At 41.1% G+C, this 121,896-nt stretch overlaps 1 protein-coding gene across 4 annotated transcripts; it reads right to left on the bottom strand.

Annotated features, from left to right (window-relative positions):
- Positions 1 to 596: 596 nt before the first annotated feature.
- Positions 597 to 67,821, bottom strand: Acsl1 (acyl-CoA synthetase long chain family member 1). 4 transcript variants are annotated; one of them, XM_070016397.1, is made up of 21 exons: positions 67,715 to 67,821; positions 45,824 to 46,050; positions 30,771 to 30,885; positions 28,001 to 28,065; positions 24,237 to 24,338; positions 21,526 to 21,625; positions 20,864 to 21,042; positions 17,401 to 17,433; positions 17,205 to 17,256; positions 16,670 to 16,743; positions 14,222 to 14,299; positions 11,902 to 12,036; positions 10,926 to 11,060; positions 9,463 to 9,558; positions 8,151 to 8,223; positions 6,123 to 6,211; positions 5,348 to 5,464; positions 4,409 to 4,552; positions 3,341 to 3,442; positions 3,156 to 3,227; positions 597 to 2,267 (listed from the first exon to the last, which is right to left on the bottom strand). In XM_070016397.1, the coding sequence occupies exons 2-21, from the start codon at positions 46,016 to 46,018 to the stop codon at positions 2,127 to 2,129; spliced, it is 2,097 nt and encodes a 698-aa protein (XP_069872498.1). In that variant the 5' UTR covers positions 46,019 to 46,050; positions 67,715 to 67,821; the 3' UTR covers positions 597 to 2,126. The 4 variants fall into 4 exon arrangements, with proteins under 4 accessions (XP_069872498.1, XP_069872501.1, XP_069872499.1 ...); XM_070016400.1 differs by lacking the exon at positions 14,222 to 14,299 and adding an exon at positions 14,079 to 14,156; XM_070016398.1 differs by lacking the exon at positions 67,715 to 67,821 and adding an exon at positions 51,699 to 51,795.
- Between the last annotated feature and the right edge of the window lie 54,075 nt (positions 67,822 to 121,896).

The raw sequence follows: 121,896 nt of genomic DNA, 5'->3' as shown, positions 1-121,896 counted from the left end.
TAGCACTGTGGTTCCAGTGGTAGGGGCTAGCCTTGAGCACAAAGAGGCTCAAGGATGGCACCTAGGCCTTGAGTTCAAGTCCCAGGGTCAGCAAAAAAACAAAAACAAAAACAAAAACAAAAAATACTCCCCCCCCAAAACAACAAAAAAACCTGATTAATACTCCACAGGAAATTTTTTAGAAATGGAAACACAGAAAGTAGTGATAGAAAAAGTTGGCTGCTATAAATGTTATCTTCTGAAAACATTTCTACAGTAAGAGAATTGCTAAATCTACTATAAACCATAGATTAGTTATTCTCCTGAAATGTAGGTTTGTAGCATAGAAACTCCATTTTCCAGAATATTTGTGTTACTCAGACTATAATTTCCTCCATAATACATTAAGATGGTCACCAGAGACAACACAGAGGAGGTTTGGGCCAAAGGTTTGTAAGTGTCAGCGGACAATTGGATTTGAGGATGGAGTCCTGGAAAGAAGAACAGCCAAGGGAAGGAATTGGGAGGTGAGAGTCGTCCACACTTTGCTAATGCATGTCAAGGCTGGGGGCTGTCCCTAGAGTTAAACCCAGCATTAAAAGAGATACTTCAGTCACTTGAAATGCAGAAACATTTATTTTGGTTTCCTTCATTGTTTTTGGAAATTCTGTTTTGGTTTATAAAACATAGAAATAGCCAACACTTAAAGCAAACATTCAAAACCCCAATGTGACAAATTATTGGATTTTTGTGCAATTAAGAATATGTATCTGAAGTTAAGCTACCAAATAGTGTTATTACAACAACAACTGCTTAGCGCAGGCCCTGTTGTGTCGGTCTATAACACACGGTACGCGTGTGCCCAACAACAGTGGCTCTCAAAGTATACGTGACAGCTCAATTCACTCAAAACTGTGGCAAGATCTCACAATAAAGTGAAATGCAGTTAATTTACCAAATTAACTTCTAAAAAAAATCCCTTGAGAAATGAATCCCAGAAAATTCTTTTTTTTAAATCCAGATTTCTACATCCCAGAATTTTGGCTTGTCAAATACATTTCATAGAAATCAGGTAGTATTATAAGAACATTTGCTTATACTGTCCATTTCAATGGGTACCCAAGTATGTTCCTTTAATATTTTTGAAGATGTGCTTTGCCTGAGAGTGAGTGGGGAGGGGGGGTAGTTGAGGGGAAGCAAGTTAATCACATAATTATTTCATATGAAAACCACATTAAAAGCCCATTGCCATTCATTACAAACAGTGAGTGGTTCGGTGAAGGTCAAGTAGACAGCTCTATTTAGGCATCACAGTTGAACATGGTTGATCCAGGTAGTTCTTTCTTGAAAAGCTGTCTTCACTGTACAGTCTAAGGCAGGATTTTTCATAACCCCTGGCAGGGTAAGGGAGGGAGGAAGCCAAATCTGGAGAAAAGTCTAAGAGCATCTTGTGGTTCAAGCCAGAGAAGCTATTGTCTCTGACTAGCCATTCTTCCTTCCAAGATTGGGCACCACATTATTCTGAGGTGGAGCTGTCCTTTGGTTTAAGTCCCTGCAGGATCAACAGGGGACTGTCCTGAACCCTTACAGAGGGTCGTGTGACTCTGTGTGAGGTGGGAAAGAGAAAGTGGCAGGGACTGTAAAAGAAATCTCTGGTCCGTTTGTGACAGTCCTCCAGCTGGGACACGTGTTCTTAATTGTGAAAGGAACCACTTCTCTCCAGTGCACTGTACTCTTCAGAGCAGCAGAGCTGCACAGTTGGCAGCAAGTAGCAGACATCTCAGAAACAGCGAAGTCCTAACTCCTTGGTTAGAAAAACAGGAAGGGAGACAGAAGTTTTCACACCCACCTTATTAAATGAGAAAGTCTCAAATAACTTAAGCACTTTTTATAGTTTTCCCCTTAACAATTTTTAAGGCTCATTTTGGAAATTGTGTTTCACCATGAACATAGTCTGCAACACGAGGTTGACGGTAAGGCAGTGTTCCATTTCCTCTAATATTCCTATGGCAAGACCCCGAATGGACAAATCAGACATGGACATTTCCTTCCCTTTGCTTGCTGCAGACAGTTACCAATGTGAAGGCCATCGGTAGAAGAAGGGATTGTAGAGGTGCCATTGCTTCCAAGATTTCTTCCTCCTCACATTACATCTTGATAGTGGAATACAGTTCATCTATCTGTGACCTGAAATAGTTCCGTAGCTCTGGCCTTTTTGCCTTCATTGTTGGAGTCAGAAGGCCATTGTCAACAGAAAATAATTCAGTATGTAGAGCAATGCCTTTGACCTGCAGATAACAAGGGATGTTAAGAAAGGGAAAGGACACAAAAAAAAGTCATAAAATAAAAAAACAAACAGCCAGGTGCCGGTGGCTCACACCTGTAATCCTAGCTTCTCAGGACGCTGAGATCTGATAATCAAGGTTCAAAGTCAGCCCAGGCAGGAAAGTCCATGAGACTTTTATCGCCAGTTAACCACTAGAAAACCGGAAGTGGCACTGTGGCTCAAGTGGCAGAATGCTGGCCTTGAGCTGAAGAGCTAGGGGACAGCACCCAGGCCCAGAGATCAAGCCCCATGACTAAAAAACAAAAACAAAGACAAACAAAACACCCCTCTGCCCCAGTGTATAAGCCCTTGGTGATGATGTTGATGAACCCCTTCCAGGTATTTAAGCCATCATCTCCTTTACCCAAGCTTTACTCTCCCAACATAGGGCAGGAAGGCTATGGGGAGAGAATTCAGGAAGGAATCAGGAATCCTGACCTCCAGGAAAAGAGGAATCATTAACACTCTCTCCCCCTACTCCCCATCAAACTACTCCATCATTCATTTCTTCTCTTTTCTTTTTTCTTTTGTTGGTCATGGGGCTTGGACTCAGGGTCTAGGCACTGTCCCTGAGCTTGTGTACTCAAAGGTAGCACTCTATTACTTTGAGCCACAGCACCACTTCTGGTTTTCTGGTGGTTAATTGGAGACAAGAATCTCATGGACTTCCCTGCCTGCACTGGCTTCAAACCACAATCCTCAGATCTCAGCCTACTGAGTACCTAGGATTTCATGCATGAATCACAGACTCCTGGCTCTGCTGTGTTTCTTTAGGTTACTTCACCCGCTTTTGTAATCTATTTGATAATCATTCATAATGAGCTCACACACACTTAGATCAAAGTCATACCTGTTCAAATGGCTTCAGGCCAGATTCCTTTCCAAGTCTCACCAAGTCTTCCAGGATAGCTTTCTTGACATCCTAATAAAGCAGGGGGAAAAAATGAGTTCATTGTCCTACTAGTGGTCTTTTCTTACTCATTGGTACACTGAATGCAAGACACAGAAGACAGATCACATGCTTTGGAGTCCTACCTTATTTCTGCACAATTCTTCAAAGGATCCTTCATATCCTTTCTTCTGGGCCCAGGGAGCTAATACCTCAACATCTGGTATCACGATGGCTACAAGAAATGCCTTTAACACAAACAGGCAAGTCACCACGGGGCTCGCAGGTAGCAGATCCCTGGGAAAACTAATGACAGCTACGTCCTTCTAGAGACGACGTACATTCCTGCTAAACCACAACCTGTCTTCCTCCAGGAGTTACAGTGAGCGTGGGTAGAGAACTTCCAGCTCCAAAACATAGATCAGAAAATTTTGCTCATGTTTTAAACAAAGATGGAGCGCAATAGGCATACATTTATAATCCCAACCACTGGGGAGGCAGAGACAAAGGATCATGGGTTAAGGCCAGCCCACTTTTGTGGGAGATCCAATTTCTAAAACAAAAGGTCTCAAAACAAACAAATAAGACAAAACAAAAAAACCCCCAAAGAACTGTAGGTGTGATGTGAGGCCCCAACTCAATCCTCACTACCACAAAACAAAACAACAAAGAATACTAAAAATCAAAATATTAAAAAATCTTAATTCTTACTTGCTTTCATGTATACTTTTATTAAAGGTATTTTTATTAAAAAAATATTACAGGGTCAAGCCTGGTGCCAGTGGCTCATGCCTGTAATTCTAGCTACTCAGGAGGCTGAGATCTGAGCATCCTAGCAAGGAAGTCTATGAGACCCTTATCTCTACTAAACTACCAAAAAAAAAAAAAAAAGCCAGAAGTGGAGCTGTGACTCTATAAGAGTGCTAACCTTTAGCAAAGGAAGCTCAGGGACAGAGTTCAAGCCCTAGGACTAGCACCAAAAACAACAACATCAACACCATCAACAACAAGGTCAAATAAGCAGACAGAGGAACAGAAATTGATAACTACTTGTAAAAAAAGGAAAATTCACACAGAATAAAAATTTAAAACTGTCTTAATAACAGCTAACTTAAACAAACTTACTAACCATTAAATTAAACTTATGAACAACTAACTTAAATAAAAATCAAAAGATTCAGGAAACCCAACGTCTTCTCTTCCGGTGCACGTACCTGCAAGCTTTCTCCATGGACAAACACCTGAGCCACAGGTTCACTTCGTATGTAGATGTTCTCAATCTTCTCAGGTGCTATGTATTCTCCTTGTGCCAGTTTAAATATGTGCTTTTTCCTGTCGATGATCTTCAAGGTGCCATTCTATTTATCAGAGGGCAACGGAGCTCTGAGTGGATCCTTGGCTAGTTTCCACCCAGTATCAACCCCAATACTGTACATATGCTTGATATGCCATGTCCTTCACTTCCAGTGATATTCTGCAGAGCTCACTTTATTTTGCCACATGGTATGAGTGACTGGTCAGCCAATGCCAGGTTTTGCTCACTGACTTGGCTGGAATACACTTTATCAATCTCCTGTCTGGATTAGATGCGAACATAATATGGGCTCCCAAGTGAATCAGGTTCCTTGAGAGCAAGAGCACAGTCCTTCCAACAGTGGTCTACAGAGTAAGGGCTCAAGGAATGTGTATCATACAAAGGTAGACTCTTTTGTTTCCCTGAAATTGATTCCCAGGACTTTGGGATGCACCAATCTTCTCACTTATCAATAATCATGGGAATGCTAGCTAGCCCATTTCAAATGGGAAGTAGCAGGCAGAATTCATGTTCAAAACAAAACATAGTTGCTATGGTTAAAGCCAAAATCCTAGCTGAGAATCCCCAGAGAGAGAGAGAGAGAGAGAGAGAGAGAGAGAGAGAGAGAGAGAGAGAGTGTGTGTGTGTGTGTGTGTGTGTGTGTGTGTGTGTGTGTGTGTGTGTGTGTGTGTGTGTGTGTGTGTGTGTGTGTGTACCTGACTGCTGCAGAAAATGGACCAAGGGCAAAGGGAAAAAGGAAATGTGGGGTGCCATGACCCCCACAGCCTTCATGTAGCAGGTAGGGTGCTTTCCTCCTAGAACCAGGACCAAATTGAGAACATGAGTGGTGACAACTTACTGGCAGCCATTTTCCAATGTCCCCTGTGTGTAACCAGCCATCTTTATCCAAGGCTTCCGCTGTTTTTCCTGGGTCCTTCAAGTAGCCCTTAAATACGTTTGGCCCTTTCACACATATCTACAACAACAACAACAACAACAAAAAGATGGCCTATTAACAATGTTTACTGGGATTCTCCAAGGAAAGTTTTGTGTGTGTGTGTGTGTGTGTGTGTGTGTGTGTGTGTGTGTGTGTGTGTGTGCATATGTGTGTATATGTGTCATGTGTGTGTGTGTGTGTGTCCCAATCTCTAGCTAGAAGCCTTGGATTTCAAGATCCAGAAGGAGTTCCCAGAGCCCTTCTGGATCTTGGAGGTACCTCCCTCTCTTTTGTCAGAAGCATCTGGCTCAATGCAGCCAGAAAGTCCCAGAGGGGATGAAATCATTTGAAAGTAATTAGGCTCTCTATCCAGGAGACAGCAGCTGCTAATAGGTAGCCAGGGTAATTAGCAGACAGGAGACTGGCCCGGAGGATGAAGCTGGGGGTGCTTTTGCATCAAGCTCTTGAGACCAAATCCCTAAGATGTCTGCAGAAGGCAGGCATTAAGGGAACCTCCTTCAACCCCTGAAGGGTTAAATCCAAAGGGTTAAATCCTTCAAAAAGAAGCCTCCAAAATTATCAATGAACTCCAGCTCAAAAGCTCCAGTGAGCGGTGTCTGGAACTGTCCGTGCTCACGGTGGTCAAGTTTTACAGGAAAGGGCAGGGCTGGCCAGTGACTAGGGGGCTTTCACTCACCTCACCCTCGCCCTTGGCAGCCATGTAATTCATTTCTTCCACATCTACAAGTTTGATAAGACTGCAAGGCATGGGGGCACCAACGTGGCCTGTATATTAAAAAGAGAAGGGTCACTCCTCAATGCACTGTAATAACATCTCTGTGCCAAAGTGTTTTCATAGCAAATGTGCCTCATAGTAACAGCTGCTATAAACTTCTGCTAGCATGGCTACTCTCTACCAGATAAAGGGGTGGGAGGACATGGGCCTATTCAAAGACTGTTCAGAACCATTTAATAAGTTTGAGGTTTTGAATGATCTCTCATCTCTCAGAGTGTAAAATGATTTAGCAGCTGATTTCCCCCCTCCCCCCTCCCACTTCCACTGGTGGGGCTTGAACTCAGGGCCTGGGCACTGTCTCTGAGTTTCTTCTGCTCAAGGCTAGTGCTCCTCTACTTGAGCCACAGCACCAGTTCTGGCCTTTTCTGAGTAGTTTATTGGAGATGAATGTCTCACAGACTTGACTGGCCAGGCTGGCTTCAAACCTCAATCCTCAGATCTCAGCCTCGTGAGTAGCTAGCATTACAGGAGTAAGCAACCAGTGCCCAGTTAGCAGCTGATTTGAAAGGTTAGAAAAAAACTTGACATATGTTTTCTCAAACCTTATCCTCCCCCTCTATGATCTATGATCTTATTCCCCCCCACCTTCTCCAACCCCCAAGACATAACTTCTTAATGTCATTATCCTCTTTGAGAGAACATCTGGATTGTTCTCTCCCATCACCTGGCACCTGGTTTGGCATATATCAACCTTTATTTTTCTTAGGTACAGGAGTGTGGTTTACATTTAACTTTATTAAGATAGGACAGAACTTTGCCCATGGTCAGGTTGATTCTCTTGTCCATGAGTGTTAAGATGAAGTTATCTTTTCTCAAAACAAAGTCACACAGATGCATTTTACCATCCTCACAAATAATTCTTTTTATATTTCAATAATTGTAACAGAGATCACCATTCTAAATTGTGTGACTGTTAAGGAACCTGAGGCTAAAAAGTACAAAGACACCATGAAGAATTCATAGACTGTCAGCATTCATCCCAGTAGAAAGGCACATTAGATGTTACAAGATGCTAAGATCTAGATTACTAGATGGTGCTAATATTTATTATATAGCAGAGAAGCCAGACTTTCACAAAGGAGAGCACAGAAGCTTTCCAGTTGCCAAGTGCCAGTGGATCATGCCTGTAAATCCTAGCTACTCAGGAGGCTGAGATCCGAAGATTGCAGTTCAAAGCCAGCCTGGACAGGAAAAGTCCATGAGACTCTTATCTCCAATAAACTACCAGAAAACTAGAAGTGGCACTGTACCTTGAGCTGAAGAGCTGAGGGACAGTGCCTAGGCCAAGAGTTCAAGCCCCATCACCGACAAAAAAACAAAACAAAAAACACAAAACAAAAAACCAACAACTCTTCAGGCTAGAATCTTAATTATAAAGCAGAATGCTATGCCAGTTCTTCATTATTTATGTGCGACTTAAGCAACAATTTCTGATTTCTTCTCAGAAGTGTGGGTCTTCATAGCCCAGGGATATTACTGGGATTCTATTCTGATCACAGAGCTTAGCCCAGACAGGTTCTATATGTCCTTCTCTTTTCCTTCTGAGGAGAAAGGCTATGTTCACTTCCATCTGCATTGGCAATAGTCCCCAGGCCCTTGCAGGAAGTGTACCAAGTGTAACTACATGTGGATTAAAATTACCAGCAAGTGCTGAGACCCTGGTTCCATCACTGACAAGCTCTATGGGGTGGGTTAGACATTCTCACTCTGGTATAAAGGTTGTTTTCTCTCCAATGTCACTCTTAGGATCCCAGCAAATCCCCTACCATCACTCAGTGTTCCAGTCAGATCCTTAATACACCCTCATATTCCAAGATTGGCCTGTTGTCTAGGAAACTCTCAGCCCCTTGGCTTAATTACACAACTGCAATCATTCCTGTAGCCTAACTCTGGGTAAGGAATGGCTTTCCTGCCGACATCCAACCTTACCTGCTGTCCAGTCTCCAGGCATACTCAGACAGCAGCCAGCAGTGCACTCGGTCTGTCCATAGCCTTCATAAAACTGAGTCAACAAGAGATGGGATATTATTAGTGGAAGGATAAAAGTCTCCATGCCCTTGAGGGAAGCACATAAGTAGTTGAATTGCCTTTACTCCTGGGGAATCACTGGCTATGAAATCTCATTAAATCAATAGCACGCCATGTGTATACATCTCTATTCCTGACACTGAACACCTGCTATCACCCAAGGTTGGCTTTTCTACTCAACTTGCTGCACACAAGCCTCCAACATGTCAGCCATTACCACCTGGAAGGTGGGTATTTTGTCAATTCCCAAGTGTATTCTGCTCATGTCATGTCACCGGAGCCCGGGCCCTCTTTAAAAGAGATTCTCAGCATGATTTGCAGGTATATTTATCACTTATAAACCATCCCATCCGATCCTATCCTATCCTATCCTGTTCCATCCTGTGCCAGCCCCTCCCATCTCATCCCATCCCATGCCTGCATGCCTGATATTAAAGGCAGGGCTTCTGCTTTACCTAGGAGAATAAGGGCACAAATAGTGGACACAAACATATTTCTCCTGTGTAGGGTAAAACATATCTATGCACATTCTCTAAGCAACAATAAGATACACACTCAAGTGGAAGGACTGAGAAGACTTGCTCCATGGACACGTAAATTTTCAGTTTGGTGGAATAAGTTCAAGTAATCCATTGTACCACATGGTGATGATTGTCGAAAACAATGTATTGATGATCGTTAAGAAAAGGGTTCTATGTGTTCTCATTAAAAAACAAAACAAAACAAGAAACAAAACACAAAACAAAAGTTGCTGGGTGCCGGTGGCTCACTCATATAATCCTAGCTACTCAGGTGACTGAGATCTGAGGATTGTGATTCCAAGCCAAACCGGGAAGGAAAGTCCATGAGACTCTTATCTCCAATTAATCACCAGAAAACTGGAAGTGGCACAGTGGCTCAAGTGGTAGAGTGCTCGCCTTGAGCTGAAGAGCTGAGAGACAGTGTGCAGAGTTCAAACCTCGTGACCAACAAAACAAACAAAAAAACAAAGGTAAGTAGTTGAGGGGCTACATCCACCAATGAGCTTGACTTAGCCTTGATACGAAGTGTCAGCTACAGTTATGTGTACACAACTCACATCAGGTTGCAGACCAAAACTACATGTTTGTCCATTAAGAAAATGGACACACAGAGAGTACAGACAACTTTTGGTGAAGGGAGATCTCAGCACTCTAAGTCCTGGGATCAGCTGAGACCCTGACATCTGCCTTACCTGACAGCCAAGGGCTGCTCTCAGAAACGTCAGCACCGTAGCAGACACTGGGGCAGCTCCTGTGACCATCAACCGGACTTTTCCACCCATGCTCGACTTGCAAGGTAGAGAGAGAGAAGGAGACAGTGAGGGTTACAGGTGGAAGTCAGTGGATTCCTCAAAGACACCTGCTGGGGATGCTGAGTCCTGTTCTACCAGCTCCTTGGAGGAGCGGGGAAAGAGAACAGAAAACTCACAGGTGTTCCCAACAGAAACACAAGACAGGGACTGGGTCCCCACTTCATTCCTAATGGAACTAAGCCAACATTTCTGCTTGCAGGAATTTTAGGGAAATAAAACAAGAGTGTGGTGGATGTATATCAACTACCAATATTTTGGCATTTGATGGGGACATAAAATTCCCTTCTAGAGTGACATACTACCCAGGTGCCAGTGGCTCACATCTGTAATCCTAGCTATTCAGGAGGCTGAGATCAGATGATGGTAGCGTAAAGACAGCTCAGGCAGAAAAATCTACTATACTCTATCTAACTGGTAAAGCAGACATGGAGGTGTAGCTCAAGTGGCACCAACCAAAAAAGCATAGGCGCAAAGTTCAAACCCCAATACTGGCATAAAAAGGGACATATCTATTTTAGGAAAACTAAATGAAATGGAGAATTACAAAAGCTGAAACTCCTGAGTGGCTATATTAATAGCCAGATGGACTTGGAGAATAAGATTTGCCTATGGCTTTGTCTTTAATTAATTAATTATTTTTGGTCGGTTGTGAGGCTTGAACTCTGGGCTTGGGCACTATCCCTCAGCTCTTCAGCTCAAGGCGAGCGCTCTACCGCTTGAGCCACAGCGCCACTTCCAATTTTAGAGTGGTTTATTGGAGATAAGAGTCTCATGGACTTTCCTGCTGGGACTGGCTTTGAATGGTGATCCTCAGATCTTAGCCTCCCAAGTATATAGGATTATAGGCATGAGCCACCGGTGCCCCATCTTTAATTTTTAGACATGTCACAATGAATAAAAACACACCAGATGTCATCACTCCCTTATCTCTTGTTTTCTGTTATTTTTCCCCCAGTACTGGGATTTGAACTCAGAACTTAGCACTTGCTAGGCTGGCACTATAACTTGAGATATGCCCCAACTCACTTCATATTTAAAAACTAGCCCTCAGCTGGGCATCGATGGCTCAGTAATCCTAGCTACTCAGGAGGCTGAGATCTGAGGGTCGCAGTTCAAAGCTAGCCCAGGCAAGAAAGTCTGTCATACTCTTATCTCTTATTAATCACCAGAAAACTGGAAGTGGTGCTGTGGTGAGCTGAAGAGCTGAGGGACAGTGCCCAGGCCCAGAGTTCAAGCCCCACAACCAAAAACAACAATAACAAAAACTAGCCCTCATAGAAATTCCAACCAAACACACCAAAGTGCATTTCCATGAGAATAATAGCTACAGTTCTGTTTCTTACCTGTATTTTGTGGAAGATGAGCTTGTCCCACAGGCTGTTATTCCTAATGATGCCACTACGAAGCTCTGCTTCCTTCCTTTTGGAGGCAAAGTCCAGCAGCCAACGCTTCAGTGTGGTGTTGGCTTGGGAAAAAATCTATTAAATCAAGAAATAAGGTTTTCACACCAACCTAGGATGGCTATAGTAGAAACTCGTACAATACCAAGTGTTGGTGAGCATGCAGAGATGCGGACATCCCTGTGCACTGTTGGTGGAGAGGAAAATGGTGTAGATCATTTGGGAAACTCTCTGGCAGTTCCTCCAATAGCTAAGCACAGAACTGCTCTATGACCCAGCTGTTCCACTCCTAGGTATGTATATAAGGTATGTACATACCTGGCAGGAATGAAAAATTTGTCATACAAAAACTTGCACATGAGTATTTGATGAATATTTTATTTGTAACGATACTGTGTTAATTCCAAGAGTTAAAAGTTGAAAGTACCCAAATGACCATAAATAAAGGAAAGGCTAAAAATGTATTCTATCAATACAATGGAATATTATTTGTCTATTCAAAGGAATGAAGAATTAGTATGTGCTACTTGGATGAGGCTTATAAGTGGGCTAATGAAGGAAGATAGTAAAGAAAGAACACATCTTGAAGCGAGGTTTTGCCTAGCTCATGCCTACAAATCCTAGCTACTCAGGAGGCTGAGATCTGAGGATTGTGGTTCAAAGCCAGACTAGATGGGAAAGTTCATAAGACTCTTCTCTGCAATTAGCCACCAGAAAACTGGAGGTAGAGCTGTGGCTCAAGTGGTAGAGCACTAGCCTTCAGTGAAAGAGCTCAGGGACAGTGCTTAGGCCCTGAGTTCAAGCCCCACGACCAGAAAAATAATCGTTATATGTTTCCACAGACAAGCCAAATCAAACCCTAGCTTCTGATTCAAAGCCTAGCATCCTTCCCCTTTGTAGTTTGCTGCCTGGAACTTACTCGGTCAAACATCCGGTTCAGCAGTCTTGGAACCACAGGGAAGATTGTGGGTTGAAGTACCTTGAGGTCATCCATAAGCAGCCTGATATCTCCTTGGAAAAATCCTATTCTAGCGCCATGACACAGCATCACACACTATAGGGGTAAAGAGACATAGCAAATGCTTCAGCACTGTAGGGGTTACACCATGTAGGAAGAGCAAGACAACAGACTTTGCGATCAGTGTTTGGAGGCAGTTGCCAGAAATCTCCAAATTTCCTAAGCCTAAGGAGTTTCTTTAAAAACTGTTTTTGCTAGGCTCAGGTGGGGGCAATGTGGGGAGGGCTTTCAAAGAGTGTGAATGAGGATGAACATGGTCAAAGCAATTTATTTACATGTATAAAAATAGAAAAATGAAGCCTGTTAAAATTGTTTTAAGGAGGGGTGAGTGGATGAGGGGAAAGTAATGGAGGGGTATTGAGACCGATTGATATACACTGCACATATGTGTGGAAATGTCCCACGAAAGCCCCTTCCTTGTACAACTAGTACATGCTGATAAAAAAAATGTTTTTTGTTTTTACTGATCACTGCCTTAACAACATGGAACAATTGCATCTCTTAATCATCCAGAAGATAGAAGTTAGTATGAAACTCAAATATATTTTTGATGCTGATCAGGGGTTCTAATTTAGCTGAGTGATAAACATCTGTTGAATAAATTACATGTTCTTCTATGTTCCAAGTATTTTTGGACTTCCCAAAAATCAAGAACTAATTTATTCTTAAAATAAAGATATAACTACTTGCTTTTAATCCAGGCTCGTTAAAATCTCATTTCCTTTTATTTGAATCTAACTAAAAATTTCTGTAACAACATTGAATATGCTAAAGTCAAAAACCAGGCTATCTATACCAGCATGGCTTGATATTTAGCTGCAACACATGACATGATTTTTCCCTGTCGAGGGCAAACTACCAGTCATATACCAGATGGACTTGACAAATAATCTGCCTATTTTAAGTGTTAAAAAAGGCCCAGAAGATGATGTCTCAGGAAGAACAACAGAAGGGTGACATTGATCAAAATGTTTTATACTCATTGTACTCATAACTTATATTCTAGAATTGTAACCTCTTTGTACAACGAATAATAATTTTTTTAAAAAAAGAAGTACAAATGGTCTGAAAGCAAAAACCAGTAGAAAAGTACACATGGTTGATTGGGGCCTTTGTTGAGACTGGCTTGCCTACTGAGCACACCTCTAAAGCTACCCATAGCTGCATAGGGTCCACTGACAAGTATATAAATTCACAAGGTCCTCAGGTATATAAGAAGTAGAATAACGAACAGAAGATGCGATTTCATGATTTTGATCCTTTAGGCCCAGGCTTCTCTACCATCTCAGTTTATTATCTGTCTCCAACATCTAACACAGTGCCTGAAACACAGCTGCTGCTCAATAAATAATAATGAATAAAGCCTGCTCACTGTTTTCTATTAGTATAAAATCCAGAATTTTTCTTAGATGAAAACAAAACAAAAAGATGGTTCTTGGGTTTTTCTGTTTGTTTTTGTGCCAGTACTGGGGTTTGAACTCAGGGCCAGGGAGCTCTCCTTTAGCTATTTTGCTCAAGGCTGGTGCTCTTCCACTTGAATTGAGCTAAGAGTTTCATGGACTTTCCTGCCTGGGCTGGCTTTGAATTATGATTTTCAGATCTCAGACTCCTGAAAAGTTAGGAATCCAGATGCAAGCCACCAGAGAGCCCAAGTTCTTGATTAGTTTTAAAATTAGCAGCTGTTTAGTTATGGACAGGATTGTCTAAATTATGTCCAGGCAGAGCTCAGATGAATACCATCCTGCTTTTCCAAGGGCCCTTAAAATAGTGGTTAAAATGAGCCTTTGGCCAACTGTGAATTAGCAACAAGCACAATCAAAGACAGAGTAGTCCTACAAAACCACAACCTAAGGCTTTGTCAAATGGAATAAATGAAAACCTTCCCTGCGCTTTGCAGTTAATTCTTCTGCAATCTTGACCATGCAAGTATCCCCTCAAAAGGCTGAGTCATTCTAAAAAGAAGGATTAAAGCTGAACCAGCCGGCCCAGAGCTGGAAGAAGGCTTTGTACTGTCACTGCTAGTATGGGACCTAGCAAAGAAGTATCCAAAGCAATGACAATCTGCACATCTCACTTACCAACAAGATCTGCTCAAACATGTGTGCCAGTGGTAAAAACGAAATGTGTGTGTCACTGGCATTCACGATAATTGCTTTCTGTAAAACACAACAACTTAGAATACAAACAAGTAAGCAATCAGGAAAACATGACCCATGCCTACCTCTACAACTGCCTCAAACATATGGGCGAGAGGCAAGAAAGATATCAAAACATCATCTGGGGAAGGACTGATCGCACCCTGAAATCAAAGATACCAGTGAGGCAGAGAAGCATCAGGCCCTCCAAAACTTCCCAGTTCCTTTCACCTTCTGAGCACAGGTCCTTCAACATTCTTTTTTAGGTTTTTGCAATTTTTTTTTTCTTTTCAGTTCAAGGAATCAAATGAAAAGCAGCACTTTTTTTTTTTTTTTTTTTTTTTTAACATACTGGGGATTGAACCCAGCGCCTTGTACATGCTAGGCAAGCATTCTGCCATTGAGTGACATCTTCAGTCCTAAGAGCAGTACTTTATGCAAACAGAATTGAACTCATTCCCAATGACATAGTACATCTGCTTCAGAACTTTGTTTTTCCTAGAAGGAAAATTTCCCCCAATTAGAATGTTAAAGGAGCATGTGCTCTATTTAGTATTTCTGAGTGACAGTTCCCTGTTAGTGCCAAGTTCAACTGCACCTTAAGAAATGGAAGATCAATCCCTCAATATGATAGCATGTTATGTTGTAAAGGGAAGGGGAAAAAGATAAAATCACCAAGATTCTTTATATTTACAGTATTTCAGTTCGATCAACATTTTTTTTACCATAAAGCCCTACTTTAATCCCCAGGAAAATATCCCAATTTGTTCAGTGCAATCTCAGTTCAAATGTGAACTACATCCTAACTAGTATTTCTTCCTATGAAGAAATCAGACTCAGTAACATCCATGCTTTTTCCATCACTGGGGATAGAACCCAGGGTAGCCTGGTATAGTCAAAGCATACTGTGTCACTGAGCTATATTCCCCAGCATCCATACTTTGTAATTTTCTGATTGAATACAAAAAATGCCCATTTTCATAATAAGTCTTAAAAAGGTGAGAATCCCCCTTGATAATGTAATGATTTGTTTTTTGGTTTTGCCAGTCAGGGGGCTTGAACTCAGGACCTCAGTACTGTCCCTGAGCTTTTTTGTTCAAGGCTAGTGCTCTACCACTTTGAGCCACATCTCCACTTCTGGTTTTCTGGTGGTTAATTGGAGATAAGAGTCTCATGGACTTTCCTGCATGGGCTGGCTTTGAACCACAATCCTCATATCTTAGCCACCTGGGTAGCTAGAAGTACAGATTTGAGTTGCTGGGGCCAGTGTAACTGATACTTAAAGCAAGTTTTGTCATTGTTTTCCTCAACAAGCCACCAATGCATTTTAAATTGCCTTTGAAGGCCTGTTATAGTAAATTGAAACACTGCTTCAATAAGGTATTAAATGTTGAACTCTACTTATACAGCATATATCAAAAGAGATATATGCGACTGAGGAAGTGAGGATCAAGATTCCTCAAAAGCCAGCCTTCTGCAGCTACCAAAGATGCCCATCCCCAAACCATTAAGCACAGGCTCTTCCCATAGAGATTAGGGCTATAGAATAGCCCAAGAGACTGACAGAGCAAATTGTGTTAAATACGAAAAGAACATAAGGGAAAGGCATTATTCAGTAAGCACCTTTATGAAAACAAAGTTGAAGTATATATATATATATATATATATATATATAGCCTTAGTATTAGCGACTGAGTTGTGCCCTCCTCCCAAATTTGTAAGTTGTGGTCCTAACCCCCATCTATTTGGAGGTAAGGCTTTGAGATCATTGTATTTGGGAGTTGGCTCTGATTCCAATACAGTTGCTGTCTCATAAGAAGAGGCAGAGATACCAGAGAGCTCTCTCTGAGCATGCGCAGAAGAGAGACCATATGAATACCAGCAAGAAGGTGGCCTTGTGCAAGCCAGGAAGAGAGCCCTCACCAGGAACCAACTTTACTGGCAGCTGATCCTGGACTTCCAGCCTCCTGAACTGAGAGGAAATCAATAACTGTTGTTTAAGAAACCCAGGCTGTGATACTTGGTTATGGGAAGTCAGGTAGATTTAAGACCTGTGGATAGCAAGCTTGAAAATTATAGGAAATAAATGGGAGTCTGATATGCTAATCTTTCTCATACAATGGGACTCAAATTAACCAAATTAAATAATAATAATACAAAAACTATCAACAGTGTAACATTTCATGGCTAACTAAAAGAAATTCAATTGCCAAACTCTAAAATAGCAGATAAAGGCAGAGAAAAGCATCTCTCCTGTGTCCTTTCTTGAAAATATTTATGGACAGCATCTAAATAATTTCACTACATAAAAGATGCTATAAATTCCATCACAAATAAGAGCTAGAGATGCAGCCCATAACAAAAACTAGGTGACAGAAGGTGATCTTCAGCTATATTAAAATTCTGATCTTGTCTGGATTTCAAAAGGAGTTCTTAAATACAGTGCAGACCTAACCCAGGGACCAATTACATTCTTGAGGCCTACTGTCAATCATTGGATGTGAGGAAAGATGGGCAATATCCCAAAGAGTTACCTCTGTTGCTTTCACAAAAGCTGAGCAATCGCTCACTACGTTTCGATGAGTGATCAATGCTCCTTTGGGGTTGCCTGCAGAGCACACAGGAAACAGAACACAGTTAAAGACTTAAGAATGCAGAAACTCTGTATACTTAGGGCCTCGTGTATTTCTATTTTTGGATACTCAAGGTAACAAATATTAAGGAACATTAAATTGCTGAGAAACCCGGAGGCCTTTCAAGGAAACTTATCTTGAACTATCGTCACTGAGATGGGCAAATTTTAGGGATGTGTGCATCCGGAGGAGAAAAACTAAGAGTTCTGATGCCGTCTTCCCTAGGAAGATGGGTGAAGCTAATAAATGCTTGAACAAATAAATGGCACTTACTAGATTCTAAGAACATCTTCTAGAGCAACAGTGGCACTTGACCACTCTGCCTCTCCCACTTTCCTTCAGTCCATTGAGAGTTAGCTAGTATGTCATCTAAAAAGGCGGGGAGAGAGTCTGGCCTCTAGATACCCCTTAGAAGCAGTTGCATCTCAAAATTTACCTGTAGTTCCACTTGTGAAACAAATTATTGCAAGATCTTCAGGAGTCGGAGGCTGAAGAAGAGTAAAAGAAAAGCTAATATCAAAAGAGAATATAGTAAGCCATAAAGCATCACCTCCCACCCCTAAACTTCAAACCCTCTCCAATAAGGTGAATAATAAAAACAGAAGGCTGTGGTGGTGGGCACACATGTTTACCTTGGGCTTCCTTTTGTTGGCTCTTCCAAGGTCCTTAATTAGGAGAGAGAAAAATTAAGTGAAAATATTTTCTTAGTAATGTCATATCCAATCACTTCAAGCTGCTTTTATCTGGGAAAGCTGGCTCAAGGACAGCATAATGCTTAAACGAATGATGATACTTTTAACTAACCAGAGGCAAAGTATTTATCTCCTGTCCTAAGAAGCCATTTTTTCCAGTTATCTTCTTTCTACAGAAATGGTATTAGGATTGGCTTCTGAAATAGGATTTATTCAAAAGAGAGCAGTCAAAGCCTTTTACTGCGTGCTTCCACTTCTACTCTCATTTTCTATTTTGGCCTTTAAAAAAGTGCTGCTCTTACCCTTAGATCTTCTTCACCTTCCCAGAGCGAGTGCAGCTCTGTGTAACATCTTCCTTGGGAGAAAAACCAACCTCTGCTACATTTAAAAACCAGTCATTTGAATGAGGCACCACTATCTCCACTCCCCACACAGCCTGAGAGGGGCTTTGAAGTCCTGTTAGTGGGTGTCAAACAGTAACAGAAGGCCTAAGACCACTTCCTGAGCAGGCACAAAGGTTCAGAATGATAGATTCTTTTCTAGGTGTTCCTGACAAAGCAGGCACAAAGGTTCAGAATGATAGATTCTTTTCTAGGTGTTCCTGACAAAGCCCAAAATGACTACCATTGATATGGTTCAGTTTATTGTGTTAACTTACTCTCCTAGCCATTAAAGAAAAAAAATACATACATATATTTGTTGTCTTTTTTCTGTTAAAATTGAACAGCTTTAATAGGCATATGCAGTAGGCATTCCTCTCAAAGGATGAAAAGTAGAAGGGCCTGATCAGCGCTCAGTGAGCCTTATCTAGTACAAAGATTTTAATCTTAATCTAGAACACTGATATCTGCACCGAGGGTTAACTAGGCTGGGCAAAGTAATGCACAACGGTAGTCTACCGAGGCTGAGATAAGAGGATCACTCGAGTGTGAGAGTTCTAAACCAGCCCGGGCAACACAATGTAAAACTTCATTTCCAAAAAGACTAACTAAATCAACTAGGAGCGGAAAACAATGATAATTCTGGCAGTTTTTTTCCAAAGCAATCTTTAGTAGCTCCAAATTTCTACTTAATCTGCTCAAATTTCATAACTTCTGGAGAAGTCCAATTCTTCAATCTAAAGCTAAATAAAGCAATAGTTACAATTTGCTTTTAATTAGTGGGATAAATATTCTCTAGTACACTACTTGCTATGAAAGTTTTAGTTTTAAAACTGTCTTTTCTTTTTTTCAATTTTATTTTTATTGTTGAGCTTTTGTGCTCAGGACTAAGGCTTTCCCACTTGAGCCACAGCTCCCCTTCCAGCCTTTTGGTAATTAATTGGAGACAGGAGTGTCACAGACTTTCCTGCCCAGACTGGCTTTAAACCTGAATCCTCAGAATCTCAGCCTCCTGATTACAGGTGTGAGTCACCATTGCTCAACCTCTGTCTTGTTATTTAGAAAAGGGAAATTATAAAAAAAAAAATAAGTTGCCAACTTTAGGGGATAGGTGAGATTGAGATAGATGGAAAAAAGCAGTGTCTCACACCTGTACTCCTAGCTACTCAGGAAGCTGAGATCTGAGGATCACAGTTCAAAGCCAGCCCAGGCAGGAAAGTCTGTGAGACTCTTATCTCCAAATAACCACCAAAAAACTGGAAGTGGTGCTGTGGCTCAAGTGGTAGAGTGCTCACCTTGAGCTCAATAGCTGAGGGACAGTGCCCAGGCCCAGAGTTCAAGCCCCATGATCAACAACAACAACAACAAAAGAGAGAGAGACAGAGACAGAGACAGAGAGAGAGAGAGAGAGAGAGAGAGAGAGAGAGAGAGAGAGAGAGAGAGAGAGAGGAAGAACAATGCAATGTAAGGGGTGACAATGATCAAGATACATTACATCATAACCTGATATGTTGAATTGAAATTCTTTTGTATAACTACTGAAAGATAATTTTATTTTTAAATTCCTTGAATAAATTTGAGTTCTAGTTAATGATAAGCATATGAAGTACTGAGGGATAATAAAGTCTGTTACATATTGAAAATGCATCTAAAAGTAATATAGATTGATGAATGAGTACAGGGGTAGAGTGATAGATTAATGTGTAATAACTCAAATATAAGAAAATTTTAATTGTAGATTCTTGGTGGTGGGAATACAGCTTAAATGTATAATTCAAATTAAACAGTTGACATGTTTGAATGTTTGAAATTTTTATTAATTAAATACTAAATAAATGGAAACATTCACATACCAGTGTTTCTGTTTTTCATCTATCGAAACAGATGTTAATACAAATTTGATCACACAAGCAATGCTAATTTTAAATTTATTTCTTCAGATTTTCTTTTGCTTAAAAAGCTCAAAAAAAAGCATGAATTCCCATTAAGTAGGTAAGTATGAAATAGTGTTTTCTTAAAAATAAGTTTAAGTCACTCATTTAAGTAATGCTTGAATTTTCAAATTATTTATCATTCAGCAGTCAAAAACTTAAATTCCTCTGTGTGTCTGGGGTGAGGGTCAGAAGTGTAAGAGGACAAAAAAGATGATGTCATTATAAAAGAGACTTACAGGGAGAAAATACCAAAGTAGGGATATGCTAGATAATGGCTACATCACCAGTACAACATAGATGCTTGGCACACATTCCATCCACTCAGTGCAAACAGGTACCTGCACACATACATGGCAGAAGCTAATTAGAACAATGAATTTCTCTATCACCATGAGTTGCTTCAGAAAAGGTCCTATAGATCCTTACTTGCAGCCTCAAATTCTTTTCAGAAGGAAGAGAACTATAAATAAAACTTTAAGACCCTCTTTATAACAGTTTTATAAAAATATTTACAATCTCTTCAAAAACAGCATGACTTAGCTACTTAGCCCACTGGTTTCTATGATGTAACTATAAAAAGATTCTCCTCCTTCTGCTGCTACTAGTTTCCTTGAATCCAAGCCAGTTTACACGAACTTTACTCATTCTCCTCAAACAGTTACCTTTAAACTTGGGCTCACTGTGAATCATACATCAAAAATGAAAATAAGCCAAAGCAAGTATCTACATTGGGAATGCAACAGAAGAAGAGAATGAGGCCAATCTCTCTGCACGTGGCTGGGTTTCAGAGACAAGTCAGTATGTAAAAGGCATCCAGCCTAAAAAGGATGTTCACACATAAAACTTCCCCTGTCTGAAGCTGACTTTCAGTTTCAGCATGGATTTGCATCATGCATCAGGCTCTGGAATAAATACAAGCATTGCAACTGACTTCATGAGCACAGACTTCTGCAGGTATTAACACTGCCCAGGCACAGAGAACTCTTTCAATAAAATAGGACTCCTGCTCAGTTTTGAATCAGCACTGGGATTACCAGTGGCGCTGGGTCTGAGATGGGTATGTGAGATGGGGCGGGGACTATGACTCACCTCCATGGCCTTCATGCTGATGATTTCCACACCACACTTCTTGCCTCGCTCCACCAAGTCACTGCCATATGAGTCCATGACAACTATGACTTTAAGGCCTGTTGTTAACTTGTTTTCTACACTGTCTAGTAAGAGTCTGGCCTTATCTGGCTTGTCAGCAAAAATCACAGAGAGTTCAGCTGTAAGTGAAGAGAGAGAAGGATAAAGAATAAGCTCTGGGGTGATTCTAATATCTGCCCCAAGAATACTGTAAGTACTACATTCTTCTTCTTTTTTTCTTTTCTTTTTTGCTGGGGCTTGAACTCAGGAGGGCCTGGATACTGGTTCTGAGCTTTTTTTTTTTTTTTTTGCTCAAGGCTAGCACTTTACCACTTGAACCACAGCTCTGCTTTCAATTTTTTGGTAGTTAATTGGAGATAAGAGTTTCACAGATTTTCCTGCATCAGTTGGCTTTGAACTGTGACCCTCAGATCTCAGCCTCCTGAGTAGCTAGGATTACAAGTATGAGCCAGTGTTACAGGGTCGGGTGGAGGGAAGGGGTGCTATTTAATTAGAAAGACAGATGTACAATGAAATGTAAACTCCCTATGCAATCAGGCATACAAATATACAGCCACTGCATCTGACCAACAACTAGGATGACACACAGATCCCAAACCTACCTTTGTTGACTATGTACGTGATGGCTTCAGTTCCAAGGGTATCATACAGGGGAACCACCACCATGGAATATGTGAAGCATGCCAGCTCAGTGATCACCCACTAAATGGTAAAGACCAGGAAGAAAAGAGGAAGGCGTCCTATCAGAATCACTCCAACACTCCTCTGAGATTCAGTGCAATAAAATCAACATTTGTGTATCTATACTCAGTGCCATGTAAAGGAGAGCTTCATTAAAAAAAATCCTTCCTTCTTCTTCAAAAGAAACTATAATCTGCCTGATGAAGAGAGGCAAACCTGTGAAAAGATGCTGATAATGCAAGCTAGTGAGCATGGGTAAGGGCAGCCAGGCTAGAAGGGCAGGCAGGCTGGAGCAAGGTGATTATAGAGCATGATGTTTTCCTCTTGGGCTGGGCTCAAGGCAAAACAGGGGCCGGCCCACAGCAGTATACAGAACAGCATGGGAGTAATGGAATGACACCGTGTATTTCTCTAATAGGGAATTTTGTTTTTAACTTCCCCCTGAAAAGTGTCACAGGAAGGAAATGACAGAACCATTTCTCATCTTGCCACTGAAATGACAGCAGCTGACTTACCTAGCTGATCAACATGTCTAGTGACCTTTGTCACTACACATATTTCTGCAGGACTCTTGACCTCTGTGCAGAAAAGGGCTCAGCTGCCGTGGGAAGAGAGTAAAAGCATCCCACTACTTGGGCCTGGAACTGGGATATTGTGGGGTATTTCCTCTCCCTCCCCCTGGAACACTTTAAGTTATCAGTATGGAGTCAGAGCTGAGCCTCTCAGCAGGGGGCAGGTGCTTTGCATGGTCCTCTCTTTCCTGCTGCTTATTCTTTCACTCCATTGTTAAAATGCTTCATTCCCTGACTTGGATACCATGTAAGACCTCCTCACCCCTATTACTTTAGAGACTCTATTCAGGTATCATCTCCAGGAAGCCCTCCTTGGTTGACCTCCCATAATCCTTCTGCCTTCTGTCCACACACATTAGAGAAAGCATCACCTCTGGGGTCTGTCTTCCCTTACTCATGATACCTCAGGGACAGGACCCAAGTCATTATGTGAGAGGGGCTCCACATAGTGCCTCCCATACAGTAGGTGTTGAATTAACTCATAAATGTAGGAAGCTATCTAGTTCTTGTAGTTAAAGACTACTCTGTGAGTGTGTATATCCATGGTAAAATTCCACTAGGGAAAATATACTGGATATATTTGTCTGGAATAAAAGAAACCAATTTCTATAAGCGTAGCCAAAGGCTAGCTGTGGGGAATGCTATTTTTTCCTTTTATGGAACATGAAACTCTTAAGAAGCTATTCTGATTTATAAAACAGGAAGTAGCACAGGGACTGTAACAGGGATTGGGTCTTTCTGGACACAAGTATGTAAAACAAGTTTGATTCCTTTAAGCTGGACGCTCTGCTACCTTTAGGTTCTGCTACTAGCCTGTTGACTGACCTAAGCAGCACCTCCAAGATGGACTCCTATTTAAAGTGACTTTCATACAGTAGCTTCCCAAAGCACCAAGCATAGGCCTAAATATCCAAGTAAAATACTGTGTGCACATGAAGCCAGTCCAGATTTTCTCTTTGTCTTTAATTGTCTCTTTCCATTCCTTTCTCTTTCTCTTTCCATCCTCCCTCCCCTCCCCCCCCCCCCCCCCCCCAGTTCTCTCCTTCTCCTTGGGGTTAGCCTTGGACTGTTTCATCTACCAATTGCTTCTGAAGAGTTGGCATTACAGAGACATGAGCCAACTCTCTTGCTTGTCTGTTGAGATGGAGGTCTTGCTAATTTTTTGTCTCCGCCTCCCACACAGCTGCGATCGCAGGTTTATGCTATCATGCCTAGCTTGTTTTTTTCAGATTGAGTCTTGCTAACTTTTTTTTTGAGATAATGTCCTGCTAACTTTATTTATTTTTTACTGTTATTATAAAGGTGATATACAGAGGGATTAGAGTTTTTGTTCGTTTTGTTTTGTTTTTGTTTTTGGTCGGTCATGGCCTGAACTCTGGGCCTGGGCCCTGTCCCTTGGCTCTTCAGCTCAAAGCTAGTGCTTACCACTTGAGCCTCAAGGCCACTCTGTTTTTTTCTGTTATGTGGTGCTGAGGAATCGAACCCATGCACGCAAGGCAAGCACTCTACCACTGAGCCACCTTCCCAGCCCTGGGATTAGAGTTTTAAGTCAGGTAATGACTGTATTCCTTTTTGGACAATGTCACCCCTTCCCCTCTCTCTCTGTTTTTCCCTTCCATCCCCACCACAAGTTGTATAGTTCATTTTCAACATAGAGTCTAGTGAGTATAATGGCTGCATTTGTTCACCCTTTGTCCCTTCATTTTTTTTTTTTTTTAACCCAGGTTGGCCTAGAACCACAATCTTTCTCCATCACTGTCTCCTGCAGAGGGAAGTTAGCTTGACTTCAAGGTAGTATCTTGTTACCCCCCTCTCCCCTTCCCACGCTGTACTCAAACTATGATACTCTTCTCTCTATTTCCCAGTAGCTGGTATTAGTAGGCATGAACCATCATGCCCAGTCCCCATGTGGGTATTTTTCTAGGGCATAACACAAAGCCTTTCTCAGCAAAACTCAGACCACAAAATCTAGTCTCAAGCATATGCCTGCATGAACTTTAGCTCCTATCTACCTCTACGGTTCAGAAGTCTAGCTAGCGTAAGCACCTCGTGGCTAATACCTCAGGTCTGTTTTGAGAGAAGATGCCGATGAACTGATCGGAGGAGGCCTTGAAACCCTTCTGGATCAGCGCTGAACCTATATACTCTGCCAATTCTGCAACCTGAAAGGAGGAGGGGGAAGACATCAGGAAACAGAATCAGACCCCCTGTCAGGGAACCAAGTTCACCAGATAACATGTTTATAGGCCAGCCATCAAGCAGCAATACACAGAGAAGAGCTATTCCATTACTGAAATTATTATAATTTCACTGTTTTATTAGCTACAACTCAGAATTACTGGAACTGATGATATGTTTCCTTCTGAAAAGCAAAGGAATCTCAACATCTGTAGATGACATATGACTATGTCATCTATACTTTCCATTTCCTTTTCTGTTTTAGTTTCATGTTATAAAAGCAATAAAGGGACATGGATCATTCTCTCTCTCTCTGTCCTTTCTCTCTTACTCTCTCAGTGTGGGCAACTGAATCAGCGCCTTGAACATGCTAAGGCAAGTGCTCCATCATTAAACTACATCCCAGCCCTTGTTTTTTGATACAGAGTCTCACTATGAAGCCCCAGGTTGGTCTGAACAATTCTCTTGTCTTAAGCTTCCATAGTACTGGGTTACAAGGCACTACCACACCCAGCAAGAGGTTTTGTCTTTGTTTTCTTTTCATATATAAAGAGCAGCAAAGTAACCAAAATTTATCATTGGTACAAAAACACCTTAAAAATACCTTTAAAAATTAAGAGTAAGCTCTTCTCATTGGACTCTACAATTCTGTAGTTTTTATTCTTAGCAAATCATGCAATCTTATAAAGAGGCTTCAAAAGGCTTTATGCACTTATTCAAAATGATCTAAAGTTAAAAACAACAAAAGCTGGGGTAAAAAGACAAGTGGCTGGATGGTTAAATTAGTGTGTGAGAAAAATGCTAATGAGGTCAATATGATAATTGTGAGAAACAGAAAACTTGAGGTAATAGTATTAACTATTATTATGAGCAATACTTAAATAAATTTTAAAAATGGATAGTGTTATAACAAAGTAAAATAGGTATATTTGCAAACATAGATAGGACTATATACTGGCTGTTCTTACCCCACTCCACTCGCAAATTAATGAAAACAATTTTCAAAAATCCTTATTGACATTTGAATTCTCAAGTGTGCTTTTTAAAGCACACACACACACACACACACACACACACACACACACACACACACACACACACGGAGGCGTGTAGGAAATACAGCCCCACCCATCCTCATCAGAATCCAGTTGGTTCTGGGATGTGGAACCATCGAGCCCTGCCTGTGTGTGTGTGGAAATTACATTGACATTGGCAGGGTGACAGCAAAGTGACTAAGTAGGCTGGGTGCCTTCTATTCCAGAGCAGCTCACAACTACAGGTGGCTCTTAAGGGGCTAGAATTTTTTTTTTTGGGGGGGGGTCCGGTCGAGGGGCCTGAACTCTGGGTCTGGGTGCTGTCCCTCAGCACTTCAGCTCAAGGTTAACACTCTACCACTTGAGCCACAGCACCACTTCCAGCTTTTTTTTTTCTTCTGCTTATGTGGTGCTGAGGAATTGAATCCAGGGCCTCAAGCATGCAAGGCAAGCGCTCTACCACTGAGCCACCTTCCCAGCCCAAGGGACTAGAATTTGAGGAACGCCTCCAATTAATCGTTTGCAGAGCTCACAGGGAGAATACACATATATTTCTAGAAAGATGGTCCATATCCCCTCATTTAAAAAAATCGCAGTGGAATTGCTAGCTGCCAAAAGGTCAGATTAATTGGGCAAACAAAAAATAAAACAAAAGCTAGGCACTGGAGGCTCATGCCTATAATCCTAGGTACACAGGAGACTGAGAGCTAAGGATCATAGTTAGAAACCAGACTAGGCAAGAAAGTACCTGAGAGTCTTATCTCCAATTACCACTATAAAGCCAGACATGGAGCTGTGGCTCAGTGGTAGAGTGCTAGCCTTGAGCAGAAAAACTCAGGAATAGCACCCAGATCCTGAGTTGAAGCCCCAGGACCAGCACAAAGATAACTAAATAAGTAAATACATAAAATATAATAAGATGTAAGACTATATATTAAGGTTGACATCAGTGAAGTCCATTTTATATCTTCCCCAGACTTCACCTTTAGAAACTTCAAAGATTTTCAATCTGCCTTGAAAAATCCAATCTGCAACCCTGGTCTTCCCTCTTCCATCCAATAGATTAACACTAATCCTCAAAGCACTGGAGAGTTCTTTGAGGACTTGAAGCCATCATACAGTGTTGTATCCAATATAAATTAACTTTTCACAGGACTTGTGCAAGTGCAGCAGGGACTAAGACACTACAGAGATAAGGGAATCTCCCTGGTCACACAGCAATGTTCCTTCCATCTTTGGCTAGGCAAGGCATGATAATTCACAATTTTGCTCTTGAGATAGAGGTGATACTGATCAAGTGGAGTCTTTTGCATTCTCATCACCCAGCCTCTGAGGAATAGGAAGAAATGGATGTGCTCAGTCCAAGAAGTCCTGGTCAGTACTAGCTCCCAGGTGTGGCAAAAATGACAGCTCTACACACACACACACACACACACACACACACACACACACACACACACACACACACACACACACACACACACACACACACATACACCTTTAAATAGAGAATCAACTTTCACAAGTCCTGGTCAGTACTAGCTCCCAGGTGTGGCAAAAATGACAGCTCTCTACACACACACACACACACACACACACACACACACACACACACACACACACACCCCTACACACACACACACACACACACACACACACACCTTTAAATAGAGAATCAACTTTCACAAGTCCTGGTCAGTACTAGCTCCCAGGTGTGGCAAAAATGACAGCTCTCTACACACACACACACACACACACACACACACACACACACACACACACACACCCCTACACACACACACACACACACACACACACACACACACACACACACACACACACACACACACACACACACACACACACACACACCTTTAAATAGAGAATCAACTTTCACCCAAAACACAGAGGCAGGAAGTCAATTTGAAGTCATGAATGCTACAGGATTACCTGCCTTGGAACCAGGGACAGAGAGCCATTTCCTGAACAGCTGTGTGGGAAGCAAGAGAGGGAAGCTGGCTTCCAGCTGTGCCTGCCTGTCCTGGGTTGCACTGCATGCACTGCATGACATCTAGATTCAGTGTAATTATAACAAAACAAAAACAAAAAGCAATACCCTCCTGTTCTGCAACCTGACACTCACAAACTGTATGGAAATAATGAAAGCCACCAAGCAGTGGGGACCAGAGTGGAAATGGTGAAAATACTCAAGTCCCAGTTTCCTTTGTATCCAAACAGCAACCCAGATCAGCTACTTCTTAGAGTAGCTCCAGGCTGCCCTAGAGCTCAAGATCACACAAGGGAGAGCTGGACCAGGACAGCTTTGAGGATCCACGCTGAATCAGATTGATGCAGAAGCCACCAGACACAAGCTGCTGTAGACCTTACTTCCTGTCCTGCTGCCACTGTGCAGCGGTAACTTTGGGCAAGTTACACCTCTTCCTTAGATGTTTTCTTATTGCAAGTTGACGCTTCTGAGTTCCTAGTATCCCTCAAGCAGACAGGAGTAATCCCATTTGGGTCTGAGGAGAAGTCATCTGTCTCAAACATTTTGGCCTTAATTATCATTCATTCTGCAGTGTACTGAGCAGTCACAGAGCCAGGAAACTCACCTGCTTGTAGGAGAGCCATTCATAGGGTTGGTCTGGTTTCCGAGAGCCTAGACAAGGGCCATTGTCTAAAAAACACAGGAAAAAAATGACAAAATAAAGGACAGTCCTAACATGTATGAACATACCTGTATCTCGATTCTGTTCCACCATAGTCTACAAGATATTACATTATTCTACTTTAGTCCTTTTAATTAAAAAGGAATTCAGGTTAGAAATGTTTTCCCCCTGGGTTTTGATCTGAATTCTTTTATTTGTTGTTGTTCTATTTTATTTCTTAAAAAGAGCGGGAGTGATGGGAATAAACAGAGGAGAAAAGTGGGAAATGACAATCTTTCTGGACACTCAAGTGAATTCTCTTTACTATTCTACTGGTTTAGGCCAGGAGCCAGTAGTAAGAAGTAGAGCTCCTGTTGCCACAGGCTTTCAGAAGAGGAATCCCTCAAAACTGCTGGAGAGGGGCTGGAAAGGTGGCTCAGTGGTAGAGCGCTTGCCTTGCATGCATGAGGCCCTGGGTTTGATTCCTCAGTACCACATACACAGAAAAATCCAAAAGTGGTGCTGTGGCGCTGTGGCTCAGCTGAAGAGCTGAGGGACAGCACCCAGGCCCTGAGTTCAGGCCCCACTACCAGCAAAAAGAAAAAATAAAAACAAAAACAACAACAACCACCAAAAACTGCAGGGGAAGTTTGAAGTATTCTCACTCTGAAAATGGAAAGAGAAATGAAGTTATTTATAGGACCAAATTCTGATGACCCCAAAGATCAGCTGGAATCCCATGAATTCTAATTCTATGGGTGAAAGCCTAATGGCCCAGAAACAAACTGAAGATGAGAATAGGGATTATCTGTGAAAGCAAAAACTGAAGAAAAGATGATAAAGGAGAGAAAAATAGGGATTATCTGTGAAAGCAAAAGTTGAGAATGCATTCTGATTCCAATCTAGCTAGCAAAGAAGCAGAAAGAGATCCCCACACACTTGGCATCATCCACTGCAGGTTTGAATTCAGAAAGGTACTCAAGGCATTTTACTTTTTTTTTTTTTTTTTTTTTTTTGCAGTGGTGGAGAAATAACTAGAACCCTGGGCCTTACACATGTAAGGTGAGTGTTCTACCTTTGAGTGAGATCTCCAGTCCTCATACAGGTGTTCAGATTGGGCTTGCATATGGGGTAAATGGGAGAGAAGGCAAGAGAATGGACCCCCGCCCCCAAAGGCCATGACAAGCCTGGCACAGTTATCCAGATTATATGCCCTAGAGAAGTGTGATGTAGCTGCAGATTCAATAACCAGTTATGAACATGGGAAGACATAGCCTGACACACTGACTTATTCAACAGAGAGAAAACAGATTGGACCCTCTTTAGTTCACACCAACTATAGCAAAGGCAGGGCAGTAGATAACTGTTTGCAGAGGGAGGGGAAAAAAAAGATATCATCTATTGGTAATCATGCCATTTTATTCCTCAAGAACAGAGGTTAGAAAACACAGCCAATGGCCCAAAGAGTCCCACTGCCTGTTTTTGTAAACAATGTTATTGGAACACAGATGAACTCATTCATTCATGTATTGTTGAGGCTCTGCCATTGACCAAATGGCTCAAGAAGACTGAAGTATTTACTCTCTGGCCATCTACAGGGTAAGCATGCCAATTCCAACTTTAGTCTGTGGTTGTGAAGCTCCAGGCTCACCTTGTAAACTAAAACATGTACCATATGCAGGCCCTGCTAAGCAATATCTCTGATGTGACTAGTGCTATAAGGCCCAGGCCTTTATCAAGGAGATGATAAAGTGCATCCAGGTGAGGATAAGGAGCCTTTGATTAACAGGAAACTCAGGTGAAAAATTTAAATCTCTAGGGTGACTTCTTTATCCAGAGACTGGGCTTTGCTCTTCTGTATTTCAGTCCTACAGTGTCCCAAGCTTAGGATAAAAAACATCGCAGGTTAAAAAAAATGAAGAAAACAGAAACTTTAAAAACATCTCCTTTTAATCAGGTAAGTGTCAGGTAAAGATGTCTATACTATAAAGGCTTATTGCAGAAGTAGGCATATGATGCTGAGAGGGAAAAGGGAAGAAATGTGCCACTTGGAGGTAGGGGGTGAAAATAATAGACCAGGAAGATGTTCTTGAAAAGATAATATGAGAGATGAGTTTTATAAAATTAATAAGAACCCACTGGGATCATCACTGGCTGGGGGTGGAAAGAAAGGGTTGTATGATCAAGAGTAGGAATAAAAGCACTCGAAAGCTGGGTGGGAGAGCAGAGGTGGCCTTGTTTGAGAACTGTATTCAAGTGGAGGGGAGCAAGCCTGGAAAAGAGGACAGTATCAGCCTCCATGAATCTCTTCATCATAGTTATTTCTAACCCAGAGTCATTTAATAAGCCAACATTTCCGAAGTGTCTCTGATGGAACACTGCTTCACATGATGGTTAAAAAAAAAAACTCTGGACTGACTGGGCCCAGCCAAACAGGTCTCTTTTGACTATAGGAAACATTAGCACCCATTAGGAGCTAAAGCACATGTAGCTCTCCATAAAATGTGGAACTTATTTGGTGAAGAAACCTCCTGGGACATAAGAAATATCCAGAGGATTCAATGAGGCCTGAGTGTGGCTCTGAACAAGTTGTAGGAGGAGACAGAGGGCTTGAGCCATGCCAAGAAGGCACAGGATTCACAGAAATGTACCTTTCTGAAAGGAGGGCTGCTCTTGCCTTATGAGAAACAAACAGTAAGCATTAGTCACACAAGGGCAGCAAAAACAGGCTTACTTGACACATGCAGGCCTCTCTGGAAACCTTCATACAGGGTTCTAACGTCGTCATAGAAGTACACCAAGAGCTCATCGCTGTCGAGAAGCGCAGACCTGCGAGCACCATCACTGCCCTATTGAAAAGACCAACAGGCAGAGCAGCACGTTAGAAATGAGACACCTACAACGTCATTCTCAGGAAGTGTACTCACTGTGGAATGGCTAAATGAAGTTAACTAGCATGTGCACGCATTCTCTTCTGCGCTTGTTTGCTTGTGGTGTAAATACTTAAAAGTTCACGCTCAGCAATTTTCAAGTATAGAATACTTTGTAATGAGCTGTCTATTATAGCCACTGTGCTGTAAAACAAAGCCCCTGAACTTGCTTCAACATAAATACAATTTCTAGTTGCTATCACAACCAAAGTAAAAGCCGAACATACTCCATGCTATCCTTTCCAGTTACTGCTCAGAGTACTGCTTGAAGAATGATGTGCTGATGTGCTAACTAATGGGAGTCACCTGTTTACCGCGGGGAATGTTCAGGCTTCGGAGAAGCAAGAACAACATGGCTCTAAAGTTTTCTTTTCCTAAAGGAAATTGAGGGGAAGAAAAGAGGCTGATAGAACAGTTGGCAGCTAACCTGCCAGACAAAGCCAAAGAAAAGGAGGGGTTGACAGGAAAATGCCACAACCACACACATGGACAATTCTCAATTTCCTGCCATCCACAGTATAGAACATAAGCTGTTTAGCTCTGGTGGAAATGACACACTGCTCTGTTTTATTACTATGACAACATCTACATTCTCTGAAAGATTATTTCCACAATTCTAGCTCCTTACCAACTGCAGTGAAATCCATGAGAAACTTCAGTTTTTTGTGTGTCATTTAATAGTAAAAACCAGCAGCGAAAGATTATATGCAGGTTCAGGTAAGACCTGATGTCACTGGCACCGTCCTCTAAGCTGTCTCCATCTACTGGCTCACAGGGACACCTGTCCCAAACTACTCCTCCCTGGGGATAAGACTGACAGACAGTTCTCATTCTGTGAGCAGCAGCAGGAGTAGGAGCTGAGTCCTCTAGGAGCAAATAAATACTTCCAGGAGTCCAAATATCCCTAAGAACCACAGAAGCATTCATAATAGACTGATAAATACATGCTTGGCTACTACTTCATATTTGCAATGATCAGGAATTTCTTGAGGAAACCAGACAGATAGGAGAATTTCTGGCTTCACAAGAAAGGGCTCTCCAAAAGCAGAAGAGATCACTTCCAGTTTGAGGTTTGATGAAAGAAAATAGGAGCAACTCCATGAAACAAGAGCAAGGTGTCAAAACAGAGACAGTCTGAGCAGCCAGAGCTAATGGACCCATACTGCATTCCAGAAAAGTACCAACTCAGAGACCCTTCACAAGCACCACTGGCCCATGCACATATGCATGTATGTTAAACACACACATGCACTGTGCTGAGGATGAACCAAGGATTCATGCATGCTAGACAAGCATGCTACCACAGAGCTACATTTCCAAGGTGTTTTTTTTTTAAATTAGGGTTATTTACATCCTCTTTGCCCCCCCCACCTTCCCTTTTAAGTAGTGATGTACTAACTACTTAAAATTATTCCAATGATTCAGAACTATATTAAGGAACAAACGACCATTAGCAGTCTAGTAAGTTCCTCTAAAGTTTTTCCTATGAGTACAGCTTTATGTAAACTCTTTCAACATCTATTATGTACTACATATGTTTTTAATTAATTTTTTGGGGGGTGGGTACAAGACTCAAACCTGAAGCCTCGTACATACCAGGCAAGTACTCTGTCACTTAGTTATACACCTCTTGCCTAACTTAATTTTTTAAAATTACCTTTAAGTAATTGTATAAAGGAGGTGCTCTTTAACAAGGCAGTTTTTGAGTACAATGCATCTTGATCAGTGTCATCCCTTTCAACATTCTCAACCCCCTTCTGCTCCTCCTTTTCTTTCCTTTTCTTAATTTTGTGGTATGTGCAATGAATTGACTGTATTCTCTCCCCTGCCCCCTTTTGTTCATCTATCCTTCTACCCTTGGACCCCCTTCTTGCATGTACCCCTTTTCCAGGTGCTCATTTTATTGGGCTTTGACCCAGTCTTTCTAAAAAATTATATTTGAGCTCTCCATAGAGTCTATTATACTTCAGTTAATTTATTTGTAACTACTTGCATACCACCTAGTGTATTTACATTCTATCTACCACAAATGAGGGAAACCATGCAACCTTCATTTCTCTGGGTCTGGTTTATGTCACTTAATATATATAGATATATATGTATCTATCTATCTATCTATCTATATGTTTTATTTAACTCTGTGTGTGCGGAGTGGGAGTCTTGGGGTTTGAATTCAGGGACTGGGCTCTGTCCTTGAAGTTGTGGGGGTTGAACTCTGCTCCTGGGTGCTATCTTCAGCGCTTCAGCTCAAGGCTAGTGCTCTACCACTTGAGTCACAGCGCCACTTCAGGTTTTCTGAGTGGTTTATTGGGGATGAGAGTCCTACAGAGTTTCCTGCCTGGGCTGGCTTTGAACTGCGATCCTCAGATCTCAGCCTACTGAGTAGCTAAGATTATAGGCATACGCCACCAGTGCCTGGCTTCTTTTGTTTAACTTTCTTTTCTTTTTTTTTGCCAGTTGTAGGGCTTGAACTCAGGGCCTGGACCCTGTCCCTGAGCCTCTTTGTGCTCAAACTAGCACTCTACCACTTGACCCCAGCACCATTTCCAGCTTTTTTTTTTTTTTTTTTGAGTAGTTTATTGGAGACAACAGTCTAATGGACTAATTCCTGCCTGAGCTGGCTACAAACATGGACCCTCAGATCTCAGCTTCCTGAGTAGCCAGGATTACAGGCATGAGTCCCAGCACCAGGCTCTTTTGTTTATTTATTCATTTATTTATTTTTGCTATTCCTGGGACTTGAACCATGCAGTCGCTGGCCTTTTAATAAAAACTCCTGGGCTGGGAAGGTGGCTTAGTGGTACAGCGCTTGCCTTTCATGCATGAGGCCCTGGGTTTGATTCCTCAGCACCACATAAGCAAAAAGAAAAAAGCCGGAAGTGGTGCTGTAGAGCGCTAGCCTTGAGCTGAAGAGCTGAGGGACAGTGCCCAGGCCCAGAGTTCAGGCCTCACGACTGGACCCCCCCCAAAAAAAATAAATACAAATAAAAACTCCTGATTTGACCTCTCAAAATGTGTGACTTCTCTGTTTTCTCACCATATAACAATGACGCTTCTGAATAGTATCTCTTAACAGAACACTTTCCACATTCTGCAGACGGCTCTAAGAACTGAACACAAGGCAGATGGGAGTCAGGTATATAAAACACCAGCTTGTTCTATCAGTTCAGAACAAACGAAGGACTATTGTCTGAGGAAGAAAACTTTTATGCGTGTAATTATTTCTGTATATAATTTATGATATAATTTTATAAGGTATTGTATAATATGATTTATATATGAAATTGCAGCCAGGTGCTGGTGGAACACACCTGTAATCCTAGCAACTCAGGAGGCTGAAATCTGAGGATGGCAGTTCAAAGCCAGCCTGGGCAGGAAAGTGCGTGAGACTCTTATCTCCAATAAACCACCAGAAAACCAGAAGTGACACTGTGGCTCAAGTGGTAGAGCACTAGCCTTGAGCTGAATGACAGCGCCCAGAGTTCAAACCCCATAACCGACAAAAAAAAATTAAAATTATATATATATATAAATTGTGTGTGTGTGTGTGTGTGTGTGTGTGTGTGTGTGTGTGTGTGTGTGTGTGTGTGTGTGTGTGTGTGTGTGTGTGTGTGTGTGTGTGTGTGTGTGTGTAAAATAGGCCTGGAGTCTAAGAAGCTTAGGTTCATCCTAAAGCCAAGGTCTACCAGGAACTTGTTTCTTTCTTTCTTTTTTGGGGGGGTCCAGTTGTGGGGCCTGAACTCTGGGCCTGGGCACTGTCCCTCAGCTCTTCAGCTCATGGCAAGTGCTCTACCACTGAGCCACCTTCCCAGCCCCTCTACCAGGAACTTGTGAAGGAAGGGAATGATGAGGGATGAATCACAAATTGGTGTGTGATCCTACAATCAGGCTATCAATAAGCATGCCAGGGAATTCCTCTAGACTAAGTGTCCTCAGAGAAGAACTATTCCGGAGACATTAAGGTCTCAGCAGGGAATTGGTAAATTCCCTGTAATCTTCTAGGATTACTGGAAAGAAATCTATAGGAAGAAATCTACCAGGACTGTAAAGCAGTGCAAAAACCAAGCTGGACAGAAAGATTCCTAAGAGCCTGGATGAGGGTGCAACATAGATATTGGGTCTAATTGGTGCCACCTTGGCATCCTGGTAGATGACAGAGACTTTCTAAAACTCTTAGAGGTGAAATCTCACCCCCAGGTGATAGGCATGATTGAATTCCTAGAAGCAGGGGCGGAGACTAGGAAATAGGTTATTGGATCTCCAAGGTGTTTCTTGTTTCCACAATGCCCCAGGCTCCTGCTCAAATGCTTCTTCTTGCTCAACCATTTCTTCTTCCCTGGGTGTCTGTACAGTCAATGAAAAGAGCCAGGGTCATGCATTCAAGAGCCATCAAACAATCAGTTCAAAGCCCAGGGGAAGAGGTATTATAGGAGCCTAGTAATATAAAAACTACCTTCTGAGGGTACCCCATTTGGACTCCTCTTGGGGTTCCACTCCAAAAGGAAAGTTTCACCTACTATAATTTAAATGTACATAGCAGTCTCCTTCTTGGAAGAAAATTCCTTTCACTTTCAAATAAACTAACTTTCTAGGCTTTCCCTTTATTTACTTTACAATAAACGTACTCTGTTTACCTTAAACATTGTCTTGCTTTTTAATTCTTTAACTGGTAGAAAAAACAAACCTGCTCCCCCTAGGCAGAGTCAATTGCATCCATCAAATGGAAGAGCAGGGTTGGGGTGGAGTGTGAATTGAGACCAGAGATTAAGTTTAGCTTGGATTTGGAAACCATATACTTCCAAGAAGGCTAACATCTTGGGCAACTTCTCAATTTTATGTCAAAAACCATTGTTTTAGATGATCATTTAGTAATCAGCTTTTAGCTGACTTAAGGAGATTTAAGTTTTTGGTGGCCTATAATCTTCAGTGCTTTCAGAAACATGGAGATAAAAAAAAATGCCAAACCAAAGTTAAAGTGGTTAATTACATCTCTAATAAAGCCTTCATCCTGAAAACATAACCAGAGGACAAGATATTTATTATTATTCAAATTAGTCATTAAAATAATTAGCAAGAGCTTAGAAATGAAACAGCAAGCAAGACATATGACCAAAAGAGAATGCTAACCTAAAGGCACTGGTGAGACTGGGTGAGAAGTCACATTGTCACTAAATTGTAAGGCAGGTGCTTTATTGATGGAAGAGGGGCATGAAACCTTGAAATCAGTCTATAAAATGATCATGCACTTACTCCCTAAACCAATCACCATTTAAATGTACATTTAAATGTTTTTCTTCTTGTATGAAAATATCAATGTTAAAACACTGGGTACTTATAGCCTTAGTTACATCTATAATTGAGAAGGATTGCACTTTGTGTGCTGAGAAGCTCAGCTATGACAGCTGGTGCCAAAAATGTCCCTATGTGTCACAAAACACAGTCACTTCAGAAGGAGGGCCTTTTCAGTACTGGGTTATCCAAGTCCATGAGGCTATTTCTAGGAACATCTGCTGAAATGGAGAACAGATATCTAAGTGTGGCATTCACACATATACCTGGCTCATGGGTGAGGGGGCTGGGTTGGGCTTATGAAACCAAACTTGTCAGTCATCAAGACTGTGACTCAGGAATAATAATTACTATTTTTATGTCTCTTTAAATGTGGTTACATAGCTTTTCCAGTTTTTTAAAAAAAGATAATGAGTCTAACACATTAATAGTCAAGGGAGTAGTCATTAGTCTATTCTCCAATATCTATACATACTAATGTTCCTGAGAGGTCAGTCTCCCACATGGTTAACTAGGAAATAAAAGGTTCAAGTTCCCCTGCAGAGCCGGAAGAGGGAAAAAGGTCAGGACAAACAAAGGGAAAGGTTGAGGAAGGAAAATACTGAACATCTACATATCAGTGGTTCCCAAGATTATAACTCTTGCCAATATTTGACAAATAGGAACACCTGGTAATATGTTTCATGCAAATTACATTCCTAAGGATTTTTTAGGGATGGAAAGGCCCAAGTCTGCTGGGGGTATGATCAAGTGACAGATCACATGCCTCGCAAGTTCAAGGCCAGAGCTGCCAAAAAAAAAGGCCTAAACCTCATGAAGTTCAGTGTCACCCACTTCAAATTTATTAAGTGAATTGAAACTGGATAAAGAATCAGGTGGGTAAGGAGTTATTTACAGACTTTACCAGCTAAATGCCTATTGGATAGTACTGCTTATTCTGAGAGGGAATTGGGTTGGGAGGTTGAAAATAAAAGAGAAGAAGAGAAAACCAAAGAGAAGGGAAACATGGGTGGGGGCCAAGTGACTTCCAAAGAGACTGTCCAATAATTGGCTGGATTTTAATGCTAAGCTCAGGGAGAACAGCACCACCATCCTGGATGTATGTGTGGGGGTGTGTGTGACACTCTTCTCTCTAAATATACACCTCACAGGCCACTACCCCTGTGCCCAGCCCATGAACATTCACTGCTTTGCATCAACAGATACAACACTGCTTTTTCCTACAGTGATCTTTCAGAGAGGACTTCGGCTCATCAATTCCTATTTCCAGCCCCAATAGATTCTAATAGAGCAGATGAGATCTTTTACTAGCTTATGGGAATTCCCTCCACCCCTTGTTTCTGAATACTGGACAGGACTTTAAAAATTACACAAAATAGCATATAATGTGCTTGCATAATATTCACTGTTACCCTTTTTATCCCCTCTGTCCACATCCCTAAATCCTTTTTACGTTCACATATGACAGAAAACATGTCATACTTAAATGTGGTGAAATTCTTTGTGAAATTAGCTTATTTCATGTAACATGATCTCTAGTAACCTCTATACTTCCTCCATGTATGGCATTCATTTAATCATTTATCCATACACTGATTCTTAAGCACTTAGGTTGTGTCTTTACAATAAGAATAGGTGTGTAAGTATCTCTAATTGTTTTTTTTGGTCCATGGTAGGGCTTGAAATCTGGGCATGGGTGCTGTCCTTGAGCTTTTCAGCTTAGGGAGAGCCCTCTACCACTTGAGCCACAGGGCCACTTCTGGTTTTCTGGTGTTTAATTGGAGATAAGAGTCTTATGGACTTCCCTGCCTGGGTTGGCTTTGAATTGTGATCCTCATATCTCAGCCTCCTGGTAGCTAGGATTACAGGTGGGAGCCACTGTTACCTGGCTTCTCTATTGTATTCTAATTTAAGATTCCTTTGGGTAGGTATCTAGGAGTGGTACTGCTGGATGATGTGGTAGTTTTATTTTAGTTTTTCTGGGAACCTCCATACTAGTTTCCCTACAGGCAACACAAATTTACATTCCTGCCAGTAGTGTTTAGGGGTTCTCTTATGCCCACACATCCTCCCCAGTATTTGTTGTTGTTGGTTTTCTTGATGGCAGCCATTCTAACTGTAGTGAGATGAAATCTCAACATTGTTTTGATTTGCATTTGCTGATGGCTTATGCTGCTGAACAGGTTTTCATGGACTTATTAGCCATTGTATTTCTTTACTTGAAAAATTACCTATTAGCTTCTTGCCCAGTTATTGGAGTATTTGTTCTTTTGGTATTTTTTTTTGAGTTATATACATATTCTGGATATTAATTCCCTGTTGGTTTCTTCCTGTCCCCTTCCCACAAGTTACCCACACAGTTAGCAAGACAAGATTCAATGTCCTAATGTCATTTTTGTTAAAGTACAGATTAATTGTTCACAGAGATTTCACTATAGTAATCTCATATCTGCATACATTATGCAGTTCAATTGATCATATCTAAATGCATATACACATATACATGTACACATACACATCATATTTATGATCCTGCATGTTTGTAAATGTTTATATTTTAGGTACATATATAAGAGAAAACATGTGACTTTTGTCTTTTTTGTGTACCTATGTTCCTTTTTTTTTTTTTTACGTTCCTTATTTTTAAATGAGGCCTGTAAGGAGCAGTTTTATTTGTAAAAATTTCATTGAATTTTCAGATCTATTTAATCATATTCTTATAAAGTGGGCCTTTGCTTTCTTTCTAAGTCAGAAAAAAATCCAGGAATAAATAGGTTTTATATTTTATTTACTTTGTGTCTGTGGCGGGGGGTGGTACTGGGATTTGAAGTCAGGGCCTCATACTTACTAGGCAAACATTCTACTACTTGAGTCATACCTCTAGCCAGCCTTTTTTGCTGGTTATTTTTGAGATACTTTTCTATCCCAGCTGGCTTCAAACCATGATCCTGTGTATATCAGTTTCCTGAGGAACTAGGAAATGTAAGTGTAAACCACCAGTGCCCTGCTTCTTCTTTTCCCCCCCTTAACCTTTCCTCAGAATCCCAAGACAGTCACTTAACTGGAATGACCTAATCTTAGCACAAAAAAAGTCACTTATCTGGAATGACTTTAACAAAAACTGGAAACTCTGCCAGTTTTCAGCCATTCCCACCCCTTATCTGCAGAGTACCCGCTCAGTCCCTGGGGCTCCTTATCTACCTGATTCTTTATCTACCAAAACCAAATCCCCAGGCACTAGCTACATGTGTTTCTAAGTCAGTGCACACATCTCTTAACACCTTAAACTCAGTTCCTAGAACGTGAGTGTTATAAGAAAAAATAATTCAGAAAGCATTTTCACAGTGTATTATTAAGAAGCCTGTAAAATTTCAGGATAGGTATTAAAATTAAAGTACTGACATCTCTGCACTGAAATAAGCCTTCTGATCAGAAAAATAAAAATAAAAAAACAAAAAAATCCCAGGCCACTCTCTCCATGTGTCCCATCACACTGTCTCAGCTTGCTCCCTGAAATGCTCAGAAATGGCCATACTGTTCAGGAAAGCATGTTCAAGGACTCTGAGTCACGAGGGGTAGAATTAGGAAGGTAAGTCTTTGCTCACGTCCTTATTTGGCTACTTGCAGGGAAGATCAGACAGACCATGAGGAATAGAAATCAGGACCCTGCAATTACAAACTGTGAGCAAATGAAAGTTAAGGCTTAAAAACAGTAATGATTCACATGAAGATGACAGGCAGATATGAAACCAGACCATTATATGCACTTCTCTAATGATATACATTGGATTTGTTCCAAAGTCTGCCCCAGGTGAGAACTGGGTTTATACTTACAAGTGACTACAGAAACATTATGCATTATGTCCCATTTACTAACTGTTGCAGAAATGACCAGATATTACTACTGTAATATCTTTTTCTACCCCAGACCTAGTCAAAAATTGCTAGTCTAATATTTTCATCTTATAGCTGCCTTTGGCACTTCAGGAAACCTCCAGGCTGGTGTCAGCAAGTATCACTGATGCCACCAACTAACCTAACTCTACCTTCTTTTTCTTGCAGCTTTCACTCAGGCTAGACCCTAAAGGTCTGTCTCACAGCAATATCTGGTCCTGTTCACCTCAAGAGATGACCCGGGGCTTAGAGCTGACCCCAGGCTTTCAAGTCCAGGAAATCACCACACAGTTCTTTAGATCTCTGCTTTCATGACCTCTACAGGCCTGCACTTGCTTTATCTTCATAAATCTGGTGGGAGTTTTCATAAAAACATGAGTCAATGATCAGCTCTCTTGCCTTCCAGAAATCTTATGCCAGCTTGCAAGTGGGTGTTTGTACACATACATGTGTAAAGACTGATTATGTAGAAAGGAGTGATTCCACCAGCTAGCCACAGAGAAAATTTCTGCATTGTAGCACACTTCACAGACATTACAAATATGGAGTAAGATTGCTGTTCCTTATTGCAGAGAACGCATGAGCTGTGAGGGCTGTGGTTTGTCAGTGCAAGCCATGGCATCGATGAAACCTCCTGTGGACTGTGACTTGCGAATTTTAAAATCACCATAAAGCCAGTTGCTGGTGGCTCCCCCCTGTAATCTGAGCTACTTTACAGGCTGAGATCCAAAGGATGGTGGTTTGAGGAGGCAGAAAAGTCCAAGAGACTCCATCTCCTAAATTACCAGCAATAAAAAAGGTGGGGTGCTGTAGGCATGGCTCAATTAGTAGAGTCCCAGCTGAGTAAGTTGTGATACCACAAAAGAAAAAGAAAGAAATGAAGGAAGGAAGAAAGGATGGAAGGAAGGAAGGAAGGAAGGAAGGAAGGAAGGAAGGGGAAAAACACAACAGACTAGGTATGCTATATTGAGTTGACTTCAAGTTCTTATCTAAGAAGAACTACAGTTTTATGGCATAAAAGCAAGTCCCCTGGTATTTCCCTTAGTTTAAGAATTGCTTTCCCCCTCTGCCATAGAGAGTCGAAGCCCTAAACAGTTCTTTCCACTGGCAATATACACACACACAAAAAAAAACAAATCCTTTCCTGCATGGCAAAGTTCATGTACTTGCTGAATGAGCACATACCTGATAACTATCCTTTGTAACCTGTGGAGGACTGAGTCCAAAGCATCACATCTTTCTCATTAGCCTTTCTGTGCACATGATTAAGGCAAGTCGCTAACTATATAAATCCCAGCATATGGATATTAGACATGTCAACCTTTCATGACCCAGCCAGCCTGTGATCTGAATGTCATGAGCTTGTTGAGGGGCGAAGCTAAGCCATCCAGCTGGGAAAGGACAGGAGTTACCTGCAAGGAGCGGGTGCTGCATATTATAAGGTGTGACTTCACATTAGAATCAGGCCTGGTAACAAGGCCAGATACCACATGGGTTGAAGACTGCTTTCGTTACTAGGGTGAATTTTTAATCTCAGTTTTAAAACTAAGAAAAGCTTAGTTTCTTGGTATAAACATAGTTTCACTTGCTATAATTTATTCCCTTCTTTATTTTAAAAGACAACATAGATTTGCATGGAAATATTTGATGACTGTGGAAGCTGTCAAAAACTATCTGACCTAACTTAAGAAGTAAGTCCCTTCACTGTCTCCATCAGGAAGAGGAACTCACATACTTTCCCCCTCCCACCCCATAAGTGTGATGGTCTTTATGCTTCAAAATGATTTGTGTCCTACATCCCTTGATATGAATGGGTGGGCCAAGCAGTTCTACTCTGACCATACAGGTGTCCAACCAAGCTTGGGGACAGAGGATTCAGAAGGGTAGAAACTGCTAAGGTTTGCTTTGTTTCCTTCCCTCACCCATCACCTGATGGTTCCCCATACTATATCTAACCTGTGTTCAGAATCTAGACTCTGTTTCTTACCCTCCCTGTCCTTCCTCCTTCCACTTCTACCACTACCTTTGGACTCGTGTGCCTGCATACTCACTTTGAAAACAGCTTGTTCCCAAGTTCCACAGTTCCAGCCACTCATTCCTCAGACTTGCCAGGACCAATCTACACTCCCCTCATTATCTTATCTATTCTTCTCCCCTCAGTCCTAGTTACAGTAGGCAACTTTTGACCTCTATAATGAAGGCTACGTATAATGTAACTCCTGATCTTCCCCCAACTTCACCTCTTTGGAATCAGTTCTCTCATTACAAAATGTAAGTGCTAAAAGAGAAGGCTTACTGGGCACTGGTGGCTCATGCCTGTAATCCTAGGAAGCTGAGATCTGAGGATTATGGTTTGAAGCCAGCATAGGCAGGAAAGTCTGAGACTCTAATTAAACACCAAAAAGCCAGAAGTAGAGCTGTGCCTCAAGTGGTAGAGTGTGAGCATTGAGCATAAGAGCCCAGGGACAGAACCCAGGCCTTGAGTTCCAGCACCAGCGTGGGAGACAGAGGAGAAGAGAAGAAAGAGAGGAGAGAGGATAGGAGTGAGGAAAGAGAGAAAGTGAAAGAACAGAGGGGGGGGGAGAGAGAGAGAGAGAGAGAGAGAGAGAGAGAGAGAGAGAGAGAGAGAGAGAGAGAGAGAGAGAGAGAGAGAGAGAGAGAGAGAGAGAGCAAGCCCTTATGGAAGAAGAAAATTAAATTAACTGTACATGTACTGCTGGCCAGGCAGACACTATATCCACACAGGAAAAGTACCATTGCTTGTTTTCCAGATGCAGAATGTGAAGGCTTTAAGTAATTACAATGAAGATCATCCTTATTGGATGGATGGGCCACTCTCAGTCTCAGAGAGTTAGTTGGGACAGGTGAAGAAGACAGGACATTTTGTGTACCAAGTATGAAAGTGGCTTAACAACAAAGAAAACTTGTTTGAATCTCTGCTTAAAGTTACAAAGCAGCAGCACAGCCTTCAGTGATGGAAGCTCCTTTCTGGCCTGCAGAGAGAGGCTAGCCTTCAGGTAACTGTGGTGGCGCCCTGATTAAACCATGTTCATGCTACATGTAGTCTTTGGATTCTGGTCCTAACCTAGGCTGCCTGTGGGCTATGATGCAGGTGTACACTGCCTTTGCCATATAAGCTTCAGCAGTACTGGAGTCCTCTTCACCACCCTGAGTGTGAGCAATTGTGCTCATTTGTTTTCAGAGTAGGAATAAAGCAACCACCTTTCCCTCTGTCAGTCAGCCCCTAAGTTAGTGTTGGATATTCAGGACTTTTTACTAATATTTATGAAATGAATGGGGCTCCTTTTTCCCTGCTACAAGAATGCGTGAAACCATGTCAGCTCCATCGAAGCATGTACAATCACAGAGAACAACAACTCCAGAGTGCTTTTATACTTCCATTTTTATATTCTTCTTTTTAAAAGGCTAAACAGACTCAGAGTCTATCCCTAAAACCTAAGAATTCTGAAAAATCAGAGCTAAATCTATTTCTATGAGCAGAAAGAAAAACTGGGAAGCCTAGATATTGGATAGTAAAATGATAAATTTTAGTTTCCTTTCAGCTATGTGTAGTGTTAAAGCTGTTCTGATGGTAACATCTATAATTATTTCAATAAGGCACAATGACTTCCTGCTGAGATGCACTGCAACTGTCACCCATGATTTCTCATATAATAAGAATTCGGCATTTCTAACAGTTCTGTTAAGTTGTGAGTATCTAAAATGGACTGTGCACCACACTCTCTGCAGAAGAAAAGGAATGCCAAATCTTCACACCTGTGTTTACCTCAGGTGAAGGATTAGGTACCTTTACCTTCTCAATAAGGTACAAGGGCTCACTTTTCCCAGCAATAATTCAATTTATTTATATATTTATATATATTTATTCCTGGCATGTATTAAATGGACATACCTTTGCATTTTTAAGAATTTAGGCTAGGGCTAGGAAGGTGGCTCAGTGGTAGAGCGCTTGCCTTGCATGCATGAGGCCCTGGGTTCAATTCCTCAGTACCATATAAGCAAAAAGAAAAAAGCCAGAAGTGGTGCTGTGGCTCAAGTGGTAGTCTTGAGCTGAAGAGCTGAGGGACAGTGCCTAGGCCCAGAGTTCAGGCCCCACAACTGGATCCCCCCACTCAAAAAAAAGAATTTAGGCTAGGTATAGAGTCTACTCAGGAGACAGAGATAGGAAGGATCATGGTTTAAGGCCAGCCTAAGCTTCAAAGTTGTGAGACACATCTCAACTAATAAAAAGCTAGGTATTGTGGTATGTGCCTATCATCCCAGCCACAGGAGAAATGCAAACAGGAAGATCATGGTCCAGGCATGCCTGGGCATAAATATAAGACCCTATTTGAAAATAATAAAAGCAAAAAGGTCCAAGGGTGTGGCTGAAGCAGTAAAGTACCTGCCTACTAAGTATGGAACCTTGAGTTTGAGCCTCAGTATTGTCAAATCAAAAGCAAGAAAGAAAATAATTTTATATGAGTGAATCCAAGGAAGTTTAAAAAAAACTAAAAAAGAGAGGGAAAAACTGGGAGAGAGCAAGAAATAGAAATACAAATAGTAGAAATACTCTTTACCTGATTTACGTAACTGTAACCCCTCTGTATATCACCTTTTTAATAACAAGAAAAAAAAAACAAACTCTAAAACTCTAATAACCAAAACTAAACTAAACTTTTTATTTCCAAAAAGCTGATTATCAAGGCCAGGGTGTTATGTGGAAGAGTGTATACTCTTTCCCCTAGATGGCTCCTTCATATTCCCATCTAAAAGAATAAATGAGGCAGGTCTGTGTTTCACAGCTCCTTCTGTGTTAAAAATAAATGCTAAAAATAAATTCTGACCTAAGCAGGTTTCCCCTGCAAAGCAAATAGTAGGTGAAGAGTCAGAGCACAACTGAGAACTGGGCTTCTTCATCTTTTCAACAAGTGATGGTTTTTAGAATGTGTGTGTGTTTTTATATGCCTTGAAAAAGATGAAAGGAAGGAAAAATAGAAAAGGAACACTAAGGAAATATCCTTCTGAGGGTCTTGGGGTTTCCTTATGCCATCCCACCAAATAAGCCCTAATCAGACACTCTGGCTAAATGTCCCTAACTCTGAAGTCTTTAGCTTGCCCAGGCCACATGCAATCCTCACCCTCAATGATACAAGCTCAGATGCTTCTTGGTTGTTCTTTCTTCCTGTCCTATCCTAACAGCTGTAGCCATGCTATTCAGGCAAGTTCCTACTCTAGAAATTCAGGAGTCCCTCACCACAGTCTACATATCAGCTCTAAGTATCCAATGTACCACCAACTGTCTTCTTTTTGTACATGTGGTCATTCTCTTTCTTGCTGGGATATTACACCTGTGAAGCCAGGGACTCTGCACAGTCTTTTTCCTCTGGTGGAATCTTGTGTGACTACCAGAGAGCCTGGCCCAGGCTTACAAGCTCAGTGTGACTTCTGCAATAATGTTCTGTGTGACCGTGGACAATCAGCCTGCACACACCCTTGGTCTTTCAGCCCTGTGTCTTGGCTCCCATGTTTCTCTACTGTCATCAACAACTACAAACAAATATTTGATTGTGATCTTTATCCATATACCACTCTGATGGGGTTCAATGAGCGAGGGGAGATGTAGAGAAAGCTCAGAGGCTACTGTCCTCCTACTCACCGGCCCTCTACTTACCGCCACTTCCACTGACTGCATGGAGAGGTCGCATGGTGGCTTCAAGGCCTTGGGCCTCGTGGCATACCAGAAAGTGGTGAGTGCTGCAAAAGCTCCGAAGCCCATGAGTGTGTTGGTGGGAAGGGTGCGCATGTATTGACGGATGTCAACCAGTTCTGGCAACCGAAAATACTGGAACAGTTCGTGGGCCTGCATGGTCCTGTGCTGGTGCTTCTTTAAGCCAAGTTCTGCAAGCAGAGAAGAATGGTACATTCACTCTGGGTACTTGGAGCGCTCTTCAGACTGACTAATCAAGACATTAACTCCACAGACCAGGTCTCCTCCCAGATGTCAAATTTCATGTTTCTAAAAGCACTTCATAATTCATTTTTGTCCCCTTTCTCCATTATCTTGTCTTAGAAAAATGTTTTCATTAACCACATTAAAAGGACTTTACTTGTGTAGAATTCTTACCATAAAATACTCAAATAAATGAAACTGTATCTTTGTTCTCTTTCATCTAATCAAATACATTCAATTCACATTACCAAAGCTAATAGAGATAAGAGTGACATGAAACAAAACAAACCAGTCCAAACCACCTAAGGACTCTCAGCTATATTTTCTGACAGATCTCAGATCAAGTTCCCCAACTGGTAAAACAGACTGTCTAAGTTTCAACACTTTTCTCTCACCTTCCCAGCACTTGTACATGCTTGCTCACTCCTCCCCTCTGACCCCACCTTTCTGTCCTGGTGTTTGAACTCAGAGCTTTCCACTTATCAGACAGCTACTCTACCATTCGCGTCACATCCCCAGCTTTTTTCAATAGAGTCTTATATTTTTGGTTGGGGCTGGTCTTGAGCCATGGTCCTCCTATTATGCCTCCTTGCATAGCTGGAATTACATGCACAGAGCACCACACCTAGTTACTGGCTGAAATGGGGTCTTGCTAACTTTTTGCCTGGGCTTGCCTTGTTCCACAATCTTCCTGACTCCATCTCCTGAGTAGCTGGGATTACAAGCATGTATCCAGCATGCCTAGCCCTTCCTAATAATCTTCACACCACACAATATGCATACAATTGCTGGAGGACTCAGTTGGCTATTCTAATTAAGTCAGTTGTTTTTACATCCCCCCCAGATATTGTATCTCAAATAAAAATATAAATGAATTAGTATGCATACACTTTAACCTGCCTACCAGATACCTAGAGAGCTTATAGAATAGTGTTTGAGAGAGAGTATAGTATGGTATTCAAGGTCTTAAATTCTGGAGCCAAATCCTGACTCTCTGACTTATTAGCTATATAATGTAAGACAAAGCATACTACCTTCTGTATCTCAGTCTGCATCTGTACAAATGGAGATGAAAGTGGTAGCCCTCGGTGGGCTTTTAGGACTATCAAGTGATTTACATAAAGTTGGTGTCACATACCACCAGGTGTACAACAAATGTTAAATGTTGTTGTTTCCTCTACCAATTCCCTGATATGTTCTCAACGCACCATGGCAGGTTGCTCAGCTAGTGATAAGCCATGTTTATCCACAGTTTACACATAAGAGAAAGGATTCAAAACATGCAGAATAAAATCAGATAAATTTACAGACAATTTATATACAGGTGATTCCAAAAAAACAAATGTGCCATCCGGATTTTTTAAACTCAATTCTAATTAGAAAGTTATTGATTTATAATCTGTGAACAAAAGGGAAGTAACTCAGAGCAAATCAGCTGAGAGGCTTTTTTTCAACAACTCCTTGGCAAGCAACAAGGAGGGTTCCTTGTAGATCAGATGGCATCTGTGCGCAGCTTGCTACATATTCCTTTTAATGGCTAGGTCACAAGACTGAAAAAGTGTTCATTTGGGAAACATAGAAATGTTTTGTTTAAATGTAAATCTACACTATTAGTTACTTTCACAGAGTAGCAGAATATCAAGCTGCTTTTACTGACCAATAAGGGCATAATGCATTTGTTTGAATCATTCAATCTTGTGCTACCACCTCAGCCCAGGTTAAGTAGATACAGACACAGACACAGAGACACAGACACAGACACAGACACACATATACACACGCACACATGCACACATAGAATTAATAGGACAACAGAGAAAGAACAGACAAGCAAATGTCTTCAGGTCATAACTCTACAGAGAAGGCACCAACACAGAGTCACTCACCCTCTGTGCCACCAACAGCTGACTGCTTGGTGACAGAGAAAAGGGCAGAAAGGCTGGGGGTGGGGCAGGGGCTAGAGGAGCTCAGCTGGTGCTTACCGGCCTGCCAAGGTCTTTCAGGGCATTAGTCACATGTGAGTCCCATGCTGCTGCCCACTGGGCTAAAGGTAACTAGCAGACAAATCCATCCCTGACTTCTCAGGAGAGCAGAAGGTAGAGGATGGGCCAATGAGGAGCTGGGACTGGAGTCACCCCATTTCTCCACCCATGGGCAGGGACCTGCTTCAGTAAGTGTGGCTGCTGGGGGCAATACTGCAAACAGACACTGTTTTCTTTCTGCTCAGCTTCCCAATGAGAAAAGACAATGGCACATTTCTTTTAAGCCCCTTGACAGGAAGGCTGGGATGTTGGGTTGTATGTCCAAAGAAGAGACAGCCCAGAAAGAAACAGATTAGGGGAAGTATTCACAGCAGACTTTCTCTCAAGAGACATTCACAGAAACTCAGCTACTCTGGTCACCTGGTACATCCCAGTGCCCAGAAACAACACACAGAAAATGGGAAGGTGGTGCCAAGGACAGGGTCCCAGCTTCTAATGAACTGACCACTTAGTGGGAAAGACAAAATTAAACCAGCAAGGTCTGCCAGGTCTTGGAAAAGGCTTTTCTGATTAAGAGATAGATCCATCCAAGTTCTGCAAGAGACTTCAAGGATAAGCTGACAAATAGAGACTAGATCCTACTGGAATACACAGTCAGGTAGCCAAACAGCACCACACAAACAACCTTACACATCTAATGTGCAGCTGGGTGCTGGTGGCTCATGCCTATAATCCTAGTTACTCAGGAGGCTGAGATCTGAGGACTGAAGTTTGATACCAGCAAGGGCAGGAAAGTCTATGAGACGCTTATCTCCAATTAACCAGCAAGAAGCAGAAGTAGAGCTATGGCTCAAGTGGTAGAGACTTGAGCACAAAAACAAGGGACAAAGTCAAGGCTCTGAGTTCAAGCCCCAGTACTGGCATGCAAACACACACACACACACACACACACAAAATTTACCACACACACACACACACACACACACACACACACACACACACACACACAAAATTTAATGGGAAAACTAAACTTGCCCTCTAATCACCTGCTACTTGTCTTCATTACCCTCAGCACTCCTAGTCTGAATAGGGATTCTCCACCCCTCACCTAAACACCACCCCCTTTCTCTACACTCCCTAAAGCCCCTGCAGTAATTTCCATAAAACCTACATTATGGGAATTTACAGCGGCTATTCAACAGAATTTCATCCCTGAGTGAGGCTACCAAACAAGTTATTTCAAAACAAATAGTCATGCACAGGGATTAAACTTGTCTATTTTAAGTAGCAGCAGCCATCAAGCTATAAACTGCATTACACTAAGAAAGTTTAAAAAGTCTGGGAAGCTGAATCTTAAAAAAACAAAAACAAAAATAAAACACAACACAGAAAAACCACTTCAGAACATTACATGTTTAACAGCACACATACAACAGCACTTTATTAGATACTAATCTATATTGCTCAGCATTTAAAGCCAGCCAAATTCCTCCATTTAGTGGGTTGTAAGGCAAGCCACAGCAGTTTAATTCATCCTCTTAGCTGGCAGCCAGGTAACAGGCTGCAAATCAACTTCACTGAGCAAACTGGCCAATGCTGCCAATCAAAAGATGATGTCTCTGCAATAAGACAATATCTCACTTGGTTACGTGTAACTCTTCTGTATGAAACTGGTAGCATCAAAAATCTGTTGCCTTTACTTTTTCTGCTATTAAGGAAAAACCACCTGGGTATTTAACAATGGAGGTAGACCTACATTGGAAGAAAATTAGGTATGATTACTAGCTTTATATGTTGTATGTAAATATAAACACCATGCTTTGATATTAAGTCCAAATAGGTCTCTTAATAAGTATTAAGACTCGTGTACTTGCTAATAAATGGCTAAAACTTAGAGATAGATTTTGGTCTCATTTCAATTTTGTTCTTATTTTAATTTTTTTTAATTTTATTTTTATTTATTTATTTTTTGGTTCCAGTCGTGGGGCCTGAACTCTGGGGCCTGAGCGCTGTCCCTCAGCTCTTCATCTCAAGGCTAGCGCTCTACCACTTGAGCTACAGCACCACTTCCGGCTTTTTTTTCTGCTTATGTGGTGCTGAGGAATCGAACCCAGGACCTCATGCATGCAAGGCAAGCGCTCTACCACTGAGCCACCTTCCCAGCCCCTTATTTGAATTTTTTAAATATATTTTTCTTATTGTAAAGTACTGTATAGAGGGGCTACAGTTACATGAGTAAGGTAATGGGTACATTTACTATCAAGCATTGTTACCCCCTATCATCCCTTCCCTCCCCACCTCCCCATCTCCTTCTCTCCCCCCCCCCCAATTAGTTGTAAAGTTCATTTTCAACATAGTGTCTTGTACATCTCATTGTTACAATAGGTAAATCTGTATCCTTGTTTCAGCATTTTGTTATTTCCCTTCCCCTCCCAAAATTAGAAAAAAATACAGTGAAAACAGGGGGTATACCATGGGGGAAGGACATACAAAGAAATAAAAAATCACATAGTATATAGTACATTAAAAACAACAGTAACAAAGAAAAAAACCTATCTTGGGGTTCATTTCATTTAGCATCATCTTACATGGTCATATATAAATAGCTTTTGACCTTTTCTGCTTGTCCTAGACGTATACTAGTTATTGCGAATTGGAATTTTTTAAATCCTCTCAAAAGCAAATTTCCTCTAGGAGAGTTTACAGCCCAGATTCATAAATGCTGCTGCTTATTGCTAAGAATATGATTCCCGTGGCTTAAAGGCTCAGGAAGCCAGTATCTCTCAGGGCAACACACCACTCTACTGACAACTCACTTCTCCTCCTCCTCAGCTCCTTACAAAAAGGGGTCCTCAGCTGGGCCTTTTGAACTGCCTATAAAGTGAAGTCAGAAACCACAGAATGACAAAGGGATGTGACAACTGCTAAGGAAATCTGGCCCAGGTTGAGCAAAAATAACAACAACAACAAACAAACAGAGCAGAGGTAGCCCTGGTAGAAGCCACCACAGCAGGGCAGAGTAATAGGCCCTGGATGGCATGACTATTCAAAAATGAAAATCTTCCTACCTCTTCATCCAAGCTTTGGGTAAACTGCTAACAACACAAGCAGCATTTCTTTGCCATTCTGAGGAGCTTTCCCATCCTGAATTCTTAATGAATATCACAATAGCAAAATGATAGGGAGAAAACCAATGGCAGAGGAGCAAAAGGCTTCTTCAAGGTATTGGTCAGGGTGGAGACACTCATCTAACTCAAAATTCTATCTCCATGTGATTCCTAACCTCAGCTGGAACACTCACTAACTGTGAGACCAGGTGCCATGGGTCCTGATGGGTCCTCATGGGTCCATGAGTCTCTGATGATAGTCTCAGATGAAATTCATCTAAACTCTCAGTAGCTTACATAAGTGCTATCACCCGGACCTCTGCATAGTGGCTTCAGTGCCCAGTGTACACAAAAGTTCACCTCTCACCCCTGTACTTGCTTTATAAGGAAGGTGGCTCAGAGCCAAAGGTGATACACAAGGGCACCATTCTCTAAGGACACACACAAATGCGTGCACACGCATACACATACACACAGAGACTACAATTCTGTAAACTTTTTACTTACGTTAACATTTTATTTTCTCCTTCTCATCTATAAGCCAAGAAACAGGTGCTCTGGACATGCACCTTCTTGTGAAGTTCCTCAAGTTTGCGTCAAGCTGAATAACAGCAGTTTGCTGGAATGCTGCACTAGGAACGCAGACCACAAACAAACCCACATAAATAGTTTCCCTGCCTGGGCAGCAGCAAATGAAAAAATCCTGCCATCTTTCCTTAATGCAACAAGCCAAGCTGGCACCAGGCTGCCATTCCTGGCCCCACCTCCTCCCCTTGTACAATAGGCTATTTACAGAAGGCTGAAAGTGCCCCCTTTGTCCTGTACTAGCTGGGCAGAGCTCAGGCCTCTGGGAAGAACAAGAGAGCAGCAGTCAGGCCATTTGCTGCTCTTTCAATTTGCTACTCCAAAACTGTTGGATGCATGCTCCTTAACCCTGGCTGGCAAATCACCTAAAGCTAGATTTGTTTAAGCCATCGTCTCTAGAAGCAAAAGAGCAGTTGGCCTGTCCCTCGAGAGAGGAGAATAACAGAGGTCCCAAAGAGATGTAAGTCTCCCAAGCTAGAGGAGAGGTAGAGGTCAAGATCCAAACCTCACCCCACACAGGAAATCTGCAACCCTTGCTACCCTTGGCCCAACTCACTGTGGCATGAGAAGATGTGGTAACTGGGATTAGGTGCCCAAATATGCCAGTGGTTCCACAGAGGTATCCCTGCCCATCACCCTAGGGCTTTTCTTCTCCATTACATATAACTACCCCTAGGCCCAGGGCTTTTTCATTTCCATTAAAGGGAGCCATTTCCACGAAGACTTGCCAGAAATGCCTTATATTTATAAACTTCAGTTCATAAATTATTTGTACACTTACACCCTCTCCTTACCAATCTCATCTGAAGTTATTAGGAGAAAAATAGGATACAAACCTTTGAACAGTAAGTTTTAAGATTAAAGGCATACCCCACCCATTCATAATGGTCATAGGTCACAACTATCATATATGCCTCCTCTCAAATAAAAGAACCTAAACATAGCATGCCCAACTTGAAAAGGTAAAGCAGTTTCCTGATTCATCAAGCTCTATATACATCTAAGCCACATGACAAAATAAATTACTGCTTTCTAAAACTAATATTTTGTTAATATTTAACTCAAATTTCTTGAACATGTTTTTTCAAACAAGGTCCTCGGTCTCCTTAAGACCACACTTTGAGGCATCAACAATATTCTGGAGAACATATTTATGCATTTCTTCCATTTAAGTTGAAGTATTTTTAAAGTCACATACATAGTAACTACTGAAAAAAATTTCAAACCACAAAAATAGTTTTTAATATTACAACAGTGAAGTTTTGCCCTATGATCATATCCATATAACTACACCTTATCCTTTATTGCTTTTTAACTGGTTTTAAAAAGCTTTCTAGCTGGATGCTGGTGGCTCATGCCTGTAATCCTAGCTACTCAGGAGGCTGAGATCTGAGGACTGTGGATCCATGCCAGCCCAGGCAGGAAACTCTGTGAGACTCTCATCTCTAATTAACCAGCAAAAAATTTCCAGAAATGGAGGCTATGGCTCAAGTGGTAGACTGCTAACCTTGAGCAAAAAAGCTTAGGGACAGCACCCAGAACTTAAGTTCCAAGCCCCAGTACCAGAAAAAAAAAATCAAAAAGCTTTCTGTAGTAATATTCAACACTTGCCTTTGTAAAGTCAAACTCTTTAAGAAATACCTTGTTGGTGTTAAATTTCTTTGCCTTAGAAGAAATCAGATTCAGTTGTCTTGCTTTCACAAGGACCTAAAATTGGCAGAGACATTTCAAAATGAGGTGCCTTCTTCACTTGATGTTCGAAAGAGCCCTTTTACATTGGGGTTCATGGATTATTACATATTCAGATGTGGGTACAAACTGAAAAGAGACTTCCAGATCTGTTCTAGAGATTTGGAAATAAAACACCCAACACAAATACTTAAATGAACAGCTAACAAATTAGTAAGTGTAAATGAAATCATGACTTTCAAGGAAAGCTACTCTGTGAGGCAAAAGCACAAGCCAAAATAGTCCTCAAAGGTTGACTTCAGCCTAAGAGAACTTCAGTCCATGCTAAAGGGACAGAAACAAGACCAGGAAAGCAACTCCCTACTATATTCTGGAACAAATGGTGAAGTCAAAGTAGATGGGAGAGTGGAAGGAGGCTTTTAAGAGATCAGCTGAGCTATGATTCCTTACGAGCCACAGTTCATTAAGGGCTTACTGTGTGTCAGCACTGTTCTATGCAATCACACACATGACCTAAAGCGCTCTTCATCACAGCTTTTATTTATTGCATGAGTGTTACTGCCTCAGTTCAAAGAGCAAGAGACTGCAGTGACACGTCTTGCCCATGCTCCACACAAGAAAATACTAGAGCCCAGATGTGAAGCCAAAGCCTGTGGCCCTTGAGAATCAAGTTAGCACAAGGCATTCAGATCTAGACCGAGGTGGAAGATGATTATGACAAAAAGCCCAGTACACAGTTACTATAAATAGCCAGGACTTAAAAGAACCCACATGCTCATCAACAAATAGGTGATAAACCAAGTGCTATACACACATACAGTGGGCTAGAATTCAGACTATCATAGGAAGAAAATATGGATAAATGCCATAACACGGTGACATGGGTGAATCATGAAAATAGTACGTTATGTGAAATAGGTCAAGTACTGTACAAGGTCATTTCTAGGAGGGAACAATGGACAGAAAGTAGAAGAGAGGTGGCTGGGGAGGAGGAGTGGAGACATCAGAGTTATTGCCTAATGGACAGTTTCTGTTTGGGATGATGAAAATTCTGGGGAGAGAATGGTAATCATTATACAACCCTGCAAATATACTTAGCACCATTGTGTAACTGAACACTTAAACATAGTTACAATAGGAAACGTTGTTAGGTATGTTTTAGAGTTAAAAAAATTTCAAGTCCTTTATAAACAAGTCAGCATTTGGTAACCAAGTGGATATAAATGGGGGCGATAAGGAATTAAGGATCCAAGTTTCTGGGCCTGGGAGAATGGATAGTGAGACAGTGAAGAGAGACGGGAAGGTGTTTGGTGAGCTGCCAGCCCCACTTTCCAAGGTCCTGAAAATCTTCGTTCCCATGCAGAAGGAAACTTCTGGGGTCACCATATGCTTCTCTGGACAGGCTCCCCACTGGCTCCCTACCTCAGCACAGCATTGGGGACACAAAGTACAGGGCATGTGGCCTCACTTCCTCCTTGGCATGCCTGCCCTCTCCCACACCCCATGCCCTTCTTCTCTGTACCTGTTCTGCATCTCCCTCTCGCCTGGATCCACCTACAATCCTCTTCCTTGGCCCTGTTTATGATATCAACATGTCATCCAAACAGTCCAGGGTCACTTCTTTTAATAAATTCTTACAGGATGCCCTCAGTAAGTATCCTTAGTCCTTCCACTGAATTCTAACAATACTCGGGCACCTCCTGTTTTACTATTTTAAATTTATGATGAGTGAAACTTAATACCAATATAGCTGCTCCTCTCTCCTATTGCCCTTGGTGCTTAACAAAGTCTTTAGATCAAAACAGGTACTTCATGAATATTTACTGAGTCATGAATGAACCACTGTGATTCTGACCGTTTCCCTACACCAAGCTGCTGGAGGGTGTATTTATAGAACAGTGGTTCTATGAAGAGGAAAGAGCATTCAAAGCAACCCTAGTAACCTTCTTCCTCTTCTCTGCCCATCCCCCTTCCATCAGAGTTGCTGTGAACTCATGTACTGAAGGGAGGAAACAACAATAGGGGAGGGAACTAGCAGACAATAACATAAAGGCTACGTAAACTATTTTCTTTCCTATTACATGATGCTTTTGGGTGTATCAAATTGTTTCCTTTGTGCATATCCTATGAACTTTTGGGACACCAAGGACAAAGTGTTTCTGTTCATTTTACAAGGCATTGTGGCACATACATATGTGACTGATGGTCAGTTTAAAACAAATCAAGGCTATCATTGGGGAGGGAAAGTGATCCCTTTAGTACCTTTCTTAGTTAAGATAGCAATGCCAGAAGATGGGCACAAGCTTCCCAAGGATGGCCTCCCTAGTCTATAGCTGAGTTTTTTATGACAGAAGAGAGAATTCTCCAACAAACTCAAGAAACAGGCCAGATTTCTTCTTAGCACTGCAGTACCATGGGAGGATTGGTGGTGAGAATATTCCCCAAACACGGACTGCTGGGCAGGTGGTTGTTGGAGATGTAAGGAATGTTGGCAACAGGACCTGTCCAACGTTCTCCAGAGCAAACTAATAAGCAAACAAACAGCCCATGTAACTCTCCTCCCTTCTCTAACACAGATACAAAAAGACCTGTTGTGGAAATCCATCTGGGAAGATGGATGGGCCTGGTGATCGACCTTCTGGTCACATGAAAGCCTTTGTATGGGAAAGGAAGGTTAGTGCTTATTGAGATGCCTGTAAGAGCAAAGTTTCCTTTCAAAAGCCATTTGTCTTCAAACATTGATTTAAAACTGCTCCATAATTTTTGTATATATGTCATGGCAAGGCAGCGCAGTTTTATTATAAGGGCTAGAGGAGGAAGTGGGCCTGAACAGAACAAATATAGTTATCAGTATAGCTTTAGTTGGGGACAAGGTCACCTGTTTGGTGAACTGGTCCAACTCTTCTGCAGGAAACAAAACAGAAGAAAATTCTGTGGATCCCAAATAAGGCATGTTATTTCAGCTGACATTCAACCCAGGGAAGAGTCCTAATTATGCTGACAAGACTGTATTTTGAAGACTATGACACCATGGTCTCAGGGTATTAGGCAAAACAAGTAGAACCTGTTATTGTAATAGCTAAAGAAGGAAATCAAATTCCTCTTGCCACTAAAATAATCTGATAAAATAGAACCACAAAGTAAACACTGAAGTAACAGCTAAAAAAAAAGGGGTCCCATGTCCTGTTTCAATGGCCAGGGCTGGACTCCAGTTAGATAGGAACTTCTCTACTTAGGACCTCAAAACTGAACGTAAGGTCCATTCATTTGAGAAACATCACACAGATAAGGGACCTAAGTCCTAGGATTCTCCCAGATGCTTTGTACAAAGCCAGTATCTTCCAGTGGTAATGACTGAAAGAAACAGAACAGAAACATGGAAAGAATCCTAGACTTAAATGCCAAAGAGCCTGTTCCAGGTACTGATTGTGTCCCTGATAAGCTACACAATAATGAGGCAAACCTCTGCCTATGTGGGCAGAAAGGGGTGGAAACAGAAGAGAGCCACACCCCCTTCCCTTAGAAATACCATGGCAACATCTCCAAGAAAAAGTAAAGGACAACCAGGTGACTCTTGCAAATCAGCAGGACTCTACCTATACTTAGGATCCCCAAGTAACAGTGACAGAGAAAGAAAACAATCAGTGTTAATGGCCATCAGTTCGATGTGGTAGACCTATGTGGCTAGCATTACTATTTTATTATTGTTTAATATTCAGCTTTATTTTTTCATTTTATTGGTAAATATACACTATGAAATTTACCATAGTAACCACTAATCATATTTTAAAAGTATTTCTTAAGATAAATGAGATGTAAGTAGGCTAAGTCCATTAATGTACTTTTGTATTTATGTATTTCCCACTTGCTTTACAAAGGATTTAGGGTGGCAACCCGTTCTTATTAAAGAATGACAGATGGGCTATAAACCTCTCCCAGAAAACACATATCTAAGCCTTCACTCTCTGCCTGTGTTGGGCCCTGCCTAGCCTCTGATTTGGTATGGGAGCCACTTCCAAATAAGAATCTTTGGGGGGAGGGGGCAGGGAGACCTCATTCAAAATAAACAATATTCTGAAAACGGCAGGGAATAAAAAATTCTCCATAGTTCTTTGCAAACAGAAAGTCGTTACCATGAGGATAAAGTACTGGCAACGTTTTCTCTGCTTTCAGCACAAACTAGTTCAGGAGATCAGAGAAGCCAAATGCACCTGCAGGAGGTAAGCCAGGCTGGCACACAGAGGACTAGAGCCTCAGAAGAGCACTGGAAGTCCTGGGGCTGCAGGCATCTGGCAGGGGGAAAACTCTATGGGTCAGAGGCTGGAAGAGGGCTGTGCAGACAGCCCAAGTGGAACCAGGCCAAGTCTAAATAGGCAGAAACAGGTGGGGGTAGGGAGATAACCATAAAAGTCAGACCTTGCTGGGTGCAAGGAGGTAGAGGCTGGCAAGGAGGCAGGCAGGGGCGGGTCAGGGACCTATAGCTAGCTCACAAGTCAGAGCCAGGGAGACAGCTTCTCTCTCCCAGGATGCATTCTTGTCAACTTGGGAGAGACCAACTGCTGGAGACTAGCCCTTGGCTGGGGGAGTGTAGTTCATGGATCTCTCGGGTGCTGGCTAGCCTGATCTAGGCTTATTGGGGAACAAAGAAGAACAGACCTAGTCCTTGTCCTCAAGGAGCCCAGTGGCTCACAGAGGTCACAACTATCAAATAGCCATGACCTGGATAAGGTGGCTGAAGAGGACATAAGGTTGGGTAGGGTTACTTACACCTCTTAAAAATAGATCAAGGTTTCAGAGTGGTTAAAAACCAGAAAAATGGCTTAGCAGAATAGATGGGAAAAGTACAGATACAAAGACTTCTAACCAGAGAGGCAAGGGTAGAGATATGAGGCTGGAGACACCATCCTTTTTGGTGTTTTTTTTTTTAATACATAGATTTCAACATAGATTTTTAATACATAGATTTGTTACTTAAAAAGCAGAAGGAAATGAAATCCATAAAATATTCTTTTTCAGTAAGCTTCCTCAGGACTGAAGAGTCTTTCAAGGACATGTAGAAGAAGAAACGAGTGAAACAGACCCAGATTTTGCAATTTGTATGGGGAGGGGGTAAGAGAAGTATAGAGCCTGAGCTAAAATTACCCAGAGAGTTCAGGTAACTATCACAAGAAGTGACTGGCCCAGAAGAAGCTGGAAAAAGAAAAAGCTACTCTAACAAGTTACAAAAGATGGCAGAACGAAGACCCAGTATTTAATGAGAGAAAGAAGAAAAAGATGGTCCAGTCTGGCCATTGTTGACTGGACAAGATGACAATAGGGTTGAATCTTCATTTCATTTATTTAAAAGTAAGTTTATTAGGGCTGAGAAGTTGGCTCAGTGGTAGAGTGCTTGCCTTGCATGTATGAGGCCCTGGGTTCAATTCCTCAGCACTATATAAGCAGAAAAAAGCCAGAAGTGGTGCTGTGGCTCAAGTGGTAGGGCACTAGCCTTGAGCTGAAAAGCTGAGGGACAGTGCCCAGGCCCAGAGTTCACCCCCCACAACCGACAAAAAAAAAAAAAAAGTTTATTGTAAAAATTTCCAAACCTATTCAATAGCAGACACAGTATAATAAAACTACAATATACCCATCACCCCAACTTTAGCTTTAGATATGACTCATACTTTAGTAATAGTTAAATTAATTATATCCACTTAAAATTGTTTTATAAAGCAAATCCCAAACTACCAACAGCTCTATTAACTTTACAATTCAAGAAACCATTTGTGAACTGAGTGCGGGTGGTTCATACCTATAATCCTAGCTACTTGGGAAATTAAGATTAGGAAGATCATAGTTTGAGGTCATCCTAGGTAGAAAAGTTCCAGAGACCCCTTCTTAACTGAGAGGTGGGCCAGTGATGCATGCTGGTTACCATATTGGGAACATGGCAGGTTGATCTCAGGTATAACTCAAGCAGGAAATGATATATGCTCATATTCTCTCAAAAATGAGCAGCCAGGCTCTGGTAGCTCATGCCTATAATTTTAGCTACTCAGGAGGCTGAGATCTGAAGATCGTGGTTCGAAGCCAGCACAGTCAGAAAAGTCCCCATGAACCACTCAAAAACCAGAAATGGAGCTGTGGCTCAAAGTGGTAGACTACTAGCCTTGAGTAAAAATGTTCAGGGACAGAGTCTAAGCCCTGAGTTCAACCCCCATGAACTGACAAACAACAACAACAAACAAACAGTGAAAAACAAGGTTGGAGGTGTAGCTGCTGCCTATAAGTGTGAGACCTGAAATTCAAACAGGAAGGAAGGAAGGAAGGAAGGAAGGAAGGAAGGAAGGAAGGAAGGAAGGAAGGAAGGAAGGAAGGACAGACAGAGAAAGAAAGAGATTGGTTCATGGACCTGTAAACCTGGCTGTATAATCGCAAGCCTATACTGTATTCTGAAAACTGCCAAAAATTCTCAACAAAGGAAGCCAACTTAAATACTGACTGAAGCAGCCTACCCACCATAATATTGAATTGACATACAAGAAAACATTTCATATATTCAGTTGACAAATATCCATTGTTCACCGTGTGCCAAGCACAGCTTGGAAGATATGGTAGAGAACAAGAAAGAAAATAAAGTCCATCTTGCCTTCTATGTTGTGAAATTTGGGAACCAAAAGCAAAATCCATTCTGGATTTTACTGACTCTCCGACATCAGGTACTACAACCTAATTCCAGAGAACTGTTTTAGTTTCCATTCCCCTCTAACAAATTGAGTCGTCTTCTTTCTAAAAATGTCATCCAGCCATACTGGTGGAAATAAAGGAGGGCGTGAATGTTCTGACTCTCTGAACTTGTGATGACACATCCTAGCCAGCAATAAATACATTCCTAATATGTAAATTCTTTTGTTTACAAACTCTATCCATACTCTACAAATATTTTTCATCATAAAACACAAATATTAACTCAAAAGAAGGCAAAAATATCTAGAGAGTTTCTAATCTCACACCCTAATACATGTTCTAACTCTCTCCCATGGTGACTACATCCTAGTTTGTGTGTGCTTGTGTGTGTGTGTGTGTGTGTGTGTGTGTGTGTGTGTGTGTGTGTGTGCATGCTAGTGCTGGGGCTTGGACTCAAGGGCTAGTGCTCACCCTTGGATTTTTTGTTCAAGCAGGTGTTCTACCACTTGAGCCACAGCTCTACTTTCAACCTTTTGATGGTTAATTGGAAATAAGAATCTCTGCTTTGAACTGAATCCTCAGATCTCAGCCTCCTGAGTAGCTAGAATCACAAACATGATCCACCAGAGCTTAGCATATGGATGCCCATTTTGTAGACTTCCCCTCCGATTCCTGAGCACTAAGGGCAGCCTATCCGGCAGGATTCCCCATTAGTTTCCCCTGATAATAAGGGGAATAAATAAATAAGGATCTCAACGGAAGCAAACTGCATCTCAGAAGCAGCATGGCAGAGTGTAGCAGAGCCTGCCAAAAGAACCTCTAACACTGAAGAAACAGATGAAGATATTCAACCTTTACCACTGATAGAAAAATGATATGCTGGAGTGGGCATTGTTGCAAACTGTGCCTGGCCATAGATGAGAAGCCAAATGGACAAGGCCAGCTGGCCTGGAGAAAGGAGAATAAAGGCCACAGCGTCATGCCAGACTGAGACTGGTCACCACTGAGCAGATCTGTTCTAGGGACCTCAGAGCTTCAGCCCCCCCACCAACCGCAAGTGCCAAGGACACTCATTGTGCCTGAGGTTTAGAGTCCCCAGACTTACTACCAACCTTTGACAGGAGAGAAGAACAGAGGCTATAAATATCTTCGGAGGCTAACCTAGGGCTCTTGGCACTCAGCCATACCCTCTGGACTTCAGTTCTGAGGGTCCAGGTCATTGTCAACTCTACATGTTGGGATACCACAGAACTTCATGTAAGACACTGTACAGGTAACTGTCTTATGTGAGGAACAAAGAGTCATCTGACTGCTTTACTTCTGGCACAGAAACAAGGTACATTTTTCCAGCTGGGATACCAGGTAAGCAATGACTACAGTACAGTTATGTAAGATTATCTAGAAGTTGATACTCATTTCCCTCCCACATCCTATAAAGCCTACAGCCACTGGCTTTTCATCATACCTAAAACCACACAAGGAAAGACATCCCTAAGCTGTACTCTGGAACACTAAGTTCATTTCACTGAAGCAAAGGTTTTGCTTTAGTGATTTTTAATGCCTTGATCTTAGCTATAACATGTAGCTTTGCAGAAGCTACAATCCCGGACTGTACAATGCATATTATTATCAGGACCCCATTTGTTGGTGCATATGGCCATCCCAGTTTCAATCATTATAAAGCCCTGGGTTTCTCTAAATGTGGGGAAACAGCAGGCTGAAGCCAGGTTGTGGAAGCACCTGCAACAGACAAGCTAAATAAAGACTGAGGCCTAAAGAGAACAGGCCTGGCCATTTCTGTTCAGGGGGAATTTGATCAGAGCTCAGTTTCAGAAAATGTACTTACGTTTAAACCAGGCTCTAGACTAGTTGGTAAGAGAACGAAAGACAGAAACAGATATGTTGGGCAGTGTTATAGAGAGTAAGTTAGATTAAGTTGAACTGGCTGGCTGACTAGATTTCAGGACATAAGTCCAGGACAATACTGAAAGCCAGATATTTCTTCAATAGGCACTGGGCCCAGAAATAACCTCTCTCCCTCTGTGTGTATGTGTGTGAGAGAGAGGGGGGAAGATGAGAGGGAGGGAGGGAGGGAGGGGGGGAGAGAGGGAGAAAGAGAAACAGAGAGAGCTGAAGAGAGAAAGAGAGAGAGAGAGAGAGAGAGAGAGAGAGAGAGAGAGAGAGAGAGAGAGAGAGAGAGAGAGAGAGGCTGAGTCATTTTTTTCTCCCTGCAAGCAGAGAGAGTTGGGCTATCTCAGAGCTTGGGCTTGCTCTACAGAGTCTCAAAGGTAATAAGAAAGACAGAAAAATCAATAGCATCTGTGTGGGCTGGGATTTCACACCCAGCCCTCCTCACTGCAGCCACAGCAGCCCTGCTTTGAGTTATTATTACATGTCTTCCAGTATTGCCTAAAATTTCACCGGGGAAAAAAAGAGGCTCAGACCACTGAATGATACAATGCCTTCAGACCCTGAAAGCCTGCAATTGTATTTTGATATCTATTACAAGTTTTCAATATGATCTAGAACTTACTGAGTATGCTTAAAATGCCTCAAGACAGAGAACAGAAAGCAAACCTGTGTGTCACAATGAAGGCAATCTCCTACGCAGTGTACTCTATCTGTGCTGAGCCTGCGCCCATTTGCACCTGTACTCTCTTCTTCCTGCCACCTGCAGTATTAGTCATGCAGCCCAACGATTCTGCAGGCTGACAAGACCAAGTTCCAGGGCAGGCAAAGACTTTTACTTTTTTTTTTCTTTTTGGGTCTGGTCATGGGGCCTGAACTCTGGGCCTGGGCACTGTCCCTCAGCTCTTCAGCTCAAGGCTAGCGCTCTACCACTTGAGCCACAGCACCACTTCACTTCCAGCTTTTTTCTTTTTGCTTATGTGGTGCTGAGGAATCGAACCCAGGGCCTCATGCATGCAAGGCAAGCGCTCTACCATGGAGCCGCCTTCCCAACCCCAGCTTTTACTTTTTTAATTCTCTAGAAAGTCATGGCTAGGTGGCAAATGGTCTCATCACACATTGAACTAAGCTGAATCGTCTCTTTCAGTTTGGGGGTGGTACAAAAGGAGTGTACACACGGAATGTAAACGAGAGGAACAATGAAGCAGTGGGAAAAGAAGAGAACTTCTCCTGCTCTGTCTTGTTACCAGGTGGGTAGCCTGGAACTTGCCAGCTCTAACTGAATTGAGCATTTTCTAGCTCCAGAGGAGTGGTGAAGTCAAGCAATTAAGAACACAGGCCCTGAAATCAGATGGCCAAGGTTCAAATCCTAGTGTGGGTAACTTTAAGTTTTAGAAAGCATGAGTGAGGAAGGGGTGATATTGCACAAAAAGAAACGTACTCTTTATCTTACTTAAGTGTAACACCTTTGTTCATCACCTTTATAATAACAAGACATTTTTTAAAAAGAGTATGAATGAATAGGACCTGTCTTATAGATTACTCAGAACAGCATTTATTAGCTGCTATGGTCACCTCTCCTGTCCCTAACTCCTGCCTGCTCAGGCTGTGGCTACCACTTTGGTGGCAATTCTAGCCTGTTTTAAAGCTGACAGTTGAGTCTTGGAAGAGAAGACTTAATCAGTGATGTTCAGGCATTTTGACCTTCTGGAAATGAACTTTTCCCTCACACCAAACCTGAGGGGAAAGTGCCAATTTCTACAGCTGCCAAAACTGTGCAAATGTGTAGATAATATATTTATCAGACATTCCACCCAGAAGGAGGAAATAGCCAAGAAGGCAATCCATATTTCTTCCTTTGATACTCTAACTTCTTTCTATTTATCTTTGCAAACCACACAATCCTTATGCTAACAGCTTTTTCTCTAGAACACATGACAGTCCATTCCAATCCATTCAAGAGTTTTAAAGTAGACCATATCTTAACTTAAAAAAATATATATATATCTGAGTATACAGGAAATCTTGGTAAAGTGTTAAACTTAATAAATATTCAACAAGAAGGGAGAAATAAAGCATATCCACAGACCAAGCATGTAATATAATAATCTTGAAACAAATGTGACCACATAGAAAAAGTTCACAGTGTGACTTAGGTGATTAAAATGACATTATCAAAACTTGTGCCCCTGATCAATACATGATTTAAAGTTCCTTTTCAATGTTTTTAGGGTTTAAAAAAATAAAGCAGGAAGAAAACACACCAGATTGTTAATGGTATTTAAATCTGGAAGACCTTCATTTAAAAATATATTACTCCTATTTTCTATAAAAACCACACATTACTTTTCTTTTCTTTTCTTTTTTGTTGGTCATGGGGCCTGAACTCTGGGCCTGGGCACTGTCCCTGAGCTCTTCAGCTGAAGGGTAGCACTCTATCACTTGAGCCACAGCACCACTTTGGGCTTTTTCTGCTTATGTGGTGCTGAGGAATCAAACCCAGGGCCTCATGCATGCAAGGCAAGCACTCTACCACTGAGCCACCTTCCCAGGCCTCACACATTACTTTTATAACATGAAAAAAATATAAGTGGGGAAGGATGGTTTTGATTTAGATTTCATTTAGATTTAGACAGCTTGCAAATTTGTATTTAAAACTGGAAGACTAGCAAATAATTCATGAAGAGAAGCAGCCCATTATGCTGAGCCAACAGTTTTGAAATCTTAGCTTCAGGAGACAGCAAATGTATCCTTTTGAGGCATACCCCAGCCCAGAACAGGTCCTTCGACCACCACCAGGTTAAGTTTCTGTCCAAAAGTGCCGTCCCTCCTAGCCAGCCACAGAGACCGCACATCCGCGACCCTAAGCCTTCCCAAGGTTACCATTGATTTGCTACTGTTGCCTTTTACACTTAAAAACTTATAAATATCAGGATAGAGAGTGGAAGAAATTAACTTATTATGTGGCACTTTCTCTTGTTGATACGGTCTATAGCCTCAGGATTATACAAACTTAAAACTTCCTGGGGAGCAGCATTTGATGAAGATGAGAGGCCAAGCTGCTATCACAAATGCTGGGAAAGCTGTCTACCGTATAGTTTTTGATATCTCAAGCTCCTACTTTAGGGCTTGTGGTTCTTTCAAGTTCTCAGAAGGCTCTCTGAGCACTATTCTGTTGAAACTCAAAGTCAACTTTGGGGCCACTCTGTATCAGCTTGGTACACTGAAAAATATTCTGCAGGCATTAGTGTCAAAGGTATTTTATGACCCAAAGTGTTTGTCTGAATACCAAGTTGGACTGATGACCTTGAATAAAAACTCTGGCACCTTACCTACTTTGTCGGTTGCAGAGTATGGCATGTAGAGGCTTCAGGACATGACAGCATTGAGCTGCCTTCAAGAAATTGTTTTTTCCTATTTTGTAACATAGGAGCCTTGCACATCGCTTGCACAAGACAGTCTATAAAAAATTACTAATGGGTTCAAACTGAATAGAGTTCAGTTGTAAGGGACAATAAATGCAAGGCAACAATGGGCATCTGTTTTAAATGGTAAACTTGAACAAGAAATTCAACTAGCCTTAAACATTAAGTGTCCTCTGAAGTTATTGAGTAGAAACCCCTAGAGATGACTAGTATCCTTGGAGTCCAGCTTTTTTCCCAGAAAAAAAAAAACCAGACAGGGAGAAAAATGACAAACTTCTGTCTACAAATGACAGAGCCACCTGATCTCTTCTTAAACCCCCGCCCTTACACCAGACACAGTCATATTCTACAAGACCAACACATCAAAACTAAAGATATCATATGACTTAGACATCAAGCACAGCACTGTGGCATGCCGGTACACTTTGAGTCATCCCAAACTTATGATGAAACAAAGATCAAAACTCTGCCTGAATGGGAAAAATAGATACCCTGTCAATGTACATTTGTCACTTGTCACCCCTTAAATACCAAAAAATAAAAAGACTAGAGAATCCTTTTTAGTTGGGCTGCCTGTATAATACTGCCTGCAGGACCTAAAATATTGTCAAAATATAAATAAAAACAGACATGGGAAGGAAATATGCCAAAATGTTTATGATTGTGGGGGAAGGGAGGTTTAAAAATCTTTGTTTACAATAAATTTAGAAAACAGAAGTCTTTAACATGCCTACATTCTTTTGAGAGAGTAAAGTATGCTAAAGTATCCATTCATAAAATGTTAGTGCTCTCTCTCTCACACACACAGAAAAAGAGAACATAGAGAGAGAGAGAGAGAGAGAGAGAGAGAGAGAGAGAGAGAGAGAGAGAGAGAGAGAGAGAGAGAGAGAGAGAGAACAATCTAAATGTATTGCAGTCTTTAATAAGGAGGAACCAGTCAGGCTAGGAGGAGATTTTTCCCAGTTGAGCAGGAATAAGAAAGAAGAAAAAAGACCTGGTCCTGTTTGCTTTGCATTTATTGTATCACGCTGTACTGTCCAACTACAGAAGACAGGATTCTTTTAGCTATGCTTTCTTGATGCAGACCATCAACTCAGCTTTTGAGTAACTTACCTAGGAAGAACTAGAATCAAACAAAAGCGTGTGTGTGTGTGTGTGTGTGTGTGTGTGTGTGTGTGTGTGTGTGTGTGTGTTCTATAATTGTTTTCATTGGGCTAATTACAGGTTATGTTGTGAAATGTGTGACACAAACTGTACAATCTGACCAGTAGTTTCTCTCGCGGTATCAAAGGTCAATAAACGAAAAGAAAGGTTATGGATAATCAGAGAACTCCGGATACTCCAGCTCCAAGAAACACTTAAAATTCTTAGCCAGGGCACTTGAAGGGCACTCGGTATCCCGGCGGGTCTTAATTAGGTTCCCTAACCTTCAGCTTAGGTGGAGCAGGTAGAAGCGTTTGCAAGCCTTGACAGCTACACTGATTAGCTGGAGCGTTCAGTCTTTAGATTTTAATCCACGTGTCCATTCAGGCCACCTCCGTCGGCTGTCTACCGCCGCAAGGTGATAAAATAAGGACCGAAAATAAACAAGCCGGTGCTCCTAACACCGCTGAACGTGCAGGGCTGTGTGCAGAGGCTGTGGGCGCTCCGGAGACACCGCGAGAATTTCTACCTACGGCGGCCAGCGGCTGTCGGTGCTGCCACTGACCCTCCCGCGAGAGCGCTCCACGCAGGGGCCATCAGCGCCCGGCGACACGGGGCCCGCGCGCGGTGCAGCGCGCCCCACGCACCCGGGCCCCCGGGGGCCGGAGCGAGGGATGCTCGCGGTGGTCCCCAACCCCGCCAGGCCATCGCGCCTCGCACCTGAGTGCAGGGACCCGCCCCCGGGCAGGGCCCGTCCCCGCCGCCGCCACACCAGCAAAGGGCCTGTCCCGCGACGCGCGCCCCCGTGAACCCGGCCCCGCGCCTGCAGGAAGCGGCGGGCGGGCCGGCAACCCGGGCTAGGGCGCAGGAAGCGGCGGCGGCGGCGGCGGCGGCTCCGGCGGCCTCCCCGCGGCCGAGGGAAACGAGGCCGCAGCGCAGACACCGGAAAAGCAGAACATCCCGGGAACCGCGAGGTGGTTCCCGTGTCCCTCGCCGCCGCCGCTTCCGAGGCTGCTCGATCGGCCCGGCCGGGTAAAGACCCCAGCCGCGCGCGCGCGCGCGCTCCTCCAACCGAGACCCGGGGCCCTGCGCGGCGGGCGCACTCACCTCCGCCGCTGCCCAGGCCGCTCCGCAGGCGGCTGTCACTGCAGTCCGCTCACTGCCCCGCGCCAGCTCCCGAGGCTATTTAACACAGCTGCCCTCTGGCTGCGCCCCCGTCGTGGCAGACGCACCGGCTGGCGGCTGTAAGTGCGCGTGCCGCGCCCGCCCCGCCCCGCCCCGCTCCAGCTTGCAAGCCCCACCCCGCATCCCTAGACCCGCCCCGCCAGCACCGCCCCCGACACGCCCCGCCCAGCTCCGCCACTCGTCCGCTTCCACGCCCCCTCCTTCACGCCTCCTCCTCCCCCCTCTCCCCGCAACACTCCCCCCTCCTCCCCACCCCCAGTCTGGAGCGCGCCAGCCCTGCCAGTGACAGAAGAAGGAAACCAACTAACGTGGCTAGAACCTCCCAGACTGCCCTCAGGTTTCACTGTCAATCTGAGGGAGAGCCCAGCGCCTGAACCCTGAAGCCTTGTGAACCCCGGAAATGTGGCTCCTTGCTTGGACAGTAGGTGCCCCATAGCAGCCTTAACCATCTGCCTTCCCTGACTTCTTGGCGGGCAAGGACCTCGTCTGTCTATGAGGGTCCAAAGAGTTTCCCTTTCTATTGTTCTTTGGCAATGAAATAAATACACGACATCTTTTATGTTGATTTCACCATGGTCCCCACACTAGGTTTCACCACAATCCCTGGCTAGGAAGACGTGTTTGGACTTCTGTAACATCCTGGACTTGAGGCAACGTGGAGCAGTTCAGGCCTGGGGGGGTGGAATTGAGCAGAAAGCAGATTAGCCATTGCTCAAGGGCAACGTTCACCTGCCAAGTTGGACTGAGCTGCTCAGCGGTGGCTGTGCGGGTTTGAAGAATTCCAGAGCGTGATCTGTGGGAGGAAGAACTTTCAGCGGCCAAGGCAATTCAGTTCAGGCTCACATCTTAGATGTTGCATTTCCTTGGAGCACCTGAGGTCTACCAGTATCCCTTAAGCTAACTAACATTTGTCCAGGTACGGAGTGTTTGCACCCTAGCATTGGGTGGAGATTTGTTGTCTAATACTTCTTGGGATTTGAGAGCTGAGAATTTTTCTTATAATAAATTTTTCTCAAGCCTGGTGCTGGTGGCTCATGCCTGTAATCCTAGCTACTTGGGAGGCTGAGATGTGAGGATTGCAGATCAAATCTAGTCCCTGGCAAGAAAGTCAGAGAGACTCTTATCTCCAATTAACTACCAGAAAGCCAGAAGTGGCACTGAGGATGCTCTAAGCACCAGAGCTCTAGCCTTAAGCAAAAAGAGCCCAAGGACAGCGCCCAGGTCCTATAGTTCAAGACCCATGAACCACAGAAACAAAAACATAAAAATAAATAGATAAATTTCTCTCAGAATAACAGACACTGCTATGAGCACTTAACATGTATGGCCCTGTTTAATCAGCATAACCCTATGAGGTGCTGCTGTCATTATTCCCCTTTTACCAAAGAGAATACTGTTAGTAAGGGCAAGGTTGCACGTGGAAAACACAATAACCTGCCTCCAGAGCATGTGCACACCAACCTGGGAAATTAGACCGAGGCTTACACTCTGATCAAATGGCATTTGTTCCCTCTAGTCACAAGCATGGCTCAAGTTGACTCCAACAAATAATAACTTAAGGTCTTTTGGGCACTTGTGTCTCACACCTGTAATCTTAGCTACTTAGAAGGTTGAGATCTGAGGATCATAATTCAAAGCCAGCCTGGGCTCAAAAGTCCATCTTACCCACTCTTAAATTAACCATCGAAAAGCCAGAAATGAAGGTGTGCCTAAAGTAGTAGAGTGCCAGCCTTGAACAAAATAGCCTACTCAGGGTGTGAGGACTTGAGCTAAAATTCTAGTACCCACACCAAAAAATTAAACAACCTTAAAGACTTTTTTCGGAGTATCTCTCTCTTGTCCAGAGCACCTAAAGGGGGATGCAGTATTATTTCCTCCCAGAGTGTGTTGGGCTTCATTGTCCGGTGGTCCTGAGAGTGTATCCACCCCATCAATGGCCTCTGTAACAACTGGTTCTTCTACATCATCTTCCAGATCTACATTCACCCATATATGAGAAAAAATACACTCTACATTTATGTTTATTGGTTTCTACTTGGCTAATTCTGGGTTTCGCTGCTTAACTCTCTCTCTCTCTCTCTCTCTCTCTCTCTCTCTCTCTCTCTCTCTCTCTCTCTCTCTCTCTCTCTCTCTCTCTCTCTCTCTCTCTCTCTCTCTCTCTCTCTCTCTGCCTCCCTCTTTCTCCCTCCACTCAGGATTTTATGATTCTGTTCTCTTCTTTTCCTTCCTACTTCTGCTCCAACTAGTTCTTTGGTATATGTAGTATATGTCTTGGCTGTGTAACCATATACCACAAACTGGATGACTTTGATATGAGAAATTTATTGTCTCTTTGTTCTGGGGACTCTGTGTAGGAAATTAAGATGTGGACAGGATAGCTTCCTTCTGAGAGCTAAAAGAGAATCATCTCTTCCAGATATCTCTGGCTGCCATTGGCTGTCTTCTTTCTCTGTCTCCTTCCTTTCTTAGTATACGGTCTAAATTGCCACTTTATATGACAGTGGCCATGTTGCATTAGTGCTCACCATAATGACCTCATTTTAACTTGAAAACTTCTATAAATGTCCTATTTCCAGTCTGTCACCAGAGGCTCTCACCTATAATTCTAGCTGCTCAGGAGGCTGAGATCTGAGGATTACAGTTTTAAACCAAAGAAATAAAAAGTTACTATATGAAAGTAAGGTCACATTCTGCAGTACTAGAACATATGAATTTGTAAGGTAGCACACTTCATTTTATAAGATGTAGAAGGCAGTCTTACTGATCCTCTCACCTTGTCTCTTTTCTTTCCAAGACATCTTCCCTTCAAATGAGGTGGCTCTTCCCTAGGGTATAACTCTTTTTCTTTTTCTTTTTCTTTTTCTTTTTTTTTTTGGTCAGTTGTGGGGCTTGAACTCTGGGCCTGGGCGCTGTCCCTGAGCTCTTCAGATCAAGGCTAGTGCTCTACCACTTGAGCCACAGCACCACTTCTGGTTTTCTGGTGGTTTATTGGAGGTAAGAGTCTCACAGACTTTCCTGGCTAGGCTGGCTTTGAACTGTGATCCTCAGATCTTGGCCTCCTGAATAGCTAGGATTACAGGTGTGAGCCACTGGTGCCTGGCTGGGGTATAACTCTTTTTTTTTTTATTTTTAATTTTTTGTCGGTTGTGGGGCCTAAACTCTGGGCCTGGGCACTGTCCCTGAGTTCTTCAGCTCAAGGCTAGCACTCTACCACTTGAGCCACAGTGCACTTCTGGCTTTTTCTGCTTATGTGGTGCTGAGGAATCGATCCCAGGGCTTCATACATGCAAGGCAAGCACTCTAGCACTGAGCCAACCCCTTGGAGTATAACTCTTAATGCAGGTGATTGACAATGTTAGAATGGGAAATGCACACATACCAGAATTAGGTCTAAATCCCTACCCTCTGACAGAAGCTGCTAGGTGACATAAGAAGCAGGTTCAGTTTTATTCCTTCATTAGAAACTTAGAGTTTTCCCTCTAGAAATCAGAGGGCTGGGCTAAATAAACACTCAGGTTCTTTTCAAGATAAGACTACCACTAAAACAAAACAAACAAAAATAACAACAAAAACATTTCTCTAATCATTTCAGAAAGCTTCACAATATATGGGGTTGTCCTGTGGCCATCAGATAAAACCTATGATGAGGGACAGTACTGCACAGTGATTGAGAACACAACTTCAGCAAATCTGAATTAAGCTCTGATTTACTCTCTGTAAAACAGATTTGAATCTCTAACTCTGGAATGGGATTCTAAGAATTCACAACCCTTGATCTTATTTTTTAATTTAATTGTAAAGGTGATGTACAGGGGGGTTACAATTACATAAGTAAGGTAATAAGTACATTTCTTCAACAGTGTCATCCCTTCCCTCATTTTCTCCCATCCCCCATTCTCCTCCTGACTCCTCTTGAGTTGTAAAGTTCATTTCCAACATAGTATCGTATGAGTATCACAGTTGCATTAGTTCACCCTTTGTCTTTTGTCTCACCATTTTGTGATTCCCCTTCCCTTTCCCAAATCGGAGTAATTTTTAGACAAGACACAAGGTACCAAAATAAAAAACAGTGACAACAGGGAATAAAATAAAGAAAAAATGAAAGAAAAAAGAAAATACTTCATACAGTACATAAAAAAAACCCTTGTTTCCATTTCTTGGAGTTCATTTTGATTAGCATCACCTTCTATGGTCATATGTACATAGCTATTGAGCTATTGTGATCTTCTGCTAGGACTATCCTTGACATATACTAATGATTACAAATGAGGGAAACCATGAGGCCTATTTTTTCTTTGGATCTGTCTTACTTCACTCAATATTATTTTTTTCCAAGTCTTTCCATTTCCTTATGAATGGGGTGATGCCATTCTTTCTGATGGAAGCATAGAATTCTATTGTGTATACATACATATATACATTTTCTTGACCCATCTACTGAGGGGCATCTGAGTCAGTTCCATATCTTAGCTATGGTAAATAATACTGCAATGAACATAGTTGTGCTGGTTGCTTTGGTGTGGCCTCATTGGTGATCATTTGGGCAAATGCCCAAGAGTAGGATTGCTGGATCATAGGGGAGCTTTCCGTCTTTTGAGGAGCCTTCATAATGCTTTTCAGAGTGTTTGAACCAGTTTACATTTCCACCAACAGTGTAGTGGTGGTCCCTTTTGGCCACATCCTGGACAGCATCTGTTATTATTTGTTTTCTTAATTATGACCATTCTAACTGAGGTGAGATGGAATCTCAATGTAGTTTTGATTTGCATTTCTTTTATGGACGTTGACCTAATTAATGAAGGTTGCAGCCTCCATAGTTAACAGTTTCATATCAACTGGTTAGAAAAGTAAAAATGAAAACAATCTTAACCTTCTAACTTCATTTTTTGAAAAATCTTCTTAATCATATGTACAAAATTCTATTGATTGTCATATTAAAACAAATTTCTTCCTGGAAGCTTGAATCTCTTCAGTTGCTCTAGACTCAATAATATTATCTTTAGCCTTGGTTAAAATGTTGTGGCTATTTCTGGCTGCCTTCAAATCTGTATCTGTCCATAACTAATTGAACTAATTGATCAGTCTGGAAGAGAAACTAAAAAGAACCCAAATTCTTTCATTTACAAACAGATGAGCAGATTGACAATGAAAGTTTCCATTATGATTGTCAACTTCAAAGTTATGATTGCCATTTTATCATTAATCATCTCCATCTGTTGCATTTCTGAGCATGGTCATGGGAAATGTAGCCACATCAATGAATGATAGTCATGTTTTTTATTCCAAATCTTAGCAATGAGATGGCTAGAGGAAAGATTGGCATCAGTGACTGACACTCTATCTGTATCCCATGAAACCACTGTAGCTTCCCCTGGATACAGGTACTAGCATAGTAGTTATGTATAGTTGGTACTGTTTAATACGACATTTTTCTAACTCTTCACATGCAATCCAGGCCAAACAACTGGTCAATATTTTATGGGGACTAAAGTTTAATGCAGTTGTGAGGACCTTTGAAAGAAATGTACAAAGTTAGTCATAAAAGTATTTCTTCTGAATGACAACAGAAATAATAGTACAATATGAGTTGAAAAACTCTTGGCTCCCTTAGGTCTCCAGCAATAGAAGAAAAAAATGTTGTCCATAGTTGAACCATAAATGTCCTAAAGTTTAGAAAATACTCTAATTTTTTAAAATTATTTTTCTTTGTTCCATAGCTAAGTTGATTTCCTCTGTTTGAGATTCAAATGAGATTTTGTTGAAAAAAAAAATACTTTTTGTAACAGTTTCCAATTTATAGAAAAAATTATAGAAGGGTTTTCATAAACGCTTCATTTAAATTCCACTCTGGTTACTGTATTACACTAGAATGGCACACTTGTTACAATTGCTATGCCAGTAATAAGTGATACATTGTTTTTTGTTTTTGTTTTTGTTTTTTTATGGTCGGTTGTGGGGCTTGAACTCTGGGCTTAGGCACTGTCCCTGCGCTCTTCAGCGCAAGGCGAGCACTCTACCACTTGAGCCACAGCGTCACTTCTGGTTTTCTACTGGTTTATTGGAGATAAGAGTCTCACGGACTTTCCTGCTCGCTTGGGCTTGAACCGCGATCCTCAGATCTCAGCCTCCTGAGTAGCTAGGATTATAGGCGTGAGCCACTGGCACTGGCTAATTGATACATTGTTATAACTAACACCCAACCATAATTCAACATTCCTTAATTTGTACTTATGTCCTTTTTTATGTTCCAGGATCTGGAGCAGGATAGCACATTACATTTAGATGTTATGCCCCTTAAGCTCCTCTTAGCTATGGCTATTTCTTAGATTAGCTTTGTTTTATAGGGCCTATGCAGATTTGAGGAATACTGGTTGGGTATTTTGTAAAATATCCTTTGATTGGCATGTCCCTGCCTTTCTCCTAATTAGGATGATAGAGGCTGGGAAGAAGAGCACTCATCACTTAAAAAAAAAAAAATGGCAGTACTGGGAATGGAAAGTAGGGCTTTTCGCATATTGGGTAAGTGCTTTACAATTGAGCTACATTCCTAGCCCCATATGACATTTTTAAATACAATTTTCTATGAAGAAATAGGAAAAATCAATTTTTCCTTATAGGTACTTTGCTAGTACTTGAGTTTAAACACAGGGTTTTACATGTACTAGACAGGTGCTCTATCATTTGAGCTTTGCAAACCCTCAGCCATTTAAAAATATTTTTTGGCTTTGGTTATTTTTTGAGATAGGATTATGCTTTTTCTCTGGGCCAGCCTGAACTGTTGCCCTCTATTTACACTTCCACTGTAGCTAGGATGAAAGATATTATACCGCACCCAACTTTTTCTCTGTTGAGATGAGGTCTCATGAACATTTTGCCTGGGTTGGCATTCATTTGTGACCTTCCTGACCTCAGCTTTCTGAGTAGCTAGGTTGAAAGGTGTGAGCCGTCACACCTGGCATGATAAGGCTTTGTTGTTTGTTTGTTTCTTAAATGGAGAGTTTTGATTAGTGGTGAGACATGAATCTAAAGCATTCCATTTTAAATGAGGGCTGACTGGAAGGCTTTTCAGTAGTATGCTTTCCAGATATGTACATTTCATTCCCCATTTCTCTTTCTCTGACAACATGCTTCCAGGTGCCTTAGAACAGCTTACCATAGAGTCTCTTGCCAGAATGGTTGGTGACTTGGCAGAGAGACTTGGAGGAGTCCGGAAGGCATTCCTGTTAATGCAAATTTCACAAACAATAGCTCCTCCAAACCAAACAAACGTAGGTGCAACCCTAGTTCCCCTTAGGTGGGTTCCAAAAGTGACTCCAGCTACTTCAGTTTCTACCAAATGGGGGAATGGTAACAGAAGAGACTTGGTTGCCTCTTTCCGCTGAGAGCACTCAATTGTCTTTTGTAAAGTTTGTAGAAATGTGCCCTGTGTGAGCATGTGGCCACAGTTCCTCCTTAAGTCTCACAAGGGGCTTCTGTGAGTGGCCCTGAAAACCAAGCTATGTTAGCCTCACAGTTAATCAATCTAATCCAGATAGGAAATCTCTTTTCTGGGTCACTGTTGTGCCACTGTTTGGATTTGCTATCACAGGCTTTAGTAGGAAGGGAAAAGAGCCATGCTCACCAAAGCAACACTATTCTCAAAGTACTGATAATAACCACATAATCTTCAGGGAACCTAATTAAGCCCTATTTCTTCCTTTCACCACATCCATTTTATTTTCCACATGCACCTGACCCGTGAGTTTCATGAGGGAAAGTTAATCCGTGCAGCTCCCAATGGTTTCCCTGGGTTTCTCCTTCATCTTTCTGAAGTAGAACCTGCCAGCTGTCCTAGCCTCAGACTCTCTCCTTCTTTGGCCATTCTGTAACCGTACAGAGCTATTGATGAGATCACAATTTCCTGTGTCTTGAGGTAGTATGAAGATTTTGTTTAACTGTTATCTCTCCATCTCAACTGGCTTCTCATTTTCAAACAGTACAATTCAAATGTATTCCAAGGTTCCCTCTGGCCCCTTTGTAACTGATCCCCGCTTCCTTGCCAACTCAGTTTGTTTGTCATTCTCTTTCCCAGCTTGATGTAACTATCAGCAGGTGAAGAACTATGAGCTTGGTGAAAGGTACATACATTTAAATTCCATTGCTTACTAGTTTTATACGTCAAAGCAAATATCTCTCAAATCCTTAGCTTTCTCATCTGCCAAGTGACTATGAAGCTTTACTGCATGAAGTTAAAAAAAAACCACAAGCAACTGTAAGATATACTACTACTTTGCAAAATAATTTTTATTGAGATTAAATGATTACACAAATTTCACAGTACTGTAAGATAGTGATACTTAAAGTCACAAACACATCTTAACCTTCACAAGGCAAATTGTCATTATCAGGGTCTATAATGTGTGTGAATTCTATGAGCTTTGACAATACAACTATTTCTTCCACATCGGGTGATATATACATTCCTTTCCTTTTGCTTAGTGTCAGCTGTTCCCTCTTTCCCTCTCATTCCCTCCCTCCCATCGCTGCCCTTGAGTTGCTTAGTTCATTTTCATCAATGTCCAGCTCAGCTGATGGGCCCCTCTGTTGTATATTTTCCCCTTTCCCTCTGATTCTGTGCCATCCTCCTAGCTTCCCTCAGATGTGCACACACACACACACACACACACACACACACACACACACACACACGCACACACACGCACACACGCACGCACGCACACACACACACACACATATACCATATATGTGGTCAAGAACATGGAGTCATTTAGAAATGATATGACAAATTGAGTGGAGGTCCTTTGTTTCTTGAGTCCTGTTTACTTTGTCATATCTCCTTGCATTTTGGATTTAACATCCACATATTTGGGAGAGTATGTGCCATTTGTCTCTCTGCTCTTGGCTCACCTTGCTCAAAATGATTTGTTCTAGTTCCATCCATTTCCCTGAGAATGCCATTTTTTTTGTTCTTTCTAATGGCTGCATAATATTCCATTGTGTATAGGTACTACAATTTTTGGATCTTTCATCTGTAGTGGGGCATCTGGGTTGTTTCCATGTCTTGGCTATTGTGAACAGTGCTGCAATGAACATGGAGGTGCATGTGTCCTTGTATCCTGGTTCCTGTTGCTCAGGGTAGATGCCTAGTGGTATGGCTGGCTCATAGGGGAGGTCTATATTTAGCTTTCTGAGGTATCTCCAGACTGCTTTCCAAAGTGGTTGTATTAGTGTACATTCCCATCAGCAATGCAATAGGGTTCCTCTTTCTCTGCAACTCCTCCAACATTTGTCATTGGCTGAATTTAGGATGTGGGCCATTCTGACTGTGGTAAGGTAATATCACAGGGTTGTTTTTATTTGCCTTCCCTTTATGGCCAGGGATGATGTATTTCTTTGCCATTGTTTCTTCTTCTAAGAATTCTCTCTTTAGCTCCCTTGCCCATTTAATGATTGGTTTGTTAGATTTGGGAGGAATTAGTTTCTTGAGTTCCCTGTATATAATGGATATTAGGCCTTTGTCTGATACATTTCTGGTAAATATTTTTTTCCCAATTAGTTGGCTGTCTTTCTAGTTTGATAGCTCTATATTTAGCTGTGCAGAAATTTTTTACTTTAAGGTAGTCCCATTTGTCAAGTCTCTTTCCAATTTGTTTGTGACCCTGGGATTCTGTTCAGGAAGTTCCTGCCTGTGCCTAAAAGTTCAAGTGTCTCTCCTACTCTCCTGCAGTAGTTTCAGGGTATCAGGTTTGATGTTAGGGTCTTTAATCCATTTTGAGTTGATGTTGGTGCATGGTGACCGGCTGAGGTCCACTTTTAGTTTTCTGCATGTGCCCAATTTTCCCAGCACCAATAGTTAAAGAGGCTGTGCTTCTTCCACTGTATGTCTTTGGCTCCTTTGTCAAATATCAGCTGAATTTAGGTATGTGATTTTATTTCTGGATCTTCTAATCTGTACCATTTGTATTCGGGTCTGTTTTTGTGCAAATACCAAGCTGTCTTTGTTATTATGGCTCTGTAGTAGAGTTTGAAATCTGGTGTCATGATCCCTACCACATTGTTTCTTTTGCCTAGAATTGCTTTGACTATTCTAGGTCTTTTGTTGTTCCATATGAATTTTTTGGATTGTTTTTTCTATTTCAACAAAGAACATCATTGGGATTTTGATGGGAATTGCATTGATTTTGTGTATCATTTTTGGTAATATGGCCATTTTCACTATATTAATTCTGCCTATCCAAGAACATGGAAGTTCTTTGCATTTCCTGGTATGCTCTATAATTTCTTTCTTTTATACTACTATTTTTATGTATTCCTGAAAAACAAAAATTAAAAAACTGATCACTTTTATTGCAAGACATCATCACTCAGAGGATTCCCATCTATCAATTAGTTTTTGCCGTATAACAGTCACAACAAAACCTAGGGGCTTAAAACAATAGTTTTTGATTGGTTCATCCTTATATGGTTTGGCTCTTGGGCTGGGTTTAGGTGGGTGGTTCTGTTGGTCTCAGCTTGGCTCTCTGTGCTGGGGGATCATCTGGGGTCCTGGGATGATCTCATTCGCAGGTTTGGTGGTTGAAAAACTATGTGTTGAGGTTTTTCAGTTCTCCACAAAGACACTTCAGCAAATGGGCTCAAGCACATTCAAATGGTGGCCGTCAAAGCTCCAAATATAGAAAAAGGGACAAACCTCAATGTACAATTGCTTTTCTAGTCTCTGCATACATCATGTTTCCTGTATTCCCATTGATCAAAACAAAACGTGGTAAGTCATTTATCAATATGTGAAAGGGATAACCAAGAACATGTACGCCAGAAATGGAATTGTGGTGGCCACATTGTAAATACTCTGCCAGATTCCATGGGTTTTAAAGCCTGAAAAGAAATATACCTAAGCATACACATACTATAGTAATAGTGTTTATCTCAAAAGCTTGCTAGGTGATCAGGTCTATAAAGTCCTTTGTACACTACTTCATCCTTAGTGAATGCTCTATATATTTTGGGAGTTCTGTTTCTCTTTGGGAAGCTTTTGGATTTGGGCATCTTTCTTATTCATCCTACCAAACCTAACTCAGACATCACTTTCCCCAGAATATGCACACACTATTTGTTGTTTCCAGGACTCTGTTACTTTATACTTCAGGTATACAGTCTTTGTTGCAGCAGCTTGTCCTGGGAGCTTCTAGTCCTGGGAGCTTGAATTTGGCTGTTGACAGCAGACATTGAAGATAGTCAGTATTTTAGACACCTTCCACCTCCAAGCGAATAAGTGTCTGGTGCTTGATGCATGTTTATGTAATTGAACTGACAAGTCACTTCTAATAACTTCTAATAGAATTCTTTTCCATTTTCTTGGTATAATGTCTCTTTCCTCTAGGGTGCCCTCACAGCTTTTTAAAAAAAATCATTTTTCCACCGAAGAACTTGTCACACTGAATTGTGACATGCACACATATAGAATGTCCCTTACTCAATTTTGTATTTGACAGAGATCCTTAGCACCATGCTTCATGCTGGCTGTGAACATGATACATATATGTCAAATGAAGAAAGGCAGAGTTCCCTCTCACCATTTTGTATCTAAGTGTATAGCTTAGAAATCTAGATTTCATATTAGATTAGTGCTTAAATCATCAATGGTTGTTTCTTACTCCATTCTTAAAATCTGAGCTCTGCTGGTTTTCTCACCTTTTTGGATTATAACACAGCTTCTTTATCAAGTGCAACAGAGAACAGAAGCAAGCCCAATTCTGCCCATGTGGCCTAACACACACACCCACTTACAAAATATGTATGTGTCATGTGTACACGCACGTGCACACACACAAACACAGACTTTTTAAGTTTCCCTGAGTTGAATGCATCTATAAATAACATGGCAAACAGGTAAGACTTGGGTCAGATCATTTTTACTATTTTCCTGTAAGCAGGACACTAGTATCCCTGGTACTAGGCTATCAGCTCAGAGGGATGCTGTGTTTGGATGAGTAGACACACATGCAGCACCCCCCCCCCCCCCCGCCAAGTCTAGTTTCATTTCCTTCTCCACTGCACCAGGCAAGCACCAGCTCAACACCTCAGTTGGCTTTAAGCCTGCACCTCAGCTTTTTTGAGCCATGAATTCACCTCATAAACATTTCTTCTATGTGTCCTGGTAGTTTCTTAAGGTTCTTAGCTCAAAGCCTCTAATAAATTAAAAAGAACAATCACTTTGTAGTCTTTAAGGTCTAAAGACTATAGAGGCTAGCTCTACCACTTCTTTTGTGACTAATCTCTCTGAGCCTCAGTTTTCAAATCTAAAAAGGAGGTATAACAGCTAGCACTGTAGTCTGCCACATAGTATGTCCTTTATTGTAACTTTCCAGATGTGCCCATTACTGACAGCAGGGAGTTGCAGGTTCCCTAACAGTATACCTCACATCTGTAATGGGTTGAAGCTTCGTCCTATGGGTGTGGCTTCATGTATTCACTTCAAAACATTGATTGGAACCAGGCACCCATGGCTCATGCCTGTAATCCTAGCTACTCAGGAGGCCAAGATCTGAGGATTGTGGTTCAAAGCCAGCCTGGGCAAGAAAGTCTGTGAGACTCTTATCTCCAATTAACCACCAGAAAACCAGAAGTGGTACTGTGGCTCAAGTGGTAGAGTACTCAACTTGAGCTGAAGAGCTCAGGGACACAACCCAGGCCCAGAGTTCAAGCACCACAACCAACAAAACAAAACAAAACAAGAAGACATTGGAATTTAACACAGAAATAAGTTGTGATATATTCGTATGTGTGTGAGTGTGTGTGTGTGTTTGTGTGTGTGTGTGTGTGTGTGTGTGTGTGTGTGTGTGTGTGTGTGTGTGTGTGTATACATCTGGCCTTGGTGTACAGAATAGAATACAATATGGAACCTCAGAGAACTCATTGCACGATGACCCAATGTTTGTCTCACCCCAGAATACAGTCTTTATTTTAAAGTTTTCAGCCCAAAACATTTTAATCTAAATTAGCCTTCTACAAAGGTTTATTGGTATCTCCAGCACTTTGGCCATGTGCTCAAAGTCCAGCCCTCCTCTCACTCCCTCATGTATCTGTGCATACACATTCTCTTCCTTGACTATTGAGTTCAAAGCCAAGACTCTCTTTGAGGGGTATTCAAATTTTACTGAGGTTTCTTACAGCTGGATATAGCATGGCTTTGAAATTAGTTCAACATGATAAAGATCAATGTTTATACTGACTGGATAAAATTGAGTAGAATATTGTCCTCTGCAGAGGCAAAGGTTATTAAAAACATGTTTAGGAGGACTGATTTTATTTTTTGTCATGGCTTCAAATTCTTATTTATTTTCATACTTGTCAAACTATTTTTTAGTATGGTTCACCACTTAAAGTGATGGCACCTTGTGACATTCAGAATATGTGGACTCACTGTTAGAAATAATTGGAAGCTTCTGTTTCTGGTCTCTTCTTCAACTGAATTACTCTTCCAGAATAAACTCTTGCATTGCCAAGTACCCTTTTTTAAAAATAATAGTTTAGTCTTAGATAGTTGCAAATTTCTGAATTCTCTATCTCCTTTGTGATGTCTCTATTGAGGTATGATCAAGGATCTATCATTTTCATGTTAAGTTAAAAAAAAAGCACAGTGGTCTATACTTTAATTGATTTGCTTCCATTTGCCTCCTTTCTTATATATGCATCTTTACCATTAGACAGCATCTATTAAGCACCTACTGTTTTGTGGTTCAGTCCACAAATCAACTATGACTATTTTGAATTGGTCTAAAATTCACTAGGAAAAACCACTGGAGAATTGCAAAGATTGGGTCATGAAGCAGGAAGAATATGCTTCTAGTCAGAATATGCTTCCTATTCACAAGCCCTCACTACCATGGTAGCTATCATGGCATACTGCTGTCACAAGTCAATCTCAGCTCTCCTTTTACCTCTGTAACATTCATTCAAGAGTGAAACTTTAAGGCAAGAGTGTCGGATTGTCTACTTTTGGTCCTGAGCTTGTGCCTTGGCTGCCAAGGGTGGAGGTAGAGATCTTTCTTGCCCGGTGCTGATGGCTCATGCCTATAATCCTAGCTACTAAGGAGGCTGGGATCTGAGGATCCAGTTTGAAGCCAGCCTGAGAAGAAAAGTCCATGAGGCTCTTATCTCCAATAAATACTCAGGAAAAAGCTGGAAGTGTTGCTGTGTCTCAAGTGGTAGAGTACTAGCCTTGAGCAAAAGAAACTCAGGGATGGCACCCAGCCCTCAGTTCAAGCCCCAGGACCAGTACACACACACACACACACACACACACACACACACACACACACACACACCATCTCTTTGCTTTGCCACCTACAGTTACCAATAGGGTACTCTGACCCCCATACCACTAAGTAGGAAAGGCAGAGAGGCAAAACTGACAGTATTCGCCACATAGTATACTCAATGAAATCAAAATATTTGAACTCACCATGGGAATCATCTGGATGCCCTGTTCCCACGTTCTCTTCTTCCAAGTCAATTAAATTACCAGAATCTGGATTTTTGTTGTTGTTGTTGTTACTAATCTAGAGAGCTTAGATTTAGATAATTCTAGAATTAAGATTCATTTGGAAGGGTGGATAGGGGAAGGATAACTGAGAATGTTGAAAGGGGTATCATTGATCAAGATACATTGTATTCACAAACTGCTTTGCTAAATGAAAACTCCTTTGAACAACTATGTAAAGATAATTTTTAAGAGAAATTTCATTTGATGAGGGGAAATAATTATTTCTTGGAGACAGAGAGTGGGAGAATAATGGTAGACCTCACAATGGAGTAGACCCTTATAGCTTTAAAGAACAAGAATCAGGGGCTGGGAATGTGGCTTGTGGTAGAGGGCATACATGAAGCCCTGGGTTCAATTCCTCAGTACCATACAAACGGAAAAACCTGGAAGTGGTGCTGTGACTCAAGTGGTAGAGTGGAGTTCTAGCCTTGAACAAAAGAAGCTCAGGGATATTGCCGAGGCCCTGAGTTCAAACTCCAGGACTGGCAAAAAAAAAAAAAAAAAAAAAGAACCAGAATCATCAAACAGATTATATTAAGCCCAGGTAGAAATAATAGCTGTACAGAACACAGCATAAAATACAATATTGGCAGAATACAGTTAGAAAATGTGACAGAAATAGAAGCTTTCCTTAACCAGCCTAGATGATTGGACCAGGTAATTGAAGGAATTGCACAGGTTTAGAGATGAGTTACTTCTGACATCTTTTAGAAAGCTTACTTGTACCATCTATGGAGAATGCATAGTGGTGTAGGCCTGGAGAGTTTCTAATTGTTCCTCTTTCAATATTCAATATATGATTTGATTTCCCAATTTGTTCTTTATCTGTCTAGGTCTCATTATCCTTTTTTATTATTTTTTATTGTGAAAATACTGTACAGAGGAGTTACAATTACATGGGCAAGATAATGAGTACATTTCTTATCAAGCATTGTTGCCTCTTCCTTTATTTCCCCTTCCTATTCCTTCCTATCTTCCCCGTCTTTGCTCCCCCCCCCCCATCTCATTATTCTTGCTATTACATTTTACATTTTTTGGTTAGTTAAGACAATTCTCATGTGGTCCGTTCTACCCTTAAGGTTCTAGGATTTAGTTACTCTTAAAGTCATATTGGAATATGAATATAAAAAGCCTTAAATTCCATGATAAAATATTCCAGTCAAATACATATTAGCATAATGAATATTTATTGTTACTTACATGTCAAGCAGTGTGTTCTGCACTGAAGAAATAACAGTGGACAAATAACAAAAGTTTTGCCACTATGTGAAACATTTAGAATGGGCTCTGACATTCTAGCAAGGATGTGTTAGGACTGGGGGGATTGAGAGGAAGGGAAGGAAAAGTGAAGGAAGGGGAAGGTGGAAGGAAGGATGGAAGGACAGAAGGACAGAAGAAAGAAAGAAAAAAAGAAAGAAAGAGAGAGAGAAAAAGAGAGAGAGAAAGAAAGAAAGAAAGAAAAAGAAAGAAAGAAAGAAAGAAAGAAAGAAAGAAAGAAAGAAAGAAAAAGAAAGAAAGAAAGAAAGAAAAGAGAAATTAGAGGGATTGAATGTCAGAAAGGAGAACTTGACATGCAAAGGCAGTAACCATTTCTCAAGGAAGTAGGAAGGATTTTGTATGGAGATTTAAATGGAGGGAAGGATCAAGTTTCTTGGAAATAAACAGAAAAACTTTCCTTGCTGAAAGAGTAAACAAATTATGAGGACAAAGTCTCAAAGTGTTATGGTTAAGGACAAGCAGGTGTGGGGGGAGAGGGAGAGGGAGGGCAGGGGGGGGGGTCTAGAACAGTTTCAGGTAAATTGAAAAAATAAACACAAAAGCACAGAGTCATGTTTAAAAAGTCAAGAACATCAATAGGATACAACAGAGTGGGTAAGCAAAGGGTGATTTCAGATTAAAATAGCCAAAGGAGGAATTCTGTGCCAGGGAAATAATAAAAGCAAAGGCCTATCTGGGATCTGGCAAAGTATTAAGAATTAAACAGGCTGGGAATACTGTCTCTTGCCAATATTTCTAGCACTGGGGAAGGAGGATCATGAGTGAAGGTCAGCCTTGGTAACACAGCAAGACCCTCAGAAACAAATCAGATGGGACAGTCATTCAAACATAAAGGGTTGCTTTTCTGTTTTATTTTTACCCACAGCACCTCCCAAACTGCCTAAGGTAAGTACATGTTGGTCTAGTAGGTTCTTCAACATGAATAAACCATAAGGAGCTGCTGCAGATGCGTATTTGGGAACATGACTTAAAAAAAAATGCTGCTTCTGAGACTTAAGAAGAAAAGTATCACACACTTTTTCTTTTTCTTTTTTTTTGGTGGGGGGAGTCCGGTCGTGGGCCTGAACTCTGGGCCTGGGCGCTGTCCCTCAGCTCTTCAGCTCAAGGCTAGCGCTCTACCACTTGATCCACAGCGTCAAACTTTCGGCTTTTATCTTTTTGCTTATGTGGTGCTGAGGAATCGAACCCAGGGCCTCTGGCATGCAAGGCGAGCGCTCTACCACTGAGCCACCTTCCCAGCCCCACACTTTTTCTTAACGGTGGAATTGAGACCAAAACAACAACAAAAACCAGACAAACATCCAAAAAGATCTGAGTGTATAAGGAAGAGTACTTGGGGAGAGGGTACCGAGTGTATCAAGAGGGACCAGGGAGGGAAATGAAGGTACCTATGATTAAAGTACATTGTAGACATGAACCAAAATGCTACAATAAAACACATTCTTATAAAAGAAAAAGAAAGTACTTAACTGATAAGTTTAAACTGCTGAGTGCCAGTAACTGATACCTATCATCCTAGCTGAGTTACATGTAAGGATTGCTGTTTGAAGCCATCCTGGGCAGGAAAGTTTGTGAGACTCTTTCTTATCTCCAGTTGACCAGCAAAAAGCCAGAAGCCATGGCTCAAATGATAGAGCACTAGCTTTTAGCCAAAAAGCCCAGGGACATTACCAGGCCCTGAAGTTCAAGCCCCAGGACCAGTGTGTGCATGCACACACCCACACCCCCCCCCCCACAGAATAAATTTAACTAAGGAGAAAAATATATACACTGAAAAATGATAAAACATTGATGAAATAAGTTAAAGAAGATATAAGTAGGGCCTAACTAAGTGGGAAAATCTCCACAAAAGAAGATGGGTGCTTTGGTGCAGTGTGATGAGGAACTATCTCTAAAGATAGTTTAAGAAAACAGTGTGTTCTCAAATAAAATAAAATAATATTTAAAAAAAAAAAGAAAACAGTGTTTCTGCAAGATTAATCTGGCAGCAGAGAGCAGGGTGGGTCTGATGAAGTGAGGAAGAGTGGAGAAGACCAGGTTCTGGGAGCAAGGTGATGTGGGTGTGCCTATGAGACATTTGAAGGAATGCACAGAAGTTGATCTGGTATGAGGGATCAGATAGCAAGGGAGTCAAGGATGAAACCATGAACTGGGAAGATGGTGGTGAGTTTGTGGGGAGTATTGAGCAACAAGGGAGGAGGTAGTTGAAGGACGTCTGTCTTAGAAGAAGAGAAAAATGAGGGCAAAAAGAGGAGACTAGGAAGAGAGAGTCCCATATCTAACTGCTGAGGCATGTACCAGAGGTGCCTGTGGAAGGCATCAGGACCCATGAGAAAGGTTGCAGGCTCGAGGTGGCCCTGATTTTCATAAGCTAAGACCATTTTCCCTGAGATGTTTACAACCATGTAACAAGCTCATGAAATAACCACCAAGTCAGCAAAGCATGCTTGCATTTTAATTCTGTGTCTTTTTTTCCTCCTTTTTTCCTCATTGTGTATGTGTGTGTGTTCCAGTAGATGAAGGCTGTCTTTCATTTTGGTGTGTTTCATATGTGGATACATGTTGTGCTTCGCTTGCTTCTGATCTGAGAAACACCTTTGGCGAGGTCCTCAAAAGCCAGCAGAAGACAGTAGGGTAGACACGGAAGCTTACTCTCACTCTCATTCCACTTTTGGGGAGAAGATCCTAGTGAAAGCCAAGGCCTGTCTATCTCTGGAGCCTTCATCTGTGGAGCTCAGTACAGATGGAGCAGATTTCTGTCTGGACTAGACTACAAAAAGCCATTTCTGAAGAAGGCAATGTGTGTGTGTAGATGATGGTTCCCAGGTGTTTTTTGTCCTGTAATTTGTATGCTCTCTTTTGGCGCACATTTGTGAAATACAGATAAAAATCATGTTAGAGTGAAGTACATCCAGCATCTGTTTTCTGTCCTCATCAAAAGATAACAATAACTCACAAAATTGCTGATGGTGATGCCAGCAATACTTGGAGAAGTAAGAAGAGTCCCCGTGGGAGTGAAGACGCCTTGCAGAGAGGTGGTAGCAGCGATGGCAGGGAGATGGCTCTATCTAGAAGATGCTTTGGCAGCAAAATGTCATTGTTTCTGGTTAGATGGTTTTGGGTGGTGGTAGTAATGGGGGGGGCAGTAGGAATAGGAATACAGAGCACTCACAGATTAATTCTAACTACTAATAGGTTTTTATCCTGCAAAGCTTGGTGGATCATGATGCTATTTACTGAGATGATATAGGAAGGAACTAGCATTGGGGGAGGATAAGAATTCTGTTTGTTGCTTATCTGAGTAGAATTCAAACTAGTTGGTCAGATATACCCTGGGGATGAAGAATAGGGCTAGACACCTCTAATTTGCAAATCTGCTGTCTTTCTGGAAGCTACTCAATCAAGGTAAAAAGAAACAAAGATGGCTAATTTTAATTATATTTTTATTTAATCCAATATGTCCCAAATTAATGTCATCTTATCATTTATATCAACATTAAGTTATTACTGAGACATTTGAGACTCTATTTTTTTGGCATTACCTTCAAAACCTATTGTGTATCTTAAACAAACAGCACATCTCAGTTCAGATTAGCCACATTCCAAGTACCTAACAGCTACTCTGGGACAACACAGATCTAAAAAATGTGCAAAAGGTATTTAAAACTCTTTTGCTGAAAAGCACTGACTACACACTTGGGCCCAGACATTAAATAAAAGCAAGAGAAAAGCTTAACATCCCCACTTCCATTTTTGTATGGCTCTTTGCTCTAAGTTATTCTCTCTGTCAGCCGTTTTGCAATCACCTTCAAGTCAGAGAAGGACAGTACTGATGAAAATCTTTAGGACAAGGGATTGAAAATACCCCTAAGGAACAATAAAGCTTTCTCAGAACCTAACAACCACCAAGCAACAGTGATTTACATTGCCTCAACTGATAAAGTGTTGTAAGATGCGAAAACAGAGAAACCACATTTTGAGAGGTCAAATCTTGGAGTCTTTGTTAAAGGCAGGTGACTGGCTTGGTCACAAAGACCAGCAGCCAGCAAATACACTTAAAACTGTTAGGAAACTGTACCATGAAGGCCAGAGAGGAAAGAAAGAACAAAAACAATACCAACAAACCAATTCAGCTCCAATGGAGAGCTGAATTGGGATGCCATGGTGACCGGAGAAGAGCTAGGAGCCAAGAGACAGGACACAAACACAGAGACACGAGGCAGGGCATGATGAAGCCTGTACTCTCCAGGCCAAAATAGGGTCAGGGCAGAAGGCAGGGTCACAGGAAACTCCACAGTCTCAAAGCACAGGACTGACAGGTCCAGTAACCTATCAGCCAAAGTGCTCGCCTTTACCTCCAAGGATTCAGGGAGATGGGGACTTCACCTTCTCCCACTATGAAGACAAGATTCCAGACCCTACCATTCACAGGTGGCCATGATGGTCTCCCTATTTCAAAAGCATAACAACTTCTCTGGAATCCCTTCAGAAACAAAGACTGAAATAATGATGAACTAAGTCCTCCTTTGACCAAGGCTGTTTACTCATTATCGCTCTCCACTTGTCCTGTTCTCTGTTTATTTTCATCTAGAGCTTATGCCTGCATCCTGAAGACAGCCAAAGATGGACTGAAGTAGTGTCTTCCCATGGCATGCTGATGCCACACAATAAATCTTCTTCGCTGCCCCTTGCTATGACTCTTTATTTGGCATATATGGGCCAGTGGCCAGACTTGACATGAAGAATCCTATGTGGACCTCAGGCTTAACACTCCAGATATTGTAACTTTGCCCCTGGATGTTTATCTCCCTTTCTTTTCCAAACATTGTCAATGGTTTACAGCTCCAGGTTGCCATAAAACAATGAGGCAGACACTCTGAGGATGGCAGCTCACAGCAAAACCATCCCTCATTCATGTGTTTGAAGGCTCAACAATGGCAGTCTTATCATACACATACCACCATCACACAGACAGGAATCCAGGTGTCCCCAGCCACACCTAGATTAATTAGGGACCCACAGAATGATAATTGCAGTTTGTTTTTAAACGGGGAGCATTGTCACTCTACCTAATATAATTACAAGCAATGTGAAAAGAAATTGGTTTTCAGTAGAAAACATTTTGACCTTCTAGACAACCTAGATAATTCCTTCTGTTATGTTTCCTTGACATTTTGGAGGGTAATTCTATTAGAAGTGTTTCTGTGTCTCCACTGTCTGGGACTCATAATGTGTTTGGCGGATAAACAAATACAGGGATGAGAACCTTGCATGATTCAAGTGAGGAAGAATGTGTGGGATTATGTTTTGGACATTGTTCCCCTTCTAATGACAGGTACATACTGACTCCTTATCTGTTACTGGGAGGAATCCATGTGGATGTCTTTTTCTTCATGTATCCATGTTGGTGACCACTTCTTGATAACAAGTAGTTCAAAGGTCAACAAAGAATAAGTGCTGAGTTTGGACAGTGGCTTTTGGAAATGTGAGAAGATCAGACAGGAATGTCTAGTTTTCCACAGTGAGATGGGCATTATCAGGGGATCACTGCTCAAGAATAGCCACTTTTTAAAAAGTATTTTATTATCTTTAAGTAGTTGTACAAAAGAGTTGCTATTCAACAAAGCATTTTGTTAATACAGTGTGTCTTGATCAAAGTCATACCTACCCCTCTCCACCCACCCCTTCTCTCATTTTTCTTAACTTTTAGGCTATGCATTGATTTTTTTTGGCCACTTAACAAAGCAATTTATCTATGCAATACATCTTGATCTGTGCCATCTCTTCAACATATTCACCTCTCTTCCTTATTTTTCTCAATTCTGTGGTCTATACAATGAATTCTTACCCGCATCCTTCCCTCTTCATTCTTCTGTTCCTCTTCCCATTGGTCTTCTCCTCCCCTCTTTGAAGTACCCATTTCCTGGTACTTATTTTTGTTGGGCTTTGACTTAGTCTTTCTAAGGAATTATACTATTTGTGCTCTCCATAGAGTCTATTATACTTCATTCATGTGCAACCACTTGTTTACCACCCAGTGTGTATACTTATAGATTTATAGGCACTTTCTAGCTATCATAAATGAGGGAAAACATGCAACTTGTGTTTCTCTGGGTCTGGCTTACTTCGTTTAGTATAATTTTTTCCAAGTCTTTCCATTTCCTTGTGAATGGTACAATATCATTCTTTCTGATAGATGAGTAGAAAAGTAGCCATTTTCTCCTGACCATTTTGAGAAGTGGTTGTATGCATGCATGCCCATGGCCATGTCTGTTTCCATGCTTGACTTTCCTCAAGTCCAAAGGCAGATTCAGGCCAGTGGTGGCACACATGTGGAAGTTTGCCCAGTTTTTCTATCTTTTGCTTTCTTTCGTTCATCCCTCCTTTTCTAGAGAGTGAATACTCTCCTTCAGTTTCTGAGACTGCACTTGTATCCTGTTGGGGATGGTGTTATCTGAGTCCTTTGAGGAACCACAGTGGAAGATTTGGTTAGGGAGCTGGAGAAATGTGGGCTTTCTTTCATACTACAATACAGCATGAACTCTACTGAGGGATGATAGAGGGGACGCTTCATCAGCTCGCATGTAGTTAGCTCCCAAAAGTTCAGCAAAGTGGAAGGGAAGTTCTGGACAAAATTGGCTGACTTTCATGTCTCTCAGAGGTGCTTTTTCTGACTGCCATTCAGGCCTGTGCCCAGGTTTTCTCATGGATAAGCTGTGTGGGTGCTGCTTGGTACATACATGCACAGGATACACAACACAGTGGAATTTGCCCTGGAGTTGGAAGCAAAGTTCTAGGTCCAGTCCCTGGTGGTAATGCAAGATCAGTTTTAGTTGAGTCATCAAATGCCTTGGTCTGTTTTCTGTTGCAGGAATCAAATGTCACATACTATCTAACTTATAAAGAACAAAAGTTTATTCCACTTATGGTTCAGGGAGCTGGTGAAAGTCTTTTTTCTGGTGGGGAATCCAGAATTGGCACAAGACTTCACATGCTGAGAGAACCCAAACTGGATTTTATTTCAGACCCCCTTTTGACTCATTTGTTCATTAATCAATGAAACCATTAATGGAGTAATCACTTATATGGGCAGAGCCCTCATGATCTAATCATCTTTTGAAGAATCCCCTTGGTTCTTCAAGCTCTTAATAGCTCACAAGCTCTTAATAAATTCCAACCTGAGCTTTGGTGGGAACATTCAAACCAAAGCACTAAATCTCTCAAGCCTTGATTCCTTGATTATAAAGCAGCACCTATCTTACAGTGTTGTGTAGAGTGAAATGGCTTTATGTGACAAGGAATGTTTTGTACAATATGGATACTCTTGTTGTGACAAAATCAACAGAGCCCAATTTGGGGGTGGGGGAAAGGGGTGGTTGGCAGAACTGGGGCTAGAATCCAGGGACTCATGCATGATAGTCAAGCAATTTACTCCTGAGCTAACTCCCATCTCCACAAAGCACAATTAGTGGAAATCAAAGACAGGAATTCATGCATTTTCTATAAGAAGAGTTTGTGGCAATGGGAGAGTCATGCTTGTTTTGTGGTTATATATTTGCGCAATGTTGCATGTTGTTCTAGTGTTGCAATTGTACAGGGTCTCAGTCAGTAGAAGTCAGCAACCTCCACCATGTTCTGAGCAGATAATTACATAAATGAAAAATACACAAGGATTAGAGTAGATGAGGAGTATTTCAAAAAGGGCTAAACAATTTTTAATTTAATTTTTACAAAAGGGGATGTTCTGCAGGTTATGAACAATTCACAGTTGGGGACAATGCACATTAGTCATTGAAGGCTAACCCCCTCTCTCTTCCCTGCTCCTCTGCTTCCCAGATGAGGAAAACAATGGTAGTGTTTTAGTTTAAGGACATCCCTTGGTTTTCTCTGAGAAAACTTGGAGATATAGAAGCAAAGCTCTTAGAAAGTCTAGGCTTAATATGGGGCTGGTGGCTCACACTTATAATCCTAGCTACTCAGGAGGCTGAGATCTGAGGATCGCGATTTAAAACCAGCCCAGGGAAAAAGTCTGTGAAACTCTTATCTCCAATAAACCACCAGAAAAACCGGAAGTGGTGCTGTGGCTGAAGTGGTAGAGTGCTAGTCTTGAACTAAAGAGCTGAGAGACAGCGCCCAGGCCCAGAGTTCAAGCTCCATGACAAAAAACAGAAGAGAAAAAGAGAGGGGGGAGAGAGAGAGAGAGCAAGAAAGAGAGAGAGAGAGTGTGTCTAGGCTGAGATTGCAGCCATCAGCCATGGCTCAAAGACCTCACTCAGACCCTGAGATCCCTGGCAGATCATTCATTTTGAAGGAGATTCTAATAAGACGAAAAGAACAAAACTAGAATGACGCCATGGGTTGGTAGATTCTGAACCAAGTGGATTCTATGCCAAACAAGAAGGATATGGAGATAGTCCGGTGTTAGAATCTCAGCACAGCCCTGAGGTTATAAGTAATTAGAAATTTAATGGTGAACTGGGGAGACGGGGTGTAGGCTGAACAAGTAATGAGTGATTCACACTGGGAACAACTTACTTGGCTATGAGGAAATAGATCATACCATCTGAAGATGGGGTGACAAAAGATGCCCAACCAGACAACTGGCTTGCCTGATTACCTCAGGGAAATTTTTCCTTCACTTTTGCAAACACCCACGGATTGAAAAGGCAGGGATTTCTTCTTCATACTCAGCCTGCCCATGGTAGATTTTCTCTTCTTTCCTTCTGACCATGCCACTTTATCCACCACATGACAAGCCATCAATCTAGGCTACTTTAAAGGGCATGTGGCATGTGACTACGTATGAAGGAACAAATGAAACACTGACAGGATTATTTTACCAGGGCTATCACTCGGAGAGCCTAGGGCTGGAGTGTAGCCCCATGGTAGAGCACTTTCCCGGCATCTGTGAGGCCCTAGGTTCTATTGCCAAAGTCGCCAATAAACAAAAGATGTTGTCGTCTTTGTACTTTCCAATAGTACCACATCAGGGTGAATATAAGTTCCATAAGTACTATATTTGGAAAATGGCCACAAGAATGCCTGGGGGAGTATGGCTGAGTAAAACTGCTTGCCTGCCCTGTTTGTCACCATGCACTAATATCAACTCAAAGTGGATCAAGGTTCTCGATGTCAGAAACTGCCTGAAACTTTGACAAGAAGGAGTAGGAGTAGGAGCAACACTAGAACTCATAGGTAGAGGCAGAAGAAACTTTCTGGGAAGAGCACATCAGATAGGAAACACGACAAATGGGATTACATCAAAATAAAAGGTTTCTGCACAGCAAAGGACATAGTTACTAAACTAGAAAGACAACCAACAGACTGGGAGGAGATCTTTACCAGAAATACATCTGACAAAGGGCTAATATCCAAAATATACAAAGAGATCCAGAAACAAACCTCTCCTAAAACTAAGAAACAAATTACTAAATGGACAAAGGAGCTAAGTAGAAACTTCTTAGAAGACGAGGTAAGAATGACAAAGAAATACGTGAGGAAAAGCTCATCATACTTGATCACAAAGTAAATGCAAATCAAAACAACTCTGAGATTCCTTCTCATCCCAGTTAGATTGGTCAACATCATGAATTTGAACAATGAATGTTGGTAGGTTAAGGGAGAAAAGAAACCCTATTGCACTGTTGGTGGAAATGTAAACTATCTGTACAACCACTCTGTACAGCAGTCTGGAGTCTCCTCAAAAAACTAAACATAGTTCTTCCCTATGACCCAGCCATGCCACTCTTGGCCATCTACCCAGAACATCACAAGCTGGACATCACAAAGACACTTGCAATCCATGTTCATTGCTGAACCAGTCACAATAGCCAAGTTATGGAAACAGCCTATATCCCATACAATAGACAAATGGATCCAAAAATGTGGCACCTATACACAATGGAATTTTACACAGCCATTAGAAAGAATAGTATTGTATCATTTGCAGGGAAATGGATGGACCTAGAACAAATCATGTTAAGTGAGGTAAGTCAAACTCAGAGAGACAAGTGGCACATATTTTCTCTCATCTGGTGAGACCAAAGGAGGATATTCTTAGGAGAGGAATATAAAGAAAAAAAAAAGCAAACTACAAGGAGGAATACAAAAATGCCTATGTACAACTGAGCAAACAAAATAATACTTATCAAAATGAACTCCAGGCAATGGAAACAATTTTTTTGTTTCTTTGTTGCTGTTCTTGTTTTCTTTTCTTTTTGTCTTGTTTGTTCATTTATATATCTTTGGGAAAGTAAGGGGAGGCACAGAAATGTAGGGACAGAGGATGAATAAATACAGCAGTGGTATTCACTAGACAATATGTTGAAAATGAACTATATAATTTGTGGGTGGGGACAGGAGGGGAAAAACAGGAGGGGAAAGAGACAGAGAGAGAGGGGGGAGTACATTTCCAAAAGAAATGTACTGTTTGCCTGACTTACATAACTGTAACCCCTCTGTACATCACCTCTGTAATAACAATAAACAATTTTTTTAAAAACCTGCTTGTCTGGTATGTGTGAGGCCTTAAATTAAATCCCCAGGACCACAAAACAAACAAACAAAAACAATTTACAAAACAAACAAATCTTCTACAAGATTGCATTATATATCACAATACTTTTCAAGTTAGAAAGCCAAACATCCTGATTTTTCAAGTAAGGAAAACAACCCACCCAAATATGGAGAGGGGGTGGATTCTTGATGAACTGAATAGTTTTACTTCAGAGCCTCCCTCTTGCTCTGATATGGTCTGCTCAAGCCCTATGAGGGACTCCACAGTGTTTATCAGGTCACATGTTCTGTAAATCATCAGAGGTGATAGATTTTAACTATAATTGGTTAAACGTGCCGATCCTCTTTACTTCATCCTCCACCACATTTCTCCTTTGTCAGGCATCACAGGAGTTGTTCTGGACATTTTGAAGAGCCAGTTAAGGGGAGATTGCATTCTACTTAGTTTGGGTAGCAGAGGTCATGTTGATGAGGCTTTCGGGAACTTCAACATGCTGTGATAACCGAGCATCCTTGGGTATAGGTGACTTACTCCTTGTTGTGTCCCTCAGCACATGACACAAAAATCCAGGAGCAAAGATCAATCATATCACAGTGTGGCTGTCCCTTGATATCTAGAGCTCGAATGAAAATACATGGGTCATTGAGGAAAATATAAGCTAGGAGACTTCTTCAATTAGTACACATATGAAATTATAAGGATAATCTTTTTTTTAAAAAAATTAATTTAATTTAAAAATTTAGTGCATCACATGCTTCAAGAAAACATTGAGATTAAAATGAAAGAAGTTCAGCAATATTACTGGATAGATGATCAATACATAAAAATTCAATTGCATTTCTTTGATTCTTTTTGGTGAACTGGGCATTAAATTTGGGGTCTTGTGCTCATTCAGCAGGAGCTGTACCTGTTGAGTCATGCCCCAACTTTTTTTGCTTTATTTATTTATTCTTGTTAGGTTGAGTATAGTGCTTATGCTTGGGTCAGCCTGGACCATCGGTTCTCTTATTTTACCATCATGCCATAGCTGAGCTGACAGGCATGTACCACCACACCCAGCTATTGGTTGAGTATTAGTAACGTTTTGCCCTAACTGGCCTAACTGACCATTTTTCTAGTCTCTGCCTCCCAAGTAGTTAAGATTATAGGCATGGGCTACCCTACCTGTTTCAGCTGTATGTCTATACAGGAAAAGTTCTTGAAGAATAGATTTAACTAAAGAAGTGCAAAATCTATGCCCTAAAACTACAGAACATTATTTAGAGAAAGTTATTCCATGTTTATGGATTAGAAGAGCTAATGTTGTTAAGATGGCAATATTCTTCAGGTATATCTATAGATTCAGCTCAATCCCTATCAAAATCCCAGATGAAATTAACAAGATGATTCTGAAGTACTTATGGAAATACAAGAGATTCAGGATGGCCCAAACTAACTACAATTCCTAAATACAAAGCTATACTAATCAAGATAAGGTAGTGAATAGATAGGAAAAAAAATCAATGAGAGAGAAATAGAAGTCTAGAAATAAATACAAATTATAGAACAATTTGACTATGATAGCAAGACAATTCATTCGGGAAAGAATAGTACTGTGCAGAAATGATGGAACAAAGGTGAGCATATGCATCAGTGATACTCACTAGACTCTATGTTGAAAATGAACTATACAACTTGTGGGTGGGGAGGGGAGGGGAGGGAAAAAGTGGGAGAGAGCAAGGGAAGGGTTGACATTGTCCAAAAAGAAATATACTCTTTACCTGGCTTATATAACCATAACCCTTCTGTATATCAACTCTATAATAACAATAAATATTTTTAAAAAAAGAATAGTGCTGTGGCACTTGATACCTATAAATAAAAATGGTTGTTGATCCTCTCCTTCACTCTATATTAAAAATTAACTAAAATGAGATGGATTTATGAAAAAAGCTGAGTCTTTAACATTCTTAGAAAAAAAGATATTTAAGTCTTCATGACCATGGTTTCTTAGATAAGACTCCAAAGCACAGCAAAAATAAGGAGAAATAGTTAAGTTGAACATAAGCAAAGTAAAATCCTTTGTACTTCAAAAAATACAGTCAAGAAAAGGAATGGAAAGCACATAGAACAGAAGAAAATTTTTGGTTATATAGCATTCCTGCCACAAATTTATAACCTGAATCATTGTGAGGAAATGTCAGATAAACCTCTACTGAGGAACATCTTTAAAAACAATTGGCCTGTACTCTACAAAAACAGCAGCAACATACAGAAAAAATAAAAAGTCAACTGCTTAAGACTACAAGAGTTCAAAGAAACACAAATATGAAAAGGAAGCCATGATTCCAGCCTGGAACCTAGATGGAAAGAAATTGCTGCAAAAGATGCAATTAGTTCAGTTGGTGAAACTGGACTATAGCCTAGATTAGATAACAGTATTACATTTTCTGTGACTATAATGTGATTATGTCCCAGAATGTGGCATATACATACAAATGAAAAAATTGTCCTGATGAATGAAATATATTTTCAAGTGACACTATAAAAAAGAATAAATAGACACATCCACACACACCACACAAATAACTAACAAAAACAAGTAGTAAAGACTTTGTCAGTTTGAGGTAAAAGGCATATGGAACAATAGGGTGTCATTCTTGCAAATTTTCTGTAAGTTTGAAAGTTTTTCAAAATAACATTTTAAAAATTTGTGAGCAGGGGATGATACCTAGATAAAAGGGGGATTTTCCTTTTCCTGGAATATGGTTAGCATGCACCATCCACCATTATAAACAAACCATATAAATATTTTTATCTACTTCTATATATAATCAAGAAGTTGATATGTGTTATAGAAATGAATTGGGCTGGGAATATGGCTTAGTGGAAGAGAGCTTGCCTAGCACGCATGAAGCCCTGGATTCCATTCCCCAGTACCATGAACAGAAAAAGCCAGAAGTACACTGTGGCTCAAGTTGTAGAATGCTAGCTTTGAGCAAAAGAAGCTGAAAGACAGTGCCCAAGCACTGAGTTCGAGCCCCAGGACTGGAAAATTGAATTATCAAAATGATTTTTATTACCACCAATTAGTTGTATAGGGTGTTTTTACTTCAATATGTCCATTTATGCACACAATGTGTCTTGACCAGAGTTACTCCATTTGTCACTCTCCCGCCTCCCTCCTTCCATTGTTCCATTTTCGCTATGTACATTAGATATTTTGATCATATTTGCCCTCCTTCAAAACAAGTTCTAAATGATACAGAAATTAGAAAATCATTAGGAGAGGCAAATTTTAGATAGAAATAACTAATAGGCATTTAGATGGATTTTAAATCAGATTCTTAGGCTCTAGGCCCAAACTACTGGATTCTATATATCAGATCTGGCCACTGGTTCATATTTGCCAAATAAAGATATGAACTATAGGGCTAGGAAGGTGGCTCAGTGGTAGAGTGCTTGCCTTGCATGCATGAGGCCCTGGACTTGATTCCTCAGCACCACATAAGCAGAAAAATCCAGAAGTGGTGCTGTGGCTCAAGTGGTAGAGCACTAGTCTTGCTCTGAAGAGCTGAGGGACAGCGCCCAGGCCCAGAGTTCAGGCCCCACAACTGACAAAAAAAGAAGATATGAACTATAATGAAGGAAGTGCAGAGACGGGTGATTATGTGGTATGTACATGTCTCAGGAAGACTGTATTTTAGCCCATGTTCGGCCATTTTTAGGATGCAGACATGAGCTATAGGATTAAATAGACAAAGAACTGAAGGAAAGAGAGAAAGGTATGCCTCATTCAATAGTCTGGTGACCAGAAGTTCCAGCAGGTGATCTGACAGCTATTGTCTGGGCTTAGGTAGGGCCTTATTGCAATAAGAGTAATTGATGCCTGGCAAGTGGTCTCTAATTTTCTTCCTAGGTTCCAAAATGGCTATAAAGTAACTGCAGAAAAGGATGGCTTGGAGCAAAAGACAGAGAAGCAAAATGGAGGCTGAAGCACTAAGCTTTTCACTTACATATTAGTTAATTTGTGGGCCCAAGTAAAGAGTCAGTGCTTTTCAGCAAAAGCAGTTTTTAAGCACTGGTTTCCGTTTATCATTGCAATTGGAAGGGAGACTCTCATGAAACAACGGGGAAGATTGCAGGTCCTTAATGGGTGAGCAAATTTTGACAGAGAACTCATATGAAGACATTGATGACAGATTGGTCCATAAGTGAAATCGATTCAGAAGGGCTTATAGTTGCAGGAAAAGTATTGAAGGGTGAAGAGAAGTTTCCTTGAATTTGACAGTACCTAAATGTACCATGGTAATGTGTTATGAAGTTAGAAGAAGCTTTTTAAAAACTCTCAATAATAAAGAACAAATTCTAAGGAAGCATGCTGGAGGGAAGGTTCAATCACCCTTCTACTCCTATGTCTGATAATTACACTGGGAAATCTGTGCCATATAATCAGGTGAAACAGTTATATAGAGATAAAGAGTTCAAGAGTCACATCTTATTTTATGATGTGACTCTTCTGGACCATGGTTGTGATATTTGTCAACTTTTAAACAGTTTCTAAATAAATTCTCACTTTTCTATGTAAGTTTCTTTACTTGTCACTTTATGTTCTTCTTTCTTAAGGAAAGTTCCCCATGTTAAAACTTCTTTGCCCCAAAATCCAGATCTGTCCTTGGTGTAGCAACTTGTATAAAAAGTTATTTGATTTCTGTTTCAACTATGATTCTCTGCCACCACTATTCAGAGAAATGGGTTTGGATGGGATTCACTGAAGACGCTGTGTGAGAAATGAAATGTCCTAAGAGCATTTTCCAGAAGGTAGAAATGGCCATGGGGCCCTGAACAGGATTCAAGTGAGCAGAATAGGTTAGGGACCAGAGGAAGAAGGATTATCGATGAGATCTGGAAAGAAAGGGACAGCCACAGAGTCTATGAATGGAAGAGTTAACCCCCCCACCACACACACACCAAAGAAAAAGACAGCTGGGTAGTTTGGGACCATGGGATCAGGTATAATTTTATTGGGATTGTCGAAGGTTTCCAGATTTTTTGTTTTTGTTTTAATAATTGGAGAGGAATTCTAAAGACTTTAGTGAAGGAGATCTAAATGGGGACTCAGATGATTTTTTTTTTTATTTAATTTTATTTTATTTGAGAACATACTGTACAGAGGGGTTACAATTACATGGGCAGGATATGCATACATTTCTTACCAAGCATTGCAGCCTCCTCCTTTGTTTACCCTTCACCTCCCTTCCCAGCCTCCCCCCTCCCCCCCACCCAATCATACCCCCCTCCCCCCCCACACCGACATTGTAAAGCTGGTTTTGACATGACATTTTGTACTTCTCATTGTTGCAACAGGTCCACCTGAATCCTTAAACGACTTGTTTGTCCCCATCTCCTCCACATGTTATACTGACATCAAATATAGTGAAAGCGGGGGTTACACTGTGGGGGAGGGACATACAAAGCAACAAAGAAATAATCTTATAAATGCGTTAGAAGCACATGCATGAAAGAAACGAAAACATTAAAATACATATTAAGGGTTCATTTTCCTAACATCACATTATCTGACCTTTTCCGCTTGACTCATACCTATACTAGATATTGCAAATAAGGGAAACCATGGGACCTATGTTTCTTTGGGCCTGGCTTACTTCACTTAATATAATTTTTTCCAAACCTTTCCATTTCCTAACAAATGGGGCAATGTCATTCTTTCTGATGGAGGCATAGAATTCCATTGTGTATATATACCACATTTTCTTGATCCATTCATCTACTGAGGGGCATCTGGGTTGGTTCCATATCTTAGCTATGGTAAATAATGCTGCAATAAACATAGTTGTGCTGGTAGCTTTAGTGTGGTCTTGTTTGTAAACATTTGGGTAAATGCCCAAAAGTGGGATTGCTGGATCATAGGGGAGATCTATGTGGAGTCTTTTGAGGAACCTCCATACTGCTTTCCAAAGTGGTTGAACAAGTTTACATTCCCACCAACAATGAAGTAAGGTTCCTTTCTGTCCACATCCCCTCCAGCATCTGTTGTTGTTAGAGTTCTTGATTTTTGCTGTTCTAACTGGAGTGAGGTGATATCTCAATGTTGTTTTGATTTGCATTTCTTTTATGGCTAGGGATGTTGAACATTTCTTCATGTGTCTATTGGCCATCCTTCTTTCTTCTTCAGAGAAGCTTCTCTTTAAGTCTTTCGCCCACTTATTTATTGGGCAGTTGTTTCTTTGAGGATTTGTTGTTGGGTGGTTTAATTTTTTGAGTTCCAAGTATATTTTAGATATGAGACCCTTGTCCGTTGTATGGCTAGTAAAGATCTTCTCCCAATCCGTGGGCTTTCTATTGATCTTGCTAGCTATGTCATTTGCCCTGCAGAAGCTCTGCAACCTTATGCAATCCCATTTGTCCAACCTTTCTTTGATTTGTTGTGTTTCCGGGTCTCTATTCAGAAAATTTCGGCCTGAGCCAAGGAGACCTAGGGTTTCTCCTATTCCATCCTGTAATGTTTTCAGAGTGTCTGCTTTGACTTCAAGGTCTTTGATCCATTTGGAGTTGATTCTGGTGCAGGGTGATATATAAGGATCTAGCTTTAGTTTTCTACATGTAATTAACCAATTATGCCAGCACCATTTACTGAAGAGGCTGTCTTTCTTCCATTCTTTTGTTTTAGCTTCCTTATCTAAGATTAGATGGCTATAGGTCTGTAGGTTCATTTCTGGGTTTTCAATTCTATTCCATTGGTCCTGAGGTCTGTTCTTATGCAAATACCAAGCTGTTTTGATTACTATGGCTTTATAGTAGAGTTTGAAATTTGGTATTGATATTCCTCCAGCAGTGTTCTTTCCGTTGAGGAGCGTTTTTGCTATTCGGGGTCTTTTATTGTTCCATATGAATTTTTGGATTGCCTCTTCTATTTCCTTGAAGAATGAGGGTGGAATTTTGATAGGTATCGCGTTGAATTTGTAGATAGCCTTGGGAAGTATTGCCATTTTCACGATGTTAATCTTGCCAATCCAGGAGCATGGGAGGTTTTGCCATTTTTTAAGTTCTGTGTTGATTTCCTTTTTCAAGATTTTAAAGTTTTCATCATAGAGGTCCTTCACTTCTTTAGTTAATTCCTAGGTATTTTATTTTTTGTGGGGCTATTACAAATGGAGTTGCTTTCCTAATTTCAGCCACACTTTTCTCATTGTTGGCATACAGAAAAGCCATTGATTTTGGGGGGTTAATTTTATAACCTGCTACTTTGCCAAAGTTTTTTTTTTTTTATTTGAGAACATACTGTACAGAGGGGTTACAATTACATGGGCAGGATATGCATACATTTCTTACCAAGCATTGCAGCCTCCTCCTTTGTTTACCCTTCACCTCCCTTCCCAGCCTCCCCCCTCCCCCCACCCAATCATACAGCCCTCCCCCACACACACCGACATTGTAAAGCTGGTTTTGACATGACATTTTGTACTTCTCATTGTTGCAACAGGTCCACCTTAATACTTTGCCAAAGTTTTGAATCAGCTTGAGTAATTTGGGAGTGGAGTCTATGGGATTCTTTAAATACAATATCATGTCATCTGCAAATAGGGAGAGTTTTATTTCTTCTTTCCCTATTTGGATCCCCTTTATGTCTGCATCTTGTCTTATTGCTGTAGCTAGGCATTCTAATACTAGATTGAAGAGAAGTGGAGAGAGTGGGCATCCTTGTCTTGTTCTTGAGTTAAGAGGAAATGGCTTTAGTTTTTCACCATTGAGTATAATGCTGGCTGTAGGTTTGTCATATACAGCGTTTATTGTATTGAGGAATGTTCCATGGATTCCTAATTTTTCCAAAACCTTCATCATAAAGGGGTGTTGGATCTTGTCGAATGCTTTTTCTGCATCTATTGAGATAACCATGTGGTTCTTATTCTTGCTCCTGTTGATGTGATGAATAATATTAATTGATTTGCGTATATTGAACCAGCTTTGCATCCCTGAAATGAATCCTGTTTGATCATGGTGTATGATTTTTTGGATGAATTGTTGAAGTCGATTGGCCAAAATTTTGTTGAGAAGTTTTGCATCAATGTTCATCAAAGAAATGGGTCTATAGTTCTCTTTCTTTGATGAGACTCAGATGATTATTGTGTTGATAATAGGGAGCCATTCCTTAATATTTATTAGCAGGATCAGGATACAAACAAGCTGTTTTGGAAAAAAACAAATCTATCTGTACTTGTGGTATGGTTCAGCAGGGATAGTAGCTGTAAGAGTGAGTAGGTCAGACTACCTCAGAACTTTCAGGAGGACATGCAAGAAAATGGTAACTGCTTGTCTCTGGGATGAGAGACAGTAATCTACTGTCAACTAGGATATGGGTCATCTAACAAGGGGATAGAATTCAGTTTACTGGTTACTGTTTATTTACATGTTCATGTGCTTTAATAAACTTTGGGGGGGGAGGGGAACGCAGGGAGGGGAAGAGCTTGAATTAGGGCCTGGGTGATATCCTTGAGCTTTTTTGTTCAAGACTAGCATCACTTCTGGTGTTTTTTGGTTTGTTTGTTGGTTGGTTGGTAGTTAATTGGAGATAAGAGTCTTTTTATTTTCCACTCTAGGCTGGCTTCAAACTAGAAAAGGGTGAAATTATTCTTTTTTCTTTTTCATGAGCCTATGGCTCCTACCTATCCCTGCTCGGTCTGCATGGTCAAGTTATGCCAGGATATCCAGGAATCACCAGGGATTTCACATAAAGCTTGTAAGCTCCCTGAATTACAAGCAAGATATTATTTTTATAGAAAGAAGATCCATATAAACTTTCAACCCCGTTTGAATGAGCAAGAGACTCCCAAAAGACCATGAAGCATTGCTCAAGTCCAAAATGATCTTAGCCAGTGGAAAGACACTTGATATATTGACTTAACATTTCAAGTTTTAATAGCTAGTCACCCTTGATCCTACTCTAATCTGGCTTTGGCCTTTGACTCAGTTCTTATAAGTGAACTTCAGCTCTGTTCTTGAGACACATTTCTCATCTGGATCCTAGAAAAGTTCCATCCAATGGGGTACATAATATACAATTCATATAATTTCATTCATATGAAAAAGGAGACAAAATTGAACTTTGCTGTCAGACTTTGAGGGGTATAATGGATTAGCCATATGAAAGAACATGAAGGATTCTGGGGTGTAATAATAGGTTCTTACTCTGATTAAGCAAGAAAATTCATTTAATTATGCATATAGATATGTACAGTGTTCTGTATGCATACATGTTAAGCTTTGTTTTTCTTTGAGAGCCAAACTGTGATTCTGATTTTAATGACTCAAAAGTTGAGTGTAATTTTTCCTTTCTGGACTCTCATGATCTGAACACTGTGATTTAGCATAATGGAAGAGAGCAAGGATTTCAAATTCAATCAAAATTAGAACCCTGGCTTTAAATTTTACTCATTTCATTTCTTTCCTCAATTTTAATTCATGCTGTTGATTCTAATCCGCTTCATTTTCTAAACAAGAGTAATTAAATGTCTACCTTTCAAGCTGGCCAAAAGGGATTAGAGATCACATAAATAAAATGGCTGGTATTATAAAAATTGTTCAGATGGAAATGGAATAAAAAATATAATGATGTATCCTGGCAGTTAGGAAGGAATGGATCTCATGTACTCATTCATGATAACAAGAACTTTTATTATAAAGGACTGGCAGAGTAGCTATGCACTGTAACACTGAAACCTGCTGTGGCAAAGATGCATATCTTGCAGCTACCTCTTTAACCATGGAACCATATACCTCTTGTTAATGATTCATGTAAGCCAAAACAGCTTATGCAATCCTCATTTTGCCTTAAAACTCTTTGCCTCTGAATAATTTACTACAGTCCACATATCCCCATGCAATGCCCTTCTTGAAAAAATGTAAGTTTTGGAGAACCTCTATTACTGGGTTTGACAGCTGCATAAGAACAATGAATACTCACCCTCCGGGGTTGCTGTGGGGATTAGAGATAATATAAATCAAGTGCCTGACACTATTGGCTCCCTGTGCTCGGCCTCTTTCTTTCCAATGTCCAATGCAGGTATTAGAAAGCTCAGACACTGACTCCCTACAGCCACATGGGTAAGTGTGGTCACGTGACACAGTTCCTGACAATGAGAGATCTGCTAGCAATGCTTGGGAAAGAGACAAACATAGCTGGTGTCTCTCTTTGGCCTTTTTCTTGTCTTAGGGATACCAGCCTGACTTGTCGCAGCCATCATGTGACTAATTGATGAAAAACATGAGGGAAAGGTGAAGAGAATGCTAAGAAATATTGTTGAGCTGCTGAATCACAGCAAACACATTTGTCTCCATGCCTCCCACTGTGTGACTTTGTAAGCCTGTGAAAGTCACTTTTCTGGTCAGAATGCATTCTTGTGTGTGTGAGAGAGAAGAGAGAACTATGGAGTGAGCTCAGGAGCTCTTGCTTTACTTTTTCATTCACACTGGCACTCTACACTTGAGCCATGCCACCAGTTCTGGCTTTCTGCTGGTGAACTGGAGACAAGAGTGATATATTTGCTCACGTAGAGTGGCTCTATACTGAGATCCTGAGATCTCAGCCTCACCCTGTTTGGGATTACAGTTGAGAGTGACTGGCACTCAACTCAAACTTTCGCCTGGCACATTCATGGTTTACACCTAGAATCCTAGCTACTTGGGAGGTAAAGGGAGGAGGAAGAGGATCTGAGGCCAGCCCAGAAATTACAATTGCAAGATCATATCTGAAAAACAAAGACAAAAACCTCTCAGAGCAAAATAATGGGGAAAGAATTGTGGTTCAAGTGGTAAAGTACTTGTCTAGTAAGTGTGAAGCCCTAAGTTCAATTCCTTACTATATAAAAAAAGAACCAAACTTTAAATTCTAACAAATCTCTTTCTCTAAGAAAGAGAGATGTTAGGTCAATATTTCTTTCCTGTCAGCAAGATTTATATGAGATGACACATGAATCCACAGATCCATTCATTTGTTGAACTGGGGATCTTTTTGTTGTCACTGTTACATTTGGGTACTATGTCCAGGTTAAGAGTAGGCTGTGTGACTTAAAGAGAGACTTCTCTGAAGAGGAAATAAGAATGGCCAATAGACACATGAAGAAATGCTCAACTTCTCTAGCCATAAAAGAAATGCAAATCAAACCAACATTGAGATTCCACCTCACCCCAGTTAGAATGGCCACAATCAAGAAATCTAACAACAACAGAGCTGGAGGGGATGTGGCCAAAAGGGAACCTTACGGCATTGCTGGTGGGAGTATAAACTTGTTCAACCACTTTGGAAAGCAGTATGGAGGTTCCTCAAAAGACTCCACATAGAGCTCCCCTATGACCCAGCAATCCCACTTTGGGGCATTTACCCAAATGATCACAAACAAGGCCATACTAAAGCTACCAGCACAATAAACTATGTTTTATTGCAGCATTATTCGCCATAGCTAAGATATGGAACCAACCCACATGCCCCTCAGTAGATGAATGGACCAAGAAAATGTGGTATATATACACAATGGAATTCTACGCCTCCATCAGAAAGAATGACATTGCCCCATTTGTTAGGAAATGGAAAGACTTGGAAAAAATTATATTAAGTAAAGTAAGCCAGGCCCAAAGAAACATAGATCCCATAGTTTCCCTTTTTTGCAATAAGTAGTACATGTCTAGTATAATCTTACCATTTAAGTAGAAAAAGGCCAAAAGCTATGTAAATATGACCATTTAAAATGATGCTAAGTGAAATGAACCCCAAAATAGGGACACAATAGGTTTTATCTTTGTCGCTGTTGTTTTTAATGGACTATGTGATTTTTTTATTTCTTTTGTATGTTCTTCCCCCATGGTATAGGCCCTGTTGTCCTTGTATTTGATTCCAGTGCCCTGCATCTTGTCTATACATTTTTTTCTAATTTGGGGAGTGGGGAAGGGAAGTAACAAAATGCTGAAACAAGGATACAAGTTGACCCATTGTACCAATGAGATGCACAAGACACTATGTTGAAAAATGAACTTTACTAGTTAGATGGGAGGTTGGGTGAGAGTGTAGTTGTGGAGGTGGGAGGGAAGGGATGGTAGGGGAAAAACAAAGGAGGGGGTAACAATGCTTGATAGGAAATATACTCATTACCTTACTCGTGTAACTGTAACCCCCCTGTACAGTATCTTTACAATAATATATGTCTACATAAATGATTTTTTTTAAGAGTAGGCTATGTGAACATCGCTGCCCACTTACAGAAGCTCTCCTTGTGATATGACCCAAGGTGCTTTGGGGCCATGCTGAATCTCAAGAGGAGCAGCAAATACCTGTTGTACCAACCAAAGGCAGAGCATCTGTCCAAATGCAAGGAAAGCAAGAAATCATTCTGAGGTAGGAGCTGGTAGCTACTCAGGAGGCTGAAATTGGAGGACCATGTTTGAAGCCAGCCCAGGCAAGAAAGACATCATCTCCAATTAACTTTTTTTTTTGTCCATCATGGGCCTGAGCTCTGGGCCTGGGCACTGTCCCTCAGCTCTTCAGCTCAAGGCTAGTGCTCTACCACATAGCGCTACTTTCGGCTTTTTCTGCTTATGTGGTGCTGAGGAATTGAACCCAGGGCCTCATGCATGCTAGGCAAGCACTCTACCATTGAGCCAACTTCCCAGCCCCTTCAATGAACTTTTATAAAAAAAGTTAATTTTTTTTTTTAAAGCCAGAAGTGGAGCCTGTGGCTCAAGTAGTAGAACACTAGCCTTGAAAAAAAAACTCAGACAGTGCTCAGGCCCTGAGTTTAAGCCCCACGACTAGCAACACCTCCCACCCCACACACATACCACATTATAAGTATTCCTAAAGAAGATCTTTATTGAAACTGTTGGAAAGGAAGACCAAATCAGAGCCGCTGACAGCTATGAAAGATAATGGTAACTGCAGTAGACTTCCAGGAAATGGAAAGAATATGGTGCCATTGCATATCATGTGTGGGGATAATTATTATAAGGTGTGAATTTGACAGTTTCTGGCTTATATGATATACAGTGTGACACACAGAATTTGACGGCTTCTGGCTTATATGACATAAAGTGTTATAAAAGAAGTAATAGACTGGGAACATAGTTCAAGTGGTAGAATGTCTGTCTAGCAGGCAGAAGGCCCTTGAGTTCAAATTCCAGTACAAACAAATAAAATGAAAAGCCTAACAACAACAGCAACAGCAACAGCAGCAGCAGCTACAACAACAGTTATGGCAACAACAACCCGCAGCAAATGCATTGTTCATGGGTAAGTACACAACTCCTGGTAACGTGATTTTTTTTTTAAAGTTTATGAACTATAGATTCTATTTTGGCGGGGGGTCCGGTCGTGGGGCCTCAACTCTGGGTCTAGGCACTGTCCCTCAGCTCTTCAGCTCAAGGCTAGCGCTCTACCACTTGAGCCACAGCGCCACTTCCAGCTTTTTTTTCTTTTTTGCTTATGTGATGCTGAAGAATCAAACCCCAGGCCTCATGCATGTGGGCAAGCACTCTACCACTGAGCCACCTTCCCAGCCCTGTAACGTGATTTTAAATGCATTAAGCATATTCGGAAAGGGGCTAGATGAGAAAAAAAAATCACGGGACTATGTTTAACCAGAAGAAGAGTTAGGAAAATGCAATTTAGATAGGCTTTGAAGAGGAAATGTGCTTCTTAAAAATAGGCAGGGGTGGGTCTGGGAAGGTGACTCAGTGGTAGAGTGCTTGCCCACATGCATGAGGCCTGGGGTTTGATTCTTCAGCATCACATAAATAGAAAAAGTCAGAAGTGGCACTGTGGCTCAAGTGGTAGAGTGCTAGCCTTGAGCTGAAGAGCTGAGGGACAGCGCCCAGGCCCAGAGTTCAAGTCCCACGACTGATGGGAAGAGAAAAAAAAAAAAGGAAAGGTTATTCCTAGGCAAGTTCCAAAACCAGTTGGGTAACAACAGGATCCAACTCATGATGGAATAATGGTGAAACGGCAAAGACACTATGTTTGAGAGGCGAGATCTGAAATTCACCACATTCATTGCAATGACTATCACTTGCTAGAAACCTGTAGCAAGCCAGAAGAAAATAAACTAGATCAAGAATTTTCATTCTTGATGATGCTTCGGAAGAAGGACACTCTTTGATGAACTTCATAAAGATCACAATATTGTCATCCTTTGAAACTTAACTCATCATCCATCCCCAAGACTTGCTCATTTCCTCATTTTGAAATTTTTGGAACATGAACAAATTTCCCTATTGTGTGTGATCTCTGGGCTTTCTTCCCTCCTTCCTTCTTTTGCTTCCTCCATTCCTTCCTCTTTCTTTCCTTCCTTCCTTCTTTCCATTTTTTTTCTTTTTGTCCTTCAAACTAATCACCCAGTCCTTTGGTCTCATTTCTGAGATCATTACAACTTACCTCTCTGTAGCCTAAGAACTCAAAGGCATCTCCTTAGCTGTCTCCAGCAGTCATCATCAGAATTTCTCTAGATTTTCTTCCTCAAGGACTGTTGTGGGAGGCAATGGTAACAACAACAATCTATTGTATCTAAATGCTTATTGTATCTTTGTTATTTTGATAGAAGTTTTAAATATTTTATCTCACTTAAACCTTTCAACCCTATGAATCGATACTGAGTTAGAAGATGGAAACAGAATTGCAGCAAGTTTAACTCTGGTTCCAATAGTCAAACAGCTATCAAAGAACATGGCCACAAACACGGATCTTGTCCAACTCCAAAGTTTGCCACACCACTTATGAATTAAGAAATTTACAATTCTTTGTTACTTAACCAGGGCAAGTCCAGCATTCTCATTCAACATCCAGCAGCTCCATAATCTGGCCTCACTAATCTGTCTAGTTTGCCATCCTCTCAGTAGTACGTTCTTAACTTCCTCCAACTTCCTGGGGAGTGGGTTAAGCACAGACAATGAGTCAGGATTCTGTCATTTAAAACTTCTCTTAAACTGAGTTCTCGTGTTTCTAAATTTACCTCTTCATTGTGGGATCATATGTAATGACTATAAAGTTATGGCATAGTGCATGGCCTAGAATAGGTATATAACTAGGACCCACAGATATTTCTGTGCCTTTGTTTGTGATTTTCCCCACACATGAAATGCTTGTGTTCTATTGCTCTAGCATAATAGTCTTAAAGTGCTAAACTCTTCCTTTATTCGGTGTTTCCATTACTGCAACACACGTTGATATTTTTCCTCTCTGAATGCACTATATAATGGGGAACTCATATTCTAACTTGTTCTCAAATGGTTCCATGTAGACAAGTCTCACAAATGAGCTTGTACATATTTCTTCTGTTCTCATCTCTTTTGTTCTTATATCAAAGTACCTGGCAAAGTGTATGTACCACAGCTATATGCTCCTTAATTGATGAGGACATCTAAACACGAGGGATAAAATTAGGGGGAAGAAAAAGAGCAAATTTGTAAGGCATCTTGTTTGATTTGAGTTGGCCATTGATGGTTTGTGTTCAAACTATACTGAAAGAGAATTGTGCTAGGAGAAAACAGGAAAACAAAGAGTGTGAACTATGTAGAAGAAAAGAGAAAGATCTCTGTATTGCCAAGCTTTCTTTCTTTCTTTTTTTTTTCCTTTGGGTCCAGTTGTGGAGCCTGGGCACCTCAGCTCTTCAGCTCAAGGCTAGCTCTCTACCACTTGATCCAGAGCACCACTTCCGGCTTTTTTTCTTTTTGCTTATATGGTGCTGAGGAATCGAACCCAGGGCCTCATGCATGCAAGGCAAGCGCTCTACCATTGAGCCACCTTCCCAGCCCCCAGCTTTTTAAATTTCTTTTGAAGATTCTTTCTTTTAAGGAAGAGATAGATCCAAGTGAAAAAGATTTGAGGATAAACTTTCAGTGAATGGTGTTGAAAGAGACCACTTGCAATAAGAAGCCACAAAAGGATTTGGAGTGGGCTGGAAATAATGAAAAGGGACACCAAGGCATATCGCATAGAAGATAACCAGAAGCAGAGGTTACATTAACAAGTGAGATTATGATTTTTGCTAGAGGAAGGGTCTTAAATGAATTCAGGGATCCAGCAAGAGATATTGCTTAACTAACTAGTGACTAATAATGAAAACCAGATAACCATATTATTTTCTAGGAAGCCAGAGTATTGAATGGTCAGAACGAAACAAAAAGGAAAGATAGGAAAGTTTGGTTTTAGTTTCCAAAGTTAAATCACATAAAAGAGTCCATTTTTCTGTGTTCATGAAATGTCAAATGAGGAAGGAATTTTGACAGGCGCATGGCCTCTGACATGTAGGTCTGGCCACAGTGGATACTCAGAGGAGGTAAGTGGAGAGTATTTGTGGCTCTGAGTATCTTTTCTCACTCTGTCCAGATGTCAATCACATTACTCAACATGAAGGGTGTGCATCAGGAGAATTGTGAATCACTTGTGAAATACCATCTTTGATTATTCCACATAGCAAGGCTACTCTGAATATTCTGTGATCTTTAGAGCTTGTTCATCTTAAAGGAAAAAAAGAATGAATCTGTGAGGGTCTACTAGCTGCTTCATTGAACAGTCCCAGAAGTCTACTAACTTCACTTCACAATGCAACAGGTGTTCGACAGGTGACCTGCCAGGTACTAATCCAGACACATGACACCTTCATGAAGTTCTGCCATTTCTGAGATGGGTTTCAAGGTCATCTTGATATCATCCACTCAGCAAATGGAGAAACAACCAACAAGGGCTATTGCACTGCTAGTAACTCATCCTATGGCTGTAGCCAGGTGCAATGGTGACTAGAGAATTCATTTGATTGTGTTTCCAAGAAAAGGAATTAGGTTTGATGAGTCAATCTCTCTCAATAGTGTTTGTTTACATTTGATTGGAGGAGAAACAATCTTAGTAATGACTTCATATTTTCTACCAAACAACATACTCATAAATATGAAATTACTTAATTTTCAGTTTCAGATAGGTATTTTATATTATAAAAATCTTTTAAAAATGCATACATCTCTCTTTCTCTCTGTCTCATAAAAGAGTATGAACAAGGCCAGGCGCCGGTGGCTCACACTCAGAAGGCTGAGATCTGAGAACTGTGGTTCAAAGCCAGCCCAGGCAGGAAAGTCCATGAGACCCTAATCTCCAATTAACCACTAGAAAACTAGAAGTGGCACTTTGGCTCAAGTGGTAGAGCACTAGCCTTGAGCTAAAGAGCTCAGGGACAGCACCCAGGCCCAGAGTTCAAGCCCCATGATTGTTCAAAAAAAAAAAAAAGAGTGGTGCAAATAAGAAAGGTAGAAAGGTATTTATTGAATGAATGCATTGCTGAATTAACAAAGCTGTCTTTTGCACTAAAGAAGTGTAGAGGTCACAAATCATAGTCATATGGTAAGATTTAATGCTTCCTACCAAGAAACAAATTTTTAGCAGACAGAAGAAGTAGGCTGAAAATGAATTATTTAGCCAACAATTACAGCACATATTGAGAGACAAAAAGTACAGCACATTAAAAATAGTTGAAATCCAGTGACTCTAAATTTCCACAATAGCAACAGGGTGACATTTCCTTTTAAAGTTTTTTTCCAGCATTTTATGTCTCCAAATCATTTCAGATTATGCCTTTCATAATGTAGTATAATGTCGAGAGTTGAGGATATTTTATAAAGGTGTCAGAGGTAAGTAGATTGTCAATAAAAAGCAAAATAAACTGTTGGGACATAGTTTATATATATTGAAAAAGTGAGTTTAAAATAATAGCATGATGGATATAAATGGGGAATGAAGACTAAGAGTCTTTACCTACTGTAGAGAAATTTCTAGAATTTCTTTCTTGAAGACAGCCTGAACTACCTAAAGACTAAAATAACATGGTTTCATCCTCCTAACCCTGATGTAACAGAAAGAATGCCTTGTCCCTTAATTCACAGAATTCTATAGCATGAAGATGTTGTATAATTTAAGGTCTATTTTGGCTAGAAGTCTCAGAGTGGCAAAATGATTTACTGTGTTACAGTTGGAGTGGATATCCATTTCTCCTCCATAGCAATACTGGAATCCTATAGTATGTTGAAACAAAATAGTACAGGTCCTTTGACAAAATGGTAAAGAAAGATAAAGATACAGGAGAGGTCCCCGAAGAAGCAGAAAATGAAAGGAATCTGGTTGGCAAGGTTTGAAAGCCAGGAGCAGACAGTCTTTGAGTATCCAGAGAATAAGGTACTGCTGTTCCATGAAATCTGTCTGTGGCAGAAACTAACATTACAGGTCAGTTCAAGTTCCAGGGATGTGATCAGGTTGACTGCCAAGGCCACAGATGCAGGGACCTGAGCAAAGCACCTCCAGCCAGGCCACCGGAACTAGGGTAGGCATGGTGCCTTCTTCACTAGGAAGATCTACCAAGTGCCTAAGGTATTGGAAGATGTGACTGGGCGTTTGTGAGGAGGACAAGGCTTCCAGAGCAAAGGAGAAGTAAGGGCCTCTCCTATGGGTCCTAGATGGATCCTCTGAAGAGTTGGAATCTCAAATGACCTTCTTCATCAACTGGTTGTTTGGCCCTGGGAACATTGTCTGCACTCCCAAAACAGGAAGGACAAAAGAAGACTATAATCTCTTTCTTTGAAGAGACCTGGTGGTGCTGTAGCTCAAGTGGTAGAGTGCTCGCCTTGAGCTGAAGAGCTGAGGGACAGCACTCAGGTCCAGAGTTCAAGAATGTGTTTTCTTACTTTTAAATTTCTGTAGTTTAAGATTTCTTGTTGACCATTTGTAATCTTTTCTGAGAATTCTCGTTTTAATGTGTGTGGGGAATATGTATTCCATTCTATTTAATATTTTGAGCTCTTTATATAGCATATTAAATAATATTCAATTGCAAAAAAGAGGCCTGGGGTTGTGGTTCAATGATATAGCACTTGACTCACATATGCAAGACACTAGATTACATCCCCACATTGCAGAGATAGATAGATAGGTAGATAGATAGAAGATAGATGATGGATAGCAGATGATAGGTGATAGAAATATGATAGATGATAAAAGATTGACAGATAGTAGATAAGTGATAAAATGATAGAAAGATGGTAGATGATGGAAGATGGGTGATTGATAGATGATGGATAGACAATAGAAAGAGAGAGAGATGATGAAGAAGAAGAAGAAGAAGAAGAAGAAGAAGAAGAAGAAGAAGAAGAAGAAGAAGAAGAAGAAGAAGAAGAAGAAGAAGAAGAAGAAGAAGAAGAAGAAGAATAGAAACTGACTCAGTGATGTCGTGACTTGTTAAAGTTCACTGTCTGAGCAGATGGTTAGGTTGATGGAGGGTAGAAAGGCTTAGGCACATGGAAGAGCTTTCTAAACTGGAGCTGCCCAGGGTAGAGAAGCTTTTGACACTTTCAAGTTACTCCTTCTCTAGTTCAAACCAACCATCCTTCCATATTTAACTTCTCAGGCCAGTTTATACATATGAGCAGGCCTTGAGGTAGACAGAGATCAGTAAAAAAGGATTGCCTACCTAGATAACATCACAACCTGTATTTATTTGTTACATGATGAGAAATGAACATTTATTGAATCCTCCAACAGTTAGGCTCTGAGCCAGATGTTTTATATTCATCACCCTTCCCTCTTAATAACCCATCAACATAGTTTTTATGGTTAGCCCTAACTTACAGATAAGGATCATGAGGGTCAGAGATGTTACAACGATTGAGAACTAGAATAAGGATTTGAACTAATTCCTGGTGATTTTTTTTAATATTATTTTATTTTATTTGAGAACATACTGTACAGAGGGGCTACAATTACATGGGCAGGATAATGCATACATTTCTTACCAAGCATTTCAGCCTCCTCCTTTGTTTACCCTTCACCTCCCTTCCCAGCCTCCCCCCTCCCCCCACCCAATTATACCCCCCTCCCCCCCACCTGGTGATTTTGTAACCACCAGACCACATAGATTTCCCAGAGTAAGATCCTGAGAAAAGAGGAGTAGAGGGCAGAGGAGGAATTGCCAAAGCGGGCAGCTGGAGATTTAGGGGAGAGGGAGATGAGAAGAACTGAAATGGGTGAGCAGCAGTGTCAGCTTTTGTGGGAGAAATAGAGAAAGTAAAACTTGTCTTGGGAATCAGATTAAAATGAAGCCACCAGAGTTGGCTTTAGTCATCCATCACATATTCTCAATTAAAAATTTATTGAATAGTTTGAATTAAACATGTTCTCAGCCTTTAGGGGACTCAGATATTCATATACTTTCAAAAGATGGTTGGATGATGGCAGGGTTTTATGACAGGGAGGGATTGGAAATGATGCCTAAAATAGGATGCAAAGCCAAAGGATACAGAAGGACTACAGACACAGACACTGGGCTCTCATTTGCAGAGCTCTTCCATCTCTTCCAACAGATCTTCAAAATCCGAACTCTTCCCCAGAGTAGGTGGGAAGTGTGCACTGTGAACAAGAAGAGGGCTACTCACATAGGTCTGACTCCCTCCCCAAATCCCAGTAGAGATCAGACAAGAATGAACAAAAACTTAAGGTCAATCATTTAGAGAGAGGAAGGAGATGTAGAAATCCAGCCCCTGGGAATTTCTTATATTGCAAAGCTCTAGAATTATCTTCACTTTTGCTATGATGTAAGAGGAGTCCAAAATTAGTATCACTTTCTTACAGACAAGATGATTAGTCAGTGCCTTGATTAACCTCAGCTGGTCATTCTCAGATCAACTCTGATAGTCTTTAGAAATCCAATGGCCTATCCTCAAGACTTATTTCCGGACAATTATATTATTGTTGTTGTTGTTGTTGTTATTATTAACTCTTGGATTTGAACTCAGGGACTTACTCTTGCTAGACAGATGCTCTACCACTTAAGCCATAACCCTAGTTTTTTCTTTAGTTATGTTTCAGATAGCGTGTTTCGATTTTGGCCCTGTCTAGCCTGGAACACGATCCCCTTTATATGACTCCCATTAACTGGGATAACAAATGCATACCAAGCTTATTGTTTGACATGGGTCTCATTACTTTCCCCACCCCTAGAATTGCCTCAAATCATAATCCACCCCATCTTTGCTCCCAAGAACTGATTGCAGTTGTAAACCAGAATACCTGGAATTGGACAGCTTTTTAAAGAAATAAAATCTTGGAACCAAAAGAGAGAACTCATAATCTTTTCAACACTAATGTAAGCTGCCATCAAAATGGAGCAGAAGGAACTGGGGTAGTGGTTCATGTGGTAGAGTACCTGCTCAGCAAAAGCAAAGATCCTGAGTTCAAACCCCCCCTACTGCTAAAAGTTAAAAAAAAAAAAGTGGGACAGAGTGAGCATGGTGACATTTTTGCTAATCTGATTGATGGAAAATGCTATTGTGTTCATTTAATTTGCACTAGATTTGTGTCACAGCAGCTCTGACACCACAAGTAGAGTAATCTAAAATGAGAGCACAGGTGACAGGTGACAAGGCAGGTGGACATTGAGAAGTGGGGTTTAACAAGTCATGCATATGGGGTGGGGAGGATCGAGTGGGGGGGCAGGGGGAGGAAGGGATGGGAAGGGGAAACAAAGGAGGAGGCTACAATGCTTGATAAGAAATGGACTCATTACCTTGCCCATGTAATTGTAACCCCTCTGTACAGTATTTTCACAATTTAAAAAAAAAACAAGTCATGTGTATGATTTCTTTCACTTTGCTTGGGCAAATCTTTCTCATAGAATCTTTTAAAATAGATAAAGTGTCCCATTGAATTGGTAAGTGTTGGGAGTCTTCTGTTTTAATATCTGAATTTTGCATGATGGAATGCAGCAAGTGCATCAGGAGTAATCCTTGATCTGACACCGGCTGTTTGCTAGAAGCTTAACTTTGGGGCAACCCGTGTAACTTCTCTATGCCTGGGTTAGAATAACTTCCTTGTTTACAGAGTTGTTGCGATGATTAATATACACAACTATGTCTAGCAGAAGTACATGGCATGCACTAGGTGACTAACAAAATGTATAAAGATGGAGTGCAGTAGCTCATGCCTGTAATAATAGTAACTTAAGAGGCTAAGAAGGTCAGGACTACAGTTCAAGGCCAGCCTGGACAAAAAAATAAAGTTCATGAGACTCCCATACCAGCAATAAAAACTGATGTGGTGGTATGTACCTGTTAGACCAGCCATGTGGGGAGCACAAATAGAATGATCATGGCCTAGGCCAGCCAGGGCAAAAAGGAAGGAAAAAACACAACAAAAGCAAAAAAGGCTGGTGGTATGGTTTAAGTGGTAGAGGCCTTACGTTGCAAGTGAGGGCCCTCGGTTCAAAAATAATCCCAAAAACAATTTGTAAAGATTTATGATGTGATGATAGTTGGCAAAAAGAAATAAATTAGAATGGTTAGAAGAAAGCAAACAAATGCATTTATTACTGTTTTAGATGTGTAAGAAAAAGGAAGTTGCAAGGAAGTTTTTATTTTTATTTTTTATTTTTTTAATTATTTATTTAAAAGTGTAAACCATCATTTAAGTGGCTGAACAAAGAGGTTTCAGTTCAACATGTTATTTTATGAGTATAATATGTCTTGATCAATGTCATCCTTTTCATAAAAGTTAAATTAAGGAAAAACCCCCAAACATTTACTTTTTTAATCAGAAAATTCTGAATATCAGCCAGTCCACGTGAAGACAAAAAGAATTCACTGAAATATGTAAATATGTGACAAATGAATAGCTGTTACCATGCCACCACAGCTGTGGAACCGCTACCAACAGCCACCATAACTTGATAACGCTCAGAGGGGACTGTTACTTGGCTAAGTGACTTTTGCCTCCCCTCCCTTTGCCCAGCATTCTAAATTCTGAAGAGAAACCATGCCTAAATGATTAAGATGTTGACTGCCAAATATTCCTTCTTTTTTTATTTTTATTTATTTTTTTATTGTGAACATACTGTACAGAGGGGTTACAATTCCATGGGCAAGATAATGAGTACATTTCTTATCAAGCATTGTAGCCTCCTCCTTTGTTTACCCTTCACATCCCTTCCCATCCTCCTCCCCCATCTAATCCTCCCCCCCCCCACCAAAGTTGTAAAGTTCGTTTTCCACATGACAACTTGTACTTCTCATTGTTGCAATGGGTCCACCTGTATCCTTAAACGACTTGTTTTTCCCCTTCTCCTCCACAAATTAATTGAAACAATACATCTCCACCAAACCAGCCCTACAAAAGATTCTTAAAGATGTCCTACACATAGAAAACCAATAAGACCACAATAAAGGCCAAGAAACTGCACCCAAACTGAGAATCCAAGAACCATAGGAAGAACACAGTTTCGCAGCCCCCAAGAAGGTGGATAACATGGCAGGAACTCCCAGATACCTCTCAGTCCTATCTATCAACATTAACGGACTTAACTCTCCAATTAAGCAACATAGACTGTCTAGTTGGATTAAAAAACAAGATCCTTCTATCTGCTGCCTTCAGGAGTCACATCTTGCCCGTAAAAACAAACACATTTTCAGTGTTAAAGGCAAGGAAGTTTTTATTGAAGTAACACATTAGGAAAAAGTGAGCAAATTGTATATATACCCACAGTTCAATGGATTTTCCAAGCATCTCTCTCTCTCTCTCTCTCTCTCTCTCTCTCTCTCTCTCTCTCTCTCTCTCTCTCTCTCTCTCTCTCTCCCCCCCCCTCTCTCTCTCTCCCTCTCTCTCTCTCTCCCTCTCTCTCTCTCCCTCTCTCTCTCTCTCTCTCTCTCTCTCTCTCTCTCTCTCTCTCTCTCTCTCTCTCTCTCTCTCTCACACACACACACACACACACAGAGACACACACACAATTATCTCCTATAAAAAGTAGAACATTGCCAGCAACACAGGGGACCCACATGCTCCTCTTCCAGTAAGTACCCTCCTGTATCTCAGTCCTTCCTATAGTAACTATCTTGACATTGACCACTGGTAAACTGAGCTTATCCATATTGAAAAACACAGCTTAACCCTGATCTCATACCACAGACAAAGCATGAAGCACCATTTTATGTTTGGTTCTTCCAAGCATAACTGTAAGTGAAAAAGTCATGTGTTGTTTATATAAAATATCACTTGATTTTCCAAAATGTTTGCCAATTATGTGGCTGTGGTCCACATAATTTCTTGTCTAAAGAATATTTCATTATCTCAAGATCATGAAAATATGATTCCCAGTCTTTGAAATGAACCCCAAGATAAGTATTAAATGTTTTTCTTTCATGTGATTATTTCTAACATATTTATAAGATGATTTCTTTGTTGCTTTGTATGTCCCTCCCCCACGGTATAACCCCTGCTCTCACTGTATTTGATGTTGGTATAATTTGTGGAGGAGAAGGGCAAAAACAAATCGTTTAAAGGGATACAGGTGGACCCATTGTAACAATGAGATGGAAGAGTCTTTATGTAGAAAAACGCACTTTACAACTTTGGTGGGGGCGGGGGGGGGGATAGGAAGGAATGGGAAGGGGAAACAAAGGAGAAGGCAACAATGCTTAATAAGAAATGCACTCATTATCTTGGCCATGTAATTGTAACCTCTCTGTACGGTATTTTCACACATAAAAAAAAAGTTTAGATGTGTCTATGGTGTGAGGGAGGGATCAAGTTCTATGTTTCTTCCAGTGGATATTCAATTGACCTGATATATTTATTAAAAACATTTTCCATAGGGGGAAAACAAAGGAGGTAACAGTGCTTGATAGGAAATGTATTCATTATCTTACTTATGTAACTGCACCCCCTTTGTACATTATTTTTAAAATAAAAAACATAAAAAAGGGGGAAAATCCTCTTTTCATTGCTCTTCCATGGCAACTTTGATAGAATTAAATGCCCATAGAGGTGTTGAAGTGGCTTTTTTTTTTCTTTTAACTTCTCATTTGGCTCTCCCTGAACAAATACCACATTGTCTTAATTAAGGATGCCTAGTAGGGCCTTTATGGCCCTTTGAGTTTTCCTAATAAACTTTATATTCATTCTTTAAAAAAAATAGTGTTTTTTTCTATAGATTAATTCAGGGAGATGGATATATTCTACATTATAAGGATTTACTATTTTAAAATTTCTCTATTATTTTATATTATGCTATGTAGGTCTTATACAATTTGTCAGGTTTACACCTACCATTATGATTATAAATTATTATTATTATAAATGATTATAAATGATACATGATTGTTACACCTACCATTATGATTGCCATTATAAATGATATATTTAAAGATTATTCTTTTGCTTGTTATTGAGATAGAAAACTACAATTAATTTCCTTGGCATATCAATATACCCAACAACCTTGCTAAATTCATTTATTAAATTTAATAATTTATCTGCATATTCTATTAAATTTTTCTGTATATCTTACTTGCTTGTGGATAGGGCCAGTCTGTATTCTGTTGGTCTATATTTGTACGTGTTTTCTTTATTTGCTAGAACATTCTTGTCTTATTCTCAGTTCTAGTGGGAAAGATTTTACTCTTCATCATAATGTTTGCATGTGTATTCACAGTTCTAGTTACATTTCGTGGCTATACTTCTGGCTGTGTGTGTGTGTGTGTGTGTGTGTGTGTGTGTGTGTGTGTGTGTGTGTGTGTGTGTGTGTGTGTGACCATATCCAAGCCCTAAAAGCTGTGATTATGTTATGTCACATGGCCAAAGGTACTTTGCAGAGGTGACTAAGAATTCAGAAGTGGAAAGATTAACTTGTTTTACCTCCATAGGCCCATTGCAATTACAGGGAACCTCAAGAGAGTCAAGTTAGAGCGACACCTCAACAAGAGCATGGGCTGGTACAGTGCCGGGGGGGGGGGGGGGGGCGGGGGAGGTGGCAGGGGTGAGACAAGAAATGCCGGTAGCCTCTAGTAAATGCAAAGAGCAAGGAAACAGCTTGTCTGTAGAGCCTCTAAGGGAACATAATTCTGCTGACATCTAGATTTAGCCCTGTCAAACTGATTTCAGAATTCTAATCTCCAGAATGGAAGGAAGGTAATAAATTTGTCTTGTCTATTGCACTAAATTTATGCTAGTTTGTGTCAGCAGCAATAAGGAACTGTCACTGTTACCCAGTTTTGAATACTTTGTATTAAATTTTCTTTGTCAAAATAACTGATGTGGTTTGGGTGTCCCAATTTGACTATGTATATTGCTCCTAGGGACCCAGGACACTTGGAAACAAGCTCACTCCCATGTGAGACCAAGACTCAATGAATTAGTTAAATCAGTGAAATAAGTAACGGAATGAGTGATTGAAGACTAAGAGAATGGGGCTCTCCCATGTAAGCCTCAATGACATGCATTCAAGAGCATCTACCTAGAATGTGTTGAATACAAGAGCTTAGGATGGAACTCCTTTAATACCACTCTTCCAGGGAATCCTGCATCCCTACACATTACCTTCTTCTCTTTCTGTTCATTTAATACTATTGAAGCTGTCTTACAAGAGTTGCTTGAGAATTTTATGTAATGAACAAGTTCATCCATTTTTTTAAAAAGATAAAGTTTTTATTATTTCGGGAGAATTTAGAGAAAATTTCCAATCATTAAGAAGCTTCTTCAGACCCAACTCAAATATTTATTCCCTGCATGGTTCCCTTTGCAAGCAATGCCGGATCCCTTAGATTCACAAGACTTTTAGCAGCAAAAATCATCTTTCTCTCCCTTGCCTCAAGATTAAGTCAGCACCTTGTCCTCTTCTTTCTAAGTTGTGAGCTGTACCCTGTTCACTTTGGGATCATGACCCACTTTGAAATCAAAACAAAAACTATTCAGTAAGGAAATAGTACCTGGATAGACTCCTCCAAGGATGAAAGTGGGAGGTGTTTATCTGAGAATGAGAGCTAGGGCAGCAGGAGTCAGCTACAGCGCCATGATCACCTCCCAGCTAGATGCCATTAGAGGAACCGGTACGTGCTCTGAGTTTATTGGAACTGTTAGCAAATGCACTCACATTGTCCAAGGATTCTAATGTGTACTTGGCTCACAGTGAAGAGAGTATCCCAGTCTTTACTGATGTTACCTTCAGCTGAGGGTAGTGTCAGTTATTGTAAAGAGAGAGGGAACAGACAGAAAATGCATACAAAGATTGGGGATCTAGCTCTTGAGACAGTGCTTTCCTGGCCTGCAACACACCCCAAGTTCAAACCTCAAAACTATTAAGAAAAACAAACAAAAATGCAGAAAACGTTACTATGGAATGTTTCTATGACAAGCAATTTGGATTCATTTATTTATTAGTTGGTAGTACTAGAGTTTGAACTGAGGGCCTCATGCTTGCTAGGCTGGCACTCTACCACTTGAATCATACCTGCAGCCCTTGCTTTTTGCCAATTGTATTTGTAGATGGAGTATAGTAAATTTTGTTTTTTGTTTTTTTTGTCAGTTGTGGGGCTTGAACTCTGGGCCTGGGTGCTGTCCCTGAGCTCTCCAGCTCAAGGCTAACACTCTATCTCTTGAGCCATAACATCATTTCTGGTTTTCAGATGGTTAATTGTAGTTAAGAGTCTCAAGGACTTTCCTTCCTGGGTTGGCCTTGAACCGTGATCCTCAGATCTCAACCTCCTGAGTAGCTAGGCATGAGCCACTGGTGCCCAGCTTTTTTGGGGGGAGCAGGGCAGGGCTGGCCTGAAATGATGAGCTTCCAGATCTCTGTCTCCTGAGCAGCTAGGATTATAAGCACGAGCTACCACTGTCTGATAACTTACACTTTTTTAAAATGACTTTAGAGATTTCCATTTTATGCATACTAATTGCTCACTGTGTAATCTATACTTTGGAAGTATAGT

Source organism: Dipodomys merriami, unplaced genomic scaffold, assembly GCF_024711535.1.
Source record: "Dipodomys merriami isolate MVZ:Mamm:240054 unplaced genomic scaffold, mDipMer1.0.p SCAF_12, whole genome shotgun sequence".
Classification (NCBI taxonomy): Eukaryota; Metazoa; Chordata; class Mammalia; order Rodentia; family Heteromyidae; genus Dipodomys; species Dipodomys merriami.
This window is presented reverse-complemented; position numbering and strand designations above follow the sequence as displayed.

Coding starts and splice junctions, on each gene's coding strand:
- Acsl1 (XM_070016397.1), bottom strand. CDS start 46,018: ATGCAGGCCCACGAACTGTTCCAGTATTTTCGGTTGCCAGAACTGGTT. Junction 17,257..17,400: donor CCAACAAAAGGAAGCCCAAG/GTAAACATGTGT, acceptor ACTCTTCTTCAG/CCTCCGACTCCTGAAGATCT. Junction 12,037..14,221: donor TGTTTGAGGCAGTTGTAGAG/GTAGGCATGGGT, acceptor TTACCCCTATAG/TGTGTGATGCTGTGTCATGG.